The sequence below is a fragment of the Sciurus carolinensis genome, chromosome 1 (genome assembly GCF_902686445.1).
Source record: "Sciurus carolinensis chromosome 1, mSciCar1.2, whole genome shotgun sequence".
Classification (NCBI taxonomy): domain Eukaryota; kingdom Metazoa; phylum Chordata; class Mammalia; order Rodentia; family Sciuridae; genus Sciurus; species Sciurus carolinensis.
In genome coordinates, this window is record NC_062213.1 from 182,796,571 (window position 1) to 182,917,675 (window position 121,105).

The 121,105-nt window shown below is 35.4% G+C and overlaps 2 protein-coding genes and 2 non-coding genes across 9 annotated transcripts; all 4 read right to left on the reverse strand.

The window, feature by feature from the left end:
• Positions 1–1,144: 1,144 nt before the first annotated feature.
• Ago3 (argonaute RISC catalytic component 3) lies at positions 1,145–39,665 on the reverse strand. The gene is made up of 13 exons (XM_047556466.1): positions 39,577–39,665; positions 39,310–39,457; positions 38,775–38,894; positions 36,001–36,123; positions 35,543–35,676; positions 26,402–26,586; positions 21,241–21,400; positions 20,201–20,291; positions 16,639–16,833; positions 16,182–16,316; positions 12,955–13,056; positions 6,734–6,933; positions 1,145–6,188 (listed from the first exon to the last, which is right to left on the reverse strand). The coding sequence occupies exons 1-13, from the start codon at positions 39,630–39,632 to the stop codon at positions 6,080–6,082; spliced, it is 1,758 nt and encodes a 585-aa protein (XP_047412422.1). The 5' UTR covers positions 39,633–39,665; the 3' UTR covers positions 1,145–6,079.
• An 855-nt stretch (positions 39,666–40,520) lies between these two features.
• On the reverse strand, positions 40,521–40,652 carry LOC124968756 (small nucleolar RNA SNORA40). Its single transcript, XR_007105838.1, has one exon. It is a non-coding gene; the product is annotated as a small nucleolar RNA SNORA40 (small nucleolar RNA).
• Positions 40,653–43,197: 2,545 nt separating this feature from the next.
• LOC124987301 (protein argonaute-3-like) lies at positions 43,198–117,562 on the reverse strand. 6 transcript variants are annotated; one of them, XM_047556493.1, is made up of 8 exons: positions 117,165–117,562; positions 97,628–97,799; positions 77,899–78,019; positions 73,674–73,882; positions 72,766–72,902; positions 71,977–72,024; positions 66,058–66,149; positions 64,434–64,777 (listed from the first exon to the last, which is right to left on the reverse strand). In XM_047556493.1, exons 1-7 carry the CDS (start codon positions 117,181–117,183, stop codon positions 66,118–66,120), a joined length of 738 nt encoding a protein of 245 aa, XP_047412449.1. In that variant the 5' UTR covers positions 117,184–117,562; the 3' UTR covers positions 64,434–64,777; positions 66,058–66,117. The 6 variants fall into 6 exon arrangements, with proteins under 6 accessions (XP_047412442.1, XP_047412433.1, XP_047412455.1 ...); XM_047556486.1 differs by lacking the exons at positions 64,434–64,777; positions 66,058–66,149; positions 71,977–72,024 and adding exons at positions 43,198–43,263; positions 44,273–44,406; XM_047556516.1 differs by lacking the exon at positions 71,977–72,024.
• Positions 95,322–95,428, reverse strand: LOC124968261 (U6 spliceosomal RNA). Its single transcript, XR_007105656.1, has one exon. It is a non-coding gene; the product is annotated as a U6 spliceosomal RNA (small nuclear RNA).
• Positions 117,563–121,105: the final 3,543 nt, after the last annotated feature.

Genomic DNA, 121,105 nt, shown 5'->3' on the forward strand with positions numbered 1-121,105 from the left:
AGGTAGGTTCTGACATACAATTCCTGGCAAGGTTCTTTTCTTTAGGGTGCTTACTATAATACTCATTATTTTGTTAAAAAGTTAAGTAGATTTGCTGTTTTATATGCATTAGAGGTTACTTTAAACACAGTTGAGAATTAAGAGGGTCAACTGTTAAAATTTTTATTTTCAAATTTACAAGATAAATTTGGTGAGCATTTACCTAGATATTTTACTGCATAAAAGCATTTCTTGTTTCCCTGACCAGATTTAGGACAATGAATAACATTTATATGAAACTGTTATACTCTTGAAGTTCTAAAATAATTTGTCTTCAAAATTTTTAGCCTCATGAGATCTGAAAAATAAAATTCTACAGCACCATCTTCTGAAAAGGCACTTTCTAAGAACCTCCTTGTTTTAAAAAAATGATTTTACTGAGAATATAACATAGATACATTAGATTTTGGTTACCTCAGACATTGGTTTCAAAAAGGAAGGGAGGGCTGGGGAGATAGCTCAGCTGGTAGAGTGCTTGCCTTGAAAGCACAAGGCCCTGAGTTCGATGCCCAGTACTGCAAAAAAAAAAAAAAAAAAAAAAAAAAAAAAAAAAAAGGAAGGGAACCCAGTGATTGGACAGATGATTTGAGGAGACCCTAGTTTTGTCATGTTTGTTACCTAATACTTCAACAGGGTTTGTCATGGGTAAATTTCAACCCTCCATATTAAATTTATTATTTTTCTATCTTTAATTCAAATAAAAATCTTTAACTTCTATACTTTTAAGAACAAAAGATCCTTAAGATTTAATCAACAGTGTAAAAATCTAGAGCATTGTTTTTGATGGGTAAAGGAAAAAAATTTAAACTAGCAGCAGAAAATATTAGAATAAGCCTTGACTATTAAAAATTATGTTGATTATAGGCCAAATGGTTGAAATGAAATACTGCAAATTATAAATTTAAATGTACCATTTTTTTTGTGTGTGTGTGGTGCTGGGGATTGAACCCAGGGCCTTGTGCTTGCAAGGCAAGCACTCTACCAACTGAGCTATATCCCCAGCCCACTAAATGTACCATTTTTAAAAGTAGGAAAAAAGTAAAAATATTTTTCCCTTTGTGAGATCGATCTCTCTCTTTCACTCTCTCCAGTCCTCGCCTTCGCCCTCTCCCTCTCCCTCTCCCCTTTCTGGGACTCAGATTGCCTTTCATTAATCACAGTATAATTTCTAACACTGTCACTGAACAAGAATGTTCCTAGTATAAACAGAAATTTTAAAAAATTCCATTTAAAAAATTTTTTTAAGAAAATTCTCTGATTTCTGTACTGATTTTACTATTGATGCTTGGCCTATTTTTTGACTTCTATGGAATCACCAAAGTGCTTTATATGATCAAATGAGAAGGAAATAGCAAAACAAAGACACACCCTAAATCAAGGTTATACTACCAGTCAGGACGGCCTACCTCACTTGATATGAAGTCCCCAACTATTACTATTTTTTTTTCAACTATTACTATTGAAGCTTTAAGATATCCACAAATTCTCAAAAAGAATGAAAAGGACTAACAACTTATATGGATAAAAAAGCTGATATAAATATGGTGGACTAATGATGTCTTTTTGCAGCTTGAACTCATAATTTAAGTGGCAAGATACTGTTAAAGGTAGTCTTTTTTCTTCAATTGGAGAAAAGCTAAGAGGATGATTTAGACATTTACCCCAGGTTTAATGTCACTGAATGAAAATTATACAGTTTTCAGTTAAATTTTGTGACAAACCATTATTATCAAGTGTCAAATAGGAAGACTAAAAAATATTCTAGTGACGTCCAAAAGGCTATTGAATTTCATAAAAATCACTGCCTTTGGCAAAGTCATGAGCCTCTGGAAAGACCCACCCATTTCTTGGTGTCCGTTTTGGACTTCAGATTCACTGCTGGCACGGAGTGCTTGCTCACTCCTTCCTCTGATACTGGGATCCTCTGCTAGCCCTTTCTACTGAATAGCAGCTCAGCTTTTATTTCCCTAGGCATGCCATAAGTCTTGTCATGATTCCCAGTCAGTCATGCCTGTTATCCTAAGATCCATCAGAGAAGATACAAGTCAACATTAGGTCATGGTGGGTCACAGATGATCTAGCTTAGAAAACTCCCATTGGTCTAGAAAGCTGGGTAGAGATGAATCTTTGTTGAGGGGCCTTCCAAAACACCTAGTACATCCTTCTAGAATCCCTTCTACTCTCTTCTAAGCAGAGAAATAAATTAAAAGGTTATAAACAAGAATATTTTCATGGAACTTGTTATATAGTTTTTCCAAGAAACTTGTTAAAAGGTAACTATTAAGAAAGGGCATCCGTATTTCTGTGAAAATATGCCAAAACCAGTACTGAGGAGGCTGAGGTACCCTTCTTCAAAGTGTAAAAGTAAAAATCCACATTCCTAAAACAAGGATATTCTGACAATAAACTGAAACTAAAATGGCAGCACCCTTTGTTACCTTGATATCTCATGTCCTTAATCTTAGAAAAACAACAGTAGCCTTGAATCCTGCTCATCTCCTTCTTTAGTGCAGTAACTGTCAACTTGAATAAATATAGCAGCTACAGTATTATAAATGTGTGGTCCTCATGCCAGTCACTTGATACTATAATAATATAATAACATGTATGGGGCACTTTACATAGATGAATTTACCATCAAGAAGATATATCAAATCCCCAACTATTCTGTTTTTGTTTGCATTGCTGGGATTGAGCCTCCCACATGCTCAGCAAGTACTCTACCACCGAGCTACACCCTCATGCCAAACTCCTATTTCTTCACATGAAAATCAATTATAAAAGTTTCTGTGACTGACATTTTAAAGTTACTCTTATGAGATACGTCACAGAAAACAGCAGACCAAAATTTAGCATTCATCTTATAGTTAGTAAGGGTAAGGGTAGAAACATCACTGTTGAGTTTCATGATGTTTAAATTAAAAACAAAAGTTTTTTTTTTTAAAACAAAATGATTAGGAATTCTATCCAGAGTGCAAAAATAATTAGAACAATTTTCAAGAGGCAATTGCCACTTAGTCTTTTATCTTAAAATTCAAAGCACAGGTTTCTTATAATTAAGTTTGTTATACCAACTTATTAGTAAGCAAAATAGAAATTTACTAGACATATTCTTCCAAGTTAATAATCTTAAACCAACAGTGCTGAAGAGTTTTAAGAGCACTCTAAGAAAGAAATCACTCAGAAGGTAAAACTTTACATTTTAGAAAAAATATTTTTCTTCTTAAAAAACTCCTTCCAAATAGATTTAAGTTAAGGGTTTCACTTAGCTGATATGAGCCTAAGTGACTGAAAATTAGGAAAAGTAGTAAATAGGGACATGGTATCCACAGTTGCTCCCTAAAGTCTCTCACATGAATATGTACAGATGCCACAGACAAAGGAAGATGGCTTCATTATACTGAGCAAGCACGGACCACTCAAGTTTTTACCTTTAGGATATACTATTTTCTTCTCTTTCCTATGTTCCTGACTATATTCAGTGAAACTTCAGTATAAAATAACAGCCAGATGGTGCATACCTGTAGTCACAGCTACTGGGGAGGCTCAGGTGGGAGGATCACTTGAGTCCCCGACTTTAAAAACAGTCTGGGCAACACAGTGAGACCCTGTCTCATAAAACAAACAAAGACAAAACAAAAATTAAGCAAACAAAAACCCAAACATGTATTAAAGGAATCTGGGGGAGAGAAGATGAGAGAAGGCTGGAAGAAAAAACTGTATATCCTATACAAATATTATCTTATGTAAAGTGCTTTGAAACAGTGTTGTAAATTGCATTTCAGATACTTCAAAATAATAATCATACAAAATACAGTACTTTTTTAGTTTTCTGGCAAAGGGACAAAAGATTTCATGCCTGTAGGAGGACATGGGCTCAGATTTTAGGCTCAAAATACAGTAAATTGGCAATAATAGTGGATTACAGGTCTGAGAGAAACTAAAGGTCTAAATCCATTAGTTTTCATGTGCAGATGGAATTCTGAAAGGCTGCACCAATGCCCTCTGGAAACAATCTGTAATATCTACACTTTGAACCAGTGTTAAAAAACAAAACAAAAAACCCTCAAAATGCAATTTTTATGAGTTACAAAGTGCAAAGCTCCCCTGACTCCAACGTTACTGATAAACTTGGTTTTGACAGATTAATAGTACTTTTTAATACCTTGAAGTAAAATCAATAAAACAAAAGTTCTGTTAAAGTTTTCCTCACATTTCAGTGATTTAACTCATTTAAAATGCTCAAAGTCTTAAATTTCTTTGTTACCATCACCTTAATTTTAAAAAGAAAGTTACACTAGAGATAAATCAGCAAAAAAATCTTTTAAAAATACCATTCTGTATTTTCCTGACTCATTTTAGTAAATAAAATGGGTACTTTGCCCATATGATTCTTCAATAAACATGATCTATTTTCAAATAATTAAAAAATCTTTTAAATCTTAAGTTCTTCATTATTATTTCTTAAATCAAAGTGCAACTTTATTTCTAATATTCAAGGTCAGATTCGTTTAGGTAATTTTACTTCCTTCATTTTCATTATAAATTTTAAAATACATGCATTAAAATTGAAAATTACGAAACTTTCCTTCTGAAATTAAGGCTGTATTACTTTGCCCTTTTAAAATAATGGAGGTGCCTGTTTCTCCTACTATCTGTGGTAAAGATGTCAAACAGACACAACTGTCCTTTAAAACTGCTTATTGCACTAAAAGATAGCAAAAACAAGTTGTTGGTTCTTAAAATAAACATGATTATATTTCTATAAAAGATGCTGCCAATACAGTTCTATAATTATTAAAGCACTATCCTAATAAATATAAAAGAAAAGGAAGCTGTACTTCAAAACACATACATATATGTTTATATATACACACATACATATATATAAAAATATATATATGGAAATCACATTAAGGTATGAGAGGCAGCAAGTAAAGTAGCAAAAAACAAAATACCCCCCCAACAATCCCTTTTCTCTCTCTCTCCACCCAATTTCAGAGGCCTCAACCCTACAGAGTTGCAATCTTTGAAAATACTTAACTGTTTATAAAAGATTTAAGGGATTTCCATGTGTAACTCATAGAAACAGAAGATTCTAGAATTATTTATGACTTATCAGAGAGAAAAAGTTACAATTTTTGACAAGGTTTTATATTTATAGCAGCTTCAACAAACTCAAGAAAAAGAATCATTTAGTTTGCTACTACTTATGTACACATTGCACGAATGGCAAATATAAGTTCAGAGCAGGAGGGAGCGGACATACACTCATAAGAAACGCAGTGTCAAGAGTTGAGGACTCAGAATTGTGTATGAGATAGGAGACAGGTATAAGGTGTACAAAATAAAATATAAATCTGTAGTTTGCCATGCTTCACATTCAAATGAATCATACATATGAACATCTGAATGTCACTGGTAGCATTAAGGAAAAAAATGTAGATGATGAAGGCAAGGAAGGTAGAGAGGGAAATAAAGGTGGTAGTGAGGGGAGGATAAAAGGGAAAGAAAACTCCCCAGTGGAATGAACTATAAAATATATACACAGACACATATATATCTATTATCTAGATTCAGATATATATGCATATACACATATATATTTAAAAAATACACAGACTCCTTTTACAAGAATATATGAATGCACATTAATTTTTTTGCACACATAATTGTGAACAATCACTTTGATTATTCATGTAGGTGTGTGTTTTTTAAACCATCATTTACTTTTTTTTGCAAAGATAGTTGTGCTGCCAAGCAACTTGAGGTAAAGGCATTAAAAGGGTTAGACTATAAGAAGTGAAAACAAAACAATCGCGATACTTCCTACAGGAGACCGCACAAAAAGCAGCTGGCTGGTTTCATATTGCATAATGGTGCTGCGTTCCTTGATGAAGTAAACAATTTTCCTTCTATCAACATAAGAAGCAGATATCCACACAGCGCTGGCTTTTGTATGGCTGTAGGTGTCCCTACTCAATCGCCTCACTCAAAACATACGCTGTGTGTCGATGCATCTTTCAGTTCTTCCTTGAACTTAAGCAAAGTACATTGTGCGTAAGGTATCTTGGTGAATCTGTACAGCCTTGGCAAGAGCTTGTGGATCTCGCCCATTGCTCTGTCCTGAAACGTGGCTTCCTTCGGCACTATAAGAGAAGTGGCAATGAACACAAAAACAACGAACCTATTCTGATATAATAATTTTGAAAAACATTACTTTTAGAATATTTCAGAAATACTAAAAATGGAAGACTATGTGTAAAAAATAATGAACTCTGTGTCCATCACCTAACTTCAGTAATTAACTTAAGGCTAATTTTGCCTTACTTCTCTTATTTTCCCAGGATTAGTTAGAAACAAATCCCAGACATCATTTCATTTTATCTACATATATATGTCACATTTATTATTACCAATAATATCTCTTTCGGATTAACATGATAAATCAACTAAATCACTGTATAAACAGCATATTTCAATAGAAAACCTTATCTTGGGCAATCAATTTGATTGTCACTTTTCATATGGCTCACTGACTCCTCTCTGATGACTTGTGAACTTCAATTCTAAATGGCAGTACCTTATGATAAACAGAGATGCTTATACATGAAAACTTAAAGACATTTCCTAAGTAAATCAGATCACATTTGGATATGGGTCAGAATATATATTTACTATGGTTTTATATTACCTGTCATGTTCTTTGTCCACAAGATGATATCTGGCTCTGAATGCTACCAGGTGAGCATAATACGCTGGTGCAGGTATAGAAACAGATCGTGTACAGCGTACATAAGTGTGGCAGAGCTGGTAAGTTAGCAGCTGAAGTTCATCTGCAGTAAAGCAGTTATCATCCCACAAAACATGATAGTGTGAAGGACGGCTGGTACCCTTTGAAGAAGACAAGGGCATATTCTGTTACTTCTAAACTTTAAAATAAATCTTTAGCACAGACTATATTACATAAAAAAGATTTGCAAATTAATTAGTAAAATGTATTATAATTTAATAATCAATTAAAAATTTTAGTCGATTCTGGGTATATACTGAAAAGAAGTGAAAGCAAGGACTCAAATGGATGTTTGTATATCTATGTTCATAGCACATATGGACAATAACCAAAAAGGGGAAGCTATCCAAGTGTCCCTCAGTGGAGGAATGGGTAAACAAAATGTGTTACATACATACAATAAAAAACATTATTCAACCTGAAAAAGGAAGAAAATTCAACACATGCTACAACATGGATGGGACCTAAAGACATGCTCAATGAAATAAACCAGTCATAACAACAGAAATACTGTATGATTCACTTATATGTAGTACCTAAATTAATAAAATTAACAGAGACAGAAAGTAGAATGGTGGTTACCAAGGCTGGGGGTAGGAAGGAATGGGGAGTTGGGATTTAGTGGGTGTAATGTGTCATTTAGGGAAAGTGAAAAAGTTCTGCAGATAGATGATGCTAATGGTTACACAACAGTGTGAATATACCTAATACCATAGAACTATAGGCTTACAAATGGCCAAAATGGTAAATCTAAGTTTAGGTACACTTTTTTTTTTTTTTTTTTTTGGTACCAAGGTTTGAACTCAGGGGCACCCAACCACTGAGGCACATCCCCAGCCCTTTTTAAAATTTTATTTAGAGACAGGGTCTCACTGAGTTTCTTAGGGCCTTGCTAAGTTGCTGAGGCTGGCTTTGAACTCACAATCCTCCTGCCTCAGCCTCCTGAGCAGATGGGATTACAGGTGTGTGCCACCACACGCAGCTAAATTCAGGTACATTTTAACATTCACACACACAAACCATTTAGTTGAGCTCCTCTGTGCCAGTTACTATGTATTCAAAGAAAAACTGTCAACAAAGTAAAAAATTTCTTTTCTTTTAGAAAATGTAATTTATTAGAGTAGGAGAGAGAGTATAACCAATTATAAAACAACTAGTAAATGGTTATAGTATTACGGGTCATATGTAGTCCTATATGGGAATACCAAAGAAACTAAATAAAGGGGAGAACATGGGGATGCTTCACCAGGTACGAATGTGAGATTTGACCCTCTTCCCCTTTTTTTAAGCAGTTAGGGAGAGGAGACATTACAGAATAAGTAGCCTTAAAAAAAGCATAGGGAGCTGGGCATGGTGGCACATGTCTGTAAACATAGCTACTCAGGAGGCTGAGAAAGGAGGATTTCAAATTCAAGGCCAGTCTCAGCAAATTAATGACACCCTGTCTCAAAATAAAAAAATAAAAAGCGTTGGAGGCACCATTGGCTTCAACCTCCAATATTGGAGGAAAAAAAAAAGCACAAGGGACATAACATTTCATGGCGTATTTGGAGGATAGCTAATAGACTAGCATGAACAGAGCACGGGGCATGAGGGAAAAAAGATAAAGTTTCAAGTTTAGAATCCAACTGAAGGATAAGCTTAGGAATTTGGATTTTCATCAACAGGTGGCAGGGAAAGTATTGCAGTTAAGAGAGTTTTTAGGTAGAATGAGATAGGGTTTAATAAAAAAAATCAATAATATGGAGAAATGATTAGAAATAAAAAAGAGGCTGGAAGCACAGGAGCAGACAGAATGCTGTTGTATCAGTTCTGGTGAGAGATGATGAAGATATAAAATATGGAAAAGGTGGTGGCCATGGGGCAAGAGAGAAGCTAGCCCCTATTTCAACAAATATTTGTGAGTATCATTTGTTATACAATATGCAAGATTTGGAGGGGATAAAGTTCAAATTATTAACAAATCCTACCTCCTCCAAATTATATACTTATATATATTATATATTCATATATTCGATATTTACTAAACACATCCTGTAGCAGGTGCTGAGCACAGAGTTATGAGTAAGACATACATTACGGTGATGAGAGACATAATCATATATTAAACCATCAGAAATTGGTCTATAAAGAGAATTAAAATGTAGGCTAGTATGAAAGACTATATTTGAAGGTGATCATGAAATGTCATCTCTCTGAGAAAACAAAGCGAGTTTTGGAGGATTCAGGAGGGCTTGTATGATTGGGAGAACATTTTAGGCACACAGAAGAGGTAGGGCAAAAGCTCCAGCTACGGTATATGGAATTCATTCCGTTTTCTCCCATCACCATTCTAGTCCCAAACACCATCATCTTTTGCCTGACCATGATCACAGATTCCACCTAACGTTCCCAATACCAATAGTACTCCCTAGTATAACCTGTACTTCAGTAAGAGTGAATAAAAAAACAAGAACAACAATAATTTTAAAACCTAACTATTTTAATGTTCTGCTTTTAATGCACTTAGAGAATAGAATCTAAATCCTTATGTTGTAGTTGCTTTTTCGTGACTGTGACCAAAAAACCTGACAAGAACAATGTAGAGGAGAAAAAGTTTACATGGGGCTCAGGGTTTCAGGTTTCAGTCCATAGATGACCAACTCCATTGTTGTGGGTCCAAGGTGAGTGAGGCAGAACATCATGGCAGAAAGGTGTGGTGGAGGAAAGCAGTACAGAATAAGGCCACCAGGAAGAAGAGAGTGCTCTATTTACCAGGGAAAAAATACATACCCCAAAGTCACACTCCCAGTGACCTACTTCCTCCATTCACATCCTATCTGCCTATAGTTACCACCCAGTTAATTCATCAGTGGATCAATGTACTGATTAGATTAAGGTTCCCATAACCCAATCATTTTGCCTCTAAACTTTCTGGAATTGTCACACATGAACATTTGGGGGATACCTGATATCTAAATCATAACATCTTACTTTTGTCCAACAAAGCCTATATGATCCAGCCCAGCCTACCTCTAACCTACTCACATGCTATAGTAGTAGCCTCCATTTACTTCCTTCAACAAACATTTTTGCACCAAAAGGACCTATACATGTGCCTCTGATGGGAATTCTCTTCCTAGTTCTTGGCTTGGTTAATTCCTATTCATTCCTCAAGATCTTACCTTAAATGTCCTTCCTTAACAAACTTTTTGTGATTTCCCAGACTAAATTAGGTCCCTACTAAAAGTTTTCTTCCTATTCTTCACTTTTTCTTTTTTGCATTTATCCCAATTCATAAATACGTATTTGTGAGATTAAGCAATTAATACATCCCCTAACCTAAAGAGGAAGGGATTGGGTTTATTTGTTCACTCTGTATACCATCTCAGGATGTATGCAATAAATATCTGTTGCTTGAATAGCCTCTGCCTTTTGGGACTTTACAGACTCTGGGGGTGGGGGTGACATAAACACAGTTACAATGTTATCTAGTAAGTATGACAAAGAGGTAGGGATAGGGTACTCAAACAGTGCAGAGGAAGCACGGGTCCCGGAGAAGCAGTCAAGAAGGCTTCTGGGAGGAGTTTTTGCTATATGATTGCTAATCTAAAGGAGTTGGGGCATATTATCACTGATGGAGTAAAAAAAAAAGACAATGCTGCCCCTGAGGGTTCTCAGTTCCACAGTGGCTACAGAAACAAGAAAGAACCAGAGTGGATTACAGAAAGGCCAGTGCTACCTCCCTGCTACTAATGTGTTGAGAGTCCATAATATCAGATGAGTTAGAGCCCCAGAAGGAGCAGGGGAAAGTGGTATCTGAGTCAGGTCGCGATTTCCTCTTCTCAAAACTGTTGGGACTAAAGCCCTAGCCTGTGCTGGGTAGGTAGAGGGTGGAAGAGAGAAGCCAAGTTCTTTTTTTTTTTTTTTTAATTTAAATTTTTGTGGTTCTGGGGGTTGAACCCAGGACCTACCGCATACCAGGCAAGCACTCTTGCTATATCCCCAGTGCCTAAATTCAAGTTTTAAAAACAAACTGAAAGTTTACCTCAAAGGAAAATAGGGAGAGAGGGAGTGGGATGGGACTGATCTGCAAACACCATTGATGTTAATAACTTAAAGTGTCAAGAAGTTATGAAATTTGGCTAAAATGTTATTAAAGGATCTGTTACAGTTGAATTTAAAAGTAGTGATTAGAAAAATATATTTCTTGGGCTGGGGAGATAGCTCAGCGGGTAGAGCTCTTGCCTTGCAAGCACAAGGCCCTGAGTTCAATCCCCAGTACCGCAAAAAAAATAAAAATAAAAATAAAAAAATAAAAAAATATATATATATTTATATATATATATATAAATAAAATTCTTATATGGATAAAAATAATTGGGATTTTAATTTTAGTTAGTAAAAACCAAGATTGTGTGGGTGGTTCTAGGTATTTAAGGAGCATTCTGCCTGTTGACTACATCCCAAACCCTTTTTAAAATTTTATTTTGGAACAGAGTCTCACAAAGTTGCCGCAGCTGGCCACAAACTTGCAAGCCTCCTGCCTCAACCTCTAGGTATGCACCAAAAAGCCTGGCCAAGACTTTTTTGATCTCAGATTAGTTTGAAAATTGTAATAAAGCTGGGAAGATATGTAAAGAGCAGTGTTTAGTTCCTGTGAACTAGAACAGAAGTTTCAAATTGGTGTCCCAAAGAAAAATGTTCCCTACAGTTTGTGGTTAAATATACTGGAGAAATTCCTGTCTTAAAGACTTATAATGACCATATGCATATCAATGGTCTCTAAAAGTTCTAGAATAAAAAAATCTGTCAAATCAGTATTTCTAAAAGGTATATGAACAGAGAATTTTTTTCCCTCATCTATGATATTTATTTAAAAGACATGACAACAGTTACTATAAAGCCAAACATTAGGCTAAAATATGTATGCTAGTGACACAAGTTTTATCCCTGGAAGGTATTAACTTTTTGCTTATTGACTGTTATCACTCAACTTGAAAATATACAAGACTTACTATAAAGAGGAGCAGATGTAAGAACATGGATAAACTAAGTTTGGTGTCACACACCTATAATCCTAGTTACTTGGGAGGTTGAACCAGAAGGATTACTAGTTTAAAGTCATCCTGGGCTAAGTACATAGCAAAAAAATTTTAAAAAGGGCTGGGGATACCCCTCCATGGTAGAGTTCTTGACTAGTATGTATGAGGCCCAGGATTCAATCTCCCAGTACCGTAAAAACAAAAACAAAGAACATGGGTAAATGAGTAGGACAATACTTTAAAGTCAGGAGTCTGAAATAGGTTAATGTATGAGACAAATAAGGGTGTAAAACACAGCTGTACAGTAAGGTACATCTTGAAATTTCTTTATTTTAAATTGTTTTTGCTATCTAAAACCAAATCCCTACCTCCACCACAAACCCTCATTTTTAAAAATACCATTTTAAAAGGTGCTGAAGATCAAATCCAGTGTCTCACACATGCTAGGCAAGTACTCTACCATTGAGCTACAACTGCAGTCCCACATCTTAAAATTTCTACTTAATAAATGGGAAGAAACTGAAAATAGTTTTGGCCTATGTTTGCTCAAATATCCTGGGAATGTGGGTTTACTCTCTGCTGTTGGAAAGTTTGAGAAGCACTGAATTAAAGCTTCTGTTCTAATAAGTGAACAAACTAATGAAAAGATTTTCTGAAAAGAAAAAAAAAAAAGACTTAAAATGATCTAACTGAAACTTAAAGTGGGAATTCTATAATTAAATTCTCTTACATGCTCAAACTATACCAGTGAATTTTTTTTCTATAAAATATGATCACCAAAAAGAGGCATATATCAAAGGAAAAATCAGGTACTTTAAAATTTTTTTGAAGTTTAGGTTAAATTAAGGACCCACTATAGGGAAAGTCATTCTATCAAACTAATTATATTTTGGTATATTCACAAAAATGTCTCTCTCAAAGTAAGGGAAAGGAAGAAATTTATTTATTGAATGTTCCATCTAATTTCATGTGGAAACAACTTCAAATACAGAGAAAAGTATTTCTTTCTCTTTTTGCAGAAATATAAGAAATAAGAAATATATATAAGAACTGAAGTTTTGAATTAAATAATTTTACCCAAGATGTATGTAGGCTTACCTGTATTCCAGCATGGCTACAGAGGTAAAAATCAAACTCATATGGGTGTGTAATGTCTGTATCGACTGTTGTTCCAGCTGGGATATTGCCACTTCTTCCAACCTAGATTTTTTTGGTCAAAGTTTAAACAAACAAGAGAAAAGTAAAAAAATTTATTTATCTAAAAGCACCTTTAAAAATGTGTGTGTGTGTATATACACATATGCTGATTTCATGTTTTACAACTTTGGGCTTGAAATATTATTTAAGCAGCCATAGGGCAGACCTTTACAAGCCATTCCTAGGTTTTCTGTTTCTTTTTCTTTTCAGTACCCAGTGCCTTGTGCATGTCAAGTACACATTCTACCACTGAGCTGCATTCCCCTTAGTTCCTGTTCTTGAATGTTAAAATAAGTGCTGATAAACAACAAAGAGTTATATAGTCTATTACTGCTTACCCAGGAGTTGATTCCAATAGGGATGGAAGACATTTTTTAAAAAATTTAAGTTAACTTTTAGTCCTCCAATTTTGGTACCTGTACATAGTGGGTACTCTTGAGCACATAATTTAAGAGAGTTAGCATTTTCCTTGGAGAACACTATATATATTTAGAGAAAAAAAATACTGACAATAACATCAACAATAGGCACCAACTGTTAACCATGTAGGTGTCAGGTACTTTAAATACATTACTTCTAAATCCTGATAATCATGCAAGTCAAGGGTTTTACCATTTGGGGAAACTAAGGTTCAGGGATATAAAATAATGCCCAACAGCACATAATAAAGGGGGAAGAACTGGGATTAAAACATGTAAAGACTGCAAAGGCACAATTTTTAAAATTTCATGGTATTAGTTTCAACATTTTCTTAGAGAAGAGACACCATCATTTTCTCTAAGTGGCTTTGATATAACTAAAATTTTTCAAAATTCCTGATAATGAAAAACTCTTAATAAAACACTCTAAATGCATGTTATATCCACTATTATCTCCTTATCTCCAACACATTTAAAATTGTTAACTATAAGTCTAAGATTATATGGCTAGCAAATCAGAAACTATTCTACTGACTCAAACATTATTTTTGCTACATGAAGGACTGTTATCCGGTGATTGAATTAACAGTTGTATGGATCAACCAGCTAACCCTTGTCAAACACAAAAGAAAGAAAACAGTTTTAATCTACTCAGTTATTCCTAATACTGAAAAAATTAACTCTAGCTGGGTGGCACATGCCTATAATCCCAGCTACTTGGGAGGCTGAGGCAGGAAAACGGTTGTTCAAGGCAGTCTCGGCAACTTAGTGAGACCCTATCTCAACATTTTAAAAAAAGGGTTGGGTATGTAGCTTAGTGGTAGAACACCCTTGGGTTCAATCCCCAGTATGGGAAAACGACAACAACAACAACAAAAACAACAACCCAAATTCAAAACAACAACAAAACCCAAAATTAACTCTAATAAATCAGCAACACATAATATATAAAAAGTGTTCCTCCATTTTGAAAGAAAGCAGAATGTCTGGGTTTATATCATTGTTCCATCAGTTTCTAGATGTATGATCATCATGGTATTTTACCTTTCTATATCTGTATCCTCAAGTGTAATTAACTCCCAGCTGTTACTAGTAGTATTATTTATAGTAAAGAAAAGCAAACAAATGAATGGCATGACAAAACATCAGATATTCATAAAAATTCAACTTAATTTAAATTTCTAGGTATACAAATGTACCTACTAACTTTGGATCAAAGGTCTTTAACAACTTGGAGGCCCTAATAAAACTATTACTACTGCTATTAGAGAGGTGGTATAGAGAACAATGGTTAAGAGCACTCTAGAGTCAGATCGCCTTGACTTAACTGTTACCTCTTTATAACCTTGGGAAATTATTTAACCTCCATGTGTCAATTTTCTCTTATACAAGATGAGGGATGATATTAATAATAACTATCTTATAATGTTTGTCAGGATTAAATCAGTTAAATTTATGAAAAATATTTAGGCTAGGGACGTAGCTTAGTGGTAGGATACTTGCCTAACATGTACAAGGCCCTGGGTTTGATTCCCAGCATTACAATCAAACAACCAGAGTGAATGAAAAAGTTTAGAACAATGACTGTTATTGCTCTTATCATTTCTTCTTCTCTATTACTACTACCATCACTACCACTATACAACTAGCTAACACTTCACTGAACTCAGTATGTGCCAAATGCTGTTCTAAGTAGAAGACATATTTTATTCAATCTCCTCAACAATCCAAAAAAGGTAGATATTAATATTATTCAAACTTGTTGAGAAGGAAACAGGTTTAAAGGTGTTAAGCTCTTGTCCAAAATATACAATGAATATATGTACACAGGACAATACTTCTCTTAGTTCTTTCTATTAAATTCCTTTCCCAATGGCACAGTGATATTTGCCACCCTCAGGTTTCTCTTGTCCCAAGGTTTGTAGGATGGGGACAGATGAAATCAGGGCATCAAGATTGCTACTTGCCTACACCGCACACAGATAAGACACATTTCCCCAGGTGTCTACACCTTTCTTTCCTTCCTAATTATAAAAAATACTTATCACACTATAAAATACAGATGATTATTCTGTGAATTTTAAAGGAAACGTTCAAAATTTAGTTTATATTAATTTTTACTTCTTAAAAAAACAAATTTTTGTAAGATATTTTAAAAAGAGAGGGCTTGGGGATATAGCTCAATGATAAAGCATTTGCCTAGCATGGAAGAGGCCCTGGATTTGATCCCCAGCACAAAAAGAAAAAGAAAAGAAAAAAGTAAAAAAGCTGGGTATGATGGCACATGCTTGTAATCCCAGCTACTGAGGAGGTTGAGGCATGAGGATTGCAAGTTCAATACCAGCATGTGCAACTTAGCCAAACCCTGTCTCAAAATAAAAGGCTGGGGATGAATGCTGTGGATGTGGGTAGAATGCTCAGCCTAGCATATGCAAGTCCCTAGGTCCAATCCCTAGTACTACAAAACGAACAGATAAATAAATGTACCTTTTTTTCTATGAGTTTCTTCATAACAACAAAGTAAAATGATATTTCAAACATTTGGAGTTACTAGAAATTCTAGAAAGGTAAGTTAAGCTATCCTGATATTTCTATATTCAAAATTTAATGGCTAAGCCCTGCTGTTGGCAGAGGTCCCTAATTAAGTGCTCTGTGAGTTATGTTGGATAAGCGTGGCTTATAACAATATTATGATAGATATAAGATTACCCTTTCTGTCCTATCAGCACAAAATAGTCGAGTGTGATGTCTCTTCTGCACTACAATGTAGGTTATTCCAGGTTGATAGTCTTTCTCCAAACTGATGCAGGCTTCTCGAATTGCTAGTAGTTCATAATATAACACCTAGAGAAGATGTGATGGAAAGATCCAACATAGTCAACTCTTCTTTTTTATATCCTTCAAAGTAAAATAATGATTTGGATTTAGGATTTCTTAATTTTATCAATTTATAGTTAAGACATTTCTCTATTCCATTTTAACTATTAGCAACATAATCAAATATTACACATCCATAGTGAACATATTAAAAGGGAAAGTCTACTGAAGAATCAAATTTTGATTTTAGTAACTCTCAACCGAAGGACTTCAACTTCAGAACCGGATACCATATTATAAGCACAGCATCTGATTACACCATAGTATGAGGAGATCCCAGGCAACCAACCTGTCTAAATTGTCCCTCTGAAACACCATCCCGATAAAAGATGATACGAGTAGGTTTGAACCGAGTTGACTTATAAAATTGAATGAGAAGTTCCCGGACCATGGATGCCAAGTCCTGGATGATCTCCTGCCGGGGTCTCTGAACTCTTACTGTGGCACAGTATCTGCTTGGGTGGGCATCCATACTACCTACAACCTAGGTTGGAAAAAGTAAAGAAAAATAAAAATTAAAATAATTAAAACTATGTGGATTTCATGTTCATTTGCATTTTACTATAACCTTATTATGTATCACTGTTTTCTTTGAGAATAATAAAAATTGGTTAATTCCTACTGAATAAAAAAATAAAAGACGCACTGCAGTGTCAAAACCTATTTTCCTGTAAGTAGGCTGCACTTTGTAGTACTGGAGATTGAACCCAGAGGGTCTCTACCACTGAGTCACATCACCAGACATTTTTTTTTTTATGTTTTTTTTTTTTTATTGTAAACAAATGGGATACATGTTGTGTCTCTGTTTGTACATGGAGTAAAGGCATACCGTTTGTGTAACCATAAATTTACATAGGGTAATGTTGTTTGATTCATTCTGTTATTTTTTCCCTCTCCTCCACCCCTCCCACCCCTCTTTTCCCTCTATACAGTCCTTTCTTCCTCCATTCTTGCCACCCTCTCTAACCTTCACCCTAAACCTAACCCTAACCCTAACACTAACCCCTTCCACCCTCCATTATGTGTCATCATCCACTTATCAGCGAGATCATTTGTCCTTTGGTTTTTTGAGATTGGCTTATCTCACTTAGCATGATATTCTCCAATTTTATCCATTTGCCTGCAAATGCCATAATTTTATCATTCTTTATGGCGGAGTAATATTCCATTGTATATATATGCCACAGTTTCTGTATCCATTCATCAACTGAAGGACATCTAGGTTGGTTCCACAATCTGGCTATTGTGAATTGAGCAGCTATGAACATTGATATGGTTGTATCTCTGTAGTATGCTGATTTTAAGTCCTTTGGGTATAGGCCAAGGAGTGGGATAGCTGGGTCAAATGGTGGTTCCATTCCAAGTTGTCTGCTTTATTTTTGTGACAGGTTTTTACTAAATTGCTGAGATCAGCCTTGAACTTGCAATTCTCCTACCTCAGCCTCCCAAGTTACTGGAATAACAGATGTACACCACTATGCCTGGTCTAATAAATAGATTCTAACTGTTTTGGTAAAGATTAGTTAAGAAAGAAAAAGAAAGACATGCATAAAGAGAATAAGAGAAAGAAAATAAGTAAAAAGGGGGATCATTTCAAATCACTGACTTCTTTTCATATCTCTTCCACTTTAACAACCCATTCTAGAAGTTAGACTTAAGATTTTAGTATTTTCTTAGAACTGTTTGGTTTCATATATTTTAAAATCAAGAGTTTCCCCAAAACTTAACACCAAAAAAACCAAATAACCCAATCCACAAATGAGCAAAGGAACTGAATAGGCACTTCACAGAAGAAGAAATATGACTGGTTAACAAACATGAAAAAATGTTCAACATCTCTAGCAATAAGAAAATGCAAATTAAAACTATGCTGGGATTCCATCTTGCTCCAGTCAGAATGGCAATTATCAAGAATACAAGTAACAATAAATGGTGGTGAGGATATGGGAAAAAAGGTTCACTCATACATTGCTGGTGGGACTGCAAATTGGTTCAATCACTCTGGAAAGCACTATGGAGAGTCCCCAAAACACTTGGAATGGAACCAACATTTGACCCAGTTATCCCATTCCTTGGCATATATCAAAAGGACTTAAAATCAGCACACTATAATGACGTGGTCACATCAATGTTCATAGCAGCTCAATTCACAATAACTTAACTATGAAATCAACCTAGGTGCCCTTCAGCAGACGAATGGATAAAGAAAATGAGGTGCCCTTCAACAGATGAATAGATAAAGAATATGTGGTGGGCTGGGGATATAGTTTAGTTGGTAGAGTGCTTGCCTCACAAGCACAAGGCCCTGGGTTCCATTCCCAGCATTGCAAAAAAAAAAAAAAAAAAAAAAGAAAATGTGACATATATACATAATAGAATATTACTCAGCCATAAAAATTATGAAATTATGGCATTTGGCAGTAAATAGATGGAACTGGAGATTATCATTAAGTGAAATAAGCCAATCCCCAAAAACCAAAGGCCGAATGCTTTCTCTGATATGTACATGCTAATACACAATAAGGGGGGCGGGAGGGAGAATAGAAGTTCACTGGATTAGACAAAGGAGAATAAAGGGAAGGGAGGGAAGATAGGAATAGGAAAGACAGTAGAAATAAACTGGACAAAACTTTCCTATGTTCATATATGAATACATAATCAGTGTAACTCTGCATCATGTACAATCATGATATCGGGAAGTTATACTCCATGTATGTATAATATGTTAAAATACACTCTCCTGTCATGTACATCTAAAAAGAACAAATTTTTAAAAAAACGCGGAGTTTCTCTCTTTTACTGCAAAGTCCTAGATTAGATATCCTGAATCTGTAGTCAGTCTTTTTGGGCTGTAGTTGTGTTCTGTATTGGGTCTTCAGAGACGTTTAATCTTAGTTTTCAGACTGGCTATCTCAATTGTCCCTTTCTGTGTCTTGTTAAATACTGTTATGTGTTTGGAGCAAAGGAGACCTTAAAGTATGAACTTAAAACATTATTTGGATCACACTCTCAAGCTAGTTACTTTGTCTCCATACTCTGTTTCTTCCAAGATAGTCTATATTAAATTCATGCTTCAAAAACAGAACTTAAACCATTTCACTCCCTTGAGCTATATCCCTAGCCCTGTAATGCATCTTTCTATAACAAAGAAAATACTGATATATACAAACTCTTTGAACCATAAAAATAAATGCACAGCAACAGAGAGATCACACAGACAAATTAAAATAGGATACAGTAATATAATTTTTTGGGGGGCGGTATCAGGGATAGAACCCAGGGGCACTTAACCACATCCCTAGCCCTTTTTATTTTTTATTTTGAGGCAGTGTCTCGCTAAGTTGTTTAGGGTCTCGCTAAGGTGCTGAGGCTGGCTTTGAACTACCTCCTGCCTCAGCCTCCCAAGCCCCTGGGATTACAGGCTTGTGCCACTATAACTGACTAATATAATTAACAACTTGACTTAATATATATAGAACTTGTAGTCCTCAAACCAGAATAATCATTCTTTTCAAAAACTCAAGGAACATTTATGAAAGTTGGCTACAAAGAAAATATCATTAAAACTCAAAAAGCTGAAACCAAAATGTTGATATGGGCCTAATTTTTAGGTAAGAGAAACCTACCTAAGGAGGATTATAGGTTTAAAGCCAGCCTCAACAAATAAGTAAGGCTGTAAGCAACCTTGTGAGATCCTGTCTCAAAATAAAAAATAAAAAGGGCTGGGGATGAGACTCACTGGTTAAGTGCCCTTGGGTTTGACCCAAAAGAGAGAGAGAGAGAGAGAGAGAGAGAGAGAGAGAGAGAGACACACACACACACACACACACACACCTCCTAATGATACTCACAGCAGCAATAGAAGGCTTCTTTCCATCACCAGCAGGTGGATGAGTGACATCTGCTCCCAAAAAGATCACTGGTTGCTGGAACACAGAAGGTCTTAAACACATTTTTTAAAGGGGTTAGATAATTCATCATCTATTTATTTGTTTCACATGATTGCAACACAACTGCAAGCTACCGTCAGCACAGAGGAAGTACTGTACAGACAGCTTCATAGGCCTTGACTACCAAGTGCTTTATCCTCTTAATTCATGAATTCCTAGTCGATAAAGCAGAAGCTATCACAACAGGGCTGCCCAATGTTTTGTGAGAACAGTTTTTTGTCTTAAGCAGTAGTGCTGGTGGTTGCAAAGGGCGATTGATGCTAATGTTCTCTATAATAGGAGTACAATTATAAATATGAATCCATCAGTTTTTCTCAATTTTTAAAAATCTGCTTACACAACAAGGAGAAAAAGAGTTGCCAAATGTATAAATTTGAGTAACATATAATAGTCATAAAGTAGTAAGCCTTTCCTTTCATTTTAAAACTACATCTTTTAAAATTCAAAAGACTTTTTTAGTTACTGGACTTGTTGATAAAACTCAATATCTCTCTTATTTATAAATCTCATTGCATATTTAACAGAGATAAGAAGGTAGAGGGTGGCATGGAAAAATAGAGAAAAAAAAAGAGTTGGTTTTGTTTTTTTCCAAATACAAATGAACCAAACTTGTTCTAAAGTTTATGTATGCATATAAGTCATGAAACCAGAATGAAGATGACTATTAAATAAAGGAAAAGATCTAAACTGGGCTCTCCAGTGAAAAACAAAGTTCTCAATGTTTTCTGACAAGGCAAGAGGCAGTTTGCACACTAAATGAAAACAGGGGGCCCGGGTGGGCCAATTCAAACTATTATAATTTTTTTGCTAGAATGTCTACATATCCCATGGCAGAAATCATCAAGGTTGTCTCTAAGACAGATCTCACAGTAATTAGATATGGACATATACAGAAAAATGAAGATATGAAAAACAAACATTTTCATAAGTGATTAGCTTACCTTTGATGAGGTACAAGAATATTATTGATCCCTCCGAGTTTGACATTAATCTTTAGGCACAAATTTGAGAGAGTTTGAGGAGATGTTTTTATTACATTCTTGACTTGCACACATTGTGTAGCCATACCCAAAAGTGTATCTCCTACACGTTTCACCTCCGCTATGGAATAAATAAAATACCTCCAGTTAAAAAAAGGCCTGAAAATAAATCCACTTACTGAGAAATAAAGTTATTATGCTTCCCCCCTGCAATACATCCTTGTATTACAGGATACTCCAAATTATGCCAATACTACAATAATGCTATTAAAATGTGAAGTGTATTACCTTGAAGATTAAGTATTTAGTGGTAATTTTTCTGGTTGTTTTCATCTTTGTATAAAAAAATATATTTTTAGCATTGAGGAAAACAAAAAACATGTCTCTTCCAAATACAAAAGACTGTTGAGCTGGAGACAATTAAGATGCAGAGGAGCTCCCTGCCTTCCCTTTGAGAGATTACAAATACCAATGGTCTATCCTCCCTCACTTTCCTGCCTAAAGACAAGATGTAAATTTTCCTTTACAACTCTCAGAATCTCTGAGATAGTGCCAGAGGAATATGTGAGTGGAATTTCCTCCACTTGTGTTTTCCATGTACTTATCTCTCCGCAGTCTCCCACCTCTGGAACTCTGCTACGGCTTTCCTTTTCTTTTTTTAAGTTGTCGATGGATGTTTATTTTACTTATTTATATGTGGTGCTGAGAATCGAACTCAGTGCCTCACACATGCTAGGCAAGTGTTCTAATGCGGAGTCACAATCCCTGCCCCTACTTTCCTTTTCATTTATTTTTTGGTCAGTTCTCCAAAACATAATGCTCTTGGTTAGATATTCTATATAAGACAGACCTCATAAATACTACTGTAAACTACTTTTGTTCCATGTGATATGCAGTGTATACATTACTAACTTGCATGGTTGTCTCCTGTTAATCTGTCTTTTGTTAGAGTAGTCTTTCTCAACTATAAACTTCTTAAGAGACTAAGGAAAATAATTTTCCTCTCTTCATCATAAAAAGAGTATAAAATAGTATAACTACAATTAACTGAAAAAAAACTATAAAGCAAAAAAAAAAACTAATCCTTTATCATTTTATTGTATTCATTTCCATTAATTTTCTCATTTATACTAATTGTACTTAACTGTCAAAGTTTGTTTACAGTTTTCAATTTTAATCTCCAATCTTTAGTTTAAAAGTGCTGAGGCATTATAGCATAAATAATAAAAGCTTCCTGTTCTTTTTCCATAAAGGAAATCTAAGTCTAAATCTTTTACCATAAAGATTACAGTGTACATAATTTCTTTTTCTTTTTCCTTAGCACGAGGGAATTGAACCCAGAGCCTCAAACACACTAGGCAAGTGCTTTACCACTCAGTTACTTTCCCAACCTTTTTAAATTTTTGAGACAGAATCTTGCTAAATTGCCCAGGCTGACTTTGAACTTGTGATCCTCCTTGTCGGGGTGTCGGCCGGACCCCTGGCCCTAGGTGTGGCAAGGCTAAGATGGCGCCTGGCAGGATGCCAGTGTGGTTGAGTGTAGCTAGCTTCTGCGCAAACAACTGATGTCACTTGAGGAAGTTTCAGTGTTTGGTTGAGGCCCCCTCATGGACGTTGCTTGATCACTGCATGCCTGTATATGCTGCCTGTATCTGTCCACGCTCTCCCCTCGTGCTCTGTATGATGATTGGTCGCTTGGGGGCATATAGTGAGGTGTAGCTTCCCCCAAAAGGAGGAAGAAGAAGCGAGAAAGAAACCACGGCAGACGCGCGCAATAAAGAGCTGAAAAGAACCAGGTGTCGTGTCTCTCTGCGGGCAGGGAGTGCGATACCTCCTGGCTTAGCCTCCTGAGTAGTTGGGATTACAGGCATACGCAGGTAGGGGACAGACAGATATGGGTTGTGGGAACATGAGTTGAAGAAGTAAGTCTATAACATAGGCCTACTGTGCTGACCCCCCACATACTTTCACTTTTAAAAAGCAATTTACCTGCAGCCCTTCCTGGCTTAAGTCCACGGGATATGTTATATTCCTCAGCAAACTACCTGTTATCTGTAGGAGAAAAGCAGGCCGAAATGCAGATAAGAAGAACACAAGTTACCCTGAAGGGGGTTACTTCTGTGACTCTTGTACAGACCAGATCCTGAACTCAGGGAGATAAGGAAATAATTCTCCCTAACCATAAAATCCATAAGAAGAGGTTCCAATTTGAACAGGTCAGCAAGGGCCAAAGTGACTTAAGAGTTTCATGGTAGTGGGAACCTGAAAGTCTGTTGTCATCATGCTGTCAGTGAAAAGTCAAGAAGTGGTCCTGGGAGGGACTCTCTGAAACTTTCATGGGATCCCCAGTAAAACCAGAGGGCAAGAGAGATTGTGTTGTTCCTCTCCTCTCTGAGAGGACACACTCTCTCCCTTAAGAAGCTCCCTATTTCCCCTATCCTATCCTTTCTAATGAACTCATGCCTGTTATTCTGAGTGAAGTGTCTGAAAACTTTCTGACTTGATCAAAAGAATCAAGGTTTGAAGAGGGAACCATTGTGTTACCCCAGTTTCCTGGAAGACCTTAGCTCTCTGTAACAGCACCACCACACCTAGTACCATAACTTTATATACATATATAAATATATGGAAAACACTTTAAAATTAAAACTGAGAACATACTATACATTGTCTAACAATCTGTCATTTTCACTTGACATAGTATGGTTATCAATCTCAGTATACAGATTGCTCTTATTATTAATAGCAGTAGCAGTTATTCTGTTTTCCAATGCCGTAATGGATCTAACCAGACTTAATATATTTTTAGGTTGTTCCAGGTTTTCACTATTTCAAACAATATATGAATAACATTCTTTTTTTTTTTTTTTTTTTGTGGTACTGGGGATCGAACTCAGGGCCTTGTGCTTGCAAGGCAAGCACTCTAGCAGCTGAGCTATCTCCCCAGCCCTGAATAACATTCTTCATCTTTTATTTCATTATAAATTTTTCTGGATAAATTTCTGCTATTTACCTGTGTGTGTGTGTGTGTGTGTGTGTGTGTGTATGTGTGTATAAAACATATGTATAATACTAACACATTGCCTTCCAAACAAATGTATAAAAATTTTTTATAATAGTAACACACTGCCTTACAAACAGTTTTATTCATCCAAAATTTTTAATGAGCACCTATTATATAATACTGGTACTGTACAAAGATCTGTATATATAAGTTGACACAGACACTATTCCTGCCCCCAAAGAGTTCATTTCTAGCTAGATAAATAGACTTTTAATTAAATAACTACTCCAATTTAACAATACAACTGTGAAAGCAACAGTAAGGAGAGGGACAAGGTGCCACAGAGGACAATAAAGAGAAAGAATTTGATTTGTCAAGGTCAGGCAAAGTCTCCCCTCAGAAGGAATGTCTAAACTAAAATTCAAAGGAAGAATGTGCATTCATTTACTTCTGAAGGCTGGAAAGTGAGATATGAGAAACAACACAGAAGAAAGAAGATAAACAGAGTCCCTATGAGGATGTGAAAATAAAAGGAAAATTATAATGAAAGCAACATTAAAAGAGCATCTCAAAATAGAATTGGGAGGCAACTAAGGAAACAGGATTTACAAACAATTTCAGCTGCTACCTACATTATGAACTCTGGTCACCTCTACCTTTTGACCGAATGACAGAAATACCTAATCAATCAGACTAATTACATTGTGCTCGGAAGCTATTAAGAAGCTATTATCAGACTCTTGTTTTATGGTAATTTCCATTCTGTTTATACTTTCTTTTCTTTATCTTTTATTGATCTGGAAGCAACCAAGATGTCTTTCAATAGGTGAGTGGATAAACCAACAGTGGTACATCCATACAAGGAAGCATTAATTCAGCAAAGGAATGAGCTATCAAGTGCTAAGAGGTGGAGGAAACGTAAATGCATACTGCTAAGCCAAAGAAGTCAAGAAGTCAATCTGAAAAGGCTACATACTTCAATTACATGATATTCTAGAAAACGTAAAAACTGTAGAGATACAAAAAGATCAGTGGCTTCAGGAATTCAGGAGGAGAGAGATGAACAGGGGATTGTTAGCACAGTGACTCTATTCTGTATGCTATTGAATTGTAATGCATTTGTCAGAACCCATAGAACTATACAACACAAAAAGTGAACCATAATGTAAACTGTTGGTTTATTAAATGTACCATTTAGAGGAAGAAGTTAATGACATCTGTGTAGGAAAAACTGTGCGCAGGGAACAGGGTGGTATATGGGAATTTTCTACACTATCTGCTCAACTTTTCTGTAAATATAAAAACTATTCTAAAAAGTTAAGTCTGTTCATTTAAAAACCAGAAATCACTCTAGAAGCAGAGTAGAGACTGGAGAGGAAGATAATACATGGAATGCAAGTAAGACACAAATTAGTAAATTAGGAGGCTATGAAAATACTTTGCTCCTGTCAATAGTGTATGAGAAACCTTGTATGGTGGCACACGCCTGTAATACCAGTGACTTGGAGGCTGAGGCAGGAAGATTGCAAGTTTGAGGTCAGCTAAAACCTGTCTTGAAATAAAAAATAAAAAGAATTGGGAATGTAACTCAGTGGTAAAGTGCCCCTGAGTTCAATCCTCAGTTCTGAGAAAAAAAAAAAAAAAAAAACAACTATATGAGAACTTATACTGTTCTTCCTTTTCTCCTTCCTTTTCCCCTCCCTCCCTCCCTTCCTTCCTCTGAGACAAGTTCTTGCTATATTTCTCAGTCTGGTCTTGAATTCATGAGCTCAAATGATCCTCCTGCCTCAACTTCCCAAGCAGCTGGGACTATAGGTGTGTGCCACCATGTCCTGTTTAGCTACAAAATTATTTTCTCAGGTCTCTTCTTGAACAATTTAGTTTATTGATTTAAAAGTAACAATGCAAGACTTTAAATACAGTGGCATAAAATACGTTTTAGTATTTGAAAGCTATAGGATACATAAACCTAAAATGAATATTCAGTGCCTAAAGAAAAATGCAGACTTTTTCTTTTATGGTATTTTAGCTCAAATCCAGGACCTTTTATGCTAGGCAACACTCTACCACTGAGTTACACTCCCAGCCCTGAAAAATGCAGTTTTAATATATCCTTACCATACACTGGTGTCTTTCCTGGCAGGATGACAATAATGAGCTGTAACCCAGAATATGTATTCTTGAGATGTCGGAACATGGGCTCTACACTGTCTGCACCTTGTGCATATTTGCAGAAGCATGGCTGGCCCTGGATGGGCATTCCTGCATCCTTGGAAATCTTACGCAGTTGGTCTGTGAAACCCCTGAAAGAAGAAATCATTAAATATAAAACTTTTGTCTAGTCATCAATACCTATAAAATAGTAATGGAAAGTGTGGAAAATGGAGGACGAAGTGAAGATCTGTGTGTTCCATATATACATAATCATCAGATTACTGATGTTAAGGGCAACATTAGGCCAGTAATCTACACAATCCTTGGGAATATGTTCCAAGGCCTTCGGTGGATGTTTGACTCTATGAATAGTACAAACCTTATAATTTAATGCCTTTTGACCTTAACTAAGTACTTATGCACAGAGGGTGTAACTTCTGCAGTTTTTTCTTTCTGTTCTTTCAAGGACAGAAAATTAGTTCTTGGGCTGGGGATGTAGCTCAGTTGGTAGAGTGCCTGCCTTGCAAGCACAAGGCCCTGGGTTCAACCCCTAGCACCACAAAAAAAAAAAAAAAAAAAAAAAAAAAAATTAGTTCATATGATTTTTTTTTTTTTTTCCCTCTCCTCACTGAGAAATTTCACTTTTTCACTTAAAGAGAACCCTTACGGGTCTTTTTTTTTTTTTTTTTTGTACTGGGGATTGAACCCAGGGACACTTTACCACTGAGCTACATTTCTACTCTATTTCATTTTTTATTTTGAGATAGGGTCTTGCTAAATTGCTGATGCTGGCCTCAAACTTGTGATCATCCTGCTTTATTTAGTCTTCTGAGTCGCTGAGATTACAGGCATATGCCACCACACCTGGTTATAGCTTTTCTTTGGCATATCCAAATTGCCAGCATCAATATTCTTGCACTTTGGGGATATTATTACGAAAAAGTAAGGTTACTTGGTGGGCACAGTGGTACATGCTATAACCACAGTCACTCAGGAGGCTGAGGCAGGGGGATCAAAAGTTAGAGGTCAGCTTGTTAACTCAAAATAAAATAAACAGTGCTTGGGATGTAGCTCAATGGTAGAGCCCTTGAATCTAATCCCTAATACTACAAAGACAAGACATGATTTTAAATACTGTAGCATAAAATATGGTTACCTAAACACAAGAACTATAATACCAGAGCAGTCAATCTGATAACCTAGGTGGCTAAGTGACTATCCATATATAGTGGAGTACATTGGACAAAGGGATGTTTATATCCCAGGTGAGGTATGATGGAATGGTGCAGGGCAGTGCAAGATTTTATTATACTCCTCAGAATAAAGCCTATGTATTAAAACTTATGTACTGAACTATTAACTTCTGGAATTTTCCATCTAATATATTTGGACTACATTTGATGGTAGGAAATTGAAACTATGGAAAGTGAAACCATACATAAGTGGGGAATCTTGTAATTTACAAACTAAAAGCATACTACACAGTTATATGTATTTTGTTGTTTAAAAGGTGCATTAGGAACAGAGTATGCTGGTTAAGAGCTCAGCTCTAGAGTCAGCATGGAGAGTTTCAATGTAGTTCTGCTACTTACTAGTTACGAAATTTCAGACACATTTCCCCTGTCATTTGTGAAACAATTATTCACATTATAGAACTGGCATGAAGACTAAATGAGATAATACATGAAAAGTACTTAGCACATTGCCCAAGACCACTGGTAAGTTTGAAAATTTCAGCTACTGTATGTTTTCTAATGTGATCTTGGCAAGATCCATTGAGAGAGACAGGTCAGGTATTATTTTCATTTCATGGATTAGAAACAGTTTTAGGGACTGGGGTCATGGCTCAGTGGTAGAGCACTTGCCTAGCATGTGTGAGGCACTGAGTTCCATTCTCAGCAGCACATATAAATAAACAAATTAGGCCATTTTGAGACAACAGCCAGGCCCCGTAGGACCCCTGGCCGGACTGACTGAACCCCGTCTCCAGGATCCCTCAGCCCGACCAATCACTCCCTGCCTCTGGGGCCCTCACATCGACTGACTACTCCCTACCGCCAGGACCCCCAGACCAACTGACTGCGCCCTATCATCGGGACCCCAGACCGACTGATTGCACCTGGCCTCCAGGATCCCACAACCACACCAAGCACACCGGACCTCCAGGACCCCTGCCTGACCAACCGCATCCCGCCTCCAGGACCTCCAGCTGACCACATCCACACCCTGAGCTGCAGCTCCTCATTTGCCAACACATTTCGAAGCCAGAGCGGCCATCTTGGATAATCCTGGAAGTCATAGCTCTGATCTTTAGGTGGGGCAAATCCCATCCTGAGATGCCTGCTGGAGGCTTGAAGCTCACTGTCAGGTACCTCTCATGCATCAGGCTACTGAACTCTGGGAGGTTTCATTACTATATGACTGTTATACTGTAGATTTTCTTCTTTCTCCTTATTGAAAAAATTTTTAAGTTTTTATTTCTTTATTTTTCTTGCTCTCTTTTCTTTTTATTTACCTGTTCCCTCAGAGTCTCTTTCTCCCTTTTTTGCATGCTAACATTCAATTTCTTTTGATTACACTCTCACCCTTTCTATTATCTAGAACTTCTGTATATTCCTTTCTTATCCCATTAACAGCCACATTCTACATCCCTCTGCATCCTCTTTGTCCTCCATTTGAAACTGCAGACCTTATTGCAAATCTGTTTGTTTTACTGAAGATAATATTTGGACTCATTCTGTTTATTATGACAATTTTGTTATTGTCCTCATAGGGGTTATTTGGTCTAGGATTGCATAGTGTCTGAATTGGGCACTGCTAATATTGATCTCCCCTTAAAGAAAGGGTTTTGGAAACCTATAGGGCCACTATAAGCCTATAGGGGGAAATCTGCAATACCCCAGATCTGCACTGCTAGAGGGGAAGATACATGAACAACATGAAAAAACAAGGGAAGAAAATGATCCAAACAAATCTAGATTCTATAGTAAAAGAATCCAATGACAGTATGGTAGAAGAAATGTCAGAAAAGGACTTCAGATTATACATGATTAAGATGATTCGCGAAGCAAAGGATGAGATAAGAGAGCAAATGCAGGCAATGAATGATAATACCAATAAGCTGAAAGAGCAAGTGCAGGAAGCAAAAGATCTTTTCAACAAAGATATAGAGATTCTCAAAAAAAAAAAAAAAAAAAAAAAAAAAAAAAAAAAAACCAAACGGAAATCCTTGAAATGAAGGAAACAATAAACCAAATAAAAAACTCAATGGAAAGCATCACCAAAAGACTAGACCACTTGGAAGACAGAACCTCAGACAATGAAGACAAAATATTACATCTTGAAAATAAAGTTGCCCAAACAGAGAAGATGGTAAGAAATCATGAACAGAATCTCCAAGAACTATGGGACGTTATGAAAAGACCAAATTTAAGAATTATTGGGATTGAAGAAGGCACAGAGATACAAACCAAAGGAATGAACAACCTATTCAATGAAATAATAGCAGAAAATTTCCCAAACCTGAAGAATGAAAAGGAAAATCAAATACAAGAGGCTTACAGAACACCAAATGCACAAAATCACAACAGATCCACACCAAGGCACATTATAATGAAAATGCCTAACATTCAAAATAAAGATAGGATTTTGAAGGCCGCGAGAGAAAAGCATCAGATTACATATAAGGGGAGACCAATATGGATAGCAGCCGACTTCTCAACCCAGACTCTAAAAGCTAGAAGGGCCTGGAACAACGTATTTCAAGCTCTGAAAGAACATGGTTGCCAACCAAGAATCCTATAGCCAGCAAAACTAACCTTCAGATTTGAAGATGCAATAAAATCCTGCCATGATAAACAAAAGTTAAAAGAATTTACAAATAGAAAGCCTGTGCTACAGAATGTTCTCAACAAAATATTCCATGAGGAGGAAATGAAAAACAACAATGTAGGTCAGCAAAGGGAGGAACTACCTTAGAGAAAAACCACTCAAAAGAGAAACCAAGCCAAGTTAAAAACCAAAAATAAGCCCAAATGACTGGGAATACAAATCATATCCCAATAATAACCCTGAACGTTAATGGCCTAAACTCATCAATCAAAAGACATAGACTGGTAGAATGGATTAAAAAGAAAGACCCAACAATATGCTGCCTGCAAGAGACTCATCTCATAGAAAAAGACATCCACAGACTAAAGGTGAAAGGATGGGAAAAAAACCTACCACGCACATGGACTCAGTAAAAGAGCAGGGGTTTCCATCCTTATATCAGATAAAGTGGACTTCAAGCCAAAGTTAGTCAGAAGGGATAAAGAAGGGCATTTCATACTGCTTAAGGGAACCCTAAATCAGGAAGACATAACAATTGTAAGTATTTATGCCTCAAACAATGGTGCATCCCTGTACATCAAACAAATCCTTCTCAATTTCAGGAATCACATAGACCACAACACAATAGTTCTGGGTGACTTTAATGCACCGCTGTCACCACTAGATAGATCTTCCAAACAAAAACCAATCAAAGAAACCATAGAACTCAATAACACAATCAATAACCTAGACTTAATAGACATATATAGAATATTCTATCCATCAATGAGCGGATTCACTTTCTTCTCAGCAGCACATGGAACCTTCTTGAAAATAGACCATATGTTATGCCACAAAGCGGCCCTTAGGAAATGCAAAAAAATAGAGATACTGCCTTGTGTTCTATCAGATCATAATGGACTGAAACTAGAAATCAATGACAAAATAAAAAACAGAAATTACTCCAACACCTGGAGACTAAATAATATGCTATTGAATGAAACATGGATAACAGAAAACATCAGGGAGGAGATCAAAAAATTCTTAGAGGTCAGTGAGAACAACGATACAACATATCAAAAACTCTGGACACTATGAAAGTGTACTAAGAGGAAAATTCATTGCATGGAGCACATTCCAGAAAAGAATGAAAAGTCAACAACTAAATGACCTAACATTACAGCTCAAAGTCCTAGAAAAAGAAGAACAGAATAACAGCAAAAGTAGTAGAAGACAGGAAATCATTAAAATCAGAGCTGAAATCAATGAAATTGAAACAAAAGAAACAATTCAAAAAATTGACAAAACAAAAAGTTGGTTCTTTGAGAAAGTAAATAAAATAGACAAACCCTTAGCCACACTAACAAAGAGAAGGAGAGAGAAGACTCAAATTACTAAAATTCGTGATGAAAAAGGAAATATCACAACAGACACCACTGAGATACAGAATATAATCAGAAGCTACTTTGAAAATCTGTATTCCAACAAAATAGAAACTACCGAAACACTGACAAATTTCTAGAGACATATGCTCCTCCCAAACTGAACCAGGAGGACATACACAATTTAAACAGATCAATATCAAGCAATGAAATAGAAGAAGCCATTAAAAATCTACCATCCAAGAAAAGTCCAGGACCAGAGAGATTCTCAGCCGAGTTCTACAAGACCTTCAAAGAAGAACTCATTCCAATACTTCTCAAAGTATTCCAGGAAATAGAAAAGGAGGGTACCCTACCGAACTCATTCTATGAAGCTATTATCACCCTCATACCCAAACCAGGAAAAGTCACATCAAGGAAAGAAAATTTTAGACCAATATCCTTGATGAATATAGATGCAAAGATCCTTAACAAAATATTGGCAAACTGTATCCAAAAATATATTAAGAAAATCGTGTACCACGATCAAGTGGGGTCATCCCTGGAATGCAAGGATGGTTTAACATCCGCAAATCAATAAACTTAATCCATCATGTCAACAGACTTAAGGATAAGAATCATACGGTTATTTCAATTGACGCAGAAAAAGCGTTCAACAAAATACAACACCCCTTCATGCTCAAAACACTAGAAAAAATAGGGATAGTAGGAACATACCTGAACATTGTAAAGGCTATTTATGCTAAGCCCATGGGCAACATCATTCTTAATGGAGAAAAACTGAAACCATTCCCTTTAAAAATGGGAACAAGACAGGGATGTCCTCTTTCACCACTTCTATTCAACATTGTCCTCGAAACTCTAGCCAGAGCAATTAGGCAGACTAAAGAAATTAAAGGGATACAAATAGGAAAAGAGGAACTTAAGCTGTCACTATTCGCTGATGACATGATTCTATATTTAGAGGATCCAAAAACCTCCTCCAGATAACTTCTAGACCTCATCAATGAATTCAACAAAACAGCAGGCTATAAAATCAACACGCATAAATCTAAAGCTTTTTTTTTTTTTTTTTTGTGGTGCTGGGGATCAAGCCCAGGGCTTTGTGCTTGCAAGGCAAGCACTCTACCAACTGAGCTATCTCCCCAGCCCTCTAAAGCATTTTTATACGCAAGCGACGAAACAGCTGAAAGGGAAATGAGGAAAACAACTCCATTTGCAATAGCCTCAAAAAAATAAAATACTTGGGAATCAATCTAACCAAAGAGGTAAAAGATCTCTACAATGAAAACTACAAAACATTGAAGAAAGAAATTGAGGAAGACCTTAGAAGATGGAAAGATCTCCCAAGTTCTTGGATAGGCAGAATTAATATTGTCAAAATGGCCATACTACCAAAAGTGCTATACAGATTCAATGCAATTCCAATTAAAATCCCAATGATGTACCTTACAGAAATAGAGCAAGCAATCATGAAATTCATCTGGAAGAATAAGAAACCCAGAATAGCTAAAGCAATCCTTAGCAGGAAGAATGAAACGGAGGTATTGCAATCCCAGAACTTCAACTATACTACAAAGCAATAGTCACAAAAACGGCATGGTATTGGCACCAAAATAGACAGGTAGATCAATGGTACAGAATAGAGAACACGGACACAAACCCAAATAAATACAATTTTCTCATACTAGACAAAGGTGCCAAAAATATGCAATGGAGAAAAGATAGCCTCTTCAACAAAGAAGAGTGCTGGGAAAACTGGAAATCCATATGCAACAGAATGAAACTAAACCCCTATCTCTCACCCTGCACAAAAATCAACTCACAATGGATCAAGGACCTTGAAATCAGACCAGTGACCCTGCATCTTATAGAAGAAAAAGTAGGTCCAAATCTTCAACTTGTTGGCTTAGGATCAGACTTCCTTAACAGGACTCCCATAGCACAAGAAATAAAAGCAAGAATCAATAACTGGGACAGATTCAAACTAAATAGCTTTCTCTCAGCAAAGGAAACTATCAGCAATGCAAAGACAGAGCCTACAGAGTGGGAGAATATCTTTGCCACTCATACTTCAGATAGAGCACTAATTTCCAGAATATATAAAGAACTCAAAAAACTCTACACCAAGAATACAAATAACCCAATCAACAAATGGGCTAAGGATATGAACAGACGCTTCACAGAAGAAGATCTACAAGCAATCAACAAACATATGAAAAAATGTTCACCATCTTAGTAATAAGAGAAATGCAAATCAAAACTACACTAAGATTCCATCTCACCCCAATTAGAATGGCAATTATCAAGAATACAAGCAACAATAGGTGTTGGAGAGGATGTGGGGGAAAAGGTACACTCATACCTTGCTGGTGGGGCTGCAAATCAGTGCAGCCACTCTGGAAAGCAGTGTGGAGATTCCTTAGAAACTTGGAATGGAACCACCATTTGACCCAGCTATCCCAACTCCTCGGCCTATACCCAAAGGACTTAAAATCAGCATACTTCAGAGATACAGCCACATCAATGTTCATAGCTGCTCAATTCACAATAGCCAGACTGTGGAACCAACCTAGATGTCCTTTAATTGATGAATGGATAAAGAAACTGTGGTATATATATATATATACACAATGGAATATTACTCAGCTATAAAGAATAATAAAATTATGGCATTTTCAGGTAAATGGATGAAATTGGAGAACATCATGCTAAGTGAGATAAGCCAATCTCAAAAAACCAAAGGGCGAATGATCTCACTGATAAGCGGATGATGACACATAATGGGGGGTGGGAGGGGTGCAAGAATGGAGGAAGGAGGGACTGTATAGTGGGAAAAGAGGGGTGGGAGGGATGGGGGGCAAGGAAAAAATAACAGAAAATGATTCGAATACCATTACCCTATGTAAATGTATGATTACGCAAATGGTATGCTGTTACTCCATGTACAAACTGAAACAACATATATCCCATTTGTTTACAATAAAATAAATTAAAAAAATAAAATAAACAAATTAAATAAAGGTCATCAACAACGAAAAATATATTTTAAAAATATTAAAAAAAGAAGAAAACAGTTTTAGGGACATTAAGGTTTTAAATGGTTAGTTAAATGGTAGAACCATAACCGTGATACAGTCTAGAACTTCTATAGTATTATCTATCTCAGACTAAGATAACAGGAAAGATTTTGCCCTGAGAGGAGATGAAAAACATGAAAAGAAAAATTTAAAAACAAATACAGAAGGCATTTTAATGTATTTTCATCTACATTGGAAAAAAAACCCAATATCATATTTAAGAAAATTCTGTAGTTAGCATAAATGAGTAATGATGGGGGCAATGAACTTCATTTGTTTGTTTGTTTGTTTTTGGTAAGGGATTGAACCCAGGGATGCTTAACCATTGAACCACCTCCCAGCCCATTTTATTATTTTTCAAATTTTGAGGCAGGATGGTGTTGTTCAGGGCCTCACTAAGTTGCTGAGGCTGGACTTAAATTTGCAATCCTCCTGCCTCAGCCTCTGGGAAATAGATTAAATAAATTATTCATGGTAATAAAGTGAGCAAGTGTCAAAGCTGGGAATTGAACTTATTCTACCTGCCATTAAAAGACAATAATGCTGCTACTATACCACATAAGCTAGTTGTTAGGGTATCCATGAGCATGAATCAAAGCCTTTACTATGACTAACACACTCAGGAATCTTCATCAAAGTATCAAGAAAAAACATTTTTAAAAGCTCAGTGATATGGGTGAAATCATAGATTCAATTTCCATCATCACCAAAGAAGAAGAAAAATTCAGTGATTAAATATACTCCATGTAGGGAACATTTGTTAGAATAAGAGATGAGTAATTTAAAATCTAAAAACAAAAAGGCCCTGAAACTAAAGTAATGACATTCCTTACTTCAGTATTTCTTCTCTGCACTGCCTCTGTGTGGCAAAACAAGCTATAGCCCACATTTTGATTTCAACTCCTGTGTGGAACTGTTTCCCTCGCATATCCCATACTCCATGGCTTGGTGTTGCCACTGTCCGATTCTACAGAAGGAAAAGAGAAACAACAAGGCAAAAAAGAAAAAAAACTTTATAATGTATGTGAATGAGTCAAGAATAAGTATTTCAAATTACTGAACTGATATAAGTCTGATATTTTATATGAAATTGGCTGTTTTAAAATCAATATTGTTTATACTTTTAACATTAAAAAATTCCACTAAATTCAAGCAAGGACATTTACTTTGAAATTAAAAAATATATTGTTGGAACAGTTAAAAACTTGCTAAATTCCACACTTAGCTATTATGCCCTTCTCTCCATTCTTACAAAGTACCTATGTTTGATTAAAATATCAAGAGGCCTTACCCGTCCTCCATACTGGAGCATAGGTGCCGGAAGTACACGTCCGGTTACATGGGCCATTTCATCTCGAACTTTAAATTGAAACTCCTGAACAAATGGATCTGTTTCATAATTTGCACTTCTTACCTAACAATAGGAAAAGTTTGTAGTTACTCTCAAAATTCCCCTAGATCCCATACTTTACTCATTAGAGCCCTCTCCCTCTCTTTTTTTTCCTTTCTCTGTCAGCAATATGTTTTGCAATAGGTCTAATCAATGGTGCCCTAACCAAAGAGTAGAGAATCTTAACCTGGGGATTATGGGTCATGAATGGACTGTAGGAAATCTGTGAACTCCTGGGTAATTCGTACAAATTTAGATGTATGTATTAGATTGAATAATAAGATTTCAACTATTTTAAAAAATATTTTTAGTTGTAGTTGGACATAGTAACTTTAATTAATTAATTTTTTTATGTGGTACTGAGAATCGAACCCAGTGCCTCACATGTGCTAGGCAAGCACTCTATCTACCACTAAGTCACAACCCCAGCCCAAGATTTCGACTATTTTTGATCTATGAAAATGGCAATTTTTAATGATTGAACCTAATATGTTTTGGAGGGAAGAATTTTCACCTCATTTTTCATTAAGAATCTCTGATTATAGAGAACCCAGACATATTATTAAAATTTATTTCCTATAAAGTTTGATAGAAATATTAAAATCTTAATACTTTTAAAAACTACTTTATGATTTATATAAGTTTACTTCAGTATTTTCAGATAAATAGTACTATATTGTAAAGTTTATTTAATAGGGTGCACTGGAAATGGTAAGAAGCTAGAATGAGTTATAGTTTATAAATTTTTCTTAATATATCCTTACATACAAAGAGAATTCAGTGTTGGATCTTAGCTGTTTTTCAAAACACATTTACTTGTTCTCAGGGTGAAGGTCAAAGTTACAAAAAAAAAAAGATGCTGTTCAACTCCAAGTAGAAATCTATTAAAGAACTACATAATCTAAATATATGAACAGAATCTCCCTAAAATAAGCTGGAAAAGTAATTTTCTAAAATAGGCAATAATATATCTTTTTCTTCAAACCTAACTGCCATTCATTTCTGTTGTGTGCTGGTTTATCACTCCAGTAAGGTTATAAAAAATAACTACTATTTATGAAGACCTGCTGTAAACCTGCTTAGAGCTAAGTTCTTAATAATTAATTTTCACAATTATGTTACAGTTATAAAAGTAGGTATTTTATAAACTGTTTTACAGAAAATTTAAACAAAAGCTTAGTAAAGTTAAATGACTAAGTAAAGTTAAATGACTGGAAGCTATAAACATATTATAATAATAAATAATATAAAAGTAAGTGAAAAAAGCAAACTTCAAATCCATGGCTGTTAGACTCCAAAGTCTGTTCTTTTAGCCACTACACAATACTGTCTTTCTGAATAAATAATTTAGAATTGCTAGTTATTGAGACTTTACAGAAATAGAGTGTCAATATCTCTTAAAGGTTTTTGAGAAAGTTTTTAAAACCTTATTAGAGTAGAATTAAAGAAAATTCTAGGATGAGAACCAGCATGCATTTTCCTAATTTAATGTTATATAATAACTTTTATTTACTCTTTACAACTTTGTAAGGAAAAAATGGTCTTTGTTTTTGTAATTGGCTTACAAAACAAAAAAAGCCAGTTCTGAATCCCTTTTCTAATAATCTTTAATATTGCTTTTGAAAATGTCACTGAGTTGTTCTGGGGAATATTCATATTTCCAGATTTTCTTCTCTATGCTTAGGCAGTTTAAATGATACTCAAGAGCAGAGTGAGTTAAGGTCTGGGCAGCCTTATTACTTTTAATTTTGCCTATTCTATCATATTTATTTATTTTTAAAAATAACAGGGCCAGGGATGTAGTTTAGTACCTGCCTAGCATTGTGTGGCCCTGGGTTCAATTCCCAGTACCCTGCTCCTCAAAAAAAAAAAAAAAAAAAAAAAAGAGACAAACCGGAAATGGTCATGTATACCTATAATCCCAGCTACTTGAAGGGACACTTGAGGCAGGAGGATTGTAAGTTTGAGGCCAGCATGGACAACTTAGTGAATAAATAAAAAGGTTGGAAGAGGGCTGAGGCTACAGTTTAGTGGTAGAGTTTGTGCTTAGCATGTGGAAGGTCCTGGGTTCAATCCCCATCCACCCCTTCCCCCAAATATGGACAGACAACAGTGTATGTTTTTATTGTGTATAGCATGATAACTTGATACACACACACATACACACATACATTGTAGAATAGTACCATCAGTTTTATCAAGTGGTAGTGGTAACTCCTCCCTCCTCCTCCACAATGAGGCATGTGGAGACACTACATGCTTGAAGCTTTTATTTCTTTATTTAGACTGTATAGTTGTATAGTTACCAGTCTGATATTGGAAGTAAAACAATTCTAGAATGAGTGTTTCAGTACTGCTAGCATAATACTTTGAATTTCTCCCTTCCCCCACTCTTTTAGGTGGTTCCCAGTTCACTAAATTAAAATATTAATTCTGACAGAACTTGTATCCTGCATCTAATTAGAGTCTAGGGTTAAATTAGAAGAACATAACTCTTCATATAACCTACTAAAGTTTACCACCCCCCTCCAAAACACACTCCTAGATTATTTCACGATACCTTTTAAATTCTGATGGTCGAAGAAATGGCAATAAGATATAGGCTGGTAAGGGCATTTTTTAGAAACTAATCCTAACATGTTTTAAATCCCCATTTTCTAGGATTAAGTACTAACCAATCTGCTAATTTCTTCTTGTCTATCTGGTGCAGATCTTGCTGTTGCCTTGATCATAGTCGAAGTCTGATTGTCTGTTAGCTTCTTGATACATCGTTGTCCTGCCACAATATTACAGACCTACAAATAGAAAAAAGTTTTATACTAGATGTACAAGCATCTTTTTGTTAGCTCTCAGTGACAATTACATGTAAAATAAAACGTTTAAATCTGTATCATTAAATTGCTTATTTTTAATATATTTAATAAAAAAGTAGTAAACAAAACTACTTTAAAATACTATTATAATTTGGGAAAATGTATACAGGATAAAAAGATTGAAAGAAGTATCTAAACTGCTAACAGTGGTTAGACTAGAGTGGTAGCATTACGGTTGAACTTTTCTATATTCATTCATTAATGAAAATTAAAATAAATTTTAAGAAGAGTTTAAGTTCCAAAATAGGTAACAGAGTATGAGGTAAGTTATAGGTCATAAAAGACCCCAAAGGAATGATGAACAGGAAGATATTCATAAGTAGCAAAAAGACATTACTTCCAGCGGCAGGTAGGTATGTTTCTGCTCCTGTCCCACTTGCAGACAGGGAAGGTGTGGGTACTTCAGCTGAAGAGTGTACTTTTCTCTGAAATACTGAGCTACTGTTCTCTCCACAGTTTGGCCATTTTCTAGCTGTAAGGGAAAGCTGGTGGGGCAGAGAGGAAAAAAAAGAGATATGAATAACTCTTATTCCACTACAAGCCAGCAAGACTCCCAACCCACTACCTAGAGTGAGCTGCCTCATATCACCACTGCTTTTCTTACGTTTGATGACTGGCAGGTCTTCTTGTTACATTACAAACACGGTATTTCCGGCTCATTGTTCCACATGAGTCACTTCAACCTTCAGACCTGTTCCCAACAAGAAAAATGCAGGTTACAGAACTTCACATGAAAAATATTTATACTTATAAGCCTGTTCACTACTATAAAAATTCAATTCTGAGCAAACAAAATCTGTGATACAATGTGATATTGACATAATTTTATACATAAAACATTGCCAATATGGTTACTCCATGGAGACCTAATGTCAAACCTTTCTCTACCCTATCAAGCTCCACTCATAGTACATAGAACATAAAAATTTCAAAGCCCAAAGGTCAAGGGACAAAGCACTCCATTAATAAAAAACCCAGTTAATAATAAATTTGGACTATCATGCTAGGAAAGGGAAGAAGGAATGAAAGAGGAGTTTCAGTAATTCTCAAGATAGTTTATAATCTTCAAAGTAGTGTATTTAAGTAGTCCAGTCATCACATACTGATTGCAGATCAGAATTTCATAAAGCTCAAGAAGGAAGCCCTTCAAAGATGTATAAAGCAAGAAAGAAAAAATGCCAGGCCCTTTAAACAGAAGTGTAATGATCATTTTATTGAAGGGTAATATAGTGACACAGCACTTTACCATATTGACTAGAAGCAATCAAATGCAACCAAAATAATTCTGAAACCAGGTGGTTCCTACCTTCTTATAGAGTCCACTGACCCTTAGAATATCTGATGAAAGCAATAAACTCTCAGAAAAATGTACATACACAAAATTAACAATGATTTTAGGCATTCCTGGGTTGGGGCAGTCCACCTATGAACTGGGGTGCGGGGGGCGGAATTCAAGGCTCCAATGTCACTCTAGAAAGTGAAGAAATGGGTTTTAAATCATCAACGAAATTCTTTGGTATGAATTTTTTTTTTTTTTTAGATATCTTAATAATTCCTTCCTACATATATCAAAACTCATACTGAACAATGAGTTCTGGGTTGCAAAAGAAGATTTATATTTTGCATCTGTTTATAAGTCTTTGTCTCTTTGGGATCAATAGAATTTTCTGAGATGATGCAATGTTCTACATCTGTGTTCTTAATATGGTAATCATTAGTAATGTGTTACTGAGCACATGCAATGTGGCTCATGTGCCTGAAAAACTGCAATTTTAATTTTATTTCATTACCATTAATTTAAATTTAAAATAGTTACACCCACTATTAGCTATCATTGGCCAATGAGAGTTTTAGAGCAACCTACAGGAATGTTAACAAACAAGACATATAGTGGCCATGGTTTACAGATGAAAACAACTCCATTTTAAAGGTTTGGCCTAGACTCCAGGGGGCAAAAATCTAAAAAGGGATAGACAGAAGACAATCTTTAGATCTCAGACAGAATTCTTGCTTATTCTTTTTGTATTATTTCTCTTTCATATTTGTAGTTCCTATAGGAGTGGTTCTCAGCTGAGGGTGATTTTGCCCCCTCAGTGAGCAGTTGGCAATGTCTGGAGACTTTTTGTGGGGAAAGGGAGTACTAGGGACCAAACCCAGGACCTTATGCATCCTAGGCAGCATTCTACCACTAGATCACATCCCATTATCTAAGGAAACTTTAAAAAAAATTTTTTTGGGGAGGGTGGGTATCCTGGGATTGAACCCAGGGGTGCTTACCACTGAGCTATATTCCTAGACCTTTTTTATTTTGAGACAGTCCTGCTAAGTTGTTGAGACTAGCTTTGAACTTGTAATCCCCTGGCCTCCGTCTCCTAGCTGTTGGGATTACAGGCCTGTACCACCATGCCCAGCATAAGGGAGACATTTTGACTAGTATAAATTGGGGGTGCTATTGGCAACTAGTCGGTAGAGGCCAGGGGATACTCCTAAATAGCTTACAATGTTAGAACAGCACCTGCCATTCCACAAAGAATTATCCAGCCCACAATGTCAACAGGGACAAGTCTGAGAAACCTTGATACAATAAATTTGTTTTCTTATCTAATTCCTAACGGTAGTGCCAAATATAAATTCACTCATATTAATAACAATATTTTTCTTCTGACATAGGAACGACAAATTAAAATGTTAAGTGGACACAGTGTTCCTGTACCAGATTGGTATGGGTTTTTTTCTTGAAAAGTACTCCTAACTGTATCAGGGAGAAGTACTTTTTCATTATAGCTACTTTATGAGACTGAAAGTTCTGATCAGTTTACAGAATCTCCTATGCCTTTATATTATAAAGGAGACTACAAAATGTAAGGGAAAGCCTTGTAAGAAGGAAATACCATAATATGAAGTAAACAAGATATAAATGTGTTTAGGGGGAAAACAACAAAAAAGTTTAAAACATTTCAGTTTATTTCACCACTTAGCAATTTGTTTTTGTCTTTCCCCTGAATTAAAAAAAAAAAATTACTAATGTCTGCATACTTATCAAAAAAGCTTTACCAAAAGTAAAATGGTACTTTTAAATACCTGTTGCAGTTTTAACCATATATTTTCCTCAATATTTCTACTGTTACTACAAATTACTGACAAAAAAAACAAGAACCAAAACAAAACAACAAACCCTAAGTTATTATCAAACATTTGGGGAAAGTTCAAGTGGAATAAAGATGAATATGCTAAAATATTCAATATAGTACAGTTTGTATCCATATTTAACAGTTACCATCAAATTTCTCATGACAACTAAAAATTAAATCCAAGTAGCACAGAACACAAAACTCTTTGACTCTTGACTTACTATGGTAGAAAAACATCAAGTACTTTAAAGAGCCTTAAAAAAAAAAAAAAAAAAAAAAAAAAGCCTTCTTCACTTAGGAGAAAAAAAAATCATTGGTTTGTCAATGAGATCTAACCCAGATTGTTTTACCCCAGATCTAGGATCATGGGTATCTAAGAATTAGAACAAACTCCAGGGAACTAGCAAAAAGTTGCAATTTTAAAAAATGGACTAGATAATTCTCTGCCCAGGTCCCTCCCCAACCCTCCATCCAACAAAAAAATTTTTTGGCTTTAATAAATATTTACACTATAAACTTGGCTTTACCTTCACTATACATCAACTTTATAATGCTTTCTAGTCATTTTTCAGTCATTGTATTTGGGCCCCTGAGCAGTTTGAAGTTAAGATCGAGTCCATGCTCTTCGGGCAGCAGTTGAATCCTTGTTCTGTACAGATCTTGTATTTTCTGTGATAGAGTGGTGATATGAGTTGATTGCATAGTTACCCGCAAAATAAGTAAGTGACTTCATGATATCAGAGGTGGTAACTAAGCAGCAACTCCACTGGAAACCATGGCATTTAGATGATCACATATATAATGCAGGTAATGCACTAACCTCCTGACAATGCTAACTGTGCAGTTAATACAGATTATGAAGGACAATGGTATGGTTAAAAAACAATTATAGTTAATAGTTCTTATTTCGGCACTTAAATAATTTGAGAAAAATGGATGCTTATTTTCAAAGCAGAAAGAATTTTCTTTTTAATGTTTTATTGCAATGACTATCTTTTTCCTGGCTACTGAATGGTAAAGAATGAATGATAACTGGAGCAAGCAGGATGTATATTCAGCTACTCTAATTGATTTGGGGAACTGAAAGATGTTCAGTGAATAAACTTCAATGCTTCATTCAAACCACAAGCTGAAAATTATCTGCAACAAATAGGTAAAATCTTAAAAACAATGTAATTATTTCTGGCTATTTAAGATCTACATTTAATATAAACAGAATTTATGCTACTCATTCTAATTAGAAAATAACTTTCCTTCATGTCTAAATAAAAAACTAAATACAGTGGAGTCATATCTTACATGAAAATTTGGTTCTAAAGTCATGAGCAAGGCAAGAATTGTACATGATCAAAATTACTCTTAAAAACTCCTTAAATTTCTGATAAAGTACAGCAGCATACTTTGGACACAAAATGTATGCATATATTTAAATGCATTTAGAACTGTACATATATGGAGAGTAAATATATACACAAAATATAAATCTTAGATCACTATTAAAGTTATTTTTTTCTTGGGAGACCAAATAGAGATAAATTTATGTGAGTTAAATGTATATACTTATGATATAACACCACTGTATAGTTTTAGTTACTAGGTAAAATAGGCTAGCAATAGTCAGTTCTGTAATGTACATTAAATAGCTAGCTTACAACTCTAGAACAACACATGAAATAGGCTATCCCCTTATTCATAAATTTTCAAAGGAATGAAATTAAGAACTATTAGAAAAATAAAGAAGTCAATATATTAGAATATGTTCAAATAATGATTTTTAAACATATTATGGAAGTACTTTCCCATAAGAGTATTATTCCTTTCAGCCAGTAAGGGAAAGTATTAACAAATTAGCTGGTATCTATACTAGTTGCTTACTTGGCTTAATTTTCATTCAAACACTAAGATACATTTAATGTAACATTTTATAAATTATGTATATGTTTACTGCTGATATTACACAAATAAATTTTAATTATAAAATTTCACAAACAGCATTAACCCTATGGTAAATTTATGATTACACAAATGGTATGCCTTTACGCCATGTACAAACAGAGAAACAACATGTATCCCATTTGTTTACAATAAATTAAAAACAAAATTTCAATAAAGGTTGGCATAGCCTATGTTTTTTATAGTCCAAATTGTTCTAAATGAAAAGGAATTCACCTTTTTCTCTTTGGTGAATTTTACCCGATGAGAATCAGTCAGAGGTCTTGGTTGCTCATCAATATTGTGAATATCAAGAACTTCACACATGAACTGAATTACAGGTTGTGCTTTGTAGAAGGCAGTGGCAGAAACTAAAGAAAAAAAACACAAATAGTACAAATTAATGTTTCCCTAAAAAATTCAGAAACTTCATCTTAGACTCCAGGCTAAATAATATCTACAGAGTTAAAAATGATCCCTTCTGCACATTTGTATGTGTGTATATGTGAATATATATATACATATATGTATATATATGGTTACTATGTGCTATAAAAACAATGGAGAAATGATGAAAACTATGAGCTACATACTACGATGTTATTTCCTATTCAAAAACCATGCTGTTGGGCTGGGGCTGGGGCTCAGCAGTGGAGCGCTTGCCTCGAATGCATGAGGCACTAGTTCGATCCTTAGCCACCACATAAAAATGAATAAATATAGATATTGGGTCCATCTACAACTAAAAAATATTTCTAAAAAAAAACATGCAGTTGGTTGAACTAAGTGTAAACTTTATATACACACATATATAACAGTTTATAACTTTATTTTTACTGATGTTACATAAATTCTAACCGTAAAAGCAATTCAATAAATTATTGCTATATCCATGTATTTTATATAGTTAGGTTTGTTCTAAATGCTAATTAATTCAGCTTTTATATCTTTGGTGAATTTTACCAGATATAAAGTCATCCTTAATCTGATCAAAGTCATCTACCAAAAATTCTATGGCAAATTAAATTTCACTTAATAGGAAGTCCTAGTTAGCATAGGAAAGCAAATGAATAGAAATAAAAAGTAAACTATTTTACATATAAAATTTTCTGAAAATAAGCAGCTTTAATTTGACCTCTGATCAGGGCATAAGAACAGAAAGGTCACTATAGCTTTTATAAACTATTTCTTTCATCATGGGTCACTGAATTACTCCATTCTCTAATTCATGTACAGAGAAGTGTGTAAGGCATGAAACAAGGTCTGTAGTGAATAAAGGCCAGGATTCTTTGGCAGATAACAAGGTAGGCTTTTCTTTCTTTCTTTCTTTTTTTTCCCCCTGGTAGTACTGATTGAACTCAGTGCTCTACCACTGATTTATAGTCCCAAGTCCTTTTTCTTCTGAAACAGTCTTGCTAAGTTGCCCAGGCTGGTCTTAAATTTGTGATCCTACTGCCTCAGCCTTCCGAGGTTAGGACTGATTACAAGTGTGCACTACCATACCACACTCTTTCTTAAACTAGAAATTTCTATACCCACTACACTGTTATGTTAATGAGTTTCCCATCTTATAATGATTTAAGAAGATAGGGGTCTTAAATTCGAGCTACAGATACAAAGGACTATCTGTCCAATATATTATGATAGTCAATCAGCAATGATTTATTAACTTTGGATTTTGGAACAGAAGAGCTTCACCAATGGTTAAACCACTATCACTCATTTCTTAAATACTGATGATTATTATGGTGCTATAAAGGCATTAGGAATAAAATGAAAGGCAAAACTGAAATAGACAATAAGCTTCATGTTACGATGTTATATATTATTCAAAAAACATGCCCTTGCTGGTGTTGACAATGCATGTCTATAATCCCAGCTACTCAGGAGACTGAGGAAGGAAGGATAGTAAATTTGAGACCAGTTTCAGCACCTAGTGTTAGCCTGTCGTCCAAAAACAAAACAGAACACTACAAACATGCCCACAAGAGCTGAGGTGTGGCTCTATGGCAGAGTGCTTGCCTAGCATGTACAAGGCCCTGGTTCAAATCCCCAGTACTGTAAAAACCAACCAACCAACCAACAACAAAAAGAGACATGCCACAGTTTGTTAAGTGTGAACGTTTTATGTAGTACTCTTTCTTTTCCTCGCCTTCATTTAGAGTAATGTCCCGCCATAAAATGTCCCTCACCTTTGGAAAGATATTTATCAAGGCTTTTAACAGTAATTTCTCAGGATATTTGTAAGTTGGTGAGGCTTGTGGGTATTTTTAATGTTATTAGGAAGATTTTTATCTTAAAATATTAATTTTGTAGTAGCACATATTATTTTAACTTTCTTAACCATAGAAAATAATATATGAGTTTCATCATAAAAACTGAAAACAATATAGAGATACATAGTAAGACTTTCCCCAGCTGAACCTCTCCAAGTAGCTCTAAAACAAAATTAACCATTTGTGGTTAGATATGTATACATTTTCCTCCTTTTGACATGCACTTACAAGATAAAATTGGGTAGTATATTTTTAGGTGAGATCAGAAGATAAATGCTCTATGTTCTTATTTCATTAAAAAGTTAACATGTTCTTAGAGATCTTTTATGTCAGTACTTTTTTTTTTTTGGTACTGGAGGATTGAACTCAGGGACACTCTACCTTTGACATACATCCCTCATCCTTTTTGGGTCTCATTAATGGCAGAGGGTGGCCTCAAACTTGTGATCCTCCTGCATCAGCCTACAGAATACCAGGCCCTGTGGTTCACGCCTGTAATCCCAGCAACTTGGGAGGCTGATGCAGGAGAAATCACAAGTTCAAGGCAGACTCAGCATTTAGTGAAGGCCTAGCAATTTAGGAGACCTGTCTCCAAATAAAAATTAAATAAATAGGACTGAGTAATGTAGCTCAGTGGTAAACTCCCGGGTTCAATCTTTAGTACCAAAAACAAAAACAAGAGTAGCTGGGATTATACATGTGTCAGTATATTTTTTAACAGACTATATATTATTCCACATTATTCCATGATAACTGAATATATATGTCCTTTCCCCTCATAATAAAAAGAACACAAATGATAAAATATTTGAAAACACTATCCTGGACTTTGATATTTTCTCATATAGATCTTACAGAAGATGTATATGGACTAATATGGAATTATATCTTTTTTTTTAATAGCTGTAGGATATCCCAATGCATGGATATGCTTTATGTCCTTAAAGATGGACATGTTGGTTTTTTCTCTATTACAAACTATACATAACACACACACACACCACACACACACACATACACCACACATATATACATATATATTTTTTTGCACACAAATATATATATCTACATATATATATAATATATGTGTGTGTGTGCACACGCACACACACACATTCATGAATGTGTCTGTGGGAAAAACTTAAGAGGAATTAATATTCACTGCTAACCTTCCATCCAAATAAACTTTAGAAACACTAATTTCCAACTCATTAAAAAAGGGGGGGGGGGCATTCTTAGCATGTGTGAAGTTCTAATTTGATCCCCAGCATCACAAAAAAGAAAAAAGATTGATAAGGTTGTAATAGTACTCTAGATATCTTACTCAAATCGAAAATAGTTTAAGTGTACACATTATATTCTTCTGTTGAAAAATGTGAGAATATTGTTGTGCATAAGAAAAGAGGCGGGCAGAGTTGAGCATGGTGCACATACTGTAATCCCAGCTATTCAGAAGCCTAAAGCAGTAGGTCATAAGTTCAAGCCTGCCTTGGGGGAAGAAGAAACAAAGCAGGTGGTGAGTGGCTGGGATGTAGCTCAGTGGTAGAGTACTTGCCTAGCATGTGCAAGGCTCTGGGTTCTATGCCCAGTACCCACAAACAAAACAAAAACACACAAAGACTGTCAGGATACAAACCAAATTTAAGTTTAAACACATATTGGATCTGGGTTTAATTTTAAAGTAAATAGACAAGGGAATAAATATACAGTAACTAATATTATTTTGCTCTTCTTTTAATCTTACAGGTAATTTTCTACTAGATTACTATATATTGTCATGTGCAACTAATATTTCACACATTAGAGAGTTTTAACTAGTGAATAAACAGGAAGAATATTTCTCCTGTATAACCCTCTTCTATTTTTCCATTACTTTCACTACACTCTTAGTGTATCATTTCATTGTTGACCAACTTCTCCATAGGAAGGCGGGCATTGAGGTAAAAATTAAATTTTGTGAAAAAACACTCTGTATAAAAGTATGGGTTGATATTAGGTAGAGGGGAATGAAGAGAGTGGAAGGGGGGGTGGGGGTAGAAAGGAAAGTAGAGTGAAACAGACATTATTACCTCATGCACATATATGACTGCCTGACTGATAAGATCCTACAATATGTATTATCAGAAAAATGAGAAATTACATTCCATTATATGATTTATCATAATGTATAAATGCATTCTGTCATGTACAACTAAATTAGAACAAATAAAAAGATTAAAAAAATAAAAAAAGAATGGGTTGAAATCAGTGACTACACTTTTGAATTAGGAGTGAATTTCAATGATCAAAGATCTGCTTCTCGCTGCTTGAATAAACTTTAGTATTTAATAAAGCGACGTATACATTATTGTATTCCTTCTTTTGCTTCCCCACATTAGTTAATCTTTACTGAAAAAGAAATGTTAGATTTTAAAATCTACTTGATCCAATATACCATATTAAATATTAAAGAAAATGATGATGATAATGGTTCCTAAGAAAGTATCTGATAAAATCCAGCACTGTAGCAAATACTCTTAACTATACTAAGACCAGAAGGGAACTTCCCTTAATTTGATCAATGTCATCTACCAGAACTCTATGGTAAATTCAACTTTACTTAATAGAAAGTCCTAGCTAGCACAGTAAAGCAAATTAAGAGAAATAAAAGGTCCAAAAGGTTTTGGAAAAAGGGAAAACAAAACCATTGCATGTCATGATATGACTGCCTATATGGAAAAGACACAATCTAGAGATAAATTACAGAATAACTAATAGTTCAGAAATGATGCTAGACCTAAGATTAACATACAAAATTAAATTATATTTATATAACCTAGCAAACCATTTAACATGCAGTTTTAAAAAGATACTACTTACAATCACAACAAAAAATTTAAGGTGTTTTGGAATAAAGTCTAAACAAAAGATATGTAAGACCTATAGAAGTAGTAAGTATCTTATTTTGGGAAGATTTACAGATGATGTAATAATAGAGCATATAGTCTAGTCATGTAAATTTTCCTCCAACTGATGGGCAAATTCATAGGATTTAATTCTAACAGGAATGAACATATCCAACAGGACGCAATACTTTCCTCCCCCTGGAAATTAGGAAACTGATGCTATCTATCATTAACATAAAGCAATGATTCAGAATAGCAAGATAATTAATAAGATTTGTTCATCAAGATTTGTTATAATTCTTCCAATCAAGAAACTGCGAGGAAGACATGTAGACCAACAGAACGGATTAAAAGCCTAACTCATACTATATGCAAAACCAACACTTACATTCAAAGAAGAACTAAATATGAAGAGGAAAACAAATATTTGTTGGAAATGTAAAATATCTTATAATCTTGGAGGTAAGGAAGAATTCTTAAACAAATTAAAAAATAAGCTAGGTATGTTGGTGTGTACATGTAATCCTAGCAACTTAGAGGCTGAGGCAGAAGGATTTTAAGTTCAAGAGCTGTCTGGGCATTTAGTGAGATCCTTTTCAAAATAAATAAAAGGGCTAGGAATGTAGCTCAGAGGTATAGGATCCCTTGATTCATTCCTTAGTACCAAAAAAAAACCCAAAAAACCAACAAACAAATCTCAAACAAACAAAAAAAAAACCCTAAATGACAAACCATGAAAACTGTAAGAAAGAAGACACCAATAAGCAAAACTTAGAAAAAACAAGTTATAGGTTAGTAGAGAATATGTACAATATGTATAAAAAAATAATTACAATCCAGAAACATGTAAAGAGTTCTTACAACTCAAGGTAAAGGATAAAAGTGGCAAGTATATTAGCAGACATTTCATAGAAGGGAAAATCTAAATAGCAAAAACCATACAATTTTACTAATTATCTGATTTGCAATTAAGGAAATACAGATAAGAACAACAACAAGTTATCAAAGTGAGTAAAAAGTGTCAAGCAAATTACCAAGACTGATTTCATACCAATCAAGATTGATAAAAAATTTCAAGGGCTGGTAATATAAGTTGAAAAGCCAATTGAAGAATGAAAAGGCACTAAAATTTAGATAAATAAAAGTGAGAAATAAAGTACAAATATTGAGAAGCGTTGGGGAAAAATGAGACATCATTATTTTTTAACTTTTTTTTTTAGATGTTGATAGACCTTTACTTTATTCATTTATTTATATGTGGTGCTGAGAATCGAACCCAGTGCCTAACACATGCCAGGCAAGTGCTCTACCATTGAGCCACAACTCCAGTGTCCCAAGAAATGAGACTTTATTAATTGCCAGTATAGCGATAAACAAACAAGGGAAAGAAAATTCACCAACATAAGACTAGATATCCAGAATACCACTTTAATAGTTTTTTAATGCATGAAATGGAGTATCTCCAAATTTATTAAGGACATTTTCATTTTATTAAGGTTTTATAACCTAAAATTCATATATCTTTTATTGAATTTATTCATAAATAATCACTAAAATTTTGTTCTGTTGGAAATCTGTTTTTTTTTTATTTATCAACGATTGCATGTTTGTTCATTCTTAATATTTATTTATTCATTCATTTTTGGTGCTGGGGATTAAACCTATAGCCTCACACATACTAAGTACATGCTTTACACATACACTCAACTATATGCCTAGACTTTGTTCATTTTTTTAACTAGGTTTCTTCTTTCCATGGGTAGCAGTGTTAGAATAATGAAAGAAGGATAGATTTGGAAATCAAAAAGACTTAGATTTTAATCCTAGCTCAATACTTACTAGTCTTTATTCATCTGTTAGAGGAAAGGAAAAAAAAAAAAAAAAAAAAAGGAAAACCCCCTATTTCTCAGAGCATTGGGAAGAACCAATGCAAGGTACCTACTTGTGCCAGAAAGCAGTTTATAGGGCTGCTTTAAAAAAAAAAAAAGTTCCCCAGGCTGTCCTGAACTTGTGATCTGCAACCTCAGCCTCCGAAATAGCTGGGATTATAGGTGTGTGCCACTGTGCTGGCCCTTTTCTCATTTTTTAAAAATATTTTTCTTAGTTGTAGATGAATACAATAGCTTTATTTATTTATTTTTATGTGGTGCTAAGGATCAAACCCAGTGCCTCACATGTGCTAGGCAAGCACTCTATACGGAGCCACAACCCCAGTCCCTCTTCTCATTTTTGAAGAACAAGTCATGGGTTCAATGGTCTCCCGATATTTTTTTTAGTTGTAGATGGACACAATACCTTTATTTTTATGTGGTGCTGAGGATCGAATATAGTACCTCACACGTGCTAGGCAAGTGCTCTACCACTGAGCTACAAACCCCAGCCCCTCCTGATATCTTAATTCCAGCAACACCAGGTGAGAGAACCCTGTCTCTAAATAAAATACAAAATAGAATTGGGATGTAGTTCAGTGGTTGAGTGCCCCTGAGTTCGATCCCCAGTACCCACCAAAAAAAAAGTATAGTACATAAAGTTGGGTCCCACAAAATAGAATAACTTGATATGGATACATATTGCTGGGAGGTAGTTGAACAGGAAGATACTATGGTTATTATTTGCCCCGATTTTAAGTTTACTTCCTTGCGTCCAAAGGTATAAGAACAGAAATTAAATCACTTATTACACGATGATTTTCATGGTAATAATTAGTAAGTATTTAATATTCGGAGGCCATAATAAAGAAATCTCTATATTTCCTATATCATCTAGTAAAATACATGGAATGCTCAGAATTTTTTATTCATTGATAGGTTAAAGAATTGCTCTAATTTTTAAATGTTAATACCACCTACTTACCTAAGGGTCTAACATGTAATGTGTCACTTAGCAAATTATTATAAAGTGAGTATCTGTGTAGTGACCATTAGATTAAGAACTATTACCAGGGGCTGTAGTTCAGTGGCAGAGTACTTGCCTAGCATGTGAGAGGCACTGGGTTCAATCCTTAGCACCACATAGAAATAAACAAATAAAGTAAAGGCATGCTGTAACCAGTATCCCAGAAACATTTCTCTCCTCTAAAGGTAATCGAAATTCTGTCTTCTACAGTAATGACTTCCCAAATACATACATATCCATAAATATCATATTAGTTTTCCTTGGTTTGAATTTTATGGAAAACATAATGTATATGACCTTTTGAGACTTTCACTTAAGATTGTTTCTAAGTTTGCCATATTAAATCAATGTAACTAGTTTTTTCATTTTCATTGGTGCATACTCTGTTGAAGAAATATACAGTTTATCCACTCTGCTGGTAGACATTCCTGTTGGTATCTTTCTTTGGCTACTATGAATAATGTATGAATAGTGACAGAACATCTTTGTATGTCATACACAAATTCCTCTACTATAGGCTATATCTGTGAGTGGAACTGCTGGGTCATGAGGGATGCATGTCTAAATTTTTTAGACAATGCCAAATTTTCACAGTGGTGTTAACAATTGACCCTGTCATAGTGTGTAAGAGTCACTGCTGTGCCAAGTTCTCATCAGCTGTTAGCACTGTCAGACTTGACTTTCAGCCATTATGATGGGTGTGCAGTGATCTCTCATTTTTGAAAAAAAATTATGTTTTGAAATATATCTTACATACAACAAACTTCAAAGTGCAAATTCAATGATTTTGATAAATATATACATCTATGTTATTACCCCCTCTCTAATTAAGAAAGAACATTTCTATCACCCTTTGTAAAAAGGTCCTTCCTATCTCCCCCAAGTAACAACTCATTTGATTTCTTTCATAATCAACTGGTTCAGAATTTCATATAAATGGGGACTGGGATTGTGGTTCTGTTAGAGCACTTGCCTGGCAGTGTGAGGCACTGGGTTCAATTCTCAGCACCACATATAAATAGATAAATTTAAAAATAAGAATTCTATATAAATGGAATTATACTGTACAGGCTATTTTGCATTTAGCTTCTCTTGTACATCTTCTTTTTAATATATTTTTTATACATTTATTTTTTTAATGTGGTCCTGAGGATCAAACCTAGTGCCTCACATACGTGAGGCAAGCACTCCGCCATTGAGCTACAGCTCAGTCCTCTTGTACATCTTCTTTGAGACTGATTCCCACTGTTTTATGAATTAAATTGTTCTTTTTAATCACTAGATAGTACTTCATTAGAACAAACAGATCACAATCTCTTTCGTCATTCACTTCTTATTGGCCATTTGGGTTGTTTCCAGTTTCAAGTTATTATCAACATACAAACATACATGAATAAATGAACAAATCTTTGCACAGGCATATATTTTTGCTTTTCTTGCGCAAAGATGTAGAATTACAATTGGCAGGCCATATGGCAAGAGAACATTTACCCTTTTTTTTTTAGGTGCTGAGGATGGAGCTCAGGACTTCAGGCATTTAACTTTACTTATTTTTGTACAAGGGATGTAATTCAGGGGCATTTTACCACTAAGCCATATCTCCAGTGCTTTTTGTTTTGAGACAGGGTCTCTCTCTAGATTGCTTAGGATCTAAGTTCTAAGGCTGGCTTCAAACTTGCAATCCTCCTCTCAGCCTCCCAAGTCACTGGGTTTACAGGCATGTGCCACCATGCCTGGCTTTAATTTTTATTTTTTTTCGCAGTGCTGGGGATTGAACATAGGAGTGTTCTACCACTGAGTTATATCCGTAACTCTTAGATCATGAGATAGGGTCCAAGTTGCAGAGGCTGGCTTTCAATCCGTGATCTCCTGCGTCAGCATCTTGATTTGCTGGGATTACAGGTATGCACCACTGCACCCATCCTGAGAACCTTTAACTTTAAAAAACTGCCAAACTATTTTTTAAAGCAGTTGTATTATTTTATATTCCTATTAGTAGATGTTCCACATCTGTTATCACTTGGTACTGTCAGTCTTTTAAATTTAGTCAACTGTCAATGTATATTTAAAAAATTGGATGGGATTTTGATTATACTGAATTTATACATCAATTGTTTTGAGTTTATAGGTTATGAAGTATATTGTTGTGCTTACTTGCATATCCTGCATAACCAATGATAATTAGAATCTTTTCAAGGATTTATTTCACATCTTTTTCTAAAATATTTTCTAGTTGTAGATGGACACCTTTATTTAATTTTTTAAATGTGGTGCTGAGGTTCAAACCCAGTGCTTCACACGTGCTAGGCAAGCATTCTACCACTGAGTTACAAACCCAGCCCCTCATATCTTTAAAAAAAAAAATTTTTTTTGTAGTCGTAGATGGACAGTATGCCTTTATTTTATTTGTTTATTTTTATGTGGTGCTAAGTATAGAACCCAGTGCCTCACATGTGCTAGGCAAGTGTTTTGCCACTGGACCACAATCCCAGTCCCACATATCTTTTTTTTTTTTTTAAATGTGTGCATAAATATATTAAACAATGTATCCATTGATGTTTTATAAATTTGGGGGGTATATATAAATAAATAAATATTTTATTTTTAGTTGCCAGTGGACCTTTATTTTATTTATTTATATAGGTAGCAACAATCGAACCCAGTGCCTCACACATGCCAGGTAAGTGCTCTACAACTGAGCCACAACCCCAACCCCCCACATATCTTCTTATAGTGCTTGCAGACACTATAATACTGCCCTGTATAGTCCCAGTCCCAAGTATATGCTTTTGACTACATTTTGATCTGTTGTCTTTAAAGTTTTTCAGACATTTCAGATACAAGGTTTTTGCTCAGATATGTTTTCCAAGTGTTCTTAACAGTAGTTTAACTTAGATGGTTTCCCATTTATTAAGAAATCTTTGCTTACTTCAGGGTTGTGAATATTATTCCCGTTTTTTTCTTAGATATTTCTCAGTATTAGTCTCTTGTTTTGGTCTGGAATATAATTTGAATTAAATTTTATATTATAAAGAATTAATTTTTTTAGTATACAAATATTCAGTTATTTCTATATTATTTACTGAAAAGATTATCCTTTCTCCCATTGAATTACATTGGCTGTTTGGCAAAATTAATCAATCCTCAGTGGGTCCATTCCTGTAGCTCTTTTATAACTTATGTGTCTTTGCCCAAATATCACAGTTTCACTTTCTACAGCTATATATAGCATGTCTTCAAACCATGTAGCATAAATTCTCTGATTTTGTTTCTTGAAGAATGGGTATCTTAAAAATTAGAGGCTTCTGGTATGAGAAAATGATATAACCCTTTTATTTATGCCTTTTTAACTGTTTGTTTTTTGGTACTGGGGGTTGAACCCAGAGATACTTAACCACTGAGCCACCTCCCTAGCCCTTTTTTATATTTTATTTAGAGATAGGGTCTCACTGAGTTGCTCAGGGTCTCATTAAGTTGTGAAGGCTGACTTTGTTTTTTTTTTTTTTTTTTTTTTTTGTGAAGGCTGACTTTGAATGGTCCTCCCATTTTGGCCTCCCAAGCTGCTGAGATTACAGGTGTGTGCCACAGCACCCAGTCACCTTTTTAACTTTCTTAATAATCCATTGCAGCTTTCAGTGTAGGGGCCTGCTACATCTTTCTTTAAATTTATTCCAGTATATTGCATGTTCTTTTGATGTTACATATGGTAAATTTTTTCATTTTTCTAATTGTTGAATACTGATATATTGCTAGTATTCATTGTTGTTGTTTTATAATACAACTAGTGTGGTGGCATATGCCTGTAATTCCAGCGGCTCAGAAGGCTGAGGCAGGAGGATCTCAAGTTCAAAGCTAGCCTCAACAATGGTGAGGTGTTAAGACCATGTCTCTAAATAAAATACAAAATAGGGATGGGGATGTGGTACTGGCTAGGACCTAAGCACACTTGCTTTGTTTTTGATTTTAGGGCAAGTGTTTGATATTTTCATCATACATGTATGATGATCCCTATATCTTTTTCTAAATGCTTTTATAAGTTTTCTATTATTGTAGTTTGTAGTAAATTTTTAGCATGAGAATGTTAAAATATTTTGATGATTTTTCTGGCTTCTGAGAGGATTCTGTTGTCTTTGTCAGGTGTATTAGGTATAATAAAAATTTAGTTAGAAAGTCTTTTTTCCTCTTCTGTTTTCTGAAGAATGCAAGAAAAACTAGGATTTTTTTCCTTAAGTGTTAGGTAAAATTCATCAGTGAAATCATTTATGATGGTGTTTTCCTTGTGAGAAGTGATTATAAATTCAATTTATTTGATACAGGGTATTCCAATTTTGGTAAAGTTGTGTCTACTGAGGAATTTGATTCAATTAAGTTACCAAATTGGCATAAAGTTATTCATAACATTCTCTTTTTAAAAAAAATATTTTTTTTAGTTGTAGATGGACACAATACCTTTATTTATTTTTATGTGGTGCTAAGGAGTGAACCCAGTGCCTCATGCATGTGAGGCAAGGGCTCCACAGCTGAGTCACAGCCCCAGGCCCATAACATTCCCTTTTAAGACAATATTAAATTCTAAAAGCTCTTTAGTAGTACTTTTCATTCCTGATACTGGTAATGTTTTTCCTATTTTTCTTGATTAGTCTTGTGATAAGTTTATTTTATCAGTTTTCCCCCCTGGTTCAAGGGACTGAATCCTGGGTATTCTACCACTAAGTTACATCCCTAACATCTCCCTTCCCCCTCTGCCATCCTTGTAAAATTTTGTGACAAGGTCTTGCTAAGTTGTCCAAGTTGGCCTTAAATTTGTCTGGGATCACAGGCGTACAGCACTGTGCCCCACTAATTTTATTAAAAAATTTAAAAAACCAAGAGTTGGCTTCCTTAATTTTCTATTTAATTAATTTTTGCTCCCATCTTTATTATATTTTACCTTCTACTTACTTTGGGTTTAATTTGCTCTTATTTTTCTAGCTTAAGGAAACTGTAATAGCCTGTCTCCAAGATGGTCCCCAGTGAGTTCTGATTCATGGGATTCAAAGCTTTGTGTAGTTTCTTCCTACACTGAATATAACTGATCTGTGTAACCAATAGGATGTTATGGAAATGACGATGTAACTTTCCATGCTAGGTCTTAATGTTTTAGAGCTTCTGTCTTGTTCTCTCATGGATTACTCACCCTGGAATAAGCCAGTCACAATGCTGTGAGAACACTTATGCAACTTAAGGAGAGGTTCACACGGCAAGGAACTCATGTTTTCAGAAATAAGTCATCATTAAGTGAGTCATCCTGAACTGGATTCCCCAGTTTCAGTAAAGTCTTAAGATTGACTGCAGCCTCATGAGAGTCCCTGAACTGAACCAACCAGTTAAGCCATCCCTTAATTCCTGATAGAAACTACATAAGATAATGTTTATTGTTGTCTATAAGTTTTATGATAATTTGAAAAGCACTGATTGATAATACAGATGCAAAGTAGGACTTAATCATCTATTCAAATATTTATTAAGTCTCTCTTTTATGGTTTGGAACTTCAGAGATGAATCCAAGTCTCTGTCCTTAAACACAGAACCTTGATTAAGATGGCAGGAGCACCTTGTTTCATTCTTTTCTAAAACTCCACTATAAATATGGTAAGGGAAAAAAGAAAAAAGACAAAAATCTAGAAGGAGAGAGGAACAAAGAGAAACTACATCAACATTTTGGAAGATGAAAAAGTGAGTAGGCAAGTTGTAACTGATATAGTAGACCCAAGAAAATGAAATCAAAGCCAGCTGTTTTGGTAAAGGTAAAAACCAACTGCATTTACACTACCAAGTCCTCAAAATGCAGAAGTGGCTGTACAAGGTACCTCTGAAACTGGTGATAAAAGGATGTGGATGGTACAGAAAAATAAAGAGGAAAAGCAGTTTGCGAAGGTGAAGTTCTAGATCCCCTATCTAGATCCACATCTCTGAAGAGCTGCCCCTTCTTCCTCTTTCATCTGCCTAGAGGTTTATTCTCTGAAAAAGGCAAAACAAAGACTTTAAGGATGAAGATGCCAGGAACAGTTGAAGGCATAGGACTGTACTATAAACAAAGAATTAAATGACTTTAACATTAAATGCTGAATGCAGGAATTCCCCCAGCTAGAACCCCAACTTGGCTTCCAGAATGTAGGTCACCAGACTGTTACCCTTCAGACAGGAGTCTTGGAAGACTCATCTTTGGGCAACTTGACCAGCCAAGAGAAGAAGCCTAAAGATTCTCCAACCTCAATCCACTGAAATCATCTCATGATGAAGCTCAGTCACAAGCCTGTTCCCTGTATTCAGAGTTTCCGGTTAGTGTTTTGGACTCCCATCGAATCATGAGTAGATAATCAAGGATACTAGACACTTGGGAAAATCCCCCAAAATGAAAGACAGCACAAAACAAAAAGGAATTTGGGTACATAGGAGAAAAAATCCAAAATAAGCTATTATGTTCAGAAAACTAAGAAAGGATATTGCATCTTGTGAAACAAGAACTGCATGATATTAAATATATATTATTTAGGAAATATAAAATGAACAGTTAGAAATAAAAATTACAATAAAAAATCAAAAAGTAAATAAAAGAACTGGAAGAAGAAGAAAAAAAGAACTGGAAGATAAAGTTGAGGAAATTTTCTAGAAAGTAAAGGAAAATTTAGGAGGTAAAAGGGAATAGATACACACTTAAAATGGGTAAATTCTACAGTATGTAAATTAAACTTCATTATAGTTATTTTAAAAATGGAGCAGGCTGGGGATATAATGTTAAAGACCTGGGTTCAAGTAATCTCCAGTACTACAAAAAGATTAAAAGTAAAAACAAAAGAACAAATTTTTTTTTTTTTAAATGGAGCAATGCTTTCAAATTTCTAAAGAAAAACTAATTCTAACAAAGAAACTCAGCTAACTTTTATTTTTGAGGTGGGGTTTGCTATGTTGCACAAGTTGGCCTCAAACTCCTGGCTCAAGCAATCCTCCTGTCTCAGTCTCCTAAGTAACTATCAATTAGGTTTGATGATAAAGTACAGTTTTTAATGTGTCAAAAAATTTTGTCCCAAATGTACTTTTTCATGAAGCTCCTGGAGTTCATGGGAAGAGGAAGGAAAGGATGTGAGATTAATATAGGAGCAACACAAAAAGAATTCACCCAAAGATTTCCAAGATAATGAAAAGTATGATCTAAAGGGGATAGTGCACCAAATATGAATGGCACAGTCAACCAGACCGAAACAGTATGAATCAAGAAACAGATCTGAATCAAGGCTGTATTAGGAAAAAAGAAAAAAAAAAAAATCTGATGAAGGCCACCACTAGGATTCCTGCTACATGAGAATAGACTGCCTGGTCAAATCTGACCCAGATCTCTTTAGTTGGCCTTGTTTGACCTCATGTTGAAGTTCCTGGTTTGTTACTTGAATCAGCTGATAATCTGCATTATACCCTAAAGAAATACTGTTTCAATTTACTTCTGAAAAGACTAATTTGAGTATTATAAAATTCTTTCTTAATCTTCACAATCGTGTGTGTGTGTGTGTGTGTGTGTGTGTGTGTGTGTGTGGTGGTGGTGGTGGTGGTGGTGGTGGTAGGGACTGAAACCAGGTGTGCTCTACCATTGGGCTATATTCCCAACCCCCTTTATGTATTTATTTTTAAAATTTGAGACAGAGGCTGACCTCAAATTTGGAATCCTTATACCTCAACTTCCCAATTAACTGGGGTTAAAGGTGCACACCACCATGCCCAGCAAACTTAAACTTGAACTCAAGACAAATAAATGAAAGAAGCAACACTAATATTGTGATTACCATAAATCTGTTTTCCATGCTAAAAAAGTATTTCAGTAAACTTCTAACTTGTAAGCAAAAATAAATTATGATTAAATTCTACATTTATATAGTCTGACTACTTTTTACCTTGAATGCTTTATAGCAAGCTACTTTTTATTGAAAATAATAAGACGGCAAATAAAAAATTTTTTTTTGGTGTGTGTGTGGTGCTGTGGATCAAACCCAGGGATTTGTGCATGCTAGGAAGCACTCTATCACTAAGCTACACTCCAGTTCAAAAATAACTGTTTTTTTTTTTTTTTTTTTTTAATTGAAATTTAAAGAGAGATTTGCCTGCCAAGAACCTTGCTTCTTGAGGGATGAACTATAAAACTTGTGACTGTTAAAGGTATAAACTTTGGAGACAGAAGAGTTGATCTCTACCATTTAAATAAAGAACACGTGTTCTTGGGCAAATAAACGACTGTTTCTAAACTTCGGCTGGAGTACCAATCAACTCATAGAACTGTGGTGAAGTTTTTTGTTTTGTTTTGTTCTTTTGAGAGGGAGTCTTGTTGTGTTGCCCAGGCCGGTCTTAAGCTTATGGATTTGAATGATCCTCCCACCTCAGCTTTACAAATGGCTGGGTCTACAGGAGTGTTCCACCTTGCCTGGTTCTGTGGTGGAGTTTATATGAGGTAATAATGTAAAATGCTTAGGATTCTATCTGGCACACAGTAAGTGGTAAATAAAAAAATCTTTTTATTTTTTAAGCTGTCAATGGATCTTTTTCATTTCACTTATTTGTATGTGGTGCTGAGTATCGAACCTAGGGCCTCACACACACCAGGCAAGCGTTCTATTACTGAGTCACAACTCCAGCCCCCAATAAAAACATCTTAAGAGAGGGGGTCGTGGGGGCAAAGAGAGGTAGTATTTGTCCTTAGCATATGCAAGACCCTGTGTTCAAAATGAATCCAAAAATGAAAATTTCAAAAATGAAACAAAAACCCCCCTCTTAAGTGATATACAACTAACAAACATCAGATTTACTGTGATACTCTGTGATGTATGAATTATAATAATAAAATTCAAATTGCAAAGAAGACTAAAATAAAGAAACATTCTCCATTTCATTAAAATCTAAGGTGTCACTGATGCTACTATGTATCTTCTAAAAGAAACCTGATGGCCAGATAAGGTGGTGCATACCTGTAATCCCAGTGGCTTGGGAGGCTGAGGTAGAAAGATCAAAAGTTCAAGGCCAGACTCAGCAACTTAGCGAGGTCCTAAGCAATTTTGTCAAGACCCTGTCACAAAAACTAAAAAAGGTTGGGGATGTGGGTCAATGGGTAAGGACCCCTGGGTTCAGTCCCAGGTACCAAAATTTTTCTTAAAAATTAAATAAATAAAAAGAAACCCAACAATTAAACTCTGATTAAATCTTTAATTATAAGATATCTCCCAACTTCAGAGACACTGAAAAGTGAGAAAAATTTTTAAATTTTAGATGAGTTAAATAAAGTTTAACTACACAGATATTAAACATTATTAAGACAATTATTTTCAAGACAAGTCTATAATACAATTAGAAAGAACTGAAATGTTTTCTTTCTTAAGGAGTAATTGTCCATGTTTATCTCCACCACCAATTTCACCTGGCTCCCATCCGTCATTTTCTTGGGAATGTTCCTCAAACAATGAGACCAGAATGGATCTTCTGGTTTTGTATCCAAAGGAAATAAAATCACAATCCTGAAGAGATATTTGTACTCTCATGTTCACTGCAGCATTACTCACAAAGGCCAAGATAAGAAATAACCTAAGTGCCCACTGATAGTCAATAGATAAAGAAAATGTGTGCATGTATAAGCAAGTATTATTCAGCCTTGAAAATAATAAAGTCCTATCACTTATAACAACATGGATGAACCTGGAGGACTTGTTAAGTAAAATAAGCCAGACACAGAAAGACAAATACAGCATAATCCCACTTACACATGGAATCTAAAAATGTCAAAGAAGAGATGAGAATGGTAGTTACCACTTTAATCTAGGATGGTAACTACCATTCTAATCTCAGATGGTTACCATTCTAATGGGCTGGGAAGAGAAAGAAATGGGGAAATGTTGGTCAAAGGGACCAAACTTTCCGTTAAAAAATATGTTCTAGAGACCTAATGTACTATGGTGAATATAGGTAATAAGGTGTTATATACCTGAAATTTACTGAAAGAAGGTTTCAAATGTTCTCTCTCTCACACACACACATACACACACGTAACTTGTGAGATGATGGCTATGTTAATGATCTGAATTGTGGTAATCATTTCACAATGCAAATGTATTATCAAAAATCATGTATATCTTAAACATACAAATTTTTGTCAATCCTAACTCAATAAAGTTGGAAGGGGGGACAAAACCATTAAAATTTTTAGGTGTTATTTTCATTTCATTAAGATATTATAATCTTTTTTAAAAAAAGATCAAGATTTTCTTTGCTTTACAATGGCACAAGTTACACTTCATTCACATAAATAAACATATCCATATCTTTCTTGAAACATGCAGCCTATGGGTGTCTTCTCTGTACCATAGGCAGACTATTCTATTTTTCTTCCTAAAGGGAACCACAATCCTGAAGTTGGTATGTGTTTGTCCCATCTGTTTTTATAATTTTTCTCAATTTGTATATACCCACCATATACTTTTGTGTGGGTTTAAATTTAAATAAATAACACATCCTTTTGCTATTTACCTCCCCTTCCAATGTTGTTTTTTAAAATTTTTAGTTGCAGGTGGACACAATACCTTTATTTTGTTTATTTAGTTTTTTTATGTGGTGCTGGGGATTGAACCTAGTGCCACATGTGTGCTAGGCAACTGCTCTACCACTGAGCCACAATCCCAGCTCCCAATGCTGTTTTGCTGATCTATACTGATACATACAGATGTGTTCACTCACTTGGCTGTTACGTAATATATCACAGTAACAATTTATATACTATTTATTCATTTTGCTATTGATAGGAATTTAGGCTGTTTCCAAATTTCTGCTATTACATGTAATGTGTCAATCACACGTACAAGATATCTCTTGATTTAAAAACAGTTTCATTTGTGCTTTGTTCTCCCAAGTAGTTGTACCAAATCACACTTCTCCAACAATGTGTGTGTTCCTTTTACCTCATCATCACTAACATTTGGTATTTTATAAGGCTTTTTAATTTTATAAATCTGAAGAGTGTGAAATGGTATTTTATTGATTCCATTTGTAATTTCCTGTTTATTAATGAATTTGAGAATCTTTTTTCATGTGTTTATGGGCCACTGGGGTTTTCTCTTTTACTGTTTCTTCTCAAGTATAGGGGATTGAACCCAGAAGTGCTCTCCCACTAAGCTACATACCCAGCCCTTTTTATTTCAGGACAGGCTCTCACTACATTGCCCAGGCTGGCCTTGAACCTGTGATCTTCCTGCCTCGCCCTCTAGAATTGCTGGAATTACAACTGTGGATCACCTTGCCAACTAGGCTTCCTCTTTGGAGAAATACCCATTTTTCTATTCATCTGCCTTATGTTTTATAAAACTCTCAATTAAATAAGCTACAAATATTCAAGTATTTTAACTTTGTTCAAGGTGTCATTTGTAGTACAGAGTTTTAAATTTGGACATAGTCAAGTTTATCAGTATTTTCCTTTATATTTTACACTTTGTATTTTGTTCAGAGTTAGGACTATTCTCTTTCACACTTAAGATTTCTATCCCTAGAAATAAATTTTGTATAAAATGTGAGATAAATCCAATTACTTTTTAAAATTGTTAACAATTACATAAATACAATTTAATGAATATTTTGCTATTTCCCCCTGTTTTGAAATGCCACCTCAGCCATTTACAAAGTTTTTACAAACACCTACATCTGCCTTGCTTCTAGGCACTTTTTTGCTTTATTAATATGCCTGTTCCTACACTTAAATCACTGTGATATATTGTTACAATTTTCTAACAAGTATGGCAATTCCTCTTTGTTTTTCTTTAAAATCGTACTGGCTATTCTTGGTCATTTATTCTTTCTCGTAAATCTTTTTTTGGGGGGTGGGATGTACCGGGGATTAGACTCAGGGGCACTTAACCACTGAGCCACAACCCCAGCCCTTTTGGATTTTAGTTAGAGACAGGGTCTCAGTGAGTTGCTTAGCGCCTCACTAAATTGCTGAGGGTAGCTTTGAACTCATGATCCTCCAGAGCTGCTGGGATTATAGGTGTGTGCCACTGCTAATATTGACTCAACCAAACCTCTTACCCTATTGGTATTTTAATTAAAATTGCATTTATATATTAATTTTGAGAAAACTAACATTTTAGGATTTCTTAATAGGCTAATATATTTCATTTATTTAGATTTTTTCTCTCATGTCTTTTGAAAAAATTTTGGAGTTTAGAGACTTCTCAAAAAAAAGGTTTATTCCTGAACACCTGCTTTTTAATTCAAATTCTTAGTCTCATTACATTGTTAAATCACAGCTAAGACATCACTTACTTCTACAAATACTTCTGACTTTTCAGGCTCATTGGAAAGATCTTCCTCCACTTTGTTGAATTTATTTCTTTTCTTTTCTTTCTTTTTCTTTTTTTTTTTTTTTTTTCGCCTAATATGACCAAGAGTTACACTGGGGAATAACATGGACAGTGCTTAGTTTTAAGGGGCTCTCATTCTAACTGGAGACACAGAACAATAAACACTTTCAATTCAGGGTGACACATCCTAGTATAGGGGAAGTACACTGCGCTATGGGAATACATAAGAGAAATACCTAACTCAGACTTGGGGGATGGCTGGATGGGGGGAGAAGGGTGTCTGTCAAACAATGCTTCTCAAGGAAGTAACATGTAGACTGAAACCTGTAAGAAGAACAGAAATTAGAAAACACGATAGTAACTAAATCATAGTAATGCTATCCTTGTCTTGCTCTTGACTTTACTGAAAAAGCTCTCATTGTTTAACTTTAAATCATCTATATTTTGAACATATTTCCTCCCTTGGCTTCTTAGCACTATTTTTGGCTCTCATACACTCTGTAATAATCATTACTTGTTCACTGGTTCTACTTCCCTCCTTAAATGTTGGTATTGCTCATGGTTTCATCTTTCTCTTTCTTGTTTTAATTTAGGCACTATTCCTAGAGACTTTTCACACTTCTGTTTCAAATATGGACTTAGACACAGAGGAGTCACAATGTTCTTACTTTTAGCTCCTACCACTACTGATTTTCAGACCTAAATTTCTAACTACATACTACATGTCTCTATTCATATGTTCTATAGACTTCTTTCTCTATGAACATGTTAACATACAACCTATCTACATATGGTATATACTACCAACTAACACCAGCAGATATGCCTCCCATATTCAGTGGACAGCATCGCTATTTATACCTTTAGAGTTATTAATCTGAATGTGTGTTGGAGAGTATGTCTTTTTTGGAAATCAGTTTATGTTAGAGCACAGTCACTACACCCAAAGGTTGTTTCAAGGATTAAATAATCACAGAAATTTTCAGGGCAAGTATTGTTGCTTTAAAAAAATTTTTTTTCCCCTTAACATGTCACATTTGGCGAGGCTACTATTTGCCATTTATTCAAATTCTAAACTAAGTGTTATGTGAAGACTACTTTGTAGATGTAATTGAAGTCCATCATCAATTGACTTTAAGTAAGGGAGATTATTCTGGATAATGTGGATGGGCCTGATTCAATTAGTTGAAATGACTTAAAAGAAGAACTGAGGCTTCCCTAAGACAGAGAACAAACACCACCTATAAAAAACAGATTCAGACTATGCCCAATATTTCTAGCCTGCCCTTCGACTTCAGACTGGCTTTACTAGCCCCTACACCTACATAAACCAAATCTTTATGTATCTACTACTGGTTCTGCTTCTCTGGTTGAACCCTGATTAATATACCAGGTTTGTAGTCTACTTGCAAAGGCAATTCCTTCAAAAACCTAGTAAAACTTCTAATCTTTGTTCTCATTAGTTCCATGCACCAGTAACTATACCCAAAGTTTTTTTTCTGGACATGGTTCTTAAACCTATTTGTTTTGTTTTTGTTTTGAGCTTAATCCTTGGAATATGCTCCTTCCTCTCCATCCCACATCAGACCATCACCATCTCTTACCTGAACTAGTGATTGAAAAGCCTCCTAACTGGCTTCTCAGATTAGTTTTTTCTCCTCTATCTATTCTCCACACTGCTGCCAGAGGTCTCTTTCTGGAAAACAAATATGATCATGTCACTATCCTTCTTAAGAATCTTTGAAGTCTCCCTACCTAAAGGAAAAAAGTTTTCCCCCCATTGGTTTCTGTTTTTATCTCTTATTTCCTTCTATTCTCTTTGTATTTAATTTTCTTTTTATTTTTCTAACTTGTTCAGATGAATGCTCAGGTCACTGATGCTTTTCTTTTTTTTAACAGGCATTTAAAATTTTAAATTCTCTCTAAGCATTGCTTTAGCCAATTATGCCAGTTCTGATATGTACTATTAATCACTCAATTTGAAATTCAAATTTCCTTTGTGATTTCTTTGACTGATAGGTTATTTAGAAATTATTCTTAATAATTTCCAAAGCTAGACTTTATGTTCCAGTAGGAACATAATAGCAATTTCCAAATTTTCCCCTCTTTCTCCTAAGACCTGTGTAGAACAACAGAGAAAGTTAAGAAAAAGAAGGAAACAAAACAAACCCATGTATCTTCAGTAAAACTAGAAGATAATAAAAAGCAGAAAACACCAAATAAAGGTGGCCCAAAGTACCTGGGACTACTAGTAAGTATACAAGAAGCCACATCTGGGCAGGGGAGAATGACAATAAGTATAAAGGAGTCTAGTGGGGAAACAACAAATTTTCACTCCCAGAAGAAAAGGATCCTCTCTTAAGTCAGAACTGCAACATGTAGAATTGAGACTGGATAGGGGAATCTCAGAAGCAAGTAGAGAAACGAGGCATAGAAAGTGTCATGTGAGTAAGTAGAGGGAAAAGTTTCAGTCTCAGAAAAAACTATCCTTCTAAAAGTGAGGCATGTCTTTTTCTTTTGTATTTTTTTTTTTTATTTTGAAATAGTTTCAAACTTATAGGAAAGTTGTACAAAAACTTCTATATAATTTCATAAATTCTAATTGTTAACATATGAAGCATGAAATTTAAAAGGCAGAAATCATATCCTTTGATAGTAGAAGCTGTAAGAACTTGTGGGAACTCAAGGTTAGTAGTTCACACTAATTAAATTACTTAAGTTCCTGAGAGGCCCAGAAGATATGGCTATATTTTAAAAGAACAAATCCATCAGCACAAAAGAGGGACAGGAGTACTGAGCAGAAAAACTTGGAAAACTATCTTGCACCTCAGATGCAACTAATGTTCTTGCCACACCTGTATCATCCCTCTTAATAAGGTAGTGTGAGAAAATGCATCTTGATCAAATATGAACAACAAAACCCCATGAAGTATCCACACAAAGATACCAGGTAAAAATTGTAAAAAAGCAGTGTAACATCTTTGACAAAAAAAAAAAAAAAAAAAAAAAAAAAATCAACAGACAATATCACAAAGTAGATGAAAATTAAACCCTACTTTTTAACATGTGTTCAAAAATTCATAATGCAGCTATGAAGAAAGATCTCACAGAAGACATTTAAGAACTCAAAGAAGAGGCTGTCTATCAACAGGAGGTGATGAAAGAGAACTCAGCAAAGAAATGGAAGAAAATTTGTTTTTAACTCAAAAATGAAAACTAGGGTTGGGGGTGTAGCTCAGTGGTAGAGTGCTTTCCTAGCACATATTGAGGCACTGGGTTCAATTCTCAGCATGACATAAAAATAAATAAATAAAATAAAGGTACTGTGTTCATCTACAACTAAAATTTTTTTTAAAAAATGAAAACTAAACTGCCATGAACACTTGGTAAAGTATACATGTTGGATGGAAATTTTTAAAGTGAAAATAAACTGATATTTATTTTTTTAAAATAGATATGATTTGTACCTACCTATATTTTCAAAGAGAATCTCATGTTGAGATTGACCCCAAATGATCAACTAAGAAAAAATATCTAATAAAAGAGGTAGAAAAAATACTTTTAGCAACAAGACAAAAAAAGCAAATCCCTAAAGTCAAGCATGGTGGCATGTGCCTGTAATCCACTGCTTATGAGACAAAGGCAGGAAGATCATGAGTTCAAGACCATCCTGGGCAAATCAGCAAGACACTGTCTCAAAAACAAACGAACAGATTCCTTTTCTTCTGGTACCAAGCACTGAACACAGGGGCACTTAACCACTGAGCTATATCCCTAGTACTTTCTATTTTTTATTTTGAGACAGGATCTCATGAAGTTACTTAGGGCCTTGCAAAGTTGCTGAGGCTGACTTTGAACTTGAGATCCTCCTGCCTCAGCTTCCTGAGCTGCTGGGATTACAGGCATAAACTGCCTCACCCGGCTTAAAGCAGAATCCTCCAAAGAAAAATAAAGTACAACGGCATCATACTTCTCTACTGGGCATTCAATGTTAGAAGATAGTGGACAAATTTCTATAAGATACTCAAGGAAAGAAAGTGAGTCAATAATTTTGTGTCTAGCCAAACATTCTTTCATTAAATAAGGCTACAGACCTTGCAAAATCGTAGCATTTATCCATATGAAATCTTAAAAAAACAACTTGAGAACAAACTGAAACCATTTCACCAAAAGGACTGGTAGTGAGCACCAATATGTTCAATTATAGATTTAAGATGAAAACAAATATACATACAGATGAAAGAATGTTATGTACTCTAAGAATGTGATAATATATACAAAATAAATGACTGATAGGATTAGGAAATAGCATAAAATAAATTCAACAATTGTACTTATATGTAACAAAGTTGAGAGCCAAACAGTATAAATTTAAGCAAAATTTAAAAATTAAATCATAAGGGGTAATAAAATAATACTATGTTGTCTAAAACTAGTTAATAAAGAGAAATAATGTTACTCATTAAGGGAAACAAAAGACACTGCTTTAAAAAAAGAAAATATGAGTATCCCATAGGGCACAAAGGAACCACAGGGTGGGGGGAAACTTTTCTAGCATTAGAACTATCATTTTAAAAGCACAAAAAACATGTCATGTAAAGGTTCAAAAACATATACAATTAGAAAGAATGACATAAAACAATTTGACAAAACCAAGACATTAATACCTTCTTATTTATCTGGCTTAATTCACCTATTAAATAGGGGGGAAAAAAAAAAGCAGCAGCTGACTCAAAGTAAAAACTATCCTATGTTGTCATCAAGATAAATCTATGGACTGGGGATACAGTTCAGTGGCACAGCACCTTTCCAACATGTTTGGCTTTGATTCTCACCCCTGCAAAGGGTGGGGGAGATATATCTGACTAAAAAGATATGTCCTGCCTAAATTAGTCAATATAATCTGATAAGAAAAAAATCAAAGGTATAAAAACCTGAAAGCGATAAACCTATCACAATGATTATAACCTAGAAATTTCAAGAAAATCACTTGAAAAAAATAAAAAAATACTATATAATGTAATTCAATAAGACAGCAATAAAAAGTACATAGAAATTAAAAGACTTCATGTATATAAACCATAACCAGTTATAATCTATAAACCTATTTAATAGCAACAAAAGGCAGAAAATATCTAGCAATAATATGAAATGTGCAAATTTTAACTGAGGAAAGTTTTAAAACTCCCCTTTAGGAAACAAATAGAAGGATGTAATATGTTATTGAATATAAGGACTCAACATCTTTTTTTTTTTTTTTACTTTTTTGGTGGTGGTGCTGCACCATGCTAAGCAAGTACTCTATCAACTGAGCTATATCTCTAGTCCCATAGGACTCAACATCTTAAAGATGACAATTTAGACTAACTTAATTTATAAAATAATGAAATCTCAATAAAATAACAACCTGTCCTTTCCTCACCTGTACAAGGTATTTATAAAGACTGTGTAGTAAAATAGGTAAAAATGGTCAGCCCTATCAGATATTCAAAGTCATAAAAGTGGGCTATGGATGTGGCATGCTTAAGACCCTGAGTTCACTTCCCAGCATTGGGGGGAAAATGTCATAAGAAATATTACTGATCAATAAGTGTGTGTGCATATATACACCAAAAGGTTTGAAAAACCAACAAAAAACATCACCACACCAAAGTTCAAAAGACAAGGTATCTACAACTCATATTACAAGGGGTTAATCTCCTCGATTTATAAAGCACCCTAAGTAAATGAGAAGAAAAAGTCCAATAGGAAAAAAAAAGGGTAAAAGACATAAACAATCAGTTCATTAAAAAAGGAATACAGGGCTGGGGACGTGGCTCAGGTTAAGTGCCCTGGGTTCAATCCCTGTTACCATCCCCCGACTCCTAAGAAAAATGAAACATAAGCTCAGGGTTAGAATGTTTGTCTAGCATGAACAAGGCCCTGGGTTCAATTCCCAGCACTGGAAAAAAAAAAAAAGTGAGGAAAAGAAACACAAGTAGCCTTACATAAGTGAAAAGGTGATCAATGCACATAAAAAGTACAGAAGGAAACTATTTCTTACAAATCTGATTGACAAGAATCTAAGAGTTTGACAATTCTGGTGGCAAAGATATAAGGAAACAGGTACTCTCACCCACTGATGCAAAATATTTACAACCTCTATGGAGGGCAATCTGGCAATAACAACTGGAATTACAAATATGATCAAAATCACAAATACATCTAAATATATATGAAATGATGTTCTGAAATGGCAAATCATTAAAAATAGCCCTACTATACATCTACAGGGGACTGGTTAAACATATCCTTCCTCATTATTTTTACGATGGCAGACACTGCTGAAATAAATGAGGAAACTCTGTACCCATCAGGAAAGATCAAGGATCCTTGGAGGAATGGCTAATTCCAGGTACTGGGCAGGAAATACAAGATGAGTCTGGAATATTCTGTTGTACCACAAAGCTAACAAACATGAATGAATTATCAACAGGACACTATACTTCTCCACATAAGAATAACGAAATTAGAAAAATTAACAGTTGGTAATATCTAGTGAAATAAATGACTTGGGGAACTATGATCAATGAACAGAACACTAATAACTGAAAGGCTAGGAAATTTACAATAGATAGATCTCTGAATCTGCTGGTTAATCTTGTGATTAATCTATAGATTAATCTTTGCATCACTAAAATTAGGACCACTAGTACTGAGTACCATCAAGCATGACACAATATGAAGCATTTTTTAAATATTCTGAATCCAAATTGAATCACTTTCAGGTCATTCATTTTCAGGAAATAGGGGGGATAGAGAAACAAGGTAATAACATAAGAAAACAAAAAGACAAACTCAGATTTTGGGATATTCTAAAGGATAAGTGATCAAATTTCTGCAACAAGTTCATGACATTAAAAAGAAAAAAGAAAAAAACCCAACATACAAGAGGGAAGGAAACGGGACTATTAATTAAAAAATACGGGGCTGGGGAGATAGCTCAGTTGGTAGAGTGCTTGCCTTGCAAGCACAAGGCCCTGGGTTTGACGCCTGGTACCACAAAAAACAAACAAACAAACAAACAAACAAAAAAAAAAACATAATAAGCAAATGTGATGGGTGGATCTTGTCTGGATTCTGATTAGAATCAACTAAGCACCTAAGCCAGGTGCTGTGGCACACACCTGTAATCCCAGCAGCTTGGGAGGCTGAGGCAGGAGGACTGCAAATTCAAAGTCAGTCTTTACTGAGACTTTACTTTTACTTAGAAAGGCCCTAAACTACTTAGTGAGACCTTGTCTCTAAATAAAATATAAAAAAGGGCTGGAGATGCAGCTCAGGGGTTAAGTGACCCTGGGTTTAATCCCCCGTATAAAAAAAAAAAAAAGAATCAACTAGAAAAAGATGTATTTGAGACAAGGAAATCTGAATTAAGACAGGGTATTAGAGAGTACAAAACAATGACTACTTTTCATTTTTTCACATATGACAATGACAATTTTGCTATGTAAGAAAATATTCAAATTTGCAGAGGTACGTACCGAAGTAGTGGGGGTAAAATAACATGCTGTCCAGAATCTGATTTAAAACTTTATAGGAAGAAATGGAGATAGATTAAGCAAAAGTAGAAAAATCCTGACTTTTTGGATAATGGTTACATATACAGCAGTTATCATGTTATTCTCTTGACTTTTATATAAACTTGAAAATGTTTGTAAGAGTTGGGCACAGAAGTGCACATCTGTAATCCCAGTAACTCAGGAGGCTGAGTTCAAGGCCAGCCTGGGCAACTTAGCAAGACCCTATCTCAAAATAAAAAGTTAAAAAGGACTGGGGATGTAGCTCAGAGGTACAGTGTCTGTGGGTTCTACCCCTAACACTCCCTCAAAAGAAAAGATTTGTAAGAGAACACCTTAAAAATGAGAATGCAATTAGCAATGCATTAAGTACCAGAGGCAGACATAACACCTGGGGTTACCATGACCAACAGATTTTCTTTAATGTATGTATTTTGTAATAAAATGCTGACTTAAGAGTTAAGAGGACAAAGGTGAATTAGTTGTAAGAAGATTTCTCAGATGATCATATCAGGGCTTTTATGTTTGTTTTCATGTGCTTGCTTCATGTTAAGCAGCATTCCAGGACAAGTTCTACATAAAAGCTTTCTAAATAAAATGTAATAAAAATAAAATGTTTTCCCAGTTTGTCATAATACATGCCTGAATATTACTTCAAGACATCAGTACATGTAATTATATACATAAAATTTATACACACATGCCACATAGAAATCAACTATCCAATTCAGAATATGGTTTTAGTTCCCTTACCATCGATATTAAGCATCATTTTCCACATGGCAGGTCGAACAGACTGATGGAATCCAAACCATACTTCCCTGCCCCCTCCCAGAGGGTGGTCATATCCTTCTGGAGCTGAGAAAAAGGAACGCCCCACAGGCGTATATCTACAAAAATTAAAATGGTATGTTCAATTCTTTCCTTTCTATGCAAGTATTTAAATCTGTAGAACAGAAGAGACTAAAGCAAACACAATTAATTTATCATAATGATGCTTAAAATTATGACTATATTAACTAAACATTTTCCAAGTTTGTGAAAGCAAAAAGTAGCCAAATCTATCTGCATCTTTCACTGAAATTCTCCATTCTCAGAATCACTAGTTTACATAACAAATTTTATTGAAAATACTTTCTTAAAGACAGGTTTAAAAAGTTAAACAGTTTCAAACTTAAAATGCTAGAGTAAAAATAATAATTGATCAAAAAGTTATGCCGATGTTTCAAGACACACTATTTTTGTAAAAAGACATATATGACCAGTATATGTACATGTCTACACAAATAAAATGTAGCAACTTCAGTACAATCTGATTCTATTCTCTAAATAGTTAAATTACTTTTAAAACAAGGTGACTTAACAATAGGAATATATCTGAAAATATAACAATTATTCAAGACTTACAGCTCCTAGGAGGAAGGGTTGAACATTTTTCTATAAAATAATTTACTATATTATCTAATGATGTATATTTATTTGCAAAAATCAGAGAATATTTTGTTAATACTTCTGTCAAACTTTATGTATTCTATTCTTATTCAACTGAAATAATAAAAATATACAACATATGAGAATTAGCCAAGGAAGGTCTATACAACTCTTAGGAGGAAAAACTTCACATTTAAAATCTAAAGAGGAAAAAAGCCAGAAGCACCCACTTCATGGAGGGCAGATGTCGTAGCACCACATCAACGGCATGGACAGGGTTAGTGCTGATTGGCTTGTCTAATTCCAGTGGCTCAGGCAAGGTCCGTCCTGTCAGTACTTCATGCAGTAGGTGCCAACTCACCCGAGAGACAAATTTGATTGACACCTTGAAAGGACGATCTTTTCCACCTTCCCCAGGTAATGTAACATCTAAATCTACCTGTTTATGGGACAAAAGTCACGTGGTAAATGTTAAAAAAGATAAATATAATTATTTGAAGTTTAACTTTTAAAAATATCATAAGAAAAAACAGGCAAAATAAAATTAATCTCAAAGTCAAACTGATAAACTAAAATTTAAATAACAAAGTTATTCATGCTAGCATTAATTCAACATAGCAAAATACTGAAAACTACCTAAATGCCCTAACATTTAGGTGGCTAAAAAAGAACATATGAAGCTGGGTACAGTGGCACAGCCTGTAATCCCAGTCACTAGGCAGGCTGAGGCAGAAGGATTACAAATTCAAGGCCAATCTTAGCAACTAAAAAAAGAAAGAATGAAGAAGATCTCTTGCAAATGCCACAGAATAATTTCTAAGCTATAACATTAACCAAAGTACAAAAGATCAAAAATATATGATATACTTGGTATGAGAAGTAAGGGAGAAATAAGAAAATATTCACATATCTGCTTACTTTTGCAAAAGGAAACATAGGAAGCATGAGCCAGAAACAAATAAATTCGATGAAGAGGGTTTCTACTGGTCAGATATGGGACAAAGGATAGTCAGATCAATCAACAGAGTAGAAGAAAATGTTCTTCTTTAGAGCAGAAAACCAACTAATAAATGTATAAAGAATGACAGGTTAAAAAAATCACCATTATTATACAGTAATAATCCTTTCAAGCAAGAATCATCAGTTGCTAGGCTGGGGTTTGTGGCTCTGGTAGAGCGCTTGCCTAGGATGTGTGAGGTACTGGGTTCGATCCTCAGCACCACATATAAATAAATAAAATAAAGGTCTATTGACAACTAAAAAATATTTAAAAAAAAAGAATCATCAGTTGCTAAAAAGTATAAAAGAAACAGAATCCTTAATAACTCCCACATCAAAATTTAAAACTTCTGAGCATCAAAAGACACAATCAACAGGGTAAAAAGGCAGCCCATGGAATGTGAGAAAATATTTGTAAATCAGACATCTGATCAGAGATTAATATCTAGAATGTATAAAGAATTCCTGTATTATGGCATGAGGTACATGCTTATAATTCCAGCAACTCAGGAAGCTGAGGCAGGAGGATTGCCAGTCTGAGGCCAGGCTCAGCAGCTTAGACACTGTCTCAAAAAAAAAAAAAAAAGACTGGGGATATAGCTCAGTGGTATAGTATTTGCCTAACAAGTACAAGGTCCTGTGTTTAATCCCCAGCAATGCCAAAACAAAACAAAACAAAATGAAACAAAAATAAAAATAAAAAAATAGAACAGAGAATGTAGCTCAGTGGTAAAGCACCCCTGGGTTCAATACCCAGTACTTCCCCCCTACCCCACTAAAAAAAAAAGAAAAAACTCCTATAATTCCACTAACGAACAACCCAATTTTAAAAAATGGGCAAAGGACACAAATCAAAACCACAGTAAGGTATCATCTTGTGCCCATTAGAATAGCTACTATCAAAAAACCAAACACTAAGTGTTGGCATGTATATTAAGAATTTGGAACCCTTATGTACTGTTGGTAGGAATGTAAAACTACAGTTGCTTTGGTAAACAGTAAGGTAGAGGTGTTTTTTTTGGAGGGGTGGTACTGGGGATAGAATCCAGACGCACTCTACCATTAAGCTACATCCCTAGTTCCTCTTATATTTTAAGACAGCCTCACTAAGTTTCCCAGGCCAGCCTCAAACTTGCACTCTTCCTGCTTTAGCCTCCAGAGTCAAAGGATTATAGATATGTGCCATCACATCTGTTAGTATGGTAGACTTAAAAAAATTTTTCTTCAAATAATAATTACCATGATCTAGCAATTTTACTTGTGGTTATATGACCAAAAAAACTGAAAGCAGAGTTTCAAAGATATACATATATATATATATATATATACACACACACACACCCATGTTTGGAGGAGGATTATTTTCAATAGCCAAAGAGTATATACAACAGATAAATGAATGAATAAAATGTTATATATGTACAACAGGATATTATTCAGCCTTGAAAAGAAAGGAAATTCCAACATATGCTACAACATGAATAAACCTTGAGGACAACATACTAAGTGAAATAAGCAAGTTACAAAAAGGCAAATACTGCATGATTCTACTTATATGAATTAGTCAAATTCATAGAGACAGAAAGAAGATGGTGATTTCCAGGGGCAATGAAGAGTTATGGTTTGATTGGATAGACTTTCAGTTTAGCAAGATAAAGATGGTTCTGCAGATGGATGGTGGTGATGATTACATAACAATGAGAATCTACTTAATACTTAATCCTCCCAGCCGCTCAGGAGTGCAAGGCAGGAGTGCAAGTTCAAAGCCAGCCTTAGCAATTCAGCAGACCCTAAGCAAGTCAATGAGACCCTGTCTCTAAATAAAATACAAAAAAAGACTGGGGATGTGGCTCAGAGATTGAGAGTCCCTGGGATCATTCCCTGGTACATCTCACTCCCCCCAAAAAAGTAGCTTCCTATGAGATACTTATGAACTACAAGAATAAGAGTTATCTTGCTAGGTGAAGAGTGCTACACACCTGTAATCCCAGTGGCTCAGGGGGCTGAGGTAGGAGGATTGTGAGTTCAAAGCCAGCCTCAGCAACTTAGCAAGACCCTAAGTAACTCAGGGAGATTCTGTCTCTAAATTAAAAAAAAAAAAAAAAAAAAAAAGGCTGGGGTTGCAGCTCAGTGGTTAAGCACCCCAGTGCCAAATCCCCAGTGCCAAAAAAAAAAAAAAGAATATCTTGATAGAGAAGAAATAAATGGTAGAAATCAATTTAACCAAGTTATTAAAGTTAAAAATCACCATTAATGGAACAAACACACACATGTGCCTTCTGAATGCACTGATAAGGAAAGAACACTTATGTAATGTGTGCCAAAACTATGTGACTAGAATGTAATCAAGGAGAAGTATGAGACAAACCCAGGCTGAGGGACATTCTATAATCTGCCTATAGTCTTCAATCAAGTTAATGACATGAAAAAAGGGGGTGGAGAACTGCTCCATAATAAACACTACATAGACATGATATCTACATTGTATTCATGGATTGGATTCTGTACTAGAGGGGGGGAAATGCTAAAGAAATTGAAAGACCTGACAAAACTGGACTGGTCTATGAATTGTTGATTAGACAAAATTATCATATTCAATATTAAATTAAAGGAAGTGGATAATTATACTACAGCTTTTATCCTTATTCTTAGGAAAGCCACATTAAAGGGTTAAACATTAAAAGGACATGACAGGGGACAGGGCTATAGCCCAGTGGCAGAGCACTTGTCTAGCACATATGAGGCGCTGGGTTTGATCCTTAGCACCACATAAGAATAAACAAATGAAGGCATTCTGTCCATCTACAGCTACAAAAAAAAAAAAAAAAAAAAAAAAAAAAAAAAAAAAAAAAGGACATGACATAGGGGCTGGGGTTGTGGCTCAGTGCTAGAGTGCTAGCCTAGCATGTGTGAGGCCCTGGGTTCGATCCTCAACACCACATAAAAATAAAATAAAGGTATTGTGTCCACCTATAATTAAAAATATTTTTTTAAAAAAGGACATGATATATGCAACTTAATTGTGGATGTATGTATGTCTATACAGCTATATCTATAGCTATTAAAAAAGTAAGAAGAAGATGATAAAACTAATGTGGTAATAAACATTAAGGATGTTAGTGAATCTGGATAAAAGGGAGTTCTCTGCATGATTTTTGTAACTTTCTTGTAAATCTGAAATTATTTCAACATGAAAAGTTAAAAAAGATATACATATTTACATTTATATGGATTATAATTTAAAAAATTTTTTAGTTGTTGATGGATATTTATTTTATTCATTTATTTATATGCAGTGTTGTCAACTGAACCCAGTGCCTCACACATGCTAGGCAAGTGCTCTACCACTGAGCCACAACCCCAGCCCATGGATTATAATTTTAAGGTGGTAAAAAATTCATTCAAAAAGAGACATAGCAAAAGTATAGTTTTACAATAAAGTGATGTATATCTTACCCCAGTAGTTGCCACAGGAAGTGGATTGGCTGTATAAAGGCTTCTTTTTCCATCATAAACTGGTCTACGGTCTCCAAATATAGTTACTTTAAAATGCTGAACCATTGAGTCAACTACTTCCCTAAAGAAGTAAAAAATACATTCACATAAATCCTCTGCAAGATGAAATACAAAAATATTAACTGAAATAATTTCTGGCACTGTTTAAAACTGTCACAATTCTAAAATTCATTGAATAAAAATTTTGCCTTCAGAACCATGGCTTAAGATAGCAAAAAGATTGATTGCTGGCAAAGAATGACATGCGTTTCTCAAAGTCAGAGAAGAAGGAATCCAGTAAACTACTTAATCATTCCAGGAAACAGCTGACCTGCAAAATTGTCTCCTTAGAAACTAACTTGAAATCTCTTTCATCATCTCTAAGTACTCCCTGACATATTTAGCTTTCTCTTTCTCAAGAGTAAAATGTTCTTTCTACTGTATTAAAATAGCACCATGTACATACCTCTATCAGAACCCTCGGTCTATTGTATTATAATTAGTGTATACTTTACTTCTGTGAGTTTCAAAGGCAAAGAAACACATTGTTTTCCTCCCCCATGCTTATAACAGTATCCAATCAGTAAGGCTACTATGAAAGCTCTATTTTTATGCAGCAATTTTGAATCAATATACTGACATGGAAAGATATTCAAGGCTTACACTTTTTAAAAAAATTACAGGCCATTGAAAATGATAGCAAATATCCATAAATCAATATTCATTTTTGTACATACATATTCATAAGAACAGTTTAAATATATCTGGGAAGATAAGTACCACAGAGATTCATTCAGTGCTTACCTTTGGAGAGGGAAGTGACAGGGTCACAGGGTGACTTATTTTAGTATATAATCTACGTATATTACAATGAGGGTACACTTACTGAGTATGAGTTAAAATAAAATTAAAGAGTTGGGGTGTGTCTTGGTGGTAGAGTACTTACTTGCCCCACGATGCACAAGGCCCTGGGTTCTACCACTAGCATGGCAAAACATAAACAAAGATTCAAATCTAACCCAAGCAAGTGGGGAAAGGAAAGAAACAAATCAGCATTTTCCAGAAAAAAAAAAAAAATCAATGACTTAATACTAATAACAATTTTCTCCCCAGCACAAAATTTATATTTCCCCTCTTTTCGATTTTGTTTAACTGAAACTCTATTCCCCGCTTTTCAATTTTGTTTAACGGAAATTTCTATCTCCCTCCTTTTCTAATTTTATTTTACTAAAACTATTTAAATCTAGATTAAGTTTTACTGGAATAAATCTGACAATAGCCTTGATTGGTTTTGGATTCAAAACAAATTTAAATGATTTTCTTCCACTTTGTTTTCTTTTGTGGCCACTATTACTAAGACCAGTTTTCAGGTGAAATTATACAGATAGAATTTGTCAGGATGTTTTAAGTATTTTGTCACTTTTTTACTCAACACTGAAGTGGTGTAACTGTGAGTTTACCAACTCCTGGCAACCCAGTCAAATCATCTAAGGATCAAAATGGTAGAGCTAAAACATTTCAGGGGATTAAAAAATACTTTGCTTCGATTCTTAGCACACAGCTATGTCCTCAATAAACGTCCTCATGGTGGATAATATACTTGAATGAACTGCCAGAACTTCCAACGGAATATATCTAAAGTTAAACCCAACATATCTCCCCCAAGTTAAATTTGATTATGTTTTTTTCTGCTGTTTAAATAATGATGTCTCCATCTTCTTAGTTACCCAGATTTAACACCTGGCTCATCTCTTTACCCAATTAATTGGTGACTCCATCTCTTGCAATATTTCTTATACTAGTTCTTGTACCTGAATTATTTTAAGTTTATTGGTTTTTATGTGTTTACCTTTTTCTTCTCCATCCCAATTTACATACCACTGACTAAAAAGTCCTATACCCCATGTTTATATCTCAGGTACAAGAGCTGATTAATTATACTTCTCAGTTTGTGGCACATTATCATCATTTACATAAGACCCCCCACTTTTTTGAAGCCAGAGGTGCTCCGCCACTAAGCTACACCCCCAACTCTTTTAAGTTTTTAAATTTTAAGACAGGGTCAAGCAAAGTTGCCCAGGCTGGCCTTGAATTTGCAACCCTCCTGCCTCAGCCTCCGAGGAGCTGGGATTATAGGTGTGCAGCACCACACCCAACAAGATCCCTCTTATAATCGTTTTCTTTCCTTCAATCTCCATTTCCTATTCCCATTCTTCTTCCTAACAATTTATTCCTTCTAATGTATTTGATGAACATCATCCTTTTGTATGTATTCCAATCTTTACCTTCTACAAAGGATTTTAAAAATCTATTCATGTTGTTGTAGCAGGCTTAGTTCATTCTTTAAAAAATTATCTATTATTTGGGCTGGGTATATAGCTCAGTGGTAAAGTGCTTACCTAGCATATCCAAGGCCCTGGGTTTGATTCCCAGCACAACAACAACAACAAAAATTATTTTCAAAAGTTTTATCAATGAAGAACAGTTGTAAATAATTTAGAAGTCACTTAACTCACTTTTTTTGATTGATGTGAAATAATACACATGTGATCTATCCACTCCTCTAGCAGGTAAACTCAGAGTGCCTTTAATTGCAGTCACCCAAACAATACTGCAATTCATTATCTTATTACATATCCCTCTGAACCTGTATGAGAATTAATCTCTATTTGCATATTTGGAAAATAGACTGTGTTTCAAAATGAAGATTATCAACTAAATGATGAAATGCTAAACTGCTCTCTAGAATCACTACACTAATCTACACTCCTTGGTGTTCCTATTTTCCTGTGTCCCAGCCAAGACTTGGCATTAACCAGCTTTGATTTCTAACATGTGCTAGCCTAATGGACATAAACTAAAACCTTGTTTGATAATTTAGATTTCTCTTATTACTAATGAATTGCAGCATTCTTCATGTGTTTTGTGTTTCCTTCTGTACGAATTGTTTCCTTTGCCCATGTTTCTGTTAGGGTTTCTGTCTTCTTGTTGGATTGAAGGAGTTCCATTTATATTCTAAATATTATTTCATAGACACGTTTAGTTTTTTGTAAATATATCTTCTGCCACAATTTTAACTGTCCATTAACAATATCCATGTATCTGTTGAACTGAAACCTGTAATTTTGTAACATAAAATTAATCATTTTTTTCATCTTATGGGTTCATGCGACTGAGGTGCTGCTGATTAAAGAAGTGCTTTCCTAAAGGCTGAGTATCACTTATCTGAAATGCTTAGAACCAGAAGAATTTCAGATTTCAGATTTTAGAATCTTTGCAAATACATAACAAGATATGTTGGGGATGGGACCCAAATCTAAACACAAAATTCATTTACATTTCATATATACTTTATACATATAAACTGAAGGTAATTTCACATATTATTAATAATTTTGTGCATAAAACTAAGTCATGGGCCAGGGTTGTGGCTCAGCGGTGGAGCACTTGCCTCTTATGTGTGAATCACTGGGTTCGATCCTCAGCAACACAGAAAGATACATAAATAAAATAAAGGTATTTGTCCATCTATACCTAAAAATATTAAAAAAAAAAAAAAAAACTAAGCCACTTGGTTTGGAATTTTCTATTTGTGGCATCACATTGGTGCTTAAAAAGTTTTGAATTTTGGCACATTTTGGATTTTTTGATTAGGGATGCTAAATGTGTACTAAGTTACAAGATAACTTACATTTTATTAACTTTATAGTTTTATCCATACTATTTTGCCATTAATCTGTGAGATTCTTCTTTATAAAGAGTAATTAGCCAATTTTACTTTCTTTCATATAGTGAGAGCCAGTTTCCCCATACCATCTTCTAAACAGTCAATATTTAACCAATCAATGGCATTTTTATCTTACTAAATTCTCATATGTGAGTGGCTGGTTCCAAGTTCTCTATATTGTTCCAGTGGTCTACTTGTCTGTTCTTGCACTGGTACCATGTTTTCACTTTTATTAGTGTGCTTTATTATGTTGTCATGTTGGGCAGGGCAAGTTCCTTCACTTTTTCGAAGTTAACTTGAACTTTCATGGAAACTTTTATTTTGGAATAATTTTCTACCCACATGACTAACATGCTAAAAACATAAATCAGTGTGTTAAAAGCTTCTGACAAACTACGTCAATGAACTAAATGAAGAAACACAGTAAGAGCCACTATACTATTGAAACACTTTTATGTTTGAAAACTTCAATTGTAATAAAAGAATAAATTAGAGGATCTCAATTTACCCAATGCTTTTGTAGAGAGAGGATTTAGATGACTACAAGTCCAAAATGAACTAATAGTATAAGGTGACTTCCTCAAAATTAAAGAATTCACATTGCACATATTTAAGTACCCAGACAATAAGACAAATATTACACAAGTCATTTTATATTTTGGAGTACTCTGTTCAATCTGGGAAAACGTTTAAACCCTAAACACCGAAACATAACTAGAAGGCAGCACTCCTGATAGAAACTCATGTGATATGATTAAAAATAAATCAAATTAGGGACTTGTAGTCTGAAATAGGAAAGACTCAAAATTATGGAAGTCTGGCTATTTTAATGGAATGTCATGTGCAAAACTAAATAGAAATCTATCTTGTATGAGAGGACAGGATTAAGAAAAGTATCTGGAAAAATATAGGAAGCTAAATTTTGGAACAAAAACTTCTGGTTTTCTAACCATCATAGTTATTCAAAAGTGGATTATACTACCTTAAGAAATACCTGAGTTCATCCTTGCTAGAACTATTCAAAAAGCAACTATGTAACCAATTGTTGGGGAAAATATAAAGATGACAAAAATTTCCATAATCCTCTCTGACAGCAAAACTTAATTATGAGAATACTAAATAACAAAACACTGAAGATTTCATCACAGGATCAGATAAAGAAACTCTTCACAAATAATTACATTGACATATGAAAATTTACTACAGAGCCTCAATTCTACAGTATGCTTGTAAATTTTAACACTCAACTACTTAAAGTTCACAATAGAAATAGGGATATAATTCAGTGTTAGAACGTGTGCAGCCCTAGATTTACTCCCCAGTATTAAAAAAAAGTAAACAGGTAAAAGTTAGTAACTGCCAAAACCTATTCTACAAAGGGAATCAATCAGCTTATTCATGAGGACCAACAGTTAGTATGTCTCCACTTTAACCCCTTACTAGTATGGTAAAATTAATTGACATATTTAGAATTTTGGTGAAGTTTATTATGCAAGTCAACAAAGTGTCAAAACCAGGAACTTCAAATTCTTAATCCTTATTTAAAAAATACTATTATTGAAATATTCATCAGGCAGGCATAGGGAATGAGAGGAAAACTTCTCTACAACAGTCATGTATCCAGTCACCCAGTAAACTCTAGCAGCAGAATTACTATTGTATTATGAAGAAAGTTTGAACTGGGAAATTGCCCACTTCAGAAACCCTTAAAACATGTGGTAACATAAGCACTACAGAATCAATAAATAGACATCAGTTTTTAGTTCCACTTTGTCACACAATTGATATGTTATTCAATCTGACTTGAGTTTCTTTATATATAAAAATGTGCCAGTTAGTTGTGGTGTCTATAATCCCAGGAACTCAAGCAGAAAGATCATGATGTCAAGGTCAGCCTCAGCAATTTAGCAAGGCCTTAAGCAACTCAGCAAGATCCTGTTTCAAACTAAAAAATAAAAAAAGGGCTGGGAATATGACTCAGTGGTAGAGCCCCCCTGGGTTAAAATTCCTAGTACCAATAAATAAATAAAATAAAAATGAAAGTAAAAAATGTGACACTAGTTTCAGGGAACAAAGGGGATATTAGTGAACTCATTTTGGGGATGGGTAAGAATCAAATATGTATGATACTACTTTTACATAAAAATTTAAGCATGACTATCTCACAAATACACTTCAAGAAGTATATCAAAATTTTCCTAATAACAAGGGGTTGGGGATGTAGCAGAGTGCTTGCTTAGCGTACATAAGGCCCTAAGTTCAGTCCTCAGCCCAGAGGGGAAAGAAAAAGTTTTCCCAATATCAATAACAAATGGATATTTCACAATGCATTAGGATCAACTATAATAAATTAACACCAAGAATTAATTCTAGTAATTAACAAACTGTTAACTGAGTTTTCTTTACATTGTAGTTGTGGAACATTAGTCTTTTAATAATAATTTTTAACATTAACACAGTAAACAGAACAAAAAGGTGTGCATCACTGTAGTTGGCTAAAATATTTTAACTTCTGTTTTTGTTTTATTTTATTTGTAGTACTGGGGTTGCACCGAGGGCCTCATGAATGGTAGGCACTCTAATACTGAACTACACCCCCAGTCCTAAAATAGTTTAACTTCTAAAACAGTAATTTAGGGAAGTAATTTGGGAAAGAAAATTTAAGTAAATGGGGATGATAACTTTTAATCAATCTTTAGTCTCTTCTTTTTATTAACAGCCTTGATCTAAGGAGGGAAGAATTTTTGCAGAATATAATATAATGCATTCTCTTAGACATTAAGAATCCTTAAGGATTCATCTAGTAATTACTCCAAAAATGGAACCTATCTGAGTATGTTAGGTCTTATAAAGGGCTATAGCCGACCTCCCGACTCTTACCTCAACCACCAATTCCTACATTCTGGTACCAAGTCTTTTGACTCCATCATGCTCTGGTGCATAGACTGTAAAGTAAAATTTAATAGCGATTTCAGTAAGTTCCCATTTACCACCTGACTCATACAGCAGCAAAATGGTAGGAGAGGGAAACTTCAATGTAAAAAGGAAGAGAAGAAATTATTTTTGTGTTTTTACTACAGGCTCAGAGATCCACCTTCATCTCATTTTTAGGTATTTCTTAATTCTCTGCTCCCCAAAGTTAAAATGGGAAATATTACTCTAGTTTATTGAAGATGACATGAAAGAGTATTTTCCCTAAAGGTCTATTCACATTAATTTATTTTCCCCAGCTATAAACTAATCTATCACTATAGTATGAACTTTTGCTAAGCTATAACAAAATGCTAAAATCATCCAGAGGTTTATAAAACACAACTAAAACTGCTGGCAGTCTCTCTTTGTATTGTTCCAATCTATAATTTATCTACAAAATTGTGGTAAGTAGCATAGAAGGTAGTTAATGAATAATTTTGTTATCAAGATTAAGTTTAAGGGGTTGGAATTGTAGCTCAGTGTAGCACTTGCCTAGCACATGTGAGGCACTGGGTTTGATCCTCAGCACCACATTAAAAATAAAATAAATAAAATAAAGGTATTATGTCTACTAGAAAAAAATTTTATAAAGATGAAGTTTAAGAGATGCAGTACAGAGAAGAAAGGGCCTAGACTTTAGATCAATTTCTTTCTTTTTTGTGGTGGTGTAGTGGGGAGGGGGGTGCTGGGGATTGAAACCAGGGTCTTGCACATGCTAAGCATGAGCCTTACCACTGAGCTACACCCCCTGGTCCCAGATCAAATGTTTAATTTTGCAATAAAATCTATAGCAAACTGGAGCATTTTAAGACAAATATTTCTATAGTCATTTCACATGTGAATTTTTTAATAACCCACCGTGTGGTAAACATTTCTAGTACTGTCTTACTGTAACAGATTACTTCAGATTGAGAAAAAAAATTGTTTTTATTTTGTTTTATTTTATTTGCAGTACTGGGGTTACACCAACAACTCTCCTCTAGAACACTTCTTCTTCAGGCCACAATGTCTTAATGGTCTCTATTCAGCCTTTACACTCTTGGCTTCTTTTGGCATTTGCCATTATGATCAAACACTGTTCCCTAAAAATGACCATCTGGGTTCTGCATTCTTTGAAATAGCTTCTACTCTGTCCCAAGTCTCCTACCTTTCCAATTTGTGGTCTTCCAAAGAGAAAGAATGCTATCCCCAGAATCTATTCTCAGTCCTCTTATCTTGACTTTACACATTTCCTTAGCTTCTAACTATCACCTCATGCTGACATGCCTCAAATCTCAAACTCCACTTGACTTATCTCCTGAGCTCTTGGCACTTATTCCAAGTGAACTGCTCCATTTCAATGTTCCTTGTGCAATTCGACCTCTTACATATCCAAAGAAGAATATTTTAAGAACTGGGTCCTTTCACAATCGTATTTCTGTTAAAGCCATCACCATTGCACAAGCTAGGAATTATGAAGCCATTTATATTTCTTCCTTTTCCCTTCAGAGTTAAATCGTTCTTTCTTTTTCTAAATATCGCAGCCAGGGCTGGGGATATGGCTCAGTGGTAGAGCACTTGCATAGCATGTGTGCAGTCCTCGGTTGTAACCCCAGCACTGCCCCAAAAGCATCTATGCTCTCCTTTTACCCCACTGTTGCCACTATATCTTAGAACTATCACTGCTAATCCAGAAAAACTTAAAGTATGTACCAGAGATGATAGGGAATATTTATGTTTAATTTCATCTAACAATTAGAAATTAAGATTTGTAGCCCAACATGGTAGTGTATGCCTATAATCCCTGCTCCTCTGGAGGTTAAGGCAAAAAGATCAAGTTCAAGACCAGTCTGGGCAACTTAGCAAGACCCTATCTCACCCCATAATACAAATATATCATACTAGACAAAGGCACCATAAACATACATTGGAGAAGAGATAGCCTCTTCAACAAATGGTGCTGGGAAAACTGGAAATCCATATGTAGCAGAATGAACATTTATTCCCCTCTCACCCTGCACAAAATTCAACTCAAAACAGAACAAAGACCTAGGCATTAGACCAGAGATCCCACACCTACTAGAAGAAAATGTAGGCCCAGCTTTCCATCATGTCAGTTTAGGAACTGACTTCCTCAACAAGACTCTTAAGCACAAGAAGTAAAATCAAGAATCAACAAATGGGATGGTATCAAACTAAAAAACATCTTCACAGCAAAGGAAAAAAAGCAAAAGAGCTTCAGGAGAAAATCTCTACCTTATGTACCTAAGATAGAGCATTAATCTCCAGGATATATAAAGAAATCAAAAAACTTAACACCAAAAAACCAAATAACCCAATAAATAATGGGCAAAGGAAGTGAATAGGCTATTCAAAGAAAAAGAAATATAACAGGTCAACAAATACATGAAAAAATGTTCAACATCTCTAGCACTTAGGGAAATGCAAATTAAAACTACACACCGAGCCAGGTGTAGTGGCACACACCTGTAATCCCAGTGGCTAGGGAGGCTGGGGCCGAAGGATTGAGAGTTCAAAGCCAGCCTCAGCAACTTAGCAGAGCACCCTAAGCAACTCAGGGAAACCCCATCTCTAAATAAAATACAAATAGGGCTGGGGTTGTGACTCAGTGGTCGAGTGCTCCTGAGTTCAATCTCCAGTGCTCCCTACTCCCAAAAAAACCTACGAGATTCCATATCACTCCAGTCAGAATGGTAATTATCAAGAATACAAGTAATAGTAAATGTGGGCAAGGATGTGGGGAAAGGGGTACACTCATACATTGCTGGGAGGTTACAAATTGGTGCAACCACTCTGGAAGCAGTAGGGAGATTCCTCAGAAAACTTGAATGGAACCACCATTTGACCCAGTTATTCCACTCGGTATATAAACAAAGGACTTAAATCAGCATACTACAGTGACACAGCCACATCAATGTTTATAGTAGCTCAATTCACAATAGCTAAGTTATGGAACCAGTCCTGGATGCCCTTCAACAGATTGAATTGGATAAAGAAAATGTGGTATTATATACACAATTCAATATTACTGATAAAAAGAATGACTTTATGACATTTGCTGTTAAATGGATGGATCTGGAGACTAACAAGCTAAGTGAAATAAGCCAATCCCCAAAAAACCAAGGGTTAAAATGTCCTCTCTAATATGCTAATGCTAACACACAAAGGGGTGGGGTTGGAGTTCAATGGATTAGAAAAAGGGGAATAAAGGGAAGGGAGGGAGAATGGGAACAGAAAAGAGAGTAGAATGAATTAGACATAACTTTCCTATGTTCATATATGAATACACCACCAGTGAAACTCCAAATCATGTGCAACCACAAAAAACGGGATCCTAATAAGTTGTACTCCATGAATGTCAAAATGCACTCTATTGTCATGTATATCTAAAAAGAATAAATTAAAAATAAAAAGACATGTCTTAAAAAAAAGAGCTGGGGATATAGCTCAGTGGTAGAGGGCCACTGGATTTAATCCCCAGTATTTCAAAAAAAAAAAAAAAGGAAGCAAGGGAGGGAGAGAGGAAGGAAAAGAGAAAGAGGAAATTAGGATTTGTGAACATTCATGAATATGGATTATCATGGGTACTCTCACTTAGTCCATGTCAGATGGTCAGATGTCACACATGATACACCAGGAATTCTGAGAAATAGGAGTTTTGCAACAAACAAGAGTTAATAGCAGGCATTACTGTAGCTACCCCACCATCTTTTCTCATCCTTCTGTCTCTCCTCCTCACTTTATCTATTCTCCTCGCTTTTACACTCTCTCTAGCGCGCGCCCTTTCTCGTCCCCTTTCTTTTCCTCTCATTTTCTCTCTTATCCTGCAGGGAGACACTCTGTTTGCTTAATAAACTCCCGTATGTGGGGGGAAAAAAAAAAAAAAAAAGAGTTAATAGCAGAGCTAGGGTGTTAGTTCAGTGGTAGAGCTCTTGCTAACAATGTGCAAGGCCCTGGGTTCTATTTCCATCAAGTATGTGCTACTTGGTGCACCACTGCACCAAGTAGCACATACTTGGTACCATTAATCTGAAAATTTCAAATTATTTAAATATATTTTTAATAATTTATTTCAAAACAAATATTCTCACCTTTTCCTATGATTACATATTAGAATAGTAGTACATGTCTACATAATTTTAAAAATATGTATATGTGTATTTATCTATTTACAGTTGAGTACAAGGTCAAACAAATTTCACTTATTGAAAATATTTGATCAGTGGTTTGAAGACCATTGCTCAACAGCTTTCCAACTGTTGCTAGCCTCCAGTCTTTCTCCTCTATAATTCATTATCCACACTGCCATCGCTTATGGTTTTAAATTCAGATATGGCTCATCTGCTTGGAAGTCTCCAAGAGCTCTCCATTATTTCTGGATTTATAAGCTTTAGCATAGTCTAAAGATCCTTCATAACCTACTCCCTGGCTAATTTTTCAGACTCTTCTCTAGCTGTTCTATTTATCTTGGCCTATTTCTGTTGCACAAACATGTCAAGCCCTTGCTCATGCTCTCTCTATATGGATTCTTCTTTCTTGTCCACCTCTGTTCAACTATTCTGCTCAGACACCATGTCATATGTCCCATCCTCCCCCTTAGGTAAAGGTAGTACATCACAGTACATAACGTGCATCTCTCAGAATTAACTAGTCACTCCATACAAATGACAAAATCTTTAGGAGGAGTCATGTCTTTTCTATCTTGTTAGCTCCAGAACCTACCATAGTGTCTGACACAAAACAGGGGCACAATAAATTAATGATTAATTAAACCATACAGAAGATCCAAAAATAATTCTTAAGTTTTAAAAAAGTTACTCCAGGATTTAGAATTATAATTCTAGTCTTTAAATTTAGTACCAATAGCATTTTACCTTGGTATAGATATCCTTGTGGTAAATTAAGAGAACTGGGTTAAATTGATTTACTCTAACCTAAGAAAAAAACTGGAACAGACTAAAAGTAAACAAATCAAGGTACATTCACACAATAAAATACAATACAGCTGTTATTATAATTTAAATCTAAACAAATGAGTATTAGTAATAATACTTATTGGCCAGTTCATGATGTTTAGACATGTTTATTTATAAAAGTACCTTCAATTTCAAATATACCATAGGAATATAAGCCCAAAAGACTAATTCCTAGAGTATTTAGATACTACTTAAAAGAATTTTGAGATGTGAAATAATTGCCATCTGTTAGTTTTCCTATCTTCCAAGTAACTAATAAGAAAAATAAAACTTGTTTTATTAGCTGACATTTTGCATAGTATAGTTTCCCCAAGATATTTAACACTAAAAACTAAACAATTTGATTTTCAGTGCAGTATTTTCAGAGATATGCCCTCTCAATCACTTAATCAGAAGTACACCCCATCTATAGATATGACCAAAAAGGCAAAAGTTGACACAAAAAAACAAAATTGAAAATGTGCTTCAAAGGATACCATCAAGAAAATGAAAAACCCAACATGGAGAAAGGGAGAACAATTTGTCAATCATATATCTGATAAGAGATTTTCATCTAGAATGTATAATGAAGTCCTACAGTCTACACTCTAAAGACAAATGACCCAATTTTAAAAAACAGGCAAAACACCTAAAAGATATTTCTTTAAAAGAAAATATGCAAATGGTCAATAAGTATATGAAAAGATAAGAAATATCATCAGCCACTAGGAAAATTGTTATCAAAGTGACAATGAGACACTACTTCATACTCATTAGGATGACAAAAATAAAAAAGAGATAACAATTATTGGTGAAGATGTGGATAAAATGGAATTCTTGTTCACTAAAAGTAGTAGTGGTGCATGTCTGTAATCACAGCAACTGAGGAGGCTAAGACAGGAGAATTGCAAGTTCAAGTTAAGCCTCAGCAACTTAGCAAGACACTATCTCAAAATAAAAATTTAAGAAGGGTCGAGGATGTAAAGCTTCCCTGTGTTCCCCAGTGAAAAATAAATAAATTTAAAAAATACAATAAAAGGGTACAATCACTTTGGAAAAGAGTCTAGAAGTTTTTCAAAGGGTAAACACAGAATTATCACAATTCCACTCTTAAGTATATACCCAAGAGAAATGAAAATATATGTTCCACATAGAATCCTACACATGAATGTTTATAACAACTTTATTCACAGCAGTCTAAAAATGTAAACAACCTAAAACATTTAACTGATGAATGGATAAGCATAATGTACTGTATCAATTAATGGAACCAGTAAAAATGAATGAAGTATACTACTGACACAAGCTACAACATGAATGAAACCTGAAAACGTTATACAAAGACAAAGAAGTCAGTCACAAAAGCCACAAATTATATGATTCCATGTATATTAGATGTTCACAAGAGGAAGTCTATTGAGATAGAAAGTAGAATAGTGGTTGGTGGGGACTTGAGGATGGAGGCAATGGTGTGATCGCAAATGAGGACAGATTTTCTTTTGGGAGGATGATATGTTCTACAATTAGATAGCAGAGTACATCATCTCTGTGATTGACTACACTAAAAATCATTGAGTTGTATACTTGGTGAAGTTTAGGGTATGTGAATTATATATCAAGAAAGTTATTATGCCTTTCTGTTGGCATACTATCCAACTCTAACACTATGCCAACACTATTCTTAATAACAACAGAATTCCTTCTGTTAATCTGAGATCTCTATTTAAAAGGTCAAAATGGTATCGCTAGATTTATTTTTTCCTTCTAAAAGTCAATGAGTAGTATTTTATTGCCTCCATGTGCCATATGCACAAATATTTAGCATTGTTTTTATTCATAACAATAGTAATATCAATAATAGAACAATGATCATAAAATATTCAATTTGTAAAATTGAACCAAAAAATTCAATCACAACCACCATTTCAAGATTCCTTCAAATTTTTATTCATGTTTAAAATACACCTTACATTATACTCATATTGCCTATGCAAATGTATATAATTTCACCATCTAGTGATTTTGAATATGTACCTAAATGTCTATTCAAAGTTTATCCCCATGCATATTTAGTAGTTGGACAAACTAGCATAAAATCTCAAGTTAGAAAATGTATACCATAATATTTCTAAAACTACTTGGCTTTTAGTTACTGTGGCAGTGATCTGTTAAAAGAACAAACAAGCTGGCACAGAGGCGCATGCCTGTAATCCCAGCAGCTCGGGAGACTGAGGCAGGAGGATTCTGAGTTCAAAGCCAGTCTCAGCAAAAGTGAGCCACTAAGCAACTCAGTGAGACCCTGTCTCTAAATAAAAATACAAAATAGTGTTGGGGATGTGGCTCAGTGGAGTGCCTCTGAGTTTAATTCCCAGTACACAAAACAAATAAGACAAATAAAATGTCTTTGAATAGACATGACTTAGGTACACATTCAAATCACTAGATGGTGAAATTATACTGGCAAATAATATATCAAACAAACCAAACTAAAGACAAAAATATAACTAACAATGTCAACAGGATCATGTTAAAGTCAGAATGTACAAAACAAACTCTGAAGAACTAGTAATATTTGAAATCTATTTAATAAACCTGTTCTTTTTTTAAGCAAATGAAAAATTATATTCTTTCCTTGAACAAATCTGTTCTTTTACCAAATGATTATTTTCAATCAAAAGCACTTAACAGGAAAAGAAGGAAGGGGAGAACCCCATTTCCTGCAGAAAGGAAAAAAAAAAGCAATAGAAAAAAAAGCTAAGAATAAATTGGTAGAGAGGTTGACTCATAAAATGTTTCACAAGCATTTCCTGGATATTTTGTCCAAGAAAACTCCTCTGACTGACGTGGAAATTTGTTTGGCTAAAATAACTCATTCTATTATTATGATTAATGCCTTAGTGCCAAATATTTGTTCATGTGGCATATGGACAAGATAAATCTCATATGCATTAGTTTAAGTATTTAAAAACTTAAGTAACGTAGAAAGAATCACTATAACATTGTGGAAGGCAACAACGACAACATTTTACACTAATAATAAAACAATTTGTTGTGACTTTAACCATTTCAGTAAAGTTAAATTAGATGTAATGAACTGCTCCATTTTGAACCTTAACTGTTTTGCTAATGTTGAAAAGGAACTGCAAAGTTGTATACTGTTCCTTCTAATTTCAAGAATTCCAGCTGTTGAACTGTAGAAACTGAACCAACAATTTCAGAAGGTCACCAACAGTTTTTGTTTGTTTGTTCGTTTGAAGGAGGACTAGAGATTGAACCCATGGTGCTCTACCCATTAAGGTACATTTAGTATTTTGAGGCAAGGTCTTGCTAAATTGCTTTGAACTTGTGATCCTCCTGGTTCAGTCTTTGGAGTTGCAGGCATTATAGGTGTATTCCACCACCAGTGTTAACTGACTAGTCATGGAGTAATATTAGGATGACTTAAGACAAAAGCAGATCTGCTAAAGAAAATAAATGGAGATGTTGACACTGAATCAAGAAATATCAACCAAGCACAACTGGCCCTCCCAAATCAGTCAATTCTGCTTCTGCAAATTCAACCAGCCTCAGGTTGAAAATATATTTTTTAAAAAATGCACTTATACTGAACAAGTACAGATTTTTTTTCTTGTCATTTCTCTTAAACAATGTAGTTGAACAAGTATTTATATAGTATGTTCATTATAGTCATATCAGTAATCTAGAGGTGATTTAAAGTACATGGGAGGACATGTGAAGGTTATTTGACAAAAACACTACATATCTTATATAAGGGACTTGAGCATGTGAGGATTTTTCTATCAGTGGAGGGTCCTAAAACCAACACCAAGTATACCAAGCAAGGGACGACTGATTATTTTAGAGTACCAAAGAAGTCTTTAGTTTCTATCAAAACTCAAATAATTAGAATGGACAAGGCCCTGGGTTCAATCCCTAGCAACAAAAACACTCAAATAAAAGGCACATGATAAAATTTTTTCATTTGAAACATCTAAATTACAGATCAAATCAATCATACTGGCAAATAATGTATCAAAGCAAACCAAACTAAAGACAAAAATATAACTAACAATGTCAACAGGATCATATGTTAAAGTCAGAATGTACCATGCTAACACTGAGCACTTATATGTGAAACTCCATGCTATGCAACTTCTTAAACATGTATATAATATACGAATTCTCCTGTACTCACAAAACAAAACAAAAACATTAGGTAGAAGGAACAAATATAATAATAAACAAATACTATAAACAGTTCTGATTTGTATCCTAGTATTATTGCCTTTGCACCAGTTCTTGATAACTCACCAGGAATACTAAAAAAAAAAAAAACCTTAACTGAGGAGCCCAATACATTTTGTTTTCCTAACATTTTCATCATGTAATTCCTCTATTCAACAACCCATAATTCTCTATTATATAATTATGTTATATGTCTTTAATATACACACACATACATATATGATTATATAGTTAATGTCAGAGGTGATTCTTTTGTCCTGACAAGTTGAAGAGGCATTACAAAGGAATCCAGTTCAGAAATTCTGCCTTAGACATTCTATCAATTAAGAGATTTACTTGGATTAATGAATGCTTTTTTAAAAAATGCAAACATCAGGCTGGGGTTGTAGCTCAGTGGTACAGCGCTTGCCTAGCATGTGTGAGGCACTGGGTTCGATCCTCAGCACCACATTAAAAAAAAATTAAATAAAGGTTCATCAACAACTAAAAAATATTTTTAAAAAAATGCAAACATCTACCACAAGGGTCAGGATTATCCTTCACTCAAATTTACATATGAAGTCAGGCATGGTAGTACACATCTGTAATCCCAGCAACTCAGAAGGTTGAGGCAGGAAAACTGCAAGTTTGAGGGCAGCCTAGGCAATTTAGAGAGACCATGTCTCAAAATGAAAAGGGCTGGGGAGGTAGCTCAACAGTGAAGCACCCCTGGGTTCTATCCTCAGTACTGCCAAAAACAAGTGGGGGTGCTGGGGATATAGCTGAGAGTCAGAGTGCCCCTAAATCCAATCCCCAGTACTACCAAACAATACAATGCAGTTTTGAGAAAAAAGGTATTTATTTTTTTTGGTAGTACTAGGGATTGAATTCAAGGGTACTCTATCACTTAGTTACATCCCCAGTCCTTTTTATTTTATTACTATTATTTTTTCCTTACTAAAAATTCTTATTCATAGATTTAACAAGTGTTTCCATTTTTTATTGGTGCATTATACTTGTATATAAAGATGGAATTTACTGTTACATATTCATACATGCACAAAATATAATAACAATATTATTTGGCCACTATCACTGCCTAGCACCTTCCCCTTCCCTGCCTCCCCTCCCAACCTCAGGTCCCTTTCCTCTACTAATCTCCCTTTGATTTTCACGAGATACTCTGTACCCCATACCTTTCTTTTCCTTTCTAGCTTCCACATATGACAGAAAACATATGACCCTGACCTTCTGCATTTGTCATATTTCATTTAACACAATGGTCTCTACGGTTTTATCCATTTTCCTGCAAATGACATAACTTCATTTTTCTTTTTGGCTGAATAAAACTCCACTGTGTATATGTACCACAATTTCTTTATCCATTCATCCTTTGATGGATACCTAAGCTGATTCCAAAGTTTGACTAGTGTGAATTATACTGCTATGAACATGGGTATGCATGTTTCACTACAGGATAACTTTAATTCTTTAGGATAAATACCAAAAACACGGAACTCTTCATGAATTTGCATGTCATCCTTGTGCAGGGGCCATCTTAATCTTCTCTGTATCCTTCCAATTTTAGTATATGTGGCACCAAAGCGAGCACCTTTTTATTTTATTTTAAGACAGGGTCTTCCTAAATTGTGAACTTGCAATCTTCTTGCCTTGGCCTCCTCAGTAGCTAGGTTGACAGGTATGTGCCACCACACTCAGTTAGACTTTCACATTTTCTTTCTTTCTTTCTCTTTCTCTCTCTCTCTCTCTCTTTATTTTTTTTTTAGTTATAGATGGACACAATGCCTCTATTTCATTCAACTTTTTTTTAAATACTTTTTTATTTTAGTTGTCAATGGATCTTTTATTTTATTTATTTATATGTGGTGCTGAGTATTGAACCCAGAGCCTCATACATGCCAGGCAAGTGCTCTACCACTGAGCCACAACTTCAGCCCACATTCAACTTCTTATGTGGTGCTAAGGATTGAACCCAGTGCTTCACACATGCTAGGCAATTCTCTTATCACTGAGTCACAACCCCAGTTCCCTAACCCTTTTTTACATTTTATTTAGAGATACAGTCTTGCTAAGTTGCTTTGTGCCTTGATAAATTGCTGAGGCTGGATTTGAACTCGTGATCTTCCTGCCTTAGACTCCCATGCTGCTGGGATTACAGGCAAGCACACATAAGAAATATGTGCCTAGGGCTGGGGAGATAGCTCAGCTAGTGCTCGCCTCACAAGGCCCTGAGTTCGATCCCCAGTACCGCAAAAAAAAAAAAAAAAAAAAAAAATATATATATATATATATATATATATGAAAAAAGAAATACATGCCTGTTACCGCTACTAAATTACGTATATCTTTTAAATTTAATTTTTAATTTTGTTTTTATTTTAAATATTTGTTTAAGTTGTTGATGGACCTTTATTTTATATGTGGTGCTGAGACTCGAACCCAGGGCCTCACACATGCTAGGCAAGTGTTCTACCACTGGACTACAACCCCAGTCCTAATTTTTTATTTTATTATTCATTTTTAAAATTTCAAATTTATTGACATCAATACCTTAATAAATTGACACCTATACCTTAATAAATGAATGCTCTTAATAATACTTATTAAAGCTGGGGTTATGGCTCAGTGGTAGAGTGCTTGCCTAGCATATTTGAGGTTCGATCCTCAGTATTACATAAATAAATAAAATAAATATGTCCATTTACAACTAAAATTTTTTTTTTTTTTTTTTTTTTTTTTTTTTTTTTGGTGCTGGGGATCGAACCCAGGGCCTTGTACTTGCAAGGCAAGCACTCTACCGACTGAGCTATCTCCCCAGCCCTAAAAATATTTTTAAAAATAATAATACTTATTAAATAAGAAATAGGACATGACAAACCAAAAGGCCAAATTAAATGTCATTGTTTTGTAAAAGTGTTCTCAATTTTAAAAATTAGAATACAGTTGGTAACACCATGCACATCATAAATTCCTTTTTACATTTTCTGCATTACCTAAACCACAACCAGGAATATTTACATAATATTTGGGGGAGGGCTGAGGAAGCTTACTGAAAGCAGACTGATACAATCTTTATATACTCTAAGGAATAGTCAGGAGCTGGGACAGAAGAACAGAAAGCAAGAAATCATTACAATCACCATTTCTACCCACCACTATTATCACCATCATCATCATCACCCTCATTCTCATTGTCATCTTAAAGGGAACTCATAAAAGTGGTAAAGTAGGGTGGGAAAGACAAAGAAAGCACACATGCCAGGTATGGTGGCACATTCCTGTAATCCCAGGGCTCGGGAGGCTTACACTAGAGGACTGCGAGTTCAAAGCCAGTCTCAGCAACTTAGCAAGGTCCTAAGCAACTCAGTGAGACTCTGTCTCTAAATAAAATACAAAATAGGGCTAGGGTTGTAGCTCAGTGGTCGAGTGGCCCAAGTTCGATCCCTGTACTCCCCTCCTCCAAAAAAAGCACACATATGTTATTTAACAGCAATAAAATGACAAGCTTAGGAAGCTCAGCCCAATTTCAAAAGCATATAAAAATTACTTGGAACTTTTCTATTATCACATGAGAAACATGTGGGCTCATTTATAATGGAATAATTTCAAGCAGTTTGTAGATTTTTCTCAACTTCACACCTCTGAAGTACAATTTCAAAACAAATTACCATGTGTTCTTGGTCAAACTGTTGTTACATATTATCACTGTTATTCAGTTACATAAGATAAACATAAATAATTACTAAAGCATATATAAATAGCAAACGATCTCTACAGCTTAATGACTTACCTGTTCACTCTCCTAGGACACTTGTCTGGTTTAATATCTACCTCATAGAGGTAGACATCAATCTTTGGGATTTCAACTTGAAAACAGTTAGCCAACAGTTTAATGGGTTTGCCCATGGTGCCATAGCCAGGTCTTCTGGGCACCATGAGTAGGGGCTGGGCCCCAACAGGTCCTGTCAGGAGGGAAAAAAAAGAGTTATACAGTTACAATCTGCATTTGATAACCCTGTCAACTGGAGTATGTTACAAAATGAGTGTGAGAACAATAACAAAGTAAATGAGAAGAAAAAAGGCAAATATTAACAAGCTAAAAACAATGTACAATAAAAGGATCAAAAAGCATGAAATAGATTTTTTTTTAAAATAGATTTGAAGAAATAAAATTGGTAAGTTCTAGGCAATATTGATTTTTTTAAAACGGAAGAAAAGGACTTAAGTCCTTTGTCAGAAATGAAAAAACTGATACCCACTACAGATTCTGAGGACATTACAAATACTTATGCCAATAAATTTATGGTTTGATGAAACAGACAAATTTCTAGAAAAATGTAGCTGACACATTAAAGTATATAAAATTCGAAAAGTCCTCTGGGAATATAAAATAGAATACAGTGGTTCCTCAAAAACTAAAAGTAACCAGGTGTGGTGGCACATGCCTGTAATCCCAGCAACTCAGGAGGCTGAGGCAGGAAGATCACAAGTTCAATATCAACCTCAACATTTTAGCACAAGACCCTGTCTCAAAATGAAAAAAAAAAAAAAAAAAAAAAAAAAAGACTGGGCATATTTGGGTTCAATACCAGTCCCCAAACAAAACAAAACAAAACCCCTAAAAGTAGAATTACCACATTATCAAGTAATTCTGTTGCTGGGTCTACATATACTCAAATGAATTAAAAGCAAAGAGAATTGAACAAAAAGATAGTGGTACACACATGTTCACAGAAGCATTACTGACAACACTCAAAAGGTAGAAACAACTGAAATGGTCACAGATGCATGAATCATAAGCTAAATGTGATATATATATATATATATATATATATATATATATATATATATACACACACACACACAACAGAAAATAATCCAACCTTAAAAAGGAAGAAATTCTGACAATTGCTACAACACAGATTAACACTGAGGATATAATGCTAAATGAAGTAGTTACAAAAAGACAAAAACTGCCATTCTCCTTATTTGAAGTACCTAGAGCACAATTTCACAGAAGCAAGCAAGCGGAAGTGTGGTTGATGGAGTTGCACAGTGGTGCATACCTATAGTCCCTGTTATTCAGGAAGCTGAGGCAGCGAGACCATGTCTTGATATAAAAAATGAAAACAACTGGGGATATATCTCAGCAGTACAGTGCTTCTGGGTTGAATAATCTCCAGCACAAAATAAAAAAGTGGTCTCTAGGGCTATGGCAAGAGCTAATGGGGAGTTGTTTAATGGGTACAGTTTCAGTTTTGAAAGATGAAGAGTTCCAGAGACTGTTGGCCAACGATATGAAATGTATTTAACCATACTGAGCTACACATTTGAAAGTGTTAAGATAATAAATTTAATCGTATGTGTATTTTGTCCCAAATTTTAAAAACCTAATGTCTACCATTAAATTAATTTTTAAAAAAATTTTAACAATTCATTTTGCTTTGTGATATTAAATTTTTAAAGCTTAGATTTCTGTAGATATTAATGTTGTAGCTGTTGTAGTTCAAACAAATTCAGTTAATAACTATGATATAAATAAATTAAAAATTACATTAAAAATCTAAAAAGTCCTGTAACTATCTGAAAAAGTTAAACTCACAATTATAACTATTTTTATACATACAAAAAGACTGAAGATCCAAATGGCTTCTCTAGAGAATTATTTTAAACATTTAAGGAAAAAAAAAATAACACCAATCTTATATAAACTCTTCCAGAGAATAGGAAAAAAGGAAACACATCCCAATTCAATTTATGATGCCTAAAAAATTTTGATGCTAACACATGAAAAAAGGTGAGAAAGGAAAACCATGGGCCAATCTCATTCATGAACACATGCAAAAATCCAAACAAAATGTTAACAAATTAAAACCAGCAATATATATATTAAAAGGATGAATTGATATTAGGAATAAAAAGTTAAGAACAAATGTTTATTAATGTGGATAAAAGTACATAAAGGGCTCCCCCAATCATTTGTTTCTGAATTTACTTTCATGTATTTTTAAAAATCTCTTCCAAGAACATAATCTTTCCTGCTACGTTATAGAAGAGTCTACCTATTCTACAGATAGGGCTGAGGATGTAGCTCAGTGGTGGAGTGCCCCAGGGTTCAATTCCCAGAAAACTACCCCCAAAAAGATGGGGGGAGAGTGGGAATAGGGAATAACTTAGATTCTTTTATCTTATGAATCTTGAAGGACCAAACTGGATAATGTATAATAGCTAAAATTTAGCTCTTAACTATGTGTTAAATGCTTTATATACATTATCTTCTTATCTCATCTAATTGAACCCAGGGGTAGTCATCACTGAGCAACATCTCCTACCCTTTTTTATTTTGAGACAGGGTCTCACTAAACTGCTGAAGCTGGCCTCAAACTTGCCATCCCCTCCTGTCTCATCCTCAACTGCTGGGATTATGCCACCGAGCCTGGATTGATTTAATCTTTAAACCAACCTTACAAAGAAGGAATCATTTTAAGAAAAGGTAAATGAATGATTTGCCTAAAGCTTTATAGCTAGTTATTAGTAGAATATGGAACTGTAACCTACTTTGTTGGATTCTATTGTGTTCTAATAATCTGTCTATTCTTTCACCAACATCAAAATGTCTTGCTTACTCTACCAATGTATTAAGTCTTGAAGTCAGGTAGTTCCAATCTTCTGAGTTCTCTAGGTACTATGCCAAAAAGTGTTATGACCTGATTTAAAATTTTAGCTGTTCTATGAAAAATTGTATGTAAAAGTACAAGCAAGGACACCAGTTAGCAAGTTATTAAATAGTATGGGGAAAGGCTAATATTTGCTAGGACTAAAAGCAGCAGCAGTAACTAGGAGTAATGTGGTGGTAGAAAAATATTTAGAAGGTAGGCCTGACAAGAACTGCTAGTAGATTAGATGTGGGATAAAAGAAAAAAGCACTCTTGAGGTTTTTTTGATCTAAAGTAACTGAAAGAAAGAAGTGTCATTTACTGAGAGAAGACTCAGATATAGCAGCAATTTTGAATAAGAAATCAAGAAGAGTTTCAGAACATGTTAAGTTCAAGGTATTTACACAAGCAGATGTCTAGCAGACAGATGAATGTGGACTTCAGGACAGAGATTCAGGCTGGACACGTAAGTGGTGGGTGTCCTTGCACGTTAAGTGGTATTTAAAACCACTGGTAGGGGATATCATCCAGACTATGGCATATATACAGAATACTAAATTCTAGGACACTCCCAAGATGTTTAGAGAAAAGTGAGGAGATGTAAATAAAATAGCTGAAGAACTAGAAAAGTAATCACCAACAAGGTTGGAGGAGAACCCAGAGAGAGCAGTCCCTAAAGACCAAGTGGAGAAAAAAAAGTTTCAAGAAGAAAACAATTTAATCAGATGTGATTGAAAAATCAAATAAAATGAAGATTTAGGAACTATTTGATTTAGAAAATTTTTCGCTGACCTTGATAAAATCAGGGAATCCTACAGGAGTCAATTCCAAAGAATAACATGTCAATAAACTGAAAGAACTGGGTGCAGTGGTTTATGCCTATAATCCTAGCTACTCAAGAGTTTGAGGCAGAAGTATGACAAGTTTGAGGCCAGTCTTGGCAATTTAGCAAGACCATATCTCAAAATAAAGAACTTAAAAAATAAAAAAAAAAAAAAACAGATTAAAAAAAAATCTAGAAAAAAAGGACTTTTAATGTCTTTACCTTAAAGAAATATTACACATTTGAGGAGATGGATACTGTTAGCTTTATTTTAATACTACACAACGTATCCATGTATCCAAATATCACATGGTATTCCATAAATATATAGCAAATATGTATAATTTTTAAGTTTTTAGGTATCAATTAAAATTAAATCTAATGTAAATTTTAAAAATAGCTTGAATCCAGTCAAGGTTTCACATCAAAGAAATGTTTTAAATTACATTGTGAAGATGGAAACAGCAAAGTACAAACTTTGAGAAACTGAATAGGACAAATAATCCATAAATTACGGGGGGGGGGAGAAAAGTTACAGATTAACAGATATTTAAAAGACATATCAATTAATCACAATGTTTATAGGATTGCAAATTCAAGCCAGCCTCAGGAACCCAGTAAGATCCTTAACGGACAGACAGCCTAGATGTGGAATGAGAGATGTGCTTAGCCACAGGAAGCCAGTGGTTCAATCCCTATCACAAAAAAAGAAGAAAAAGAAGAAAAAAAAAAAAAAAAAAAGGCAAAATTTTGAAAAAGGTATAGTATTTGAGATAAGTAGAAGTTTGAACAATGACTATTTGTTATAAAGGTCTGTTGTTATGCTTCTGCTGCTATGATAGTAGTCTATATTTAAAAAGTATCTTTCGGGGCTGGGGAGATAGCTCAGTCGGTAGAGTGCTTGCCTTGCATGCACAAGGTCCTGGGTTCGATCCCCAGCACCGCATATCTTTTATATATACTTAATATTTATGAGTGAAATCATATATCTAGAATGTACTTCAAAAGATACAGAGGAGGGAAAAGTAGAAGGAACATGATCAGACAGGGATTGATGATTCTTTGGATTTGGGTGATTATGTACATGGGAATGGATTACACAATTCTGTATATATCCTAAACTCTCTACAACAAAAATGTCTTAAAGAACAGGATAAAATGGAAAAAAAAATCATGTCCTCAGCAAATAAAGACATATTTACATCTTTTTTCAAAAAAAGGAATAGGAAGAAAGATTTATTTATTTTTTATACCTAACGTTTTTATCATTCCATTGTACAGATAAGGAAATTAAAGATAGACTAAATGCACTGCCTAAAGTTAAAGTTAACTTTTTAAATAGACTTTATCTTTTAGAGTAATTTTAAACTCACAGCAAAATGGACAGAAGGTTAGATTTTCCATATGTCCCGTCCCCTCATCCACAAAGCCTTCTGTCAACATCCCTCACATTTGTTACAAATGAACCTACACTGACATTGCATTAATAAATCACAGCTAATGTGAGAGCCAGAGTCTCTAAAACTCATGCTTTTAATACTATATCACACTTTTTTGCCAAATTTTTCTCCATTATTTGTATCTTGCTTGGTGCTTTCTAAAAATGTTTCTTAGTTGTCAATGGACTATATTTATTTATTTATATGCAGTGCTGAGAATCAAACCCAGAGCCTCATACATGCTAGGCAAGCGCTCTTACCACTGAGCCACAACCCCAACCCTGCTTGGTACTTTTTGTACAATCTGACAAAAACCAGTATTTTGTTTCACGAATTAGCAATGAACAGAACTCTACAGTTACTAATAGAGGAAACACTGTCTTTTTTTTCTTTTTTTTTTTTTTTTGTAGTGCTGGGGATTGAACCCAGGGCATCGTGCTTGCAAGGCAAGTACTCTACCAACTGAGCTATCTCCCCAGCCCAGGAAACACTGTCAATACAAAGCATTATACTTCCAATGAAGTACATTTCAGTATTTAACAAAATACCTAGACTACCCACTAGAATTGAAAATGTAATTACAGAGAAATACAAGGCATTATGTGGTTTTTCTCTCTATCTCCAAATTCAGTAACTATAGGAAGAAATGTCAATTAATCAAACTAAATTTCAACTATAAAACCATGCAATTTCAAAGCATATGCCTGGTCTATGTTGTTCACAGACCTAACAAGCTAATATGTATTAGTTCTTAGTCTGAAGTAAATAACAGCTTAGAACAAATATTTTGATGAAAAATAAGCAGTAAATAAATCACATCCAACTACAGCCTATTAACAAATTATGAATTTGCCCTGGGAACTTTTGCTTTAGTATTCACAGAATATCTGTTTCAACAATTCTACTTCTAGGAATTTATCCAAAAGTAAGTACTGGACCAGGACACTAAAACTTATTTATGTGGTAGGATAATTACTAAAGTTTTATTCATAAGAAAAATCTGACAGCTGGGGATGTGGCTCAGTTGTTGAGTGCCCCTGAGTTAAATCCTGGGTACCCACCCCCCAAGAAAGAAAAAAAAAATCTGGAAAAAATCTAAACCACCATCAATGAGATTGATTAAATAATATATAGATAAAATTAAATAATGTTAGTAAAATAACTATATTGTTACATATATACAAATAATGATATTGGAAAATTTTTCATAATACATAACTGAGTAGAAAAAGCATTTTAGAAATAATATGATGATCGATGGATGTCTGGGGAGATATGCAAGAAAAAATTAATAATGGTTTTCTTTGAAGGACAGGATCATGTTATCTTCACTAAATCTTTTAGACTTTCCTGTGAACTGTTTGCTTTTTAAAATAATAAACATTATTTTATAATAAGAAGAATTATTTTTGTTTTAGAAAAATATATTGTCAGTCTTTAAATCTGACATAAAAATGCCTCTGGTTTAATACATTTTAAGCCCACAAGGTCAACTAGTAAACATTAGTAGAATCTTTAGTATGCTCCTACCTGCTAATTTCAAATTCCATTTATTCATTCAGTAAACCAGTTCAAACATATTGCACTCATTATCATACTCACATTTACTAGTCACTACAGCTAAATAATCTTGTACAATTTTTATCCTGTTGAGTTAAATTCCTCAAAAGGCAGTAAGGGGCCCAGTACGGTGGCACAGGCATGTCCATAATACCAGCAACTTAGGAGACTAAGGCAGAGGTTTGCAAGTTCGAAGCTAGTCTGGGTAAATTAGCAAGACCCTAAGCAACTTGGGAAGTATGGGAACAATTTTTTATTTTTAAATTTTTTGGGGGGGATGCATACCAGGGATTGAAACCAAGGTGTTTAACCACCGATCCACACTCCTGGTCCTTTCTATTTTGAGACAGAGTCTCAAATTGCTTTGGGTCTCGCTAAATTGCTGAGGCTGGCTTTGAATTAAGATCCTCCTGCTTCAGTCCTCCAATCTGCTGGGATTATAGGGGTGCACCTGGCTGGGTAAGAATTTTTAAAAAGGCATTTCCCCTCCTTGAAAATAAGAGAGGACATTATCTAAGTGACCCATTTTGCAATCCATTCTTTAACCATTTTGAAAATTCAGAGAAATACTACATATCTCTTGTATTAGAATATTTAGAAATCAATTATAATTTTTTAACTATTAGTAATGACTTAAATATAGTATTATGTACAACTACAATTATGAACATTTCCTTGTCTTCTGCATATGAAAAACCTAAAAATATTTCCCATCTATGTTATATAGATACCTTGATTTCACAAGAACTTGACAATTTGGAAATAATGTATAAAACAAATGGTTGAAGCTGGGCATGGTGGTGTACGCCTGTAATCCCAGCAGCTCAGGAGACTGAGGCAGGAGGATTGTGAGTTCGAAGTCAGCCTCAGCAACTTAGCAAGGCCAGAAGCAATTCAGCAAGATCCTGTCTCTAAATTAAAAAAAAAACAAAAACCCTGGGTTCGATCCCCAATACCAAAATAAATAAATAAATAAATGGTTGATATAACACAAAAAATTTCTTCCAGATTATTTTATTAAACTGACAAATGCACATAATTTTTATAATAAAACATTTTATAATATAACACTAATAAGAGAAAGCATTAGTTGTGTGACAAAGTTTTTCTGAATCTCAAGTCTTTTTTTTAAAGCAGTGGCTAGCCAAACAAAGTCATTAATATTAATATAGATAATGGCAGAAAACCACAAATTCCAAGTACAGAAAGGCTGTTCATGTATCCTAACAGAATAACCATTATGGTTGAAAAACCACAAACCATTCTTTCTCACATCTGTTTTGTTAATGAGCCAAGAATGAGGGTCTATTGAGTATCCTAGACAACTGAATTTGAAAGTAAAAATGTCTGGTAAATTCTGTTTATCCAAACATTCTGAGACTAAAGAGGTCTGGAAAAAGATACTGTTCTTAAATAAATTATCTTTTTAATTTTATCTTCCTGAAAACAACTATCATTTCAGCCTTTTTTCTCCTAGTTATTATTCATTTTATGTGTGGTAACGGGGAATGAATCCAGGGGCACTCTATCACTGAGCTACATCCTCAGCTCCACCTTACCCCTCCCCCGCTTTTTTTTTTTTTAATGTTTTTAGATGTTGATAGACCTTTATTTTATTCATTTATTTATATGTGGTGCTAAGAATCGAACCCAGTGTCTCACATGTGCTAGGCAAGTGCTCTACCACTGAGCCACAACCCCAGCCCTCCACTTTTTTTTTTTAATACCAGGGATTGAACTGGGTGGGGCAGGGGGTGGTGTTTAACCACTAAGCCACCCCCCAGCTCTTTTTTTTGTATTTTATTTAGAGACAGGGTCTCGCTGAGTTGCTTAGGTCCTCGCTAAATTTCTGAGTTTGGCTTTGAAATAGCAATCCTCCTGCCTCAGCCTCTTGAGCCACTGGGAACAGGTATGTGCCACCATGCCCAGTTATTTATTTTTTAAAATAGGGTCTCGCTAAGTTGGCCAGGTTAGCCTCAAATTCATGATCCTCCTGCCTCAGTCTTCAGAGCTGCTGGATGAGTTGGATAGGAATGCATCATCTCACCCAGCATAAACTACTCTTTAACATTCAGTTTTAAGTACTGTAAGAGATTTTTATTCACCTTTCAGGTAGAACCTTAAGTATTTTAATACAGAAATCAGGAAGTCCAAGATAGCGGACTAGAGGAAGGCTGCATTCCTTATCCCTCCATAACTTGGGATTCAAGCAGGGGAAATACTGTTTCTCTGTGAGGCAGTCATCACTGTCCACCAATCCTCTGCTGTTTACCCCATTGATATGTCATGATCACCTGCCATCTGCCAGCATATCGCCTGCCTTTTGAGTGTGAATTGCTCACTGACCACCACCTATCATCTGCCATTTCCCCATTTGCCACTTCTTACCTGCCCATCACCCGCCTTTTACCACTAAATGTTTACCCACCTATTGTCCACCATTAGCCTGCAGACAGTCCACAGACCTCCAGTAGATCAGCTGCTAACTGCAGTTCATAGTCACAGTACCCGCAGGTTCGGTTACATGCAGTCACCACCATTTTGGGACAACAGTCAGGACCTGCAAGTTTGCCAACGCAGCTACCACCATCTCAGGGCTTGGCCACCTCAGTCTGGGGACTCAGGCCAGGGCCTGGAGATATACTGGTGTACCTGCAAGTCTGATTGCACCTGAGGTCTTTCTGCATGGTGTGGTAGTGGCTGCCATCTGGCAGCCTCTTTGCAGAGTTGCTCCTTTGTGTGAGCAGATCCCTGGTGGTCTTTCTGCAAGTTGAAAGGGCAGTGAAATCTTGGGACTGCAAGGCAGAGCCTGGAAAAGCTGAAGACCAGGTCCACCAGATTGCAGCTGGGTTTGCATGGGCCGGTTCCCTGCAGGGAGCACAGGCTGAAGAAACTGGAGAAAACTTGGATCTCTCCAGCTCAGTGAGTCCTGAAGTGTGCAAGGTCAAAAGGGGCCAGCTACAGTGGGAAGACTGTAAGAGGGTGTGAGGGCATCTTGCTATCGGCTCACCTAACCAAGCGGTCAGGCAACCACTGCACCGGAGCTAACATCAAACTTCAGACAACCCCACCTATCAGCAGAGAAGGGAAGCTGAGAACATTTCTGAAAGCCACCAGAAGCAATCATTCAATTTTCCACTGAGTCTTTCTTCCTTTTTTTTCTTTTCTCGCCCTCTCTCACACCTCTACCATCTTCAAATTCAAATATTTTTCACGCAATGATTTATTGAGGAATAGGATGTCTGAATAGTATATAACAGTTTTGCTGTGTATTCTTATATTTTTGCTTTTTTTTAAAAAAGTCTGTACATTTTTTTCTCTCACCTACCTGTCTCCCTGGATTCTCTTTCTCACTTCTCTTATACTAACAGCCAACCTCATTTTAATTCCTCCCTTGCCCTTACTATAAATTTTTACCTCTATCTTTTCTCACTCTCCCTCAAAAAACATCACATTTTACACTACTTCCATTCCCTCATTGTTCATCATTTGAAATGGTAAAACCGTTTTAGCAAACTTACTGTTTATACTATAGACAATGACTGAACACTTCGTTTCTGTCTATTGTGACAAAAGTGTAAATGCCTTAATAGAAGTCATTTGGTTTAAGGGGGTATATCATTTGCATTGGGTGCTGTTAATATTGATCTCCCCCTTTAAGGTGAGGTACTGGAAGCCTTCAGGGGCACTATAAGACTACAGAGTAGAATCTGTACTGACTCAGCTTATACTGCTAGATGAGAAGACACACAAACAACATGAAAAAACAAGGGAACAAAGTGCCTCAAACCAAGATGTTCCAACAACAGAATCCATAGACAACACAGTAGAAGAAATGTCAGAGAAGGAGTTTAGAAGATACATAGATCGATATTCAAAAAGGATGGTATTGGAAAGAACAAACAGGAAGTGAAATATCACTTTAATAAAGAGGTAGAGATCATAAAAATGAATCAAGCAGAAATCCTCCAAATAAAGGAAACAATAAATCAAATTAAAAATTCAATGGAAAGTATCACCAACAGACTAGGCCACTTGGAAGATAGAACCTCAGACACTGAAGACAAAATATATACCCTTGAAAACAAGGTTGACCACACAGAGAAGATGGTAAAAAGCCATGAACAGAACTTCCAGGAAATATGGGATAACATGAAAAGACCAAATTCAAGATTTATCAGAATAGACAAAGGTGTGGAGATAAAACCAAAGGAATGCACAATCTTTTCAATGACATGATATCAGAAACTTCCCAAATCTAAACAATGAAACAGAAAATCAACTACGAGAGGCTTATAGAACCCCAAATGTACAAAATTACAGCAGACCCACACCAAGACACATTATAATGAGAATGACTAACATACAGAATAAATAGAATTTTAAAGGCTGCAAGAGAAAAAAAATTACATATTGGGGGAAACCAATTCAGATCTCAGCTGATTTCTCAACCCAGATCCTGAATGCCAGAAGGTCCTGGAATAACATATATCAAACTCTGAAAGAAAATGGATGCCAATTGAAAATTTTATATCCAGCAAAATTAAGCTCCAGATTTTAAGATGAAATAAAAACCTTCCATGATAAACAAAAGTTAAAAGAATTCACAACTAGAAAGCCTGCATTACAGAAAATTCTCAGTAAAATATTCCAAGAGGAGGAGATGGAAAAAAAAAAAAAAAAGTGAAAACCAGCAAAGGGAGGAACTACACTAAAGGAAAGACCAATCAAAGGAGAAACTGAGTCAAGTTAAAAACCAAAAATAAACCAAAATGACAAGGCATATAAATCATATCTCAATAATAACCCTGAATGTTAATGGACTAAACTCATCAATCAAAAGACATAGACTGGCAGATTGGATTTTAAACAAAGACCCAACAATATGCTGTCTTCAAGAGACTCACCTCCTAGGACAAGACATCCACAGAATGAAGGTGAAAGGTTGGAAAACAACATATCACTCACATGGACTACATAAACAAGCAGGGGTTTCCATCCTCATATCAGACAAAGTGAACTTCAAACCAAAGTTAGTCCAAAGGGATAAAGAAGGACATTTCATACAGCTGAAGGGAATCATATATCAAAAGATATAACAACGTTTATATGTCCCAAACAATGGAGCATCAACGTACATCAAACCAACCCTTCTCAATTTCAAGAACCAAACAGACCACAACACAATAATACAGGGTGACTTTAACACATCTCTCTCATGACTGGATAGATCTTCCAAACAAAAACTAAACAAAGAAACTATAGAATTAAATAATTCAATCAATGATTTAGACTTAACTAAGGACATAGAGTATTTCATCCATCATCAAGCGAATACACTTTCTTCTCAGAAGCACATGAATCCTTCTCTAAAACAGACCATATGTTATGGCATAAAGTAACTCTCAGCAAATGCAAAAAAAAAAAAAAAAAAGAAATACTACCCTGCATTCTATTAGATCAAAAAGGAATGAAAGGAATGAAATTAGAAATCAACAATAAAATAAAAAATGGAAGTTACTCCAACACCTGGAGACTTAATAGCATGCTACTGAACAATGAATGGATAAAAGAAGAAATCGAGGAGGAAATAAAAAAATGCTTAGAGGTAAATGAGAACACTGACAGAACATATCAAAATCTCTGGGAGGCTATGAAGGCACTGCTAAGAGGAAAGACAAATCATTGCATTGAGCTCATTTATTAAAATAATAAAAAGTCAACAAATACATGACCTAACATTACATCGCAAAGTCCTAGAGAAAGAAGAACAAATTAACACCAAAAACAGTAGAAGACAGGAAATAATTAAAATCAGAGCTGAAATCAATGAAATTTAAACAAAAGAAACTGAAAAAATTCCCCAAAAACTGGTTCTTTGAAAAAATCAATACAATTGATAAACCCCTAGCCACACTAGAGAACAAGAGAGAAAACCCAAATTACTAAAATATGTGATGAAAAAGGAAATATCACAATGGATACTACTGAAACATAGCACGTTAGAAACTATTTTGAAAATTTATATGCAAATAAAACAAAATCTTGAAGACATCAACAAATTTCTACAGACATATGATCTACCAAATGATGCAGGAGGACATACACAATTTAAACAGGTCAATTACAAGCAATGAAATAGAAGACACCATCAAAAGCCTACCAACCAAGAAAAGCCCAGGATCAGATAGATTCTCAGCCAAGTTCAACAAGACCTTCAAAGAATTAACACCAATACTGCTCAAAATTATTCCATGAAATAGAAAAGGAGGGAACCCTTCCAAACTCATTCTATGAGGCTAGTATTACCCTTATACAAAAACCAGACAAAGGCACATCAAGGAATGAAAACTTCAGACCAATATCCCTGATGAACATATTTACAAAAATTCTCAATAACATTTTGGCAAATCGCATACAAAACATATTAAAAAAATAGTGCACCATGATCAAGTGGGGTTCATCCCTGAAATGCAAGGTTGGTTCAACGTACGGAAATCAATAAACGTAATTCATCACATCAATAGACTTAAAGACAAGAATCATGTGATTATCTGAATAGATGCAGAAAAAGTATTTAACAAAATACAGCACTTTCTCAAGTTCAAAACACTAGAAAAACTAGGGCTAGTAGGAAAATACCTCAACATTGTAAAAGTTATCTATGCTAAGCCCATGGCCATAAACATTCTAAGTGGAAAAAAATTGAAAGCATTCCCTCTAAAAACTGGAACAAGACAGGGACGCCCTCTTTCACCACTTTTAGTCAACACTGTCCTTGAAACTCTAGCCAGCGCAATCAGATAAACAGAAGAAATTAAAGGGATACAAATAGGAAAAGAAGAACTCAAACTATCACTATTTGCTGACAACATGATTCTATATTTAGAAGATCAAAAAAAATTCCACCAGAAAACTTGTAGAACTCATAAATGAATTCAGCAAAGTAGCAGCATATAAAATCAATACCCATAAATCAAATGCATTTCTATATATAAGTGACAAATCCACTGCAAAAGAAATTAGGAAAACTACCCCATTCACAATAGCACCCCCCCCCCCCCGCAAAATAAAAGACTTGGGAATCAATCTAACAAAAAAGGTGAAAAAAACCTCCACAATGAAAACTACAAAACACTAAAGAAAGAAACTTTTGAAGAAGACCTTAGAAGATGAAAAGATTTCCCATGCTCTTGGAGAGGTAGAATTAATATTGTCAAAATAACCATCCTACCCAAAGTGCTATACAGACTCATGCAATTCCTACTAAAAATCCCAATGACATTCTTCATAGGAATAGAAAAAGCAATCACAAAATTCATTTGGAAAAATAAGAGACGTAGAATAGCCAAAGCAATACTTAGCAAGAAGAATAAAGCAGAAGGCATCACCATACCAGAACTTAGAGTCACAGTAACAAAAACAGCATGGTATTCGCACCAAAATAGACACATAGACCAATGGTACAGAATAGAAGACACAGAGACAATCCCACATAATACAGTTTTCTCATACTAGACAAAGGCACCAAAAACATTCACTGGAGAAAAGATAGCCTATTTAAAAAATGGTGCTAGGAAAATTGGAAATCCACAGGTCATGAAATTAAATTAAACCTCTATCTTTCACCCTGTACAAAACTCAACTCAAAGTGGATCAAAGACTTAGGCATTAGAACAGAGACCCTGTGCCTAATAGAAGAAAAAGTAGACCCAAATCTTCATTATTTTAGCTTAGGACCTGACTTCCTTAACAAGAAAATGCAAGAAGTAAAATTAAGATCAATAAATGGAATGGATTCAAACTAAAAAGCATCTTCTCAGCAAAGGAAACAATAACGTGAAGATAAAGTCTATAGAATGGGAAAAAATCTTTACCACACACACCTCAGATACAGCACTAATCTCCAGGATATACAAAGAACTCAAAAAACTAAACACCAGAAAAACAAATAACCCAATTAATAAATGGGCTAAGGAATTGAGCAGACACTTCACATAAGAAAATATAATCAATCAATAAACAATATTCATCTCTTGCAATTAGAGAAATGCAAATCAAAACTAAGATTTTATCTCACTCCAGTCAGAATGGCAATTATCAAGAATACAAGCAATAATAAGTGTTGGCAAGGATGTGGAGAAAAAGGTACACTTATACATTGTTGGTGGGACTGCTGATTGGTGCAACCACTTTGGAAAGCAGTATGGAGATTCCTAAGAAAACTTGGAATGGAACCACCATTTGACCCAGCTATCTCACTCCTCGGTTTATAAACAAAAGACTTAAATCAGCATATTACAGTGACACAGCCACATCACTGTTTATAGCAGCTGAATTTACAATAGTTAGACTATGGAATCAACTTAGATGCCTTTCAAGAGATGAATGGATAAAGAAAATATGGTACATATACACAATGGAATATTACTCAGTCTTAAAGAAGAATGAAATTAAGCATTTGCAGGTAAATGGATGGAACTACAGAATACCATGCTAACTGAAATAAGCAATCCCAAGAAACCAAAGGCTTAATGTTTTCTCTGATAAGCGGATGCTGATCCATAGTGGGGGGAGGGGTAGGAGAGAATGAAGGAATTTTGGATTATGCAGAGGGGAGGGGTGGAACGGTGGGAATGAGAAGGACAGTAGGATTATTACCCTATATACATGTATGAAAAAAATTTTATTTAAAAAAGTAACATTAAAAATAAAGTTTTGGACTGGGGAGATAGCTCAGTTGGTAGAGTGCTTGCCTCTCAAGCACAAGGCCCTGGGTTCAATCCCCAGCACTGCTAAAAAAAAAAAAAAAAAAAAAAAAAAAAAGTTTTATTGGAATACTAAAAATTAAAAAAGAATATAGAAATCGATTTGAAACTACATAGTTTCATTAAAGTAAAATAGTATTATTCAACCAGAATCCAACAGCCTAAGACAACTTGGCAAGAATTCTTCTCTAACCTAGCTTTTTTCCACATACAGGAGAGAGCTCTTCCAGGAAATACCCCTTTGTAGGACCCCAGGTATATTTTCATGCTGTCAGGTTAGGCTTATAGAACCAAACAATGCACTATTCCCAATGAAAACTACAAACAAATATGTATTAATTCTAAATTACCAAATTATTACATAAAATTCTCCCAAAGAGTAGAAGGAAGTACCATCCAGATGATCTTTTCATTCATTCTAACTGCTTTCCAAAATAACTACTCCTTACTTTAAAAAAAAAAAAAAAAAAAAAGGAATAGATTAGTTTGGAATTTGGTTTAAAAATGGTTCTAGCAGAGTGATGGAATCATGGACATTTTGAAAATGTCTTGTTAATCAAATTATATGTTCTTTTTTTCCTTTTCTTTAAGGTCTTTGTTTGAAAGAAAAAAATGTTTCTTATCTCCTTTTCAGTTTTCCCTCACAGCATTCCATCACTGACAGAAATTAAATTCTAAAACAAAAATCGAAATAATCTTGCACATTTCTGTAAGTCCCACTTTTAAACATATACGAAAGGAAAAAAGTTTTAATGGCCACTTCAGGGCAGCATAAGTGAAAATCTAAGCAAAAACCCAGTAGAAAAACCTTTACTGCTTTCAAAATTCATGCCAACCAAACAGCAGCAATTTGACATTTTTTCCTTCAATACAAAAGACTTCCAAAGTGATAAAGATTGTTTGTTTTAAGTACTATGCTAAGGGGCTGGGGATATGGCTTAGTGGTAGAGTGCTTGCCCAGCATGCACAAGGCCCCAGGTTCAATCCTGCAAAACAAGCAAACAAACAAAAAAATACTAAATCCTACATTGAGAACCTGATGGCATTATTTGCTTTAATATTCTGATTCCACAGCTTTAATCCTTCTCATGTAAACCTCATTCTTGGTTTAGTTTTAGCTTCTATACATGCAACATTGGCTCCTTTGAAACTTAATCCCAAATAACTTTAAAATTTTCATTATTAAAGAAATGCAGAGTTCCAAGACAACTATATTCAGAAATGGATTTAAAAGTTTAAGAAACGGTCTATTCACTTTTGCAGTACTGTATAAAACTACTATTAAACATGTCAAACCAATTTGCATATCACTAATTTATGATAAAAGTAAATGTTTTCTTTCTATTATTGAGTATAAATTCTTCCTAAACAATAGTCTGAGTACCTAAAAAATACAGACTAGAGTAGTACTGTTCTAAAAAATAGGTCTTCAGGAGATGTAGCATCCAAAAGAACATTTCTGGGCTGGGAACATAGTTCCTTGAGTAAGGCTCGGGGTTGATCCCCAGCACTGCAAAATAAACAATCTTATTTCATAAGATTTTTTTTCTGAGACTCTAGCCAAATGAAAAACCTAATAGAATTGGAGAGCCAAGATTCAATATTAAAATCCAATAGACTATTAGAGAACATCTAAAAATTTTTAAGTGTAAGTTTGTGTGTGTGTGTGTGTGTGTGAGAGAGAGAGAGAGAGAGAGAGAGAGTTGCACATTTTACTTTGCTTTCAACCTTACATTCAGCATGAAATGCAAATAGCATTATATATACAAATATATATATGGTCTCAGGAAGAAAAGAAAATTTTGTTTGTAATGGTGAAATCCTGAGTGAAATGACAGCTTATCTTTGTTATTAGACTAGGGTCAATCACACTAACTGCACTGAAGAAAGAAATTTACAATGAAAGATGGCCAAGTGTACAGTCTAATCTAATGATACTTCCCCCAATGTGATGACAGCTAAATGGATACATATTTTAGCAACAGAACACCTAAAAAAGAACAAGTAAAACTCATTTTCTGGCCATATTTAGCTAGTTGTAGTAGTTGACTAGGCGGTTTCATGTCATAAGTTTTTGTTTGTTTTGTTTGCAGTACTGGGGCTTGAACCCAGGACCTCAGGCAAGCTACGCAAGACCTCTATCACTAAGCTGCACTCCTGGCCCTTTAATAAAATTTTTGTTTTGATAAAGGGTCTTACTAAATTGCCCAAACTGGAACTTGCAATCCTCCTGCCTCAGCTGACAGAGCAGCTAGGATTACAGGCATGTGCTACTATGCTCAGTTCACAAGTATTTTCTAAGGTATTGCCCACATACTTGGGCATATGTTCATATGCCCAAAAATCTGAAGGATGAAAAGAAAAAAACCTTTAAAAACACTTTTTAAAATATCCTCCAAAGTTTTAGGATGATTAGTAAAACATTTAACTTTCATGTTTAGTTTTACAGGTTTGATGACAGGGCAGTTAAGTAAAATTTGCCTGTAGCTCCAAATCATCACATTTCCAGCACACTAAAAACAAAGAGTAAAAAAATGTAAATTAAAAAAAAAAAAGGGGCAACCATGTACAGTGGCTCATGCCTGTAATCCCAGTGAATGGGGAGGCTGAGGCAGGAGGATCACAAATCTGAGGACAGTCTCAGCAACTCAGGCAGTCCATTTCTCAAACTAAAAAATAAAAAGTACTGGTGTTGTGGCTGTGTGGTAGAAATGTGTCTAGAATGCCTAGAATGTGTGAGGCACTGGGTTCGACTTTCGGCACCACATAAAAATAAATAAAACAAAGGCATTGTGTCTATCTACAACCAAAAAGTTTTTTTTTTAAATAATAATAAAGAAGAGTCTAAAACTTCACAGACTAGACCAACGTTTGTTTCTAAGAAGATATAGTGAAGGCAAAAACTAGAGCACTAAAATGAGAAATGGTTGAAATTGAGTAGAGAAAATTCCATGTAATAAAACTTCTAAAAAAATCCACATTCATAATTTGAGTTCCCTTTTGTATCCAAGTGAAAATTACACTTCCTAATCTATTCAACAAAATTCTTATGTCACCTATTTCAAACGTAACCTCACCCACTATCTCAGTGTCTTTTTCTTTTATATAAGCTTTTCTTGTATTTAGGTATATCTCAAATTGGCAAAAAAGAGATGTGAAATTCTGGGACTTGTAATATCAGTGACAAAATACACCACTCCTCCCAATATTTTGAAAAGTATAAATGAATGACTGTTTGGATGAAGTGAACTTGCAAAGTTAACATACAATCATGATCATCTGGTAAGGAAATTGTTATGTAACACCTATTTTATGTCTCTTAATCAATTTCTCTAGGACCATAAACAGTATTTTTTCCTTTTTTCAAAGATCACTATTGTCCATGTTGCCATTTTTCCTCAAGATTGTCATTCCCCTTCTTCTCAAAGAGCAGTTTTCCTAAATTCCAAATTTCCAGAACTATGACAACTGCTTCTCTAGGAAATAGAGAATGGGAAACCAAACCAAACCAAACCATTGTCAGCAGACTGAGGATTCACCTTCTCATTATAAGCAGAGATCTAGGTTGACGTGACATTTCCAAGCTCCTCCGAAACTACACACCACACTACCACAGAGATCGGAAGAGAACTCGGGGACGAACGCAATGCCATTTTGCATCTGACGTCGCACTGACAGCTATTTCAAACTTAATCTCACCCGCTATCTCAGCGTCCTCGCCAGCAGTTTACGAGGTAGGTGAGCGACAAGGCCGGCCGGCCAGCTTCCAGGGGGCACACAACCCGGTTAAAGGACACGCACATCGTTACGCCTTCAACTGGAATAACAAAAGCTACAGCAAACCACGCTAGGATCCGGAAAAACCACTCCAGGGGGGAAAAAAAGTAACGACGCCCAGATAATCCCAAACTTAAGCCCTCCAGGCAACGTCCTCAACTCAGTGGCCCCTGGGGAGCTGCGGCGGGGCCGCGAGACCAGCGACGCCCGCACGACGCGCACCTGGGGCGGAGGGAGCGACGATGCTCAGGGGACAAGAGCGGGGTGACACCCTCACCTACAGGGTCCCGCAGCTCTGACTCACCTGCGGAGCCGATTTCCATTCATGGAGCTGGGGGGAGTGCTTGGGACGAGAACGGCGCCCGCCACAGGGGCGAGGAGGCGGCGAGGGGGCGACGCGGCGCGACGGGCGCCTCACTCGGCCCCAAGGCGGGGATGACGACGGCTTCCCCTCCGCGACCGCACTCTGAAAGCACTCGGCCGAAAGGGCCACGGTCGGGAGACAGCCCCGGACCAGGCGAGAGGAAGGAGAGGTGTGAGGCGAGGAGAGGAGAGCCCCGTCCGGAACTTGCGTCGCCCGTGGTCCCTGATGCTCCTGCCGCTCCCCACCACCGCGGGCCGCCGCCGAGCTCCCCGGGGCCGCCCCCGGAAGCCCGCCGGCGTCAGTTCCGCTGCCCGGCTCGCCCGGCGTCCGCGCCTCGCCTCTGGGCCCCGAGCCGTGCGGGAGCGACGTCGGTGCGGGTGCGGCCGGCGCGGAGGACGCCGGGGAGGTGTCAGGGAGCCGGCGCCGAGCCGGGGCGGAGCCGCGGGCGCGCGCGGCGGTGCCGGCCAGAGACAGCCCCGAGGGGTCGGCCTTCCCGCGCCGCCCGGGCGGGGGTGCCGCCGGCCAGCGGAGCCTACCTGAGCGGCAGCCTACCTGGCGCTGGCTGCCGGCGGAGGCGAGCTGCAGCCCGAGGCCGCGAGCCGAGACTCCCCCGGGTGGGCCACCTTGGAGCTGGGGAGTGACCACCGCGAGCGGTCTCTCCAGTTACGAAGCGTTGCTTTAGCAACACCGGGAAGGCGTGCACAACATCGTGTGAAAACAGATGATTAAGAAACAGGACATTACACAAACATCAGATGGAATGATTTCCACATTTCAAACTCTTTAATAGCGGCTCCTCATACTGAAAAACCCAAACTTCTTTCCAGGATGAAAATGTCTGGCGGAAAGGGGCCCCTTGCCGTTCTCCTCAAGAAAGATCCCTTCTCGTAACTGGTCAGCCTCCAATTCCCCCTCGGGCCAAGAGCTTCTCTTTGCCGACTTGGAGCCTCTGTTTTTGACTCCCTTGACCAGAAATCCCCTTCTCCCCCACTTCCCCTTACTCACCACCCTAAGTCCGGCAGCCCCTCCTTTTCAAACCTCCACCTAAGGCATCTTCGAAGAGCCATTTCTGGACCACCAGTCAATGGGGGTGCGCCCCTGCTATTATATTTCCTTGGTAACCCTTCTCCCAGTCTGTAGCTCGTTTAGTTGAGTACTTCATTGTATGTCCCCCTCTCCAGTAGAATGTAAGTTTTATAAGTAAACTAGGTCCAGCACATTGTCAGGCAAATAATAGATCCTTAAAAAAATATTTATTGCTCTAGTGAAAACTGATATTACTTTATGCAGGCTGAGCAAGGATTAATGATTTTTTCCCCGTGCCCCTAAGCATCAGTAACGTTTAAACTTTTTTTTTTTTTTTTTTTTTTTTTGTGGTACTGGGGATCGAACTCAGGGCCTTGTGCTTGCAAGGCAAGCACTCTACCAGCTGAGCTATCTCCCCAGCCACGTTTAAACTTTTTAAAAAATCAAAATTATTTCTGGAAAATGAGAAAAAGTACCCTAACTTTAGTGTGTGCATTACCTCCCCCCCGCCACACACACACAGAGTGAGATTTGGGGTTAGTCACTTGAATTGGGCTTCAGTTTTCTCATCTGAAAAATGTAAAGAATAGCATGTACCTTTCAAAGTTCTAAGGTTAGGGAATGTACATAAAGCAGGGAAACCCTTCCTTCAATGTTAATAACAAAAGTATTCACTATAGTTAAAATCTTAAAGCTCTTAATAGGTTGACCAACCATATAATAAATGCTGAATAACTGGAATGAACTAACCACATCTGACTTGGATTCTGCTTCACTTTATTCTTCCTTCACATCTCTACCCCTGAAAATATGCTCCCCAATTATAAAATATGAAATTAAATATCACCAGATGAAACACCGCATTTTGAAAGTCATTTTCAGTCCTTGGCTGTACACAATCCAAATCTTGGTTGCAGGATCTGACAGGGTAAACACCAACTCTTGTGCAAGGGCCTATCACATCCTCAAACCTTATTTACCTTCTCCCAGAAAAGACATGATGGTGAATTCTTAACGTAGGCTACTTGTCTTCTTTTTGGACATTGATAGGACAGGATTTAGACTCTGATGCCTAGGCTACTTCTGCTCTCCAGAATCCCTCCTCTTCAGATTAAGTCCATATGAAAGGCTCATGAATTATAACATCAAGAAGTGGGAAAGCAAAAAGGTTTGGATCAGTCTGCCAAAGGCAAAGCTTAAGAGTTTCTCTCCTGGCAATATACCCTGGTTTTGGATGAGTCATTCTCGACTGAGTCTGCTCATAGAGGTACAGAGGAAGGTCTTTTCAGTTTCTTCTTAACTGCCATTGCCCCAGTGCCTAAAACAGTGCTAGTGCCTGCAACACAACAGCATTTAATAAATAGTTGTTGGACAGATGGATGGATGGATGAGTAAATAAACAGGTTTCAAGAACAGAGCTCAGGAAGCAAGCTAAAATTCTGATCTTATTCCTGATGGCACTGATGTGTTCTCAGAAGGAAAAATTATAAAATGATACAAAAATCTCGGTGCAGGGAAGTCAATGCCCTCTGAATGTTGAGTACCTCTGCAGTCACCCAATGCAAAATTTCTTAAAATATGATACAAAAAGCAGAAACTAGAAAAGTTTAAACAGGCAATAAATTGAGCTTTAAATTAATAAGTTGGATATGAAAAATGAAAACTTCAGCTCTTCAAAATGAAAAGGCAAGCCACAGATTGGGAGAAAATATTTGCAAAACAAATATCCAACAACAAAAGTGTCTAGAATACAGCTAAAAAAGATGAATGAACAACCCAATTTTTAAAAGAGTAAAATATGTGAACAATTTTAATGAATAGATCAGGATAGCAAATAAGCAGATGAGAAAAAATGTGGTCATCAGGGAAAGGCACAAGATAACCAGTTACCCAGTGCACTCAGGAGAGAGGATGCCCTGCTGCCTACTTTTAACAGATGTTAAGGTCCTAAGTCCAACAAGCCCATCTCCTTTCTCGCTGCCACTATTATTCTACTCCACTCAGCACTTTCATACTCCTAGGCTTCCTGTGTTCGATAAGAAATATCACTGGATAAGGATGGTATCCATCAGCATCTTCTGCAAGGCAGAAAGCAAGCAACTTTGTACTATAGCAAACACAATATAAAACATGAACTTCAGGGACAGACAGCTAAGGTTGAAGGTCCTCTTCTACTCAATGTGAATGAACTCTAGGAAAGTCACTCTGAGACTCAAGTACCTACAAAAGGCAGAGGAACATAGAGAGCAGATGCTCCTGGATGCCTAATATCCCTTATCCCTTCTTTCTTACTACTAGACACGATTAGTCTTCCTAGTCCACATGATTCAAAGGTTAACTCCTGATTACTCTAAGCCACTTGTGAAGGATGATCTTGTTTGCTTTGCCAATGACAGAATAGGAGTAAGAAGATGAGCCATTTCTAGTAAGACATGAGGCCGATCTGCTAGGGATTCCTGTGAAAGATTTTTCTTGCTTTGGAAATGTGACACTGGTGACAGTTTGTCCCTCTTCTGGTAGACATTGTTTTGCTAGCATCTTCTTGGAATTATAGTAGCCATCTTAGGACCGCTAGTATGAGGACAAAGGGTAGCAGAGCAAAAAGACTGCAATCTGGTTATATGGTCATTTATTCACTTTGTTAACCAACCCTTGGAGGACTTAAATCAGGACTTCTTGGCATGTGAAATGATGGTTTCCTGATTTGTACCAATTTAATCAGAATTTTGTAATGATTAAAGATAATTGATAAACTATGTGATTACTATGAAAATGCAGTTTTATGTTATATAAAAGATACTGTTTAAACAACTTAGGCAAATACTTCAAAGTACTCAAGACCCTCTTTTTGCAGC

Coding starts and splice junctions, on each gene's coding strand:
- Ago3 (XM_047556466.1), bottom strand. CDS start 39,632: ATGAGCCGGAAATACCGTGTTTGTAATGTAACAAGAAGACCTGCCAGT. Junction 39,458..39,576: donor AGACCTGCCAGTCATCAAAC/GTAAGAAAAGCA, acceptor CTGCCCCACCAG/CTTTCCCTTACAGCTAGAAA. Junction 16,317..16,638: donor CAGAGGGACAATTTAGACAG/GTTGGTTGCCTG, acceptor CATCTTCTCTAG/GTGTTATATTATGAACTACT.
- LOC124987301 (XM_047556477.1), bottom strand. Junction 73,883..77,898: donor TTCCTGTGGCAACTACTGGG/GTAAGATATACA, acceptor TCCCATAAACAG/GTAGATTTAGATGTTACATT. Junction 44,407..72,765: donor AATGATGCTTAATATCGATG/GTAAGGGAACTA, acceptor TTTTTTCTTTAG/TTTCTGCCACTGCCTTCTAC.